The sequence below is a fragment of the Oncorhynchus mykiss genome, chromosome 5, assembly GCF_057628025.1.
Source record: "Oncorhynchus mykiss isolate SJ-2025 chromosome 5, ASM5762802v1, whole genome shotgun sequence".
Lineage (NCBI taxonomy): Eukaryota > Metazoa > Chordata > Actinopteri > Salmoniformes > Salmonidae > Oncorhynchus > Oncorhynchus mykiss.
In genome coordinates this window covers 14114289-14258467 of record NC_143026.1, presented here as the reverse complement: position 1 = coordinate 14258467, position 144179 = coordinate 14114289, and the positions used below count along the sequence as shown (strand labels likewise).

At 42.4% G+C, this 144179-nt stretch overlaps 5 protein-coding genes across 13 annotated transcripts; 2 read left to right on the top strand and 3 right to left on the bottom strand.

Annotated features, from left to right (window-relative positions):
- Positions 1 to 859: 859 nt before the first annotated feature.
- On the bottom strand, positions 860 to 22534 carry ncs1a (neuronal calcium sensor 1a). Of its 7 annotated transcripts, none has more exons than XM_036976833.2 (9): positions 22089 to 22531; positions 11486 to 11510; positions 6873 to 7011; positions 6144 to 6222; positions 5039 to 5127; positions 4755 to 4775; positions 3596 to 3673; positions 3009 to 3145; positions 860 to 2919 (listed from the first exon to the last, which is right to left on the bottom strand). In XM_036976833.2, the coding sequence occupies exons 1-8, from the start codon at positions 22150 to 22152 to the stop codon at positions 3047 to 3049; spliced, it is 594 nt and encodes a 197-aa protein (XP_036832728.1). In that variant the 5' UTR covers positions 22153 to 22531; the 3' UTR covers positions 860 to 2919; positions 3009 to 3046. The 7 variants fall into 7 exon arrangements, with proteins under 7 accessions (XP_036832728.1, XP_036832727.1, XP_036832729.1 ...); XM_036976832.2 differs by having other exon boundaries at positions 3027 to 3145; XM_036976834.2 differs by having other exon boundaries at positions 3045 to 3145.
- A 9659-nt stretch (positions 22535 to 32193) lies between these two features.
- Positions 32194 to 64687, bottom strand: gpr107 (G protein-coupled receptor 107). The gene is made up of 18 exons (XM_021601762.3): positions 64511 to 64687; positions 63983 to 64105; positions 63756 to 63806; positions 63532 to 63623; positions 56989 to 57137; positions 56747 to 56778; positions 54201 to 54257; positions 53995 to 54105; positions 53533 to 53666; positions 52867 to 52942; positions 52626 to 52699; positions 52395 to 52512; positions 52022 to 52152; positions 51798 to 51841; positions 47486 to 47535; positions 46567 to 46650; positions 44626 to 44744; positions 32194 to 33532 (listed from the first exon to the last, which is right to left on the bottom strand). Exons 1-18 carry the CDS (start codon positions 64607 to 64609, stop codon positions 33442 to 33444), a joined length of 1635 nt encoding a protein of 544 aa, XP_021457437.1. The 5' UTR covers positions 64610 to 64687; the 3' UTR covers positions 32194 to 33441.
- Positions 64688 to 65823: 1136 nt separating this feature from the next.
- fpgs (folylpolyglutamate synthase) lies at positions 65824 to 76269 on the bottom strand. Its single transcript, XM_021601761.3, has 15 exons — positions 76045 to 76269; positions 74830 to 74958; positions 74656 to 74709; positions 74442 to 74506; positions 73241 to 73355; positions 72603 to 72680; positions 72037 to 72098; positions 70788 to 70890; positions 70471 to 70548; positions 70062 to 70209; positions 69825 to 69908; positions 69319 to 69469; positions 69079 to 69154; positions 68057 to 68123; positions 65824 to 67607 (listed from the first exon to the last, which is right to left on the bottom strand). Exons 1-15 carry the CDS (start codon positions 76186 to 76188, stop codon positions 67225 to 67227), a joined length of 1737 nt encoding a protein of 578 aa, XP_021457436.1. The 5' UTR covers positions 76189 to 76269; the 3' UTR covers positions 65824 to 67224.
- A 9072-nt stretch (positions 76270 to 85341) lies between these two features.
- On the top strand, positions 85342 to 110543 carry glipr2 (GLI pathogenesis related 2). Of its 3 annotated transcripts, XM_090233762.1 has the most exons (16): positions 95608 to 95631; positions 95958 to 96050; positions 96285 to 96497; positions 97792 to 97869; positions 98407 to 98634; positions 103402 to 103428; positions 103900 to 104109; positions 104960 to 105037; positions 105407 to 105595; positions 105922 to 106014; positions 106249 to 106461; positions 107518 to 107595; positions 108133 to 108360; positions 108541 to 108759; positions 109043 to 109120; positions 109430 to 110543. In XM_090233762.1, exons 3-16 carry the CDS (start codon positions 96335 to 96337, stop codon positions 109594 to 109596), a joined length of 2049 nt encoding a protein of 682 aa, XP_090089888.1. In that variant the 5' UTR covers positions 95608 to 95631; positions 95958 to 96050; positions 96285 to 96334; the 3' UTR covers positions 109597 to 110543. The 3 variants fall into 3 exon arrangements, with proteins under 3 accessions (XP_036832724.2, XP_036832725.2, XP_090089888.1); XM_036976829.2 differs by lacking the exons at positions 103402 to 103428; positions 103900 to 104109; positions 104960 to 105037; ... (3 more) ...; positions 107518 to 107595; positions 108133 to 108360 and adding exons at positions 85342 to 85588; positions 93450 to 93476; positions 93964 to 94173; positions 94996 to 95073 and having other exon boundaries at positions 95443 to 95631; XM_036976830.2 differs by lacking the exons at positions 103402 to 103428; positions 103900 to 104109; positions 104960 to 105037; ... (3 more) ...; positions 107518 to 107595; positions 108133 to 108360 and adding exons at positions 87316 to 87709; positions 93450 to 93476; positions 93964 to 94173; positions 94996 to 95073 and having other exon boundaries at positions 95443 to 95631.
- Positions 110544 to 120232: 9689 nt separating this feature from the next.
- On the top strand, positions 120233 to 125794 carry tubb4ba (tubulin, beta 4B class IVba). The gene is made up of 4 exons (XM_021601756.3): positions 120233 to 121812; positions 122077 to 122185; positions 124284 to 124394; positions 124584 to 125794. The coding sequence occupies exons 1-4, from the start codon at positions 121756 to 121758 to the stop codon at positions 125642 to 125644; spliced, it is 1338 nt and encodes a 445-aa protein (XP_021457431.1). The 5' UTR covers positions 120233 to 121755; the 3' UTR covers positions 125645 to 125794.
- The last annotated feature ends 18385 nt before the right edge of the window (positions 125795 to 144179 follow it).

Below are 144179 nucleotides of genomic sequence, written 5' to 3'. Positions count from 1 at the left end.
CTTGCCTATGCTGCTCTGTACCATCACTCATTCATATATCCTTATGTACATATTCTTTATCCCCTTACACTCTGTACAAGACAGTAGTTTTGGAATTGTTAGTTAGATTACTTGTCATTACTGCACTCGCATTAACATCTGCTAACCATGTGTATGTGACAAATAAAATTTGATTTGATTTGACCTTCTGCACACATCAACAACTGACACCCACGAAGCATCGTTACCCATCGCTCCACAAAAGCTGCGGCCCATGCAGAGAAAGGGGAACCACTACTTCAAGGTCTCAGAGCAAGTGACGTCACTGATTGAAACGCTATTTAGCGCACACCGCTAACTAAGCTAGCCGTTTCACATCCGTTACACCTAGTTAAATAAAAAATTTTTTTTATTTTTTTATCTGAGTTAGTTTGACATCCAGGCCAATTGGGGCATTGTGGGTATTCTCCATATTGCATTAGTCCGATTGGTAGAACTCTTCCCACTGAAACATACTAATAATTATTCCGTAGTAGCAGATGTGCTGAGTTTTTTTTAGACCATTTTTCTGTTCAATAGGCTACGCCGTGTACAGCTAATGTAACCTACCAAAATAAAAATATGTGTCCATACTGTTCATTTATTTTCTTAGTGTCTCACAGAATTCCTTTTCGAGGTTTGGGTGGTCACTTTAAAATATGGATTTTGTGTTCACATTTTTGAAGTTGTAGCTTATTTCTGACACCCAGGTTTTTGAACATTTTTTTTTTAAAAGTTTGCTGGTTATTTAGCAACGTCCAAAATCTTCTGGGTCGCATTTTTACAGCAATGCTAGTGGAAACGGAATCAGCTAGTGGTGCGTTCAAAAGCATGGGGCAAATGAAGGAAAGCAGCTCTTTTATTTCAAAAACACTGAAGACAAAAACAACTACCTCTGTCATGTACTGAGTAAGGAGACCAACTGACATTTACATTTGTATGCCATTTGGATTTGGGATGGTCAGTCAATGTTTTCACTTTCAATATTAAGAATAGTCTGTTCATAGTCTTGTCAACAATGAGCACTTTTATGTATACTGTGAGGTTAACAGTTTATATTATTTACAGTATAGTGTCCTTAAATGCTGTGAGAATTGGTTTGATACCAAGGCAATTGATACCAAGACAAACCCTGTCTAATCATATGATACTGAATTTAATTGAAAAATTTGTCAACAGTGATAAACTAAAATTCATACTGATTAAGCCTACATGACTTGTAGCTTGTTTCTAATCACACAGCATGCCACATACTGTACATTGGGTCACTCCAGATGCATCATGGTGAAAAATACTGAATGAAATCTGCAATTTGAGGATATCAACATACAAGGCCAATCAAAAGACCTTAAATTTGCCAACAGGTTTATCTATGTACAGGTAAGATGAGTTTTTATACAGCTAATTTAAACACTTCTCTCACCATTCCCTCGACTACAGCAGTTGCAACTTCTCTCAAACTCTTAAAAACACCTATTCAATTGATATTTGTGAGAGAAGAGTTTGTGCACAGTACAAAAAAAATCAAAGGAAAATCTATTTCACTGAAGCAGTAGCGATGGAAGGACAAGCAAATGGTGCCCCAGTCATTACCATAGAGCGATGAACAACACCCATTACAGAGGGAGGGAAATCATTTTCTTTGTGGTGAAATGTTCATTGTCTAGTTCAATGGAGTGATAAGTAAAAGGGTCACTAAATGCTTTTCTACCACAGAGGATGTTTTACATATCAGGGTACTGACTTAAAATAACCAACCTGACGATTATGGCGACAGTGCATATAGTCAGTCACCTTAGTATTTACACACAAACATAATGCGTCTAACATGCATTTGAAGTCATTTGCAAAGACATCTATTTGAACACTTATTTTGCATCGTACTTGTTGACCTAGCGTTCAAGATTTCAATCAAGTTTCAAGTGATCCACAATCCGTGTCGTTCCACCCTTTTCCATCTCATAAATTTATATTGTATGTCGCATGACCACACAACGGTTCAGTTATGATGGGAATTTGAGAGAATACACTGATTATAGTGTCCGTAATTCAGTAGTGTAAGCCTCTAGGACTGCTCATAGATAAGCAACTGCTCAGCATTTCATTTCTATGCATCTCTGTAATAGTTGGCTCAAACTCATACAGCATCTGTAATTGGGCCCTGTTCGCTTGGCAGTTTTTAGTTGGTGTTGAAATCAAAAACGTACTTCAACAATTAAAGCTTTGTGCGGCAGGAACACAGAATCAATATTAATTCATGCTGATGTCAAACATGAGCTGCTGTTATTTAAATCCAATTAAATAAATAAGGTTGGCTTTCCCAAGCGTTCTAAAAGACAGTCAGCGTGTCATTAGCAGTTTCTTGTCGTTGGCTGCAGCATATTAAACTGATGCTCTGTATCACAGAACATAAATATATAAAGATGGTAACTGCTTAGATCCATGGTCCGTAGACTAGTAGCCTGTGTTCAGTCCCATGTTGTTCAATGTTCATTAGGCTTTGCAATTGAATTTTTAAAAAGATGTTTCGCAACAAAATGAACATTTCTTATTGGACAAAGTCCAGGTAGTCCCGCCCTGTTTGTCTACTTTTCCTGTTTGGTGCCTAATGAACCCTGGCCCTTCTTCCTCCCACAGAAAAGTACCTAACTTCCTTCTGTCTCTCAGAGAAATGTCTTGTAAGCACATCGACGGCACTAGCTTCTGCGAAGGCAAACGAGTTTATGGTTGTTGAATTTACTCTAATCCTGGAAACCATGGTGATGATGAATGATTGACAGCAGCGGCCCACCATTGTCAGCTTCCCTAAAAGGCTGAGCAGGAGTCAGAGGACGAGACAGGTAGCAGACTCCATCACTCACTTAGCAGGGTAACACCACGTTAACAGGCCATCACGGACAACTGTCGTGGGAAGAAAAGAGATACATGTATTCGAGGAGAAACTGTAAAATGTTCATGTAAATCATCATTTGAGAGGATGCGGTACTCACTGTGGGGAGTGTACTCACTGTGGGGAGTGTACTCACTGCTAAACCAGCCCGTCGTACAGCGATAGAGCCTGGACGATGGACGGGTCTGCTTTGGAGCCCTCCTGGAATTCCTTCAGGGTCAACAATCCGTCTGCGTTCTGAAAAACGACAAATCCTCACATTTGAATAATACTTTATTACATATTACCAAATGGATAATGGCTGGACTGCTGTTCAATATTTAAACCAGTAGAGGGCACTCTTCGTCAGTCTCAGCATAGTGTATAACAGCCTATTTAATGCACCCTTATACAACCCAATCAGTCAGCGTTGGTCTGGCCCAGTTCCGAATGCCTCTTGAGAGAGTATCTAACTCTCCATTGGGTTTGATAAGGAGTCTCTCTGACAAAAAGCCTCGGGGCTTGGGCTAGCTAGTGTCTCCTTGAGGGGGGCATCAGAGTTTTCCGACTGAAAACAGGCCTTCTATGTGAGCAGTGCCAGCCGCACAGGGCACATGTATCCTACTGAGGAGGCTAGGAAGATACATTGGAACCATTGGCCTATCTTTCACATGCATTAGACAGGTGTGTGTGATTGGTTTACTCTACCTTGTCCATCATGGCAAAGATTCGGTCCACTCTTTTCTCTGGTGTGTTTTCTTCCTCAGGCAATTCCACCGTGTTCCCCTTTTTGTGACCAAATGTTACATTTTATTTGATTTAACATATGCATGGTAACACAGACAACAGACAACCCCCCCCCCCCCCCCCACAGGCCCTCGTTTACAGAAAATATCACAAATTGCAGGTCATAACAATTGTATTTTTTTAACAACAGAAGTTAATAACTCTACATTTGCCTCTTTAGCACCATGCATGCAGGACACAGAAAGATCCAGTTTGCAATGTTCAGAAATGAAAGCACACATTGACATAATGGCAGAGAGTAAAGTTCCTGCCAACGTAAAGCAATCATTTTTTGCGCTGCTGTAATTCTGGCAAGACATATTCACTTTTCACAAACAGTAAGAGCCACGGAAGAACAGTGATTGACAGTAGTGGTGTTGGTGAAAAGGGAATATTTTTTTGCAACAATGGTGGATAAAGACATCAAAACCTGATTCGAAAATGAGGAGACCTCTGGACATTCATGAAACCATATGCAAAAAAGTGCCTTGGGGACCATGGGGGAAAGAGCAAACAATTTGGTACGGGAATTATTTTAATTTGACATATTTTACGTGGTGTGGTGTATAGTCGATGTATGAAATAAAAATCGGTCATCTGATGATTGTGATTTCTTGATGATAATGAGATGTTGGAACAGACCGAGCAGCAGTTGATGGCAGTCTGGTAAGGATAGAGCCCTACACCATTGTGTGTTAAGGGATAGAGGTTTATTTGCAGCTGTCAGAAAGTATGTATATAATTTATAGACTAAGGCTGGGATTCAATCCGATCAGAGGAAGAGCTGTGTTATAGAACGCTTGACATTTTAAAGGTAGTCCTAATTTCCAATTGAGCCGACGTATGCAGCATTTACCTGAATGTATTCTCCGCAAATCCGGGAACATTGCCTTTAAAAGGTGCATAATTGACAAAGTGAGATCGAACTGAATCCAATGAGCAGTTGATCAAGCATCGTTTTTTGTTACAGGATTCGTAGTTAGCTCTGTTCCCCATGGTGCACCATAAGCCCGGAGCGCTGCCCATAGCTGCAAATAAACAAAAAGAGGTCCCTGGTAAATTATGTTGACGTTGTACCCACCGTGTTCCCCTGTACGCGCGGCTGCGCGCAATCAAACAAACACACACACACACACAAATGCCTGTTACCTGCATGAAATTACGGAATATTTATTTAAATGCTAAACACTACACGGGACAAGGTATCATCTAAACTGTCTCAAAATGGCTCACTTAAGAGCAACAACCAGACGTTCCCATTGAAATGTTGAAATACTGATTATGATGCTCCGTACCCATCAACTAAATTACGAGAATAGATCAAAGCTGAATATTTGATGTTGAGACAACTGAGGAAGAACTTACCACCATCTGGTAAATGGCGTCCACAATATTCAGCATCTCGTCCCGAGTTATGTAACCGTCGTTATCCAGGTCGTAAAGCTTGAAGGCCCCTGCAAAAGCCATAAACAGCACATGGAGGAAACCTTTTTTTTAACCCCGTTTTTCTCCCCAGTTTCGTGGTATCCAATTGGTAGTTACAGTCTTGTCTCATCGCTGCAACTCCCTTACAGACTCGGCAAACGGTAGAGAGCTGTGTATCCCCCAAAACACAACCCAGCACTGCCTCTTGACACAATTCCCACTTAACCCGGAAGCCAGCCGCACCAATGTGTCAGAGGAAACACATTGCACCTGGCGACCGCGTACGGCACACGGCCCACCACAGGAGTCACTAGTGCACGATGGGACGAGAACATCCCTGCCGGCCAAACCCTCCCCTAACCCGGACGACATTGGGCCAATTGTGCGCCGCCCCATGGGTCTCCCGGTCGCGGCTGGCTGCGACAGAGCCTGGACTCAAACCCAGAATCTAGTGGCACAGCGATGCAGTGTCTTAGACCACTGCGCCACTCGGGAGGCCCAGAGGAAACTTGTTATATATTCCTTAGGACTGCTAATATATACAGTAAGTGACACCTAATTTCACTACGATTGAAATGCATTCTAATACCTCTCTACCTGTTAGCCAATTACTGCATCAACAACTGTCAGCAGTTGATCAACTCCTGCTAATGACCTGAGGCGTGCAGGGGTGTGGGTGACAGTATCAGCATGTGTGAAACAGGGTGTGTGTCAGTATATCTCGACACTGCATTTATAGCGTTTATTCCTGTTATCCCTGCCGTTCATCTACAACGACAGCTGTGACCACATACAGGCGTCTGGGAAGATTAGAGATCACCTTGTTGATGCAGGAGCCAACATGACTAGGTCAAAGGTCAGTGTGAGAAAATGGTAATGCAAAGCAGTGAGAGAATGGGATAGGGAGAGAGAAAGCGTGTGAATTGGTGTGTTATTTTTAATGCTGTGGCTGACTGGGTTTGAACCTGGGTCGACTGCGCGCCTCAAGACTGTGCTAGCCTGCTGAGCTAAAGCTTAGGCCCTAGGATATTTTCTCCAGGCTTACATCTGAGCTTCTCGTCCAGGGTCCCTCTGGAGGTGACCGACAGGGCCTGGATGAACTCGGCAAACTCAATACGTCCATCCTGCAGAGAAACAGAAGGAAAGAGGCAGATAAAGAGTTCGTACAAGAAAAGTGGAGGGAAGGAGAGAGACCGTGGAGGGAAGAAGTAGGGGAGCTCAGGGTGCACCCTCCCTCCAAAAAAAACACAATGAAATTGTTCAAAAAGTAGTATACTGGGTCTTTAATAGTCCTGTTTAGTGGACCGATATAACCCCCCCCCTAATAATCGACCAGACACAGAAACAGGCTATAGTGAGAGAGACCAACCATTCAATCTCTAGGAAAGAACTAAAGTCTGGCTTCTCAATGGAAATGACTGTAGACTGAGAGGTCTCTTAAAGCAAGCAAAAAATGTTTAAGCCATTTAGCAAACGCTTTTATCCAAAGAGACTTAGTCTTGCGTGCATACAGCATTTACTTTTGGGTGGTCCCAGGAATCAAACCCATAGTGCAAGCGGCATGCTCAACCAACTGCGCTACAGAGGACCAGTACATTAGCCATGACATAAACATTTCAGTTATGCAATGGAACCCAATCCAAGCATTTTATAAGGGATGTTAAGTGATGTCTTTTCATACACTAAGCCAGTAAGGATGTTAATTGGTTTACTGTTGTCCTAGTTTCTAAGAAAATAAAGTGAACATAAATGCGTTCCGCAGGCAGCCTGTTACCTTGTTCTCGTCAAACACATTGAAAACGAAGCTGGCGAACTTGGTGGGGTCACCGAAGGGGAAGAATTGCTTGTAGATCTTCTGGAAGCCAGCTGAATCCAACTGACCACTAGGACAGTCCTTAATAAAACCCTTATACCTGGGGGTGGATGGAGGGAGGAATGAGGAAAGGAAGAAGAGGGGAGGGAGGAGAGAAAAGAGAGAGGTGGTGAGCGGTGAATCGATGAATGGAACAATTACTGCATTCAGTGTGACTGATGAAACTCATTCCTAAAGTAAGGATCCCTGAGGCCTGCTAGAAAGATCGGATAAAGAACGTCCTGCTATCAAGTAGCACAATGATAAGACTGTTGTCTGCATGAAAAGAGGCATAATAAAAAAATCAAATATCCCAAAAATATTTGATATTTTGAATTTTTCTGAAATTCACTACGAAGAAATAGCATTTAAAATAAAATGATTAAAGAAATACTGAGAACATTCAGTGGTTCTCAATCCTGGGCCTGGGGACCCTAGTGATTCACATGATTAAAATCAACAACTCCTCATCAGGCTTTGATGATTTGAATCAGGTGTGTAGTGCGAGGGCAAAAACAAAAATGTGCACCCCTTTGGGTCCCCAGGCCCAGGATTGAGAACCACTGCTCTAGCATGATACTGAGCCTTTTTCTAAAATGTTTTATGAGATTGGAGAACACATTGGGAGGGATCTTAGACCATTCCTCCATCCAGAATACTTTCAGATCCTTCATCGTTTGTTTGTTCTTATGGACTGTCCTCCTCAATTCAAACCACAGGTTTTCAATGGGGTTCAAGTCCAGAGACTGATATGGCCATTGCAAAATGCAGATTTTATGGTCAATTAACAATTTCTTTGTGGATTTTGATTGGTGCTTGGGGTTATTATCTTGCTGGTAGTTTCAGCCTCCTCGCAAAGGCAACCAGGTTTTGGGCTAAAATGTCCTGGTACTTGGTAAAGTCCATTGTGCTGTTGACCTTAACAAGGACCCCAGAACCAGTGGATGCAAAATAGCCCCATTACATCAAAGATCCCCCACCATATTTTTTTAGAATTTTAATTTCCCCCCCTTTTTCTCCCCAATTTCATGGTATCCAATTGTTAGTAGTTACTATCTTGTCTCATCGCTACAACTCCGTACGGGCTCGGGAGAGACGAAGGTCGAAAGCCATGCCAGCCGCACCAATGTGTCGGAGGAAACACCGTGCACCTGGTGACCTGGTTAGCGCGCACTGTACCCGGCCCGCCACAGGAGTTGCTAGTGCACGATGAGACAATGATATCCCTACTGGCCAAACAGGACGACGCTAGGCCAATTGTGCGTCGCCCCATGTTTTCTGCCCCATGTTTTCTGCCCCATGTTTCTGAAGCCATTGGAAAGAGACAACACACCCACACACAAACTTCTCTGCCCGCCACCAACCACAATACCCTGCCGATCCCTATTTTGCCTCGCTTGTCTTTGAAGTGATTTTGCATCACCCCGTGCTGTGAAGTCAGTGCTGGAAGAAGAAGACTCTCACCCAAAGCGTTTACAGTGCTAGCGGCCGGCTGCGACAGAGCCTGGGCTCGAACCTAGAGTGAGGTACTTTTCTGCATAAGCTTCTATTTTTCAACGCCAAACCCACCACTGGTGTGCTTGGCCAAAGAGCTCTATGTTCATGTCACCCTTGCACTGGTTCTAAGCCAAGTGCCAATGCCGTTGATCAAACTTTCCTTACTGCTACTCAAACAAAACTACCCCCAGCCTTGAGAAAGACCAGTCTTTCATCCAAAACCACACTGTTCAGTTCTTTTACTTTCCCACACTGTATCTGAACGAGGAAGAGATGAGGGACTGACACTGCTCCCACACAAGGGTGTAAGCAGTAGGCTCACTAGTGGATGACAGCGACAGCCCCTGTTTTATTACCGTTTGATGTGTTGTTTGCCTACTCGGCAGACAGAACGATCCCCTGGCATTGTGATTTGTAATCTCTCGCTCGGCTCTATTCATGTCAGCTAGCTAGCACTGTAAACGCTTTGGGTGAGAGTCTTCTTCTTCCAGCACTGACTTCACAGCACAGGGTGATGCAAATCACTTCAAAGACAAGCGAGGCAAAATAGGGATCGGCAGGGTATTGTGGTTGGTGGCAGGCCGAGAAGTTTGTGTGTGGGTGTGTTGTCTCTTTCCAATGGCTTCCTCTCACAGTATGATCTGTGAGTTGAGATAGAAGCTCTCGTAGGCCTTTTTGCAGCTATAGACAGAGACAAACACATTTCAGTCTAGCCCAACTCACAAAGATATGACTGGGGACAGGGGCATGAATGGGTACTGGGGACAGGGGCATGCCTGGGGACAGGGGCGGGACTGGGGCATGAGTGGGGACTGGGGCATGACTGGGGACAGGGGCATGATTGGGGACAGGGGCATGACTGGGGACGGGGGCATGACTGGGGCATGACTGGGGACGGGGCATGACTGGGACTGGGGCATGACTGGGGACAGGGGCATGATTGGGGACAGGGGCATGATTGGGGACTGGGGCATGACTGGGGACGGGGGCATGACTGGGGCATGACTGGGGATGGGGCATGAGTGGGGACTGGGGACAGGGGCATGACTGGGACAGGGGCATGACTGGGGACTGGGGCATGACTGGGGATGGGGGCATGACTGGGGATGGGGCATGACTGGGACTGGGGCATGACTGGGGACAGGGGCATGACTGGGGACGGGGGCATGACCGGGGATGGGGCATGACTGGGACTGGGGCATGACTGGGGACAGGGGCATGACTGGGGATGGGGGCATGACCGGGGATGGGGGCATGAGTTGGGATGGGGGCATGCCTGGGGATGGGGGCATGAGTTGGGATGGGGGCATGCCTGGGGATGGGGGCATGAGTTGGGATGGGGGCATGCCTGGGGATGGGGGCATGAGTTGGGATGGGGGCATGCCTGGGGATGGGGGCATGAGTGGGGACTGGGAAGCATCAGAGTAAAAGCTGTGAGGGGTCATTTTCTCTCTCCTTCTCCTTCTGACTGCTCTTCCTTCTTTGAGTCTACATGTCATGTTGTTCAGTAACATGTCTCTCCGCGGTTCTCGATAAGTTTCTTATCAGAGTGGGAACTCGACCCAGTGTCAACAGCTCTCCATCTGTGGTGTGTACGGGGAGCCACAAGAGGGGGAGCCACGGAACTTGGCACAGAAAGGTTATGAGGTCAAAATAACCTAGCACTGGTCTGAGGTGATGCGTTGTGACAGAAACGTCCTTTGTTTTGATTGGCTATGGCGAACATAAATGTTTAGCTGCTTTTGCGACACCACATCTCTTATATTCTGCTCTTATGGCCAGTTTCAACGCATTGCAGGTGTCTGTAAACTTCACTCAATACTCGTTGATATTTTTACCTATTTAAGTTGTCCTACGGCCAATCGTGCATGTTTTTTTTTTTTAAACAGTGAGTTCTGCCTAAATATAGTAATGAATCTGGCGACCGGCAAAACGGGTAACCAATCGGAAGCTGGCCGCAACATCAGAACACGGCACCACCTTCGTAACCCCAGAGACTAGCCAGAGGTTATAATGACTATGAGGAGATAACAACAGGGTTGTATACGGCTACCAAGGCAGCAGCTTCTCAGGGTGTGGACCTCTGGCTACAGGCTGAGGGCCAGGCTGGTCTAGCGAGGTTATGTCTGCAGCTGCCACAACTAGTGGCGGTGCCAGCAAAATCTCAGGCAGGAGAGCTGTGCCACTGGGCTCTGTTGTGGTACCTGGCCCACGTACATATGTGTGTGGCCTGACACCTCAGCCAACACACTGAGTCTGGGCACAGAGCCTGGCCAGCCCACCACCATTCCTCAGAGGATGGCCAATGATAGATTGTTTTCATCAAGCCCTTTTCACTAGGCTACACAGTGTTCTTTTGAAACACGGCAGCCATTTTGTGCCCGAGCGCTCACCACACTTTCTAGTGGAGGAGAAAGCAGTGATTTCGCAGGCACGGGATAGTTATAGGGCATTGCTACTACATTACTGTGACAGGCCAGGTATGAAATGTAGAAAGGACACCCATTGTCTTGAGATGTCACAGGATCTTTACCAACCACCTCAATTTAACGTTTCATTCGAAGGACGGTGTCTGTCCAAATTCAACTCGAGGCATCAGCTACAATACTTTGAAAGCTGTAACGCCTTACAAAGAGCCTTCTATTTCAAGATGTGGTTATGAAAGCCCGGTGATGCATTGGGTGTCCATGGTAACGAGGGCTGAACAGGAAGGTTGCTGTAACATAAACACTGTAGGAGTTTGCTGAAGTTTTTAGCGTTCCACAAATATGGTTGATGCAAAATCGACAAAACAGAGAGTGTCACTGAGTTCTGGTGCCGACTATAATGCCAGCTGACTCACCACCTACAGCTGTTGTGCCCTTGAGCAAGGCACTTAACCCCTAACCTGCTCCAGGGGTGCATTGCAGCTTTGCAGTTGAACCGGAGGTTTTCACAGATGGGTTGCAATGTTGTTGACTGAGGGTACACAAGTATAATGGAGCATTTGCAATACGGGGTTGACTTAGTTGTTAGCTGAGCCAATAAGAGGAACTTACCATTGTTGTACCTCTTTTTCTGTGACTGCAGACAGAAAACAGAGAAAAGGAGATTGTTAGAAGAAAAACAATTGACATAAAGACAACACACAAGACCGACAGGAGGTTTTCACTGAAGGCTGCTTCATATGTTATTCAGTCGCTGAAATAACTTACATCTGCTGGGAGTGAAATGCTGTGTGTAACCCTGCTCATCTTAATAATTTAAAGATAATATATAAACATAAAAAGCCAAAATAAAAGGTAGAGAATGTATGAATAATGAAACCCCCCTATGGAGTGATTTTAGTGCCAACAGAAAGTCTATTTCTTAACACAAATTCAAAATGAAGAAATTCAGATTTGATTTCTGGTGCAACTAATATAACTCCATACTATACCATCCATACATACATACCATCCATACATCTCTATACCATCCATACATCTCTATACCATCCATACATACATACCATCCATACATCTCTATACCATCCATACATCTCTATACCATCCATACATACATACCATCCATACATCTCTATACCATCCATACATCTCTATACCATCCATACATACATACCATCCATACATCTCTATACCATCCATACATACATACCATCCATACATCTCTATACCATCCATACATCTCTATACCATCCATACATCTCTATACCATCCATACATACATACCATCCATACATCTCTATACCATCTATACATACATACCATCCATACATCTCTATACCATCCATACATACATACCATCCATACATCTCTATACCATCCATACATCTCTATACCATCCATACATCTCTATACCATCCATACATACATACCATCCATACATACATACCATCCATACATACATACCATCCATACATCTCTATACCATCCATACATACATACCATCCATACATCTCTATACCATCCATACATCTCTATACCATCCATACATACATACCATCCATACATCTCTATACCATCCATACATCTCTATACCATCCATACATACATACCATCCATACATCTCTATACCATCCATACATACATACCATCCATACATCTCTATACCATCCATACATCTCTATACCATCCATACATACATACCATCCATACATCTCTATACCATCCATACATCTCTATACCATCCATACATACATACCATCCATACATCTCTATACCATCCATACATCTCTATACCATCCATACATCTCTATACCATCCATACATCTCTATACCATCCATACATACATACCATCCATACATCTCTATACCATCCTGGTTTACCATAGCTGTGTTTCCCCCCTATAAGAACGAACATCAATACATCATAAATGTTAACACCATGTGCACTGTCAACAAGTGTATATTCTGTTATTATTCTGTTATTACTCCAGATATCAGCGTGCACCAATTGTATTTATCAGGAGTCAACTGCATTTGTTAAAACATAGGTATTTTCTGACATACTATTAGTTCCTGACAAATGGCGAAGCAACAGCACCACAAGTCCACTATTTGGATGGGCTTGCACGGGCCTCCATCACCATTCTGTTGACAGCACAGGCAGCTGTCACGCCCTGACCATAGAGCTTTTATTTTCTATGTTGGTTAGGTTGGGGTGTGATTTAAGGGTGGGTTATCTAGGTGAATTATATTTCTATGTTGGCCTAGTATGGTTCCCAATCAGAGGCAGCTGTTTATCGTTGTCTCTGATTGGGGATCATATTTAGGTAGCCGTTTTCCCATTGTGCTTTGTGGGATCTTGTCTATGTATAGTTGCCTGTGAGTATTATATTAGCGTCACGTTTCGTTTGTTCGTTTTGTTGTTTTGTTCTATAAAGTTTTCTATTCCAAAATAAAGGATGGAAACATACCACGCTGCATCTTGGTCCACTTCTTATAACGATCGTGACAGAAGATCCCACCACAAACGGACCAAACAGTGTGGCCAGGAGGAGAAGACATCCTGGACTTGGGAGGAGATAATGGCAGGAGACGAAAGCCTTCCATGGAAGCAGACACAGGAGGATCAACGGCGACTCCGAAGTTCATGACCACGACGGAAGCCCCAGAGGCAGCACCCAATTTTTTGGGGGGGATGGGGCACACGGGTTGGTTGGCGGGGCACACGGGTTGGTTGGCGGAGCCGAGGGGCGAGTCTGAGAGCAAAGAGGAATATTGGGATAGACTGAGCGAGGAGTATTGTGAGATAGTTGAGGGGAGTGATGAGGTAGAGTGGATGTTTTGGTGTCTGGAGCAAGACAGTCGCCGTGAGTAGCGTGGGACCAGTCAGGGACCAGTTTTGCGGAGATACGCAATGTGTCTCCAGTGCGCATCCACAGCCCGGTGCGTTCTGTGCCAGCTCCTCGCACTTCCCGTGCGAAAGTGAGCATCCAGCCAGGATGGGCTGTGTTGGCTCAGCGCTCCTGGTCTCCAGTACGTCTCCTTGGTTCAGGATATCCTGTGCCTGCTCTATGCACTGTGTCGCCAGTGCGCCTTCACAGCCCAGTGCGTCCTGTGCCAGCGCTCCGCACTTGCCGGGCTAAAGTGAGCATCCAGCCAGGACGCGTTGTGCCAGCTCTACGCTCCAGACCTCCAGTGCGCCTCCACGGCCCAGTATATCCTGCGCCGGCCATACGTACTGTGTCTCCAGTGCGCCTCCACAGTCCAGTACGTCCTGTGCCTCCTCCCCGCACTCGCCATGAGGTGCGTGTCATCAGCCCGGTGCCACCTATACTGGTCCCACACATCAGGCCTTCAGTGCACCTCCACAGTCCAGCACTTCCGGGGACAGTTTCCAGTCCAGAGCTTCCGGCGACAGTTTCCAGTCCAGAGATACCGGCGACAGTTTCCAGTCCAGAGCTTCCGGCGACAGTTTCCAGTCCAGAGCTTCCAGCGACAGTTTCCAGTCCAGAGCTTCCGGCGACGTTTCACAGTCCGGAACCTGCAACGACGGTCCACGGTCCGGAACCTCCTACGACGGTCCACGGTCCGGAACCTCCTGAGACGGTCTACGGTCCGGAACCTCCTGAGACGGTCCGCGGTCCGGAACCTCCTGAGACGGTCCGCGGTCCGGAACCTCCTGAGACGGTCCGCGGTCCGGAACCTCCTGAGACGGTCCGCGGTCCGGAACCTCCTGAGACGGTCCGCGGTGCGGAACCTCCTGAGGCGGTCCGCGGTCCGGAATCTCCTGAGACGGTCCGCGGTCCGGAATCTCCCGAGACGGTCCGCGGTCCGGAACCTCCTGAGATGGTCCGCGGTCCGGAGCCTCCGGCGACAATCTACGGTCTGGAGTCCCCGGCAAAGAACCACGGTCCGGAGTCTCCGGCGACAATCTACGGTCTGGAGTCCCCGGCGACGATCTACAGTCTGGAGTCCCCGGCGAAGAACCACGGTCCGGAGTCCCCGGCGACGATCTACGGTCCGGAGTCCCCGGCGACGATCTACTGTCCAGTTCCTCTGGCGACGATCCACAGTCCGGTTCTTCCGGCAACGAGCCACGGTCCAGTTCCTCCGATGACGTGCCCACGAGCGGAGTGGGTACTTCGCCCTGCACCGGAGCTGCCCCCGACGTTAGATGCCCACCCGGACCCTCCCCTATTGAGTCAGGTTTTGCGGCCGGAGTCCACACCTTTGGGGGGGGTACTGTCACGCCCTGACCATAGAGAGCTTTCATTCTCTATGTTGGTTAGGTCGGGTGTGATTTAAGGGTGGGTTATCTAGGTGAATTATATTTCTATGTTGGCCTAGTATGGTTCCCAATCAGAGGCAGCTGTTTATCGTTGTCTCTGATTGGGGATCATATTTAGGTAGCCATTTTCCCATTGTGCTTTGTGGGATCTTGTCTATGTATAGTTGCCTGTGAGCATTATATTAGCGTCACGTTTCGTTTGTTCGTTTTGTTGTTTTCTATTCCAAAATAAAGGACGGAAACATACCACGCTGCATCTTGGTCTACTTCTTATAACGATCGTGACAGCAGCTTAGTGATGAAATCAACTTAATGGGCTGCCTCTGTTCTTCAGAAAGAGACAGATGCCAGTTTGCATAGCATCAGAGTGTTTAAAACTCAAGAGAGATATTGAGACAGCACTTGAGCTAATAGTGGATCAAGAACAGTGGAACAGGAACTTCATTGCCCCCTCCCCCAAAAAACAGAAAACCACTGCCATTGGATACACTACATTTCAAATGTGAACATTTCTGACATGATTTCATAGAGATGCGAGGCCTACCTTAAAATAACAGATCTCCATACTCCCTAATTTCCTTTACTCAGTCGTACGGGTGGAAGAAAAAAAACATCCAACTTCATTAAATAAAATCTACTACCTTGGATCCGGGGAAAAAAAGCCTTGTGGGCTCTCGGAAGCAATTCATCTCCATGGAAACCAGAGAACATATGCATACCAGGGGGAACGAAAGGTAGAGCTGTAGTAGACAATAAGAAATATTCTGACTGTGAGTGAGTGCCGAACGTATATGAGTGAGAGAGTATTGAGTGCAATTGGTGGCAGCAGTGGGATGTTATGCTGTTGTTAAACAATACTCACTGTTTATGGTCAAATATATATATACAGTGCCTTGCGAAAGTATTCGGCCCCCTTGAACTTTGCGACCTTTTGCCACATTTCAGGCTTCAAACATAAAGATATAAAACTGTATTCTTTTGTGAAGAACCAACAACAAGTGGGACACAATCATGAAGTGGAACGACATTTATTGGATATTTCAAACTTTTTTAACAAATCAAAAACTGAAAAATTGGGCGTGCAAAATTATTCAGCCCCTTTACTTTCAGTGCAGCAAACTCTCTCCAGAAGTTCATTGAGGATCTCTGAATGATCCAATGTTGACCTAAATGACTAATGATGATAAATACAATCCACCTGTGTGTAATCAAGTCTCCGTATAAATGCACCTGCACTGTGATAGTCTCAGAGGTCCGTTAAAAGCGCAGAGAGCATCATGAAGAACAAGGAACACACCAGGCAGGTCCGAGATACTGTTGTGAAGAAGTTTAAAGCCGGATTTGGATACAAAAACATTTCCCAAGCTTTAAACATCCCAAGGAGCACTGTGCAAGCGATAATATTGAAATGGAAGGAGTATCAGACCACTGCAAATCTACCAAGACCTGGCCGTCCCTCTAAACTTTCAGCTCATACAAGGAGAAGACTGATCAGAGATGCAGCCAAGAGGCCCATGATCACTCTGGATGAACTGCAGAGATCTACAGCTGAGGTGGGAGACTCTGTCCATAGGACAACAATCAGTCGTATATTGCACAAATCTGGCTTTTATGGAAGAGTGGCAAGAAGAAAGCCATTTCTTAAAGATATCCATAATAAGTGTTGTTTAAAGTTTGCCACAAGCCACCTGGTAGACACACCAAACATGTGGAAGAAGGTGCTCTGGTCAGATGAAACCAAAATTGAACTTTTTGGCAACAATGCAAGACGTTATGTTTGGCGTAAAAGCAACACAGCTCATCACCCTGAACACACCATCCCCACTGTCAAACATGGTGGTGGCAGCATCATGGTTTGGGCCTGCTTTTCTTCAGCAGGGACAGGGAAGATGGTTAAAATTGATGGGAAGATGGATGGAGCCAAATACAGGACCATTCTGGAAGAAAACCTGATGGAGTCTGCAAAAGACCTGAGACTGGGACGGAGATGTGTCTTCCAACAAGACAATGATCCAAAACATAAAGCAAAATCTACAATGGAATGGTTCAAAAATAAACATATCCAGGTGTTAGAATGGCCAAGTCAAAGTCCAGACCTGAATCCAATCGAGAATCTGTGGAAAGAAGTGAAAACTGCTGTTCACAAATGCTCTCCATCCAACCTCACTGAGCTCGAGCTGCTTTGCAAGGAGGAATGGGAAAAAAATTCAGTATCTCGATGTGCAAAACTGATAGAGACATACCCCAAGCGACTTACAGCTCTAATCGCAGCAAAAGGTGGCGCTACAAAGTATTAACTTAAGGGGGCTGAATAATTTTGCGCGCCCAATTTTTCAGTTTTTGATTTGTTAAAAAAGTTTGAAATATCCAATAAATGTCGTTCCACTTCATGATTGTGTCCCACTTGTTGTTGATTCTTCACAAAAAATACAGTTTTATATCTTTATGTTTGAAGCCTGAAATGTGGCAAAAGGTCGCAAAGTTCAAGGGGGCCGAATACTTTCGCAAGGCACTGTATATATATTCTACCTGCAACCAAAAAGGGTTCTTTTAGGTTCTAAATAGCTCCTTTTTTCCCTAAGAGTGTAGGAGGAGGAGAGTACTGGTAGGAGGAGAGTACTGGGAGGAGGAGAGTACTAGGAGGAGGAGAGTACTGGGAGGAGGAGAGTACTGGGAGGAGGAGAGTACTGGGAGGAGGAGAGTACTGGGAGGAGGAAAATAGGGGGAGGAGGAAGGGAAGAGGACAGTAGGGGGAAACAAAGAAAGAGGGAGGGTTTAAAAGGAGAAAAGATATGGAATGAGCCTCTCCAAGCGAAGGGCAGAGCAATAAGACGAGCTGCAGTCATGCTGAAAAGAAGAAGAGGACAGAGTGGAAGAGAGTATGGAGAGGAAGCAACAACAAAGAGGCAGACAGAGAAAAAGGGAAGAACAAAGGAAGAGCTAGATGGAAAGGGGAGAAGGGGAGTTAGAAGCAGGAAGGAGGACTAGACCTAGAACCTGCATAGTGCAGAGCTATCGAAAGCTTTGTGGATGAGTGTGTGCACGTGTGCATGGTATAGTGAGTTTGACTGTTGCTTGTGCTGATGGATTGAGGCAATATGATCCTTTGAGCCAATGTATGTGACTGTGTGTGTGCAGTATGGAGAGAATGTGTGTACTGTGTGTGTGCAGTATGGAGAGAGTGTGTGTACTGTGTGTGTGGGTGGGCGTGTTAATGGCTTTAGCGGAGGCTGGCTCTTAGAGCTATGCCAATGAGAACCTAATTATACCCTTCCATTTCTCAAGGAAAAACAATTACAGAGTAAAAAGAAACAGAGCAGAAAACAGGAGAAGCTTGCATAATCTGACAACAGCAAGATCATGCAAGGCTGCAAAAAAGGACTTTATAAATAACATTTGACTGATTTCAACAAGTCAACCAACTAAATCAGCTAACTCAAAACGCATTTACGCCAGCCCCCTAGGTTATCACCAGTAACCCTGCACATTGATTTGGTACTGACCCCAGGACCGAGTTTGGGAAACCCTAGACTAAATTACCTCAGTGAGAGATGTGTAGTAAACAAAAGCTGCTTTCTCGTCATTCCTTTTTGCATGCCCAGCCCTTTCCTCCTCAGGACTGAATAGACTTCCATGACACATTCACTCTCCAGAGTATATGAGAGCCATCTTAAGTGCTTCTCGTCATATCGCTATCACCCTGTATTAAAACTGAAACATTGACTGTGGTGAATGCTAATTGCTGAGGCAATGAGACTAAATGGAAGTGATCTCCCTGCGATGAAGTTGCATTCAGAACCAAAGAGTGATGTCTCAACCGCACCCTCTCCCCGACAGCACTTTAGGTTGGCACACATACTGCTATAATTAGGAAACGCGAGACCCCGTGTGAGAGCATGAAATTAGCCCGTTTGACATGCTCACTTCCCTTCTCAATGGGGGGCGTCTTCATCCACACATACACACACACACACTAGTTCACACACTACACCTCACCATGAAAGATGTATCTTGCCATTACACACATTCAAACACAGGAATATAATATTCTGATTTATTTCTGTGAAATCTCTTCTGAATTCTAAATAGTTAACAAATTATCAAGGCTGAGTAGAGAAGCTTAAATATGCACTATGCGGAAATCGCTCCTCCATTTCCTGGTTGCAAAAATGTGTATAGTTCGCTCAATTTAGAGAATCATTGTACCATCTAAACTGCTGTGAAATATCTTTTCCATAACCAAAGTCATTTTATTTTCAGCTGTTTGAAGCTGGTGTTAAAAACCTAATGTAAATGCAAAAATGAAATAACGGGAAGGATAGAAATAGTGCACAAAGAACAGATCTACCGTTTTTAGACTTTTATTTTTTATTTTTTCACCTTTATTTAACCAGAAAAGCTTCTTAGACTTGCTTTCAATGAGAATGACAGGTCTATATTATTGTCATCATTAACTATTTGGAGTTGACATTTATTACCAGACAATTACTGATGTACAGTATATGTCCTGCTGGTAGTGTTAGATATTAAAGCTGAAATATGTCCCTTTTTGTGCAACCCAACCAAATTCACATAGAAATGTGTGTTATATTTGATTTAAAAAGCACTTTTCATAACAACAACGATTATGGTGACATCCTTACCGCCCAATGTATTACTATTATCAGGTGAAATCGTTGCATACAGCACCTTTAAAGATGCACTATGCAGAAATCGCATCGTCATTTCCTGGTTCCTAAAATTAGAATAATTTGACTAATTTCAGTTTATGTGACAAAACAAGGAAGTATAGTGTAGAGCAGGGATCATCAACTAGATTCAGCTGCGGGCAATTTTTTTTCTTGAGCAAATGGTCGGGGGGCCGGAACATAATTACAAATAATTTGTAGACTGCAAATGAAGCGCAAGAAGCCCAAACAGATATAATATTGGAATAAAACATAATAATTTCAAACCTTACTTACGTTTGTTTATGATCATGTGTCTTTCTATTATTCGTGGAAATACATGGGAACAGATTTGCCAAATTAAAATCACTTGATGCTGGTTTCCTAGTGATTTTAACGTTTTTTATGTCCAACAATGAAAATTGAACAAACAAATATATATATATATATATATATTTATTTTATTTTGCTCAGAAAACTTAGGGCGCCTTTAAACTCATCTCTGGACCTCGAAACTGGTTCCACTGCATTTTTTCATTTTCCCCCTTTAATCAGGGACTGATTTGGATCTGGAACACCAGGTGTGTGCTATTAATTGGGGCGGCAGGTAGCCTAGTGGTTATAGCGTTGGACTAGCATTGAATCCCCGAGCTGACAAGGTTAAAAAATCTGTTGTTCTGCCCCTGAACAAGTTAACCCACTGTTCCTAGGCTGTCATTGAAAATAAGAATTTGTTGTTAACTGACTTGCATAGTTAAATAAAGACAAAAAAAATTAAGGTAGAACAGAAAACTAGCAGGCTCTGGACCTCGTAGGTTAAGAGTTGAATAACCCTGCTGTAGAGAATGATTGCATCTAAACAGCTCTTTAATAATGTGAAGCATAGAAATAGCGCACATAGGCCAGATATACTGCTTCTTAGACTTGCTTGCAATGAGAGTGACAGATCTATAACACACATTTCTGAATGAATTTGGTCAGGTCACCCAAAAAGTTACATATTGCAGCTTTAAATATTGTGTTTTTTCAGAAGATACAAAAGAAGGTAGCTTTTGAGAATTTCAGCCATCTCATTGAGTGTTCTTGACCAGAGAAACAGGGAGACATAACAGACATGGTAGTCGGCTTTTATCGTTATCCGCAAGAGTTTACCTTCACTCCGTGGGGGTGTTCCTCGAGGTCTGGTTCAACCTTTGACCCTGCTAAAGGTCAGAGTTTATCTCTGTTAGTATGGTGGTGATTGATAAATAAGCCACACACACTACTGTAGGGGAAAGCATTCCACTGACACCATGTAGACATATCTATAGCCTGTAAAGGTTTCTCAAAAGGACAGATACAGCTATTTAGTTATTGCTTTACTTGATTACATTTTAGCCTACTCTGATTTAGTGCAGCATATTATTTGGTCGACATTGTTCTAGAGCATGGCTTCATAATCTTCATTAGAAGTATTGCATCAAGCGCTAAGCGGATTTCGAGTGACTACTGAGTCTCTAACGTGTATTAGCACACCTGAGGGAAAGCCATTCAATCTGAGAGGAAGATGTACTACAATGGTTGCTGTGTCCATGTCTTCAAACCACATTACCGAATGGCTATCACCTTCCAAAGGCTGGACGACCAATTTACAACAGTGTAATAAACTGAAATACTTTTCAGATATTCAATATATATGATTTAATGAGTCTCTCTTTAGTTGGGGATTTGAGATTTGCTCGTTAACATCTTAATGTCCAAATGTTGTATGGCAGGAGTAGCTGAAAAGTTTACATAGCAAAGAAAGTTGCATAATTGTCTCCCACCATAGGATCGCCATTACAAATGTGTCTTTCTTTCTATTTATTTGGCTTTTGCATACAATTAATCACTATCCAAGACTTGGACAAAGCACCTTACCTGATGATCACTTGGCTGTCTCTCAACAACAGTGTGCTGATAGCCTGTTTTAAAGTCAAGGATCGCAACCAACGGGTAAGTCATGTCATTTTACCTAAGGCTCTATTGTAAAATGCTAGATTCATTTCAAGGAATCCTCTTCTGTAGCAATCAAATGTTAATGTTTTTTAAGGTTGGGCCATCAAAGACAGCACACACTACTAGTGGCGGTTGGAGAGGGAATAAGAAAGTCTAAAAATAAATTAGTGTTAAAAAAAAGGAAAACGGTCTGCTATATCAAGACAGACTGGCAGAAAAGAAAGGAAAGGGATAAATGAAAGGAGTCTAACTTAAAGATATAGAAAGAGAGTGCTATACTTACAGTAGGTTTTCCTGGTCAGCTCCTCCACCATTTCAGGCTTTAGTTTGCTGTTGGACTTCCCCATAGTTTAAGCATATGCCTTTAAGCCTTTCTCCACGTGCTTTAAAAGACTCCCAGTTCTGCCACCTTCATTACCATTTTAAAAAAATATATATATATAATCAAAAAAATACTTCTTGAAGTCTTGCTCTTCAAGTAGCAGACATAAAATTACGTGGAATTATAGAAAAAAAAGGGAAAAAACGATCAGGAAAAGGCAAAGAATACTATGAAAGAGCAGCAGTAGCGTTAGTCTCTCCTCTCGGCGTAGCAGGATGAGTCTGGAGAGAGGAGGGCTGTAGCCTGTAAACCACTCAGCCGTGTTACTCCTGCTTCCTGCAATCCTGGCTTGCTGCTGCTGGAACACCCTACTGGGAATAGGGTGGAAGAGAGGAGGGAGTGTGTGTATACAGTATGTGTGTGTGGCCAGCCGGGAATGTGTTGATACTGTTCACCCCTGGCAACAGGAGCCACTCCTCCTCATGTACTCTCTCTCTCTCTATATATATACAGTGCCTTCAGAAAGTATTCACACCCCTTACTTTTTTTTTTGTTGTGTTACAAACTGGGATTCAAATGGATTTGTCATTTTTTGTCAACAATCTACACAAAATTATCTGTAATATCAAAAAGGAAGAAAAATTCTAACATTGTAAAAAAAAATGAAATAAAACACTAATATATATTGGTTAGATAAGTATTCAACCACCTGAGTCAATACATGTTAGAATCACCTTTGGCAATGATTACAGTCTTTCTGGGTAAGTCTAAGAGCTTTGCACACCTGGATTGTAAAATATTTGCACATTATTCTTGTTAAAATTCTTCTAGCTCTGTCAAGTTGGTTGTTGGTCATAGCTAGACAGCCATTTTCAAGTCTTGCCATCAATTTCAAGCCGATTTAAGTCCAAACTGTAACTAAGCCACTCAGGAACATTCAATGTTGACTTAGTAAGCAACTCCAGCGTATATTTGCCGTTGTCTTTTAGGTTATTGTCCTGCTGAAAGTTGAATTTGTCTCCCAGTGTCTGTTAAAAAGCAGACTGAACCAAATTATCCTCTAGGATTTTGCCTGTGCTTAGCTCTATTCGGTTTCTTTTTATCCTAAAAAACTTCCTAGTTCTTGCCAATGACATGCATACCCATAACATGATGCATCCGCCACCATGCTTGAAAACAAGGGGGTAATTGAGCTTGACAAAATGTGCACTAAAGTATCTTCCAATAAACACCAGGGATATGTGTGGCTATTGAAAGCAAACCTTTAGATTTTCCAGTTGACTTCAACAAGAGTATAGGCCTATGAGAAATAAAATGTTTGCATGGTACCCATTTTAATAAGATATTGACTGGCAGGCTACATCTCAAAGGAATAATCCAAAAGTGCTTCTCCTACTACCTGGGCACAGGGCTTCAGTTTTCTCCGTAACTCTGAGGTTTGTACCTTTGAGGTTCTATGTATAACTAAACCATGCAGAAAATCATCAGAACAAAAAAAGCCCCGGTTGGCTAAAGCCCATCCCACCTGTCTCTATCCCTCCCAGATTAATCTATAACAGAAGGACTTTGTTGTTATACACGGTAGACTACAGTGAGCTCCAAAAGTATTGGGACAGTGAGAAATAATGATGCGTGAGAAAGTTACAGAGACAAACATAGAAATGCATCCAACAAGTTTGTAGAAACATACACTTAATATTTTCATTGCATGCTAGGAATATGGGACCAAATGCTAAACGTTTGACTACTTTAATACACATACGTGAATTTGTCTCAATACTTTTGGTCCCCTAAAATGGAGGGACTGTGTACAAAAAGTGCAGTCGTTACTAAACGATTCACCCGATATGGATGAAATACCCTCAAATTAAAGCTGACAGTCTGCACTTTAACCTCATAGTGATTGTATCATTTCAAATCCAAAGTGCTGGAGTACAGAACCAAGACAACCAAAAATGTGTCCCTGTCCCAATACCTTTGAAGCTCACTGTATTTAAAAAATGTTCCACCTTTGTAAGTAGGTCACTGATAGAACAATGATTTAAAGGGGTTATGAAAGAGACTTAAAGCTACAGTGACACCTTATGGGGGTCATTTTACGTTTGGCATAGGCCTATGTTGTAATGTCATATGTTGTTCAAATTTATTTATAAAGCCCTTTTGACATCAGCAGATGTCACAAAGTTTTTTGCTTTATCTTGGCCAGGTCGCAGTTGTAAATGAGAATGAGAATGAGTTGTTCTCAACTTGCCTATCTGGTTAAATAAAGGTGAAATAAATAAAAATAAAAATGTGCTTATGTTTTATGGATTCGCTGCAGATTGTTGCCAGATTGAATTTCTGTTTACACTGGCAGATTCCAGCGATAGACCATGATACATCTGACAAACAGCTGCCTGTCAAAGCCAACCGGTTATTGCTGCAGAGGTTCTTATCATTGGGGAGAGGCTTTACGGCTCGGAACTGAACTGATGAAGCTTTGCATGTTTCATGGCAGGAACACAGTCCTCACCACGCGATATGACGAGAGGGACAGTCCATCTTTGCCATTGAACCACTTACCCGTGGAGAAGCCTCAAATCTACTAATCGCCCTCGCCAAGGGACCTGGCTTGCATGTGTAACACGTGGAATATAGACCCGGGTCTCCCACGGGAGCAACCAATGTCTTAGATCAGCGTTTCCCAAACTCGGTCCTCGGGATCGCAAGGGGTGCACGATTTGGTTTTTGCCCTAACACTACAAACATAGTTATGTTTATTTTTTACCTATTTATTAACTTATTTCCCGGATATCTTCCGAACTACCCACATTGCAGTATTTCTCAACATCATATGGAGGATCTACTCTGTGCTATTGAGTTTGTATGCTAGCTCTGTAGCTAGCTCAAGCAGGCTAACATTAGCCACACCTCATGCTCTTCACATACTTTGTGGTTGTATTATCTAGTGGGAACCCTTTGGTACGTTCTTGCCGTGGGCTCAAAACAAATACAATAAAATTCATACCTGCTTGCTCTAATTGTGTAACGTACCTCGTAGGTTCTCCTTTTTGTTTTGTCAACTTTTCGGCATGTTCTCTGTGAAGTAGGCTACGGGACTTTTGTAACTTTTTCCATCTTGGCTAAGTGCTAGAGTTGACTGACATCTGAAATCTATCTATTTTGTATTTAATTTGCTATAGCTATTGGATTTTCCCTGAGTTGTGTTGTGTTAGTTGTATTCTAACTGGTCTCCAGTAGTTGGGTTCTAGCATGCCGACCGTAGCCGGGCTGACTGGCTAACTCATTCTGATGTAACGTTAGCAGGCTGGTAGGGTTAACATTAGCAGGTTAGTAGGCCTAACTTTAGCAGGCTAGTTGGCTAGCAACCTTGCAATTCAATTTGTAACAAATTCATAAAGTATTTGCTTATAAATTGGCTGAAAATGTTATTGATACCAGTAGTCATGAGTGCAAACAATTTGGTTTAATTTGGAGTCATTTTTGCTGGAGTTTACATTATAGCATTATAGGGAACTGGCTGGCTTGCCGGGTCCTCCCTATTACATCACACATTCTTCGGAATTATGATCGGTTTTAAGTAACTCCAAAAATAGAAATGTGAGGTGTATAACATTGTATTGGGACTTTTGATGTGTATACTAATGCAAATCCATATGTTACATGTGGTTATGTTTATGCTACTTACCCTTTAATCCAGCCTGGCCAGGAAAGAGGCACAGCTGACAATTGACACTACTTTGCTGTGGTCTGAGCTGGTTAAGCAGCCTACCACACAATTAGTGTGCCTTAAGAAGATGGGTACACACACTTTGAACAGAAAGAGAGATGAGCAAAGTAGGGTAATCCGAGAATAGACATGCTCATCTTGAAATAGAGTTTGTGGGGGGAGGGAGGTGGGGGGGGCATTAAATGTTGGGTTGATGTAAAAACAAAATGCATATTATATGATGGCATATTTTTGCCTGTTTAATGGGTAAATAGCCTAATACAAGAGGCAAGTCTTGAGTATGTTTGGGAATGCATTTTAATTCAGTTATTTCAAGAGATTAAATGAAAATCATGAGAAGTCTATCAGAGGGCGCCTTCAAGGGCTCTATACTAAATATGAATGCAATTATGTAATAAAAATGTAATTGAACCAAAATAGACCTACAAGAGAATGTAGGCTGCATGTTGGTCAAGGTGGTCAAAACTAGTACATTTGACTGCATAGCAAGCTTGGAGAAATATTGAAGTTCCAATCCATTCAAATCAAATCCAAATCAAATCAAATGTATTTATATACAGTGCCTTGCGAAAGTATTCGGCCCCCTTGAACTTTGCGACCTTTTGCCACATTTCAGGCTTCAAACATAAAGATATAAAACTGTATTTTTTTGTGAAGAATCAACAACAAGTGGGACACAATCATGAAGTGGAACGACATTTATTGGATATTTCAAACTTTTTTAACAAATCAAAAACTGAAAAATTGGGCGTGCAAAATTATTCAGCCCCCTTAAGTTAATACTTTGTAGCGCCACCTTTTGCTGCGATTACAGCTGTAAGTCGCTTGGGGTATGTCTCTATCAGTTTTGCACATCGAGAGACTGACATTTTTTCCCATTCCTCCTTGCAAAACAGCTCGAGCTCAGTGAGGTTGGATGGAGAGCATTTGTGAACAGCAGTTTTCAGTTCTTTCCACAGATTCTCGATTGGATTCAGGTCTGGACTTTGACTTGGCCATTCTAACACCTGGATATGTTTATTTTTGAACCATTCCATTGTAGATTTTGCTTTATGTTTTGGATCATTGTCTTGTTGGAAGACAAATCTCCGTCCCAGTCTCAGGTCTTTTGCAGACTCCATCAGGTTTTCTTCCAGAATGGTCCTGTATTTGGCTCCATCCATCTTCCCATCAATTTTAACCATCTTCCCTGTCCCTGCTGAAGAAAAGCAGGCCCAAACCATGATGCTGCCACCACCATGTTTGACAGTGGGGATGGTGTGTTCAGCTGTGTTGCTTTTACGCCAAACATAACGTTTTGCATTGTTGCCAAAAAGTTCCATTTTGGTTTCATCTGACCAGAGCACCTTCTTCCACATGTTTGGTGTGTCTCCCAGGTGGCTTGTGGCAAACTTTAAACTACACTTTTTATGGATATCTTTAAGAAATGGCTTTCTTCTTGCCACTCTTCCATAAAGGCCAGATTTGTGCAATATACGACTGATTGTTGTCTAATGGACAGAGTCTCCCACCTCAGCTGTAGATCTCTGCAGTTCATCCAGAGTGATCATGGGCCTCTTGGCTGCATCTCTGATCAGTCTTCTCCTTGTATGAACTGAAAGTTTAGAGGGACGGCCAGGTCTTGGTAGATTTGCAGTGGTCTGATACTCCTTCCATTTCAATATTATCGCTTGCACAGTGCTCCTTGGGATGTTTAAAGCTTGGGAAATGTTTTTGTATCCAAATCCGGCTTTAAACTTCTTCACAACAGTATCTCGGACCTGCCTGGTGTGTTCCTTGTTCTTCATGATGCTCTCTGCGCTTTTAACGGACCTCTGAGACTATCACAGTGCAGGTGCATTTATACGGAGACTTGATTACACACAGGTGGATTGTATTTATCATCATTAGTCATTTAGGTCAACATTGGATCATTCAGAGATCCTCACTGAACTTCTGGAGAGAGTTTGCTGCACTGAAAGTAAAGGGGCTGAATAATTTTGCACGCCCAATTTTTCAGTTTTTGATTTGTTAAAAAAGTTTGAAATATCCAATAAATGTCGTTCCACTTCATGATTGTGTCCAACTTGTTGTTGATTCTTCACAAAAAAATACAGTTTTATATCTTTACGTTTGAAGCCTGAAATGTGGCAAAAGGTCGCAAAGTTCAAGGGGGCCGAATACTTTCGCAAGGCACTGTAGCCCTTCATACATCAGCTAATATCTCAAAGTGCTGTACAGAAACCCAGCCTAAAACCCCAAACAGCAAGCAATGCAGGTGTTGAAACACGTTGGCTAGGAAAAACTCCCTAGAAAGGCCAAAACCTAGGAAGAAACCTAGAGAGGAACCAGGCCATGAGGGGAGGCCAGTCCTCTTCTGGCTGTGCTGGGTGGAGATTATAACAGAACATGGCTAAGATGTTGAAATGTTCTTAAATAATAGGTCTGGGACAGGTAGCACGTCCGGTGAACAGGTCAGGATTCCATAGCCGCAGACAGAACAGTTGAAACTGGAGCAGCAGCACGGCCAGGTGGACTGGGGACAGCAAGGAGTCATCATGCCAGGTAGTCCTGATGCATGGTCCTACGGCTCAGGTCCTCCGAGAGAGAGAAAGAAAGAGAGAAAGAGAGAATTAGAGAGAGCATACTTAAATTCACACAGGACACCGGATAAGACAGGAGAAGTACTCCAGATATAACAAACTGACCCTAGCCCCCCGACACATAAACTACTGCAGCATAAATACTGGAGGCTGAGACAGGAGGGGTCAGGAGACACTGTGGACGCATCCGATGATACCCCCGGACAGGGCCAAACAGGAAGGATATAACCCCACCCACTTTGCCAAAGCACAGCCCCCACACCACATTATAGACATAATATAAGAAAGAAATTTAAACATTATTATTTCAAAATTATCTTTGTGCTAGACTGCGCTCTATTCTGTAGGCCTAGCCTATGGACCCCGCCAAAAAGTGTCATTTTCAAAAACATGTTTTTGTTGTTGTCAAATGTTTACCTCACTTGCTGTTCACCTCATCAGGCTCACCTCTTCATTAATAAAAAAAAAGAGGAACTTTTTAGGCTTTGGACAGTCTTAATGTGGGTAGGCCTATTCATTCATCCCTTCTGCACGAAGTCAGTGCCACCTGTCCTGTCGGTGCTGACTCTTGTCGCCAACTGGCTGAACTGCTCTCCGGCTCATCTAGTCTGACATGAAACACCGATACCGAAGTGACTTTTTCGTATCAGGTTAGGAGAAATTTACACAGCAGGCTAAGATAATTAACATAGCAGGTTAGGAGACTTAAATTAGGTTTAGGAAAATGCTCTCAAAATCACTTTATATCAAAGTGGCTTGAAGTGAGTGTGTCCCCTAGTCTGACATCACGTGGACCCTTCGACCCCTTCAATGGGACTCCCTAAAAGCATGCACCATGGCTCTTCTATGGAAAAGGCCATAAGTACAGTGCCTTGCGAAAGTATTCGGCCCCCTTGAACTTTGCGACCTTTTGCCACATTTCAGGCTTCAAACATAAAGATATAAAACTGTATTTTTTTGTGAAGAATCAACAACAAGTGGGACACAATCATGAAGTGGAACGACATTTATTGGATATTTCAAACTTTTTTAACAAATCAAAAACTGAAAAATTGGGCGTGCAAAATTATTCAGACCCTTTACTTTCAGTGCAGCAAACTCTCTCCAGAAGTTCAGTGAGGATCTCTGAATGATCCAATGTTGACCTAAATGACTAATGAGGATAAATACAATCCACCTGTGTGTAATCAAGTCTCCGTATAAATGCACCTGCACTGTGATTGTCTCAGAGGTCCGTTAAAAGTGCAGAGAGCATCATGAAGAACAAGGAACACACCAGGCAGGTCCGAGATACTGTTGTGAAGAAGTTTAAAGCCGGATTTGGATACAAAAAGATTTCCCAAGCTTTAAACATCCCAAGGAGCACTGTGCAAGCGATAATATTGAAATGGAAGGAGTATCAGACCACTGCAAATCTACCAAGACCTGGCCGTCCCTCTAAACTTTCAGCTCATACAAGGAGAAGACTGATCAGAGATGCAGCCAAGAGGCCCATGATCACTCTGGATGAACTGCAGAGATCTACAGCTGAGGTGGGAGACTCTGTCCATAGGACAACAATCAGTCGTATATTGCACAAATCTGGCCTTTATGGAAGAGTGGCAAGAAGAAAGCCATTTCTTAAAGATATCCATAAAAAGTGTTGTTTAAAGTTTGCCACAAGCCACCTGGGAGACACACCAAACATGTGGAAGAAGGTGCTCTGGTCAGATGAAACCAAAATTGAACTTTTTGGCAACAATGCAAAACGTTATGTTTGGCGTAAAAGCAACACAGCTCATCACACTGAACACACCATCCCCACTGTCAAACATGGTGGTGGCAGCATCATGGTTTGGGCCTGCTTTTCTTCAGCAGGGACAGGGAAGATGGTTAAAATTGATGGGAAGATGAATGGAGCCAAATACAGGACCATTCTGGAAGAAAACCTGATGGAGTCTGCAAAAGACCTGAGATTGGGACGGAGATTTGTCTTCCAACAAGACAATGATCCAAAACATAAAGCAAAATCTACAATGGAATGGTTCAAAAATAAACATATCCAGGTGTTAGAATGGCCAAGTCAAAGTCCAGACCTGAATCCAATCGAGAATCTGTGGAAAGAACTGAAAACTGCTGTTCACAAATGCTCTCCATCCAACCTAACTGAGCTCGAGCTGTTTTGCAAGGAGGAATGGGAAAAAATGTCAGTCTCTCCATGTGCAAAACTGATAGAGACATACCCCAAGCGACTTACAGCTGTAATCGCAGCAAAAGGTGGCGCTACAAAGTATTAACTTAAGGGGGCTGAATAATTTTGCACGCCCAATTTTTCAGTTTTTGATTTGTTAAAAAAGTTTGAAATATCCAATAAATGTCGTTCCACTTCATGATTGTGTCCAACTTGTTGTTGAGTCTTCACAAAAAATACAGTTTTATATCTTTATGTTTGAAGCCTGAAATGTGGCAAAAGGTCGCAAAGTTCAAGGGGGCCGAATACTTTCGCAAGGCACTGTATATATATTCTACCTGCAACCAAAAAGGGTTCTTTTAGGTTCTAAATAGCTCCTTTTTTCCCTAAGAGTGTAGGAGGAGGAGAGTACTGGGAGGAGGAGAGTACTGGGAGGAGGAGAGTACTAGGAGGAGGAGGGGGCCGAATACTTTCGCAAGGCACTGTACATGTCTGGCGTCCAACGTAATCTGTGTCCTTATAGTCTCCCCTCACTTCTATACAGCTACAACCGGAAGTGACCTTTCGTAGCAGGTTAGGAGAACATTTACGCAAACCCTAACTCTTTTCTTAACCTTAAACTAATTCTCCTAACCTGCTACAAAAAATTAACTTCCAGTCCTAGCTGTATCGAAGTGACGTGTTTTAATGGAATCTCCCCTTTCAAAGCCATGCAAAGGTCGCATGACCTGTTCTCTCATTTCTAGTCTCATTCGAAAAGCAATACCAAAATACATGCATTAGAATAAATTCAAGCATAATGGACATCTATATTTTTCCTGATATCAGGCTACTACAGAATCCACAATGTGTAGGGCTCATGTTAAACAAAGATGCTCTATTCAAAGCAAATTGGGAAAAAAAAGCCTATTCGTAATTAAATAATTTTGGCAGATGTTTACAAGGCTAGACGACTAGCAATGTCCACTAGACTTTTCTGTTGTTATCTACTTTGACAAAAGGTGTTTTTGGTTGGTATATAGGTCCATTATCTGTCATTCTATCAATGTATACATTTTGTGTATTTATTTTTTTAGTTCTAACAAATCTGTAAAACTGCTTTCAGTGGCACAAAACACAGGAGGTTGGTGGAACCTTGAGATAATGTTCTTGTGGTAATGGCTGGAGCGGAGTTTGTGGAATGGAATCAAATACATCAAACACATGGTTTCCAGGTGTTTGATGCCCTTTCATTTGCGCCGTCCCGGACATTAGTATGAGCCGTTCTCCCCTCGGTAGCCTCCTGTACATGGCGAGAGAGCAGTCCCTCCAAATTGTGCTGCCAGACTAACCAACCTCCCACACATCTCAAGCCTGTCAATGTATTATTGAAAGCATCCATCTGTCTCCCTCAAACGCCACAGAAATCAAAAAAGCCTGTTCCAGAACAAACAAGAAAGGGTGGGCGAGGGCTTTTGTTACATGCCTCTCTTCCAGACCCCCTTTTAAACATGTCCCCATCAAAATTCTAATTGAGCTCAGAAAATGTGATGCATAGCATTTAGGGACAATTAATAAGACAGCTTTAAAAACAAAAGACGTCAATTGAGGATCAAAAAAGCCTTTATGAACAGAGGATAAAGTATTTACATGGTTGTTCATCTCCTTTTGTAATTTAACGATATATGGAGTCTTTAAACAAACACAGCTTATGTGCAACATCAAACATCAGCAAACATAATTATCTATCTCCCATTGCTTTCTGGTCTGGAGGCCAATGTGTTTTGCATTACTGTTATATAAACAAAATATAGACATAGCAACATCTTGATCAACAAATAATGGCATCATCGGTCAGTATACCCCTCTCCGCCACTGAAGATGTGGTCTTCCGCTTTGGCCATACTGACTTTAAATACATTTATCAGTCACCTCTGACCATATGGTTGGTATAGGGAGAAGTAAAAGTACATCAAGATATTGGATATTCTATATGGCGCCTCAGTTTCTCAAGCAGTTAGACAAGTTTCATTGCTACCAAAAATAAAACTTGACGGGCCAATGGATTTTTCCCTGAAAATGACTTGCTGACAAAACAAATTGCAACCCACAAGCTAGACTCACACGAGGCAGGGAACCTTGACCCAAATGGGCATCTGTAAGCATCTCACAAACATAAGTCACAGTACCACTCCACTGCAGATGAAGCACCACAAATTAAGGAAGAATAGGGAAAACAGAAATAATCTGATGCACAACACAAATAACTTAAAAAATATATTTTAAAAAGTGATCCGTCAGTTTGTGAGATGCTGTATTTCATTAAAACTAGAAGTTAAGTTTTTCCACTTTATGGTTTGCAAGAAGGGATAAATAAATAGTGTTCTTTACCACTGGCTTTTGACATTGTCTCATCAGAACGTATTTTGTTGTTTGTGTGTGTGGCAGATGGTGAGTCACAGGAGATATCATGCTGCATGTACATTAGAAAATAAATAATAACAAAGACAAATAATTACCAAGCACAGCAGCCTCAGTGTATCAATTAAAACAGACAAGGAATTGTGGCCTTAGTTACTTGGAGTCCCCACATTTCCTTCACTCTAACATCAAAGGATAATTCTGATTCAGAGGGTCATTTCATTGATATACATTAACATACACATAGATACAGTTAGAACCACCATTGTTAAACCATAGTTGGAGGTTCCCCAGTTAATATTGGGCTGTTACCCACACACAAGTGAAGTGGGTTAAGAATTCATGTCTGGGCAATGAGTGTCCGTCGCCACACTTGTGACCACATAGTCCAGAGACGCTGTATTTGGCTGAGCTGGGGTACTACATCTCCCATCAGGCCATGCTCTCCCGCTCTTCCGTCGGTCCATTTGCACTCCTCTTCACTTTCTTCACTCCATCTCCCATCGCCGTTGAGGTCATTATTCTGAAGCGGCAGCAGAAAAAGGCATAGGATTTAGTCCCCCAAATATTTTTTTTTTTTAAATAAAAAATGTCAACCCTGAAAACCTCCACCACATCCCAACATTCAGTACAGATGGAACAAGCATCTTGAAACATTGGTCTAACTTAATTTGGATTGTCCCTTTGGATAGTCCCTCACCCAGACAGCTCAGGACCATTGGATTTGGATGAAGTACTATGATAAACTGGCCGCAGACCATTCAATTACCCAATTAACTAGGTTTATTAGCCATCCCTAGCCACCCAACCAGCATAAGAAACAGCTGCATGTTGCAGACAGTTGACATTTAATAAGTTAGTTTAATAAGATAATCAATCACCGTATTCTTATCGGCAGACTCAACAGCCTTGGTTTCTTTAATGACTGCCTCGCCTGGTTCACTAACTACTTCTCAAATAGAGTTCAGTGTGTCAAATTGGAGGGCCTGTTGTCTGGACCGCTGGCAGTCTATGGGGGTGCCACAGGGTTCAATTCTCGGGCCGACTCTTTTCTCTATATATAATAAATGTTGCTTTTGCTGCGGGTGATTCTTTGATCCACCTCTACTCAGACGACACCATTCTGTATACATCTGGCCCTTCTTTGGACACTGTGTTAATAAACCTCCAAACGAGCTTCAACCCCATACAACACTCCTTTCGTGGCCTCCAACTGCTCTTAAAATGCTAGTAAAACGAAATGCATGCTCTTCAAACGATCGCTGCCCACACCTGCCTGCCCGACTAGCATCTCTACTCTGGACGGTTCGGACTGATGTGGACAACTATAAATACCTAGGTGTCTGGCTAGACTGTAAACTCTCCTTCCAGACTCACATTAAGCATCTCCAATCCAAAGTTAATTCTAGATTTATCTTCCTATTTCGCAACAAAGCCTTCACTCATGCTCCCAAACATACCCTCGTAAAACTGACCATCCAACTTATCCTTGACTTCGGCAACGTCCTTTACAAAATAGCCTTCAACACTCTACTCAGCAAATTGGATGCAATCTATCACAGTGCCATCCGTTTTGTCACCAAAGCCCCATATACTACCCACCACTGCGACCTATATGCTCTCGTTGGCTGGTCCTCGCTACATATTCGTCGCCAAACTCACTGGCTCCAGGTCATCTATAAGTTCCACCTTATCTCAGCTCACTGGTCACCATAGCAACACCCACCCGTAGCACGCGCTCCAGCAGGTATATTTCACTGGTCATCCCCAAACACCTAATTTGGCCACCTTTCCTTCCAGTTCTCTGCTGCCAATGACTGGAACTAATTGCAAAAATCACTGAAGTTGGAGACATATCTCCATCATGAACTTTAAGCATCAGCTGTCAGAGCAGCTTACCGATCACTGTAGCTGTACACAGCCCATCTGTAAATAGCCCATCCAACCAACTACCTACCTCATCCCCATATTTGTTTTTCTGCTCTTTTGCACACCAGTATTTCTACTTGCACATCCTCATCTGCACATATAATCACTCCAGTGTAAATCGCTAAATTGTAATTACTTCGCCACTATTGGCCTATTTATTGCCTTACCTCCTTAGCACACACTGTATACATATTTTTATATTGTGTTATTGACTGTACATTTGTTTATCCCATGTGTAACTGTTGTTTTTGTCGCACTGCTTTGCTTTATCTTGGCCAGGTCGCAGTTGTAAATGAGAACTTTTTCTCAACTGGCCTACCTGGTTAAATAAAAGGTGAAATATATATGTGTGTAAAAAAAAGTAATTATAATCTAGGCATCCAAATCAAGGCATACCTCTAGGTAGAGTTTGACCAAATACCTGCCTCAAGCACACAAAATGGGAGTACCATCTAAAGAACCCGAAGGAATTTTTGAAATATTCAGAATGTTCCACTTTCTTTGAAAGCCTCCTCGGGCTGCTCCACAAACATACAGCCCATGTTTAATTCATACTGTGTGTGGTCCCACTTTGAAAATGTCCCTAACACTTAGTGTATGTATTTAAATGGTATAGTATAAATACAGAATGCATATAGTCCTCCAGTGTGGGATTCTTTATGTACACAAGGGTGTCCAGGTCTCTTTTGATGTAGATCTGTGTATCGTCAGTCTAACATTAGAAGTGAACACCATTATTTTTAACCCACCTGCTGTGTTCTGGTCGAATTGGACCGATTTACAAGTTCTCTCTGAAAAATGTAGTTAATCTGATTGTCATAAGGTTCCATGACTTTGTCCACACAGGACATCTGAACAAATACATTTTGATGATTTTCATTACATTTTGGGTGTTTTATTTAACTTTTTTACAGCTGTGGTGTTCCTGGTCAAAAATGACCAGCCATTACAAGTGAATGGGTGAGACTACAATTAGTGTATAAAATTGAGTTCAGGCACATGCCCATTCATCAGATGGACACACTAGCTCTCCCAGACCCCCACATGCATGTGTTTGAGCGCACACACACCTCACTCCCCTTCTTGGCTTCCATGGCAACCACCACAGGAACCTTTCCTCAATAGAATCTTTCCCCCCACGGGAACCACACCTGTTGGCATTCTCACAATCGCAACATTGTTTCTATAATATATCCAACTTTTCTCACAGCTCTGGTATATAAAGCATTTTTAAGGGCTTGCTCACAATTCATTCTGTGGTAGCATAATGACCAAACGATACACTGTATGTGAAGCTCTTGATCATATCTTTGATCATGACACTGGTGAGGAGAGTCCTTGTTAAACTTTGATACAAAGTAGTATGTAATAAATAGCACAATACGTTTCATCTGAGTGTTTGTTATAGTCAAAATAATCCATACATTGTGCTTTTTTAAAAACTCAAAAACGAGTTGTATGAACTCAGGTCAATGAGGCCTATAGGCTATAAATAGCAAATAGAAGTTAAAAACTTGTAATGTCCACAACAACTTAAGTTGACAAAAAGATCTAACATTAGGTGATGATATATGTATTATTATGGATTTAGTCAGCTATAATGGGGTGGTCATTTTGGACCAGGAACACAGAATTCATTAACATGAAACAAACACAACAGGAGGGCAAGAGACAAGAGAGAGCATGTAGATTATTTATAGAATGGGTCTTAAAATAGAGCCTTGAGGGACACCACATGAGATCCCACAGTTGGGCATAACCCATGGCAACATATTGTATATTTTACTCTGATCACATAGTTTGGTTGTTTCTCCTATCTTAGTTTAATGCACTTCGATGAGCCACTAGGAAAAAAAACAGTTACAGACTAGGTCATGCATATAACAAAACAGTTGTAGGGAAATTCCTGACCTCCAGACAGAGAATCAAGGCACATTACCTGTGCCCATATTCATAAAGCCTCTCGGAGGAGTGTTGATCTAGGATCAGTTTTGCCTGTAGATTATGATGAATGGACAGAGGGGACCTTAAAGCCTCTCAGAGTATGAGTGGTTAAGAATACAGGCCTCCATTTCATTTAATGAAAAAAATATTTAAAGTCCTCTTGAGAACACATAAGCCATATTTTCTTGACTTGCCTCAGTAAACATGTGTACTGGGACTGACTAGATGTATTGAATGATGTATTGAATGCGAGTTAATAGTTGTGGCTGGAATAATCAACGCAAGGCCAAGAAAGACATTTCAAAAGCAACCACCACCACCTCATTATGTTCAATAACAGCTTGGAAGAAAAGACATCTTCATACACCCGGCAGCTGAGTCAACTATATACCACACTCCTTTTCAGAACATCCACTGAAGCCCCGCCCGTCAGGAATAAACAGGGGGAAAGAAGTGTGTAGAAAATGTGGAGCCCGAGTCTGTGTTTGTATGCTACAGTATGTATTTGAACACAGTTTAGCATGCATGACAACAGGCATTGGATTTGTTTTTTGTGTACATGTACACAGGTGAGTCTGTATGTTTGTATTATACACCCCTGAGTTTAAAGTCATTACTGTACGCTTGTGTGTGTGTCCACTCCCCCTTCAGCTCCTGGTCTGTGGGTCTGGTGCCAGCTCCCCAGGCGAGTGACCCAATTCTGGGCATCCAGGCCGGCGAGAGGAGAGCAGGACGCTAGAAGCCGGACAGGAGAGGGAGGGGGAGGACGGCGCAGCCTAGACCCAGTTAACCAGCTGCACCTGGCACTCCTGCTCCTTGCCCCAAATAGTTTAACCTTTGTCGCGCTCCATTGCTGTAGCAGTCTTGCTAGGTGTGCTATAGGCTCATTATTCCACCCAGCCAACTCCTGGCATTCAGGCCCTAATCTCTCGTGGACAGATGAACCTAACATAAATGATAGCAGCGACTGTCAACAGACTGAGATATGACAACTAACGAGGAACTTTGGTCTAGTACGCAGATCTTTTTGTTGTGAATCATTTGGACAAATCACAATTTCCCAGGTGCTCACATCTTTCGAATTTTGCAAAGAACATTGGGTCCATACACTTGCAGAGTTACCGTTTAAGGGAGGTGCTTAATATATGTTTTAACTTGATTAAATAATTGATCTGACCAAATTACATACAATTTTTGTTCTGGGTTTACCAAGATTATTCAGGCCTTAAATCAAGAAAGATCTAATTTCTTCCTAGGAGAGCTACAGTTGTGTGTGCAGGCATTTCTGTGTATTTCTCCTTTGCAAAGATAAACCAAGAAGCTGATTAACCAGCATGATCTTTACACATGTGCACCCCTGTGCTGTGGACAAAAAAAGGCCACTCTAAAATGTGTAGTTTTGCCACACAACACAATTCCACAGAAGTCTCAAGTTGCAATTGGCATGCTGACTGCAGGAATGTCCACCGGAGCTATTGCCAGAGAAATGAATGTTCATTTCGCTACCATAAGCTGCCTCAAACGTTGTTTTAGAGAATATGTCAGTACGTCCAACCAGCCTCATTACCACAAACCAGGTGTAACCACATCCGGCTTCTTCACATATGGACAACGAACACAATTGCATTTTATAGATGACAATTTGAATGAACAGAGATACCGTGATGAGATCCTGAGGCCCATTGTAGTGCCATTCATCCACCGCCATCACCTCATGTTTTAGCATGATAATGCATGGCCCCATGTCGCAAGGATCTGTACACAATTCCTGAAAATGTCCCAGTTATTCCATGGCCTGCATACTCACCAGACATGTCAACCATTGAGCATATTTGGGATTCTCTGGATCGACAGCATGTTCCAGTTCCTGACGATATCCAGATACTTTGCACAGCCATTGAGGAGTGGGACAACATTCCACAGGACACAATCAACAGCTTGATCAACTCTATGCGAAGGAGATGTGTCACGTTGCATAAGGCAAATGGTGGTCACACTGGATACTGACTAGTTTTCTGATCCACGCACCTACTTTATGTATTTAAAGTATCTGTGACCAACAAATGCATATCTGTATTGCCAGTCATGTGAAATCCATAGATTAGAGACCAATTAATTTATTTCAATTGACTGATTTCCTTATATGAACTAACTCAGTAAAATCTTTGAAATTGCTGCATGTTCCGTTTATATTTTTGTTCAGTATATATAATTCATAAATACAGCTGGTTCTGGGAAGTGTTTCCAAAATCCTATTTGGCCCCCTTGGGTAAGATACAACAGTCTACACAGAGGGAGGTAGGGAGAGAACAGGGACCAAGGACACATGGTACACTTTGGATATTAAGAACAAAAAAAGGAGAGAAAACAGGTAGAAGAGCCTGGAGAGAGGTGGAACAAGGGAGGAGGATGAGTGCGGCAGGCTCCATTGTGACCTGGATGGAGAGATGAAGAGAAAGAAATGGAGCGGGAGGGAGGATGAAAGCTCGGGAGGAGGGCGAGAGGACATTGATTAAGTATCTCAGGGACGTCGACATACTGACACTCTAAAAACAGATTGAGTAAAAAAAAAAAAAAGATAAAAGCGCCTAAAATAAGAAAACGGTAGACAAGGTGAATGGAAGCAGGTCTGCTGGTGTACTGTATGTAGGTTGGAGCACCAAATAGCCATGTTCCTTTTAAAGTGGAACTGACAGCGTTTTAACTACTTTGCAGATATGAAAACAGACAATCATAATATTAGTCAAAAACATCAAATTCACGGTTTATGCTTCAAAACCAACTTCATAAGAGGTTTTAAAAATAGATTCTATTTGGATCAAAATTCCATGACGTACAGTAAGGTATTGTTGGCAGAATAGATGATTGCAGTTCAATGCATGAGTAATATAATTCACCAATACATTTCTTGGTAGTCCAAAACAGATTGTTATCATGTTGTAAAATCACAGCTGGCCTGGTACATTGTTTGCTGCCGGGATGCATCATTTCAGTTACTCAATATTCTGGACAAATACAGATGACTGTAACTAAGGTTGGGAATGTCAATACACTCAAACTAGTAAGGGAAATGATCACAAGTCAGTCATAACTTGGCTAAGACTAGCGTATGTGACAAACAAGGCCCGTGGACCGAATATAAAATATCAGTCAACAGTTGAGTCATCTACTTTATAAAATTACAGCCCGATGCGCTCGCAACTTCAATTGTGCTACTTTCGTGTGTCCCGTTTACAGCATGCAGCAGTGGGAAAAGTGTACAGACATACCACAGTCCTAGCTAGGCTACTAAAATGCTGACTTGGTTTTTAAAGCTTGACAATTAACACCATGCAACAGGCATGTAGGCCTATTACAGAAACATTTGAGCAGTAGCCTAGGTTGGCTACTCAACTAGCTACATTTTGAGTTCACCATACAGAAATGCTGAATTCAACCACACCGGTGATCCATTTTGTGCAAAATAATATACACATTTAAGTTTTACAACGACCTATAGTTTTATTTGTGTTATTAAATACGTTTCAATTAGGGTCACAGCAGATTATGCACATTTGGAAGCATATCAGCAGAGGCTGGACAAATATAATTAATTTATTGTTTTAATATGTTAAAATCCTATATAAACAGCATCATGTGGACATTATAAAAGGGACATATTTTTTACAAATAAAACAATGACCATGTTCGGGTCACAGTTTAACGTTTTGTTGTAAAAACAAATAGGCTATGTCTGGCCCGCAAATTCGTTGTTTTTAAAAAAAAAAATGTAAATGGTCTGTAAGCTGATTTACTTTTTTTATTTAATTTTATTTTTAACCTTTATTTAACCAGGCAAGTCAGTTAAGAACAAATTCTTATTTTCAATGACGGCCTAGGAACAGTGGGTTAACTGCCTGTTCAGGGGCAGAACAACAGATTTGTACCTTGTCAGCTCGGGGATTTGAACTTGCAACCTTTCGGTTACTAGTCCAACACTAACCACTAGGCTACCCTGACTTTGACACCCCTGGCTAGCTAAAAAGCCGGAGCATAGCGTTAGCTAGCTAGCTGCTGGGAAGATGTCATAGGAGGAGTGGGTGAGTGACCAACTTTTTCCCCTCATCGTTTTTTATTGGCTACAGCTAGAGATGCTGCAGGTGTCATTTGGTTAGTGAGCAAGAAATGTTCAATCGCTTTGCTAGCTAGCTTGCTATGCTGAACTTGAACGACTTATCTACAGTTAGCATCTCTTAGTTGTCAATCAAATGTTTTTGGCATCGATCAAATAAGCGGGCAGGGAAGTTCCCATTCAGTTGTATAAACATGGGTTGGGACAAGCATGCATTGGCAGGCAAGCTGCAGAAGGACGAGCAGACCACTAGTCCCCATCATCAGTGCCATTTTGACAGCTAACTAGTTGAAGGTTGATCTAATGTTTGATTTTAGCTCATCTCGCATTAGTTTTGATCTTGTTGATGTGAATAGGCAGCTAGCCTAACTTCTCATGGTTGTTTGATCAATAGGCTCCCGAGTGGCGCAGCGGTCTAAGGCACTGCATCTCAGTGCAAAAGGCGTCACTAGAGTCCCTGATTCGAATTCAGGCTGCATTACATCCGACCGTGATTGGAAGTCCCATAGAGCAACGCACAATTGGCCCAGCGTTGTCTGGGTTTGGCCGTCATTGTAAATAAGAATTTGTTCTTAAGTGACTTGCCTATTAAAATAAAGGTTAAATTAAATAAATAAATAAAATAGGATAGTGATGTTCCCAATTGTAAGACTCCCATGGTATTCACATATTTGCAGAATTCATTCGGGTAATATTTTGTGGCTTTTGGCGAATGTTTTCTAAAAATTTAAAGTCGCGCTGTTGCTTCTGCCTGTAAACACACAATCCAGTTCAAAGTGAATGATGGCAGGCCTGTGTGACAAATCGCTTCATTGCATATAGGCCTACTGTAGCTCTGTGGCTATGGCACACCGGTCTGTGTAGACTCTGGTCCTGAACACAGATTTTTTGCAGTGTATTAATTGTTCAAACGCACGGCCGCTTTCCCAATATATTTCAGAATTTTCACAAATGTCTTACTATACATCCTTCCCAAACATTCTATGAATTTACAAAAAATTACCATATCTAAACGGTCAGTTGTACAACTGAATGCATTCAACTGAAATGTGTCTTCCACATTTAACCCAACCTCTGAATCAGAGAGGTGTGGGGGACTGCCATAATCAACATCCACATCTTCAGCGCCCAGGGAACAGTGGGTTAACTGCCTTGCACAGCTATGTTCTCGCTTGTCAGAAAATGTTAAAAATAATAATGTAATTCTGGCTGGGTGTGTATATGAACAAATTTTAAAAGATTTCATGTTACTAAAATGCTGTCAATTCCACTATAATTGGGTTCCTCTCATTGGGTGCCCCAGGGGCCTTGGTAGAACTCTCTGCATTGAACAGGTGGCACCTAGGGTGACAGGGAGAAGTCACACAGCTGTCCTCAGACCAGACCATATTGGGAGGGGTGACACTTAAGAACAACAGGGGGAGGTGATAAAACTGACACAGTTTTTTCATGTGGGCCACAATGGCGAGTAAGGATAGAGGAAGTAGAAAAAAGCGAGGTGCCTGGTTTACAGTAAGTGAGGGTTCTATTTTGACACCATCATGCCAACCCAAACCGTACTGGCGCTGATATTTTTTTATTCACATTGTCCTTTCCAGCATGAATAGAGCCCCTATGGTAGATGCATAACCAGGCCAGACCAGTACACTTTGACTCACTTGATTCGGCTCAGCAGTGTGAAAAAGCATACAATACTCCTGGACCCGTAGTGACGAATTCGAGACAAAAGCCATAGCCATTTGTGACTCGTTTCAGGAAACTAGGCGAGTCACTACTTCACAGTTTCAGACATTTGAAAGTTATTTTATTTGATCAAAATGCGTTTTTTGGCAGAAATGCCTTCTGGAACATGGGAACTTACATGTGCCTTAAAAGCAAACTTGTATGCCATCTGTAAATACTAATAAAATTGTTAAATTATAATCCTAAAGTCACAGAAAAAGAAAGGACTGTGATTGGCTGAGATAATGGATGGGCTGGACATGAGAGATGAGTTTGCCATGTAGCATGCTTCTGTCTGTAACAGGAGCTTCTCAGTATGTGTAAAGCAGTGTATGTGTGTAAATGTCTAAAGCAGCTTTTTTTGGGTGTTTTTTTTATTTTTAGCCCCTTTTTCTCCCCAATTTCGTGGTATCCAATTCTTGTCTCATCGCTACAACTCCCGTACGGGCTCATGCGTCCTCAACCCAACCAAGCCGCACTGCTTCTTAACACAGCGCGCATCCAACCCGGAAGCCAATGTGTCGGAGGAAACACTGTGCACCTGGCAACCTTGGTTAGCGTGCCCGGCCCGCCACAGGAGTCGCGATGAGACAAGGATATCCCTACCGGCCAAACCCTCCCTAACCCGGACGATGCTATGCCAATTGTGCGTCGCCCCACAGACCTCCCGGTCGCGGCCGGTTACGACAGAGCCTGGGCGCGAACCCAGAGTCTCTGGTGGCACAGCTGGCGCTGCAGTACAGTGCCCTTAACCACTGCGCCACCCGGGAGGCCTAAAAGCAGCTTTTTTGAAAGATATCACAAAGCACTGCACAAGTGTTGCTAAGGCTCTCCACTTTCTGGAGGACCAAGTTTTGAAATCATTGGAATGCCAAGTGGAAGCAGAGTATGATACCTAAGGAGAAAATCCAGGCGTTTGATTGCAAATGCGGAGGGAGTCGAAAAGAGAACAGAAGATTGTTGTATAGAATACCTGTCTGGACTACATCTTCAAACTAAGAGCAACCATGGCATCAGAGAGGGATAAGCATTCATCCATGAATACGGGTAAGAGTCTAGCTAGATACATTTTCAGATATTATACGTTTCTAATTTTGTCAGAAGGTCATCTTCATTGCAAGTTAAAGTGTACAGTTAGCTGGCTAGCCAATGTTAGCTGGCTGGCTCGCTAGCTAACGTTACGTGTATGATCTGTGTAGTAAATGTTATTCGCATCTCAGATCCATTTGCTTTGCTAGTTAGCTAGCTACCTAACATTGAACCAAGCTAGTTGGTTAGCTTTAGCTACCTGTAGATTAATGCAGTAATATTACGTGTTGGGATTAAAGTTCAAATGACTCCACTATGCAAGGAACCACTTCACTCTATCCTTTACACCTAACAAGCTAGAAAAATAAAAAACATTGTTTAGAAAGTAGCTTTTAGTTGCCTGGTTTGGTAGATTGACATATCATGAATTTATTAGTATGTCACTGCGACACCTGTATACAGACAAGTCGATAGAATTAATATAAACCAGCCTTTAAATCTTGAAATCTTTGGAATACTCCACGTTCAGCACATGGCCTCATGTGAATCCTTCAAGAGATGGGTAGGGCTAAAACAAAGAGCTTTCCAGTAGCTGTCCCAACATTCAAGGCCCATTTTCTCAAAAGTGGGGTTATAAGTTTATCAACTTTCAAAGCAGAATTTTATTTCCATTTCTTCCTCAACTGCAGTGTATGATATACCATTTTCTAGCTCCGAGTCCCTACTTTTATCCAATGAAAAAAACAATTTCAAAGTTTGCTACATAAGACCGAATCGAGATGGTCGGTCACACTTTGTCTGTGCTTTGACTATAACTTCTGACTATACGTTCCAAGATGCTGATGTGTGCTTGATAATGATTTGGTGCTAGTCAGACTCACACTTCCTCCATCTCCACGTCGTCCTCCACAGAGAGCAGCAGGTAGGGGTTGTAGGAGGCCGGGCGGAACTTATGGCCCGTCAGGAAGAAGAATGCCAGCGTGGCCAGCTCATCCAATAGCTGAAGACAAGGAGAGAGATCAAGAAAGAGAAATGGGTAGTAGTAAAAATGGTGTCAGTACATTGTAACAGCTAAACGTAAAAAACATAAAAGCCTTTCAAAATGGATCAAAAATGCTTTTTTTCCCAATCAAAACTGGTTTTAACTAAGGATTAACATACTGTTAAAGTACACTGCTCAAAAAAATAAAGGGAACACTAAAAGAACACATCCTAGATCTGAATGAATGAAATATTCTTATTAAATACTTTTTTTTCTTTACATAGTTGAATGTGCTGACAACAAAATCACACAAAAATATTATCAATGGAAATCAAATTTATCAACCCATGGAGGTCACACTCAAAATTAAAGTGGAAAACCACACTATAGGCTGATCCAACTTTGATGTAATGTCCTTAAAACAAGTCAAAATGAGGCTCAGTAGTGTGTGTGGCCTCCACGTGCATGTATGACCTCCCTACAACGCCTGGGCATGCTCCTGATGAGGTGGCGGATGGTCTCCTGAGAGATCTCCTCCCAGACCTGGACTAAAGCATCCGCCAACCCCTGACAGTCTGTGGTGCAACATGGCGTTGGTGGATGTAGCGAGACATGATGTCCCAGATGTGCTCAATTGGATTCAGGTCTGGGGAACGGGCGGGCCAGTCCATAGCATCAATGCCTTCCTCTTGCAGGAACTGCTGACACACCAGCCACATGAGGTCTAGCATTCTCTTGCATTAGGAGGAACCCAGGGCCAATCGCACCAGCATATGGTCTCACAAGGGGTCTGAGGATCTCATCTCGGTACCTAATGGCAGTCAGGCTACCTCTGGCGAGCACATGGAGGGCTGTGCGGCCCCCCAAAGAAATGCCACCCCACACCATGACTGACCCACCGCCAAACCGATCATGCTGGAGGATGTTGCAGGCAGCACAACGTTCTCCACGGCGTCTCCAGACTGTCACGTCTGTCACATGTGATCAGTGTGAACCTGCTTTCATCTGTGAAGAGCACAGGGCGCCAGTGGCGAATTTGCCAATCTTGGTGTTCTCTAGCAAATGAAAAACGCCCTGCACGGTGTCAGGCTGTAAGCATAACCCCCACCTGTGGACGTTGAGCCCTCATACCACCCTCATGGAGTCTGTCTCTGACCATTTGAGCAGACACATGCACATGTGGCCTGCTGGAGGTCATTTTGCAGGGCTCTGGCAGTGCTCCTCCTGCTCCTCCTTGCACGAAGGCGGAGGTAGCGGTCCTGCTGCTGGGTTGTTGCCCTCCTACGGCCTCCTCCACGTCTCCTGATGTACTGGCCTGTCTCCTGGTAGCGCCTCCATGCTCTGGACACTACGCTGACAGACACAGCAAACCTTCTTGCCACAGCTCGCATTGATGTGCCATCCTGGATGAGCTGCACTACCTGAGCCACTTGTGTGGGTTGTAGAGTCCGTCTCATGCTACCACTAGAGTGAAAGAACCGCCAGCATTCAAGTGACCAAAACATCAGCCAGGAAGCATAGGAACTGAGAAGTGGTCTGTGGTCCCCACCTGCAGAACCACTCCTTTATTGGGGGTGTCTTGCTAATTGCCTATAATTTCCACCTGTTGTCTATTCCATTTGCACAACAGCATGTGACATTTATTGTCAATCAGTGTTGCTTCCTAAGTGGACAGTTTGATTTCACAGAAGTGTGATTGACTTGGAGTTACATTGTGTTGTTTAAGTGTTCCCTTTATTTTTTTGAGCAGTGTATTTAACTTGGACTAATATAAAATATATATATATATATATATATTAGTATTGTTTTACCGTTAAACAAAACATAGGTGGACACCCACCTGGTACAGCCACTTCCACTGAAAGGGAACAATGAACTTGATGAGAATTGCGATTATACGGGTGAAATAAATATAGCATACAATCTGAAGGAGAGAGAGAGAAATACAGACATTAGATAAATGATAAACAATTTTCTGAACACAGATATAAATAAGAAAACGGAGCATCCTTCTTTTCAGTCACTTTTTAGAGAGCGAGAGAGACAGGCAAATGGGGAAACAGAAAGTAAAACAAGTTTACAAGGCATAATCAGGAAGATTGGCATTGGCTGACAATATGAACGTTGATACAACAGAGAGAGAAGAGGGAGAAAGCGAGAAAACTAAAGCACAACCCCTTTGTTTGCAGAGTGGACATTACAATAAGAGATGAACATGTTAAACACCAACAAGACAGATAAAGAAATCAAAAACAGAATGTCCGAGAGCGAGACAGCCCAACAGTTGTAATATCTTTATGGAGGGGTTTCATACATGGCTATTCACGATTCAATTAATACAAAGAGGGAGCTGTAATGACTCCACCGAAGTGGAATGGATGAAAGATGAAGTAAGACCCGTGCACACATATACTGTACAGACTCCCTAAAAACACGCCACTTCAATACAGCTATCACTTTTCCTAGCAGGTCAGGATAATTAAATGTAGCGGGGTTAGCGAAAATGCTCTCCAAACCTGCTATGAAAAGACACTTGTGTCGAAGTGGAGTGTTTTTAGGGAGTTCCATACAGACAGACGTAGACACAATGCTGGGTTTGTTTCCATTTAAAAAGGCGTACATGTGGCTGTGTGTATGCATTGGTGTGTGCAAACAAGTGTGTGTGTGTGTGGCCTATCGTCACACCTGCAGTGTGTATTGATGGAGCTGTTTGTGAGGAGAGAGAGAGTGTCTGAAGAGCATGACAAGAGGAAACTTACCATCACATAGTAGTGCCTGAAGAGCTTCAACTGGGCAAGGTTGATAGCAGCTGCAAAAAAAATGACATTATTAATAAGATAGCAAAGACCTGTGAGAGCTTTTTAGTAACACACATCTGTCATCCCCCTCCAAAAATAAACATGGCTCATTTGAGACACCTTTTAGAAAAGTTAGGAGATGAAGAAAAAGGTTTTCTATAAGTAGAGTATATGACACTTTTTATTAAAACACCTCTAAAAAGAACATTGAATGAATCAGACGGGTAAAGGTTAGGGGAACTTCTAATTTGAGGAGTTTTGCATGATGATTAAAAAAGCAAGTGATCCAAGACGTTTGGCCCGATATAAATCCGTAGAAGGCTAAAAAGGCCCATCAGAGAAGGCTGTATTGGATGTAATAACGCTGCAAAGTGCCTTGATGCAATCTGAACCCCTTCCAACAGAAATGTGACCCCGAGGGGAAAGAAATGGAGGGCGACTTGTACAGTCATTCATCATTCTCACACTGTACAACTTCCTCCACAGAAGTGGGACTTCAAAAAGAGGACAGTAAGCTATAAGTATGGATCTTACTGTGGCCTACTTAGGACAAAACAAGCCACTTTGAAACCAGGTGAGCAATTATGGAAGTGCCATAACAACCTACTGTGGAGTCGAGGAATTTGAACGCTTTGTGCCGTAATCTACTCAGCCTGTGGTGGTTACCTACCCATAGAGACAGACGTCTGAAGCTACACTAGGTTATTCAACCCTAAAACATTTATAGAAAGACTCCTGGCTTTCTACCAGACAAGGTAGACATACAGACATGCATGTGGCTCTGAGTGATAACGTCTGCTCTGATAAATAAATCATATGTACCACACATACTGTGCACACACAATTTCGACACTAAGAAGCGAAGCGCTAAGGGAGTTGATACAGGTGCACTGATGAGGAAACTAAACTCAATTAGCTGCATGGAAACAAACAGTGGATTGTTCATTTGGAATGGTTACTCCATCATCTCTATGGGCTGTTCATTGACTTTAAGGAGCAACCACGTGGAATTGGAACTGGTCAATCAATTACATTTTATAACTGGTCAGCCAGAGAGAAAAAAAAACTTGAAGGCACGATTCCTAAATCTTCATGAATGTTGACTGAAAATTGACTTTTTCTCGTACTGAATTGTAACCGATGTAGTTTTGGTCAGATAGCAACCAATTTCTATTTGATCTGTTAAACAACTAGGAATTATAACACTAACACCAAGAATATATGGTATGAACACCCTCTTTACAGTCGAAATGGCACAAACAAATCTCTTGTGGATTGTAACAGCTTTGGATTTGGTGAGGTCTGTAGCCTAGTGGTTGGAGCGTTGGACTAGTAACCGGAAGGTTGCAAGTTCAAACCCCCGAGCTGACAAGGTACAAATCTGTCGTTCTGCCCCTGAACGGGCAGTTAACCCACTGTTCCTAGGCCGTCATTGAAAATAAGAATTTGTTCTTAACTGACTTGCCTAGTTAAATAAAGGTAAAATAAAAATAAATAAAAATAAAAAATATCATACTGCCTATTGTTCAATTAAAGAACTGTGGAATGGAGTCTGTCCAAAATGAGACATTTGACACAATTCACACACAGACAGAACCTTCTATGAGCTCCCATTCATGATAGGAATGTCATGAGAGCCAGCTCATTGACAAGTGCTATAAGACGAGCCCAACCTGAATGTATGTGAAATGGCCTGACATTTCAGTAATGAAACAGATCTGGTAGCTGTGCTTTTCCCTTTCCTCGCCTGGTCTAATCACGAGTAGAACGGGAATTAATTAGGTGGCTGAAAACTTCAACAGAAAAACTTCTGCATGGAACAAGGAGAAGGGGAGCACAATAGGCCAGTGGTATTCTACTGTTACCCTGAGAGTTCTGGAGAGTGATGGTTCTGTTCTACCCAATAATTAAACTGAACAAAATTATAAAAACGCAAACATGTAAAGTGTTGGTCCCATGTTTCCAGAGCTGAAATAAGATATCCCCAAAATTTCCCACACACACAAAAGCTTATTTCTCTCAAATTTTGTGCACAAATTTGTTTACATTTCTGTCAGTGAGCATTTATCCTTTGCCAAGATAATCCACCCAACTGACAGGTCTGGCATATCATAAGATAATTAAACAGCATGATTTAATTAGGGACAATAGGTCACTCTAAAATGTGCAGTTTTGTCACACAATGCCACAGATGTCTCAAGTTCTGAGGGAGTGTGCAATTTGCATGCTGACTGCAGGAATGTCCACCAGAGCTGTTGATAGAGAATGTAATGTTAATTTCTCTACCATAAGCCGCCTCCAACGCCGTTTAACAGAAATGTCAGCACGTCCAACCAGCCTCACAAACACAGACCATATGTGACCACACCAGCCCAGGACCTCCACATGCTGCTTCTTCACCTGCAGGATCATCTAAAACCAGGCACCCAGACAGCTGATGAAACTGAGGAGTAATTCTGTCTGTAATAAAGCCTTTTTGTGGGGAAAAACTCCTTCCGATTGGAGAGCCAGGCCCAGTCAGTCATGTGAAATCCATAGATTAGGGCCTAATGAAATTATTTCAATTGACTGATTTCCTTATATGAACTGTAACTCAGTAAAATTGTTAAATGTTGTGTTTTATGTTCAGTATAATTGCACACACCTGTTGTCCCAGGTCTAAAGCAGTCCCTGATTAGAGGGGATCGATAAAAAAATGCAATGGAACTGGCTTTGAAAGACACTAGACCATATTATATATCACATATGGAGGAAATGTTGGTGAGCAGGAACAGGATTATAATTTTTTTTGGACAAAGAAAAAGTGTTTCGGGAAGAAAAGAAAACCAATTCGTACACCAAGGCAACGGCATTAGATCTTGGTGTCGTTTTCTAAAGACAAGCACTTAGGGGACAGCAGTGAGAACATGTGGCAGGGGCGGCAACCCTGGTTCTTCATGTTTCTGATTTAACCAACCTAGGAGACTAGGTGTGTTAAATTAAGGCAATCACTGAACTGATCAATTAGCTCAGTTGGCCAGGTGTGGTGCCTAGTTGGAACAAAGTCCTGCAGTAACTGTGGCACTCCAGGAACAGAGTTGCCTACCCCTGCCATAGGGTATCCTGCTATGCTTTGAGAGGCCTTATTGCTCTCGACTGACTAAGCTCACAGAACAAAAAGCTAAAAAAAGGACCCTATTTGGCAGTGTATTGGCAAGGGGACGGGACACCGTTATGTTAGCTTCAGCATATCTTTACTGAGAAAACCGAATAGGAACCTACAGTTAACTTTGTCAGAAAAAAAGCTTCTGTTGGTTCTCTCCTGACTCATCCATCTGACACATCCATCTTTCTTTGAAATGAAAAAATAAATAAACCTGGAACCTTCACATTTGTATGAGCTATAGCAAGTTCCTAGGCAATATGACTTGGCAGCGGCATATGTTCGTACTGGTCCCCTGTGGAAATCGAACCCACAACCCTGGCATTGCAAGCGCCATGCTCTACCAACTGAGCCACACGAGCTAACGAGACATTGGTTTACCAACAAAAAAGTGTGGAACTGCGCAACTATAAGCATGTAAACCCTGGCATGGAAATAGTTAAAGGCTCTCTCATTCACATCCGCAGTTCATCCACAGCTCCTGACCATCATAAGCCAATCAGAGATTTAACCAATCAAAGCTCTTATAAACCTCAAAATTAACCACCCCAATGACAACACCTTGGGTCCCAACTTTCCTCAATATCTGAATGTGTGGGAGTGATGGTTCAAATAAAGCTGAACTCTGACCGACTATGATGAGGAATGCAGGGTGAAGTACAAACAGTGAAGGGCAATGAATAAGTTAGTCAGAGAGCATCCAGCTACGGCAGAGCAAAACACTCACTGTAAAACTAAGCTTTTAGGAGAAAACAACGCTGCCCATGACCTAGATCAAGGTTTGCCCTTAAAATATTCACAGACCACCATTTCACTCCAAACTACTTTGTTATTTTTCTCAAAAGACTTTGGAATTGTTTAAACTTTTATGAGAGGTTACTTGGGTTGTAACAGGAAAATAGCTGGGGTGAAAAACTATTCCAGACCACAGTTTTATACTCTGTGGTTGGGAGTAGGACCATGGACATGAGGATATGGAGTTGATTTTAAGTGGAAATGTCCCATTAGATGAAAGATTTTAACTCCCTGCTTGCCCTTGTTTTTGAATATGTTGTCGCAGTAAGGTGGCCAACTGCAGAGAAGCACTGGCACACAAAAATGAATGTTTTCTTAAGCGAAAAGGAAGCATACCTTTCCCATCTGTTGATGAGGCCTCTTGTAAATGTCTGATGGACCTGTGGACAAGTGAGAAAAGGAGAAATGTCATACCAAGTGGAAAACTGGAGGAGAGTGGCCATTATCTAAAATAATCGCTCTTTCAAAGTAGTCAGCTGGTCTCTGGGTACTTTGGGGCGGGGCACCTAGAAAACCAAAACCTTGGGGAAACACTGCCCATAGAGAACCTCAGAACTCACCAGACCACGGGGAAGAGGATGGCGCCGCAGCACAGCAGGTCCACCAGGAAGAGCACCTCTTTCCACAGGCCGTACTCCGTTGTGCCCTCCTCTGTGGACTCCAAGATGATGTATGCCACGTTGGCCAGCACCTGGAGGGGTCAAAGGTCATGTGCTCCCATCAGTGCCACTGCATTCCCCACTAGGTTGCTTTTTGGGTAAAGATTTCTAATCAGCCTATCCCTTGTCACTATATAAATATGACCCATCATCATGGTAGTCATGCCTTTTGGCACAAATCTAGGATCAGCCTACCTTGTCATTGTAGACGTTATCAAGTACAATGGTAATATTGCCTCAACAGTTAGATGGTTTTAGATAGATAGTATTGTACCTGTAGTGGAATGACAATCATGAAGATCTTCTTGTCCTTATCCGAGAGAATGTGCTTGACAAAAGCCCAGCCGGTCCCTATCAGAGCAATGGTGATGAATAAGAGTGCCCCCTTCAGTCTGCAGGAAGAAACACAAGCACTGCACGCTCATACCAAGTGACAAAACAACATTGATAAGTTTCAGTGCAGGTGAAGCGGAGACACAGAGGCCATTTTACTGGTGAGACTTACAGGTGAGTGATGTAGTAGACCACAGCCCATCCTTCTATGGGGAAGCCCTGGTTAGAGATGTAGTAGTAGTCAATCTGGAAGACAAATGTCTCAGACATCAGTTAATGACTCAAGCTGATGTAAAAAAAGAGGGACAAACTAAATTATATTCTATTTGATTTAATTTCTACTTCAAAACTTGGAAGCACCCCTTTATTGCAGTTAAATACAGCAAGGCTTGAATTGTAGTCCGTGTGCTCACCGCGTGGAAGATGAGTGATAGAGACTTGGTGAAGGGGAGAGCAGTCATGAGCCAGTGGATTTTATAGACATCAGCACTGCCAGAGAAAGAACAAGAGAGGAGGTAGAGAGAGAAAGAGAGAAAAGAGGGAATTAACATTGGTTAGGTTTATGCCATTACATTAATAATTAATCTCAACAAGGGAAATAAGAGTATGATGATATTACGTTGGTATGGAGGTAAATGTTTGGCTATCTGGCGCCCTCTACTGGTCAATGTAAAACAATGCAGGTGTGACTGAGGCAAGACCACTGCTATTCATTTACATTTGAGTCATTTAGCAGATGCTCTTTTCTAGACCCACTTACAGTTAGTGTATTTCCACAGCATTTGCTCAGGAGCTCATAGAGCAGTCAGAGAACTCTGAGGTAAAAGGTCATGACATGAGACAAAGGGTAGCACACTGTGGCATGCTGACTCATCAGATTAGTGAAGAAAATGAGATACCTAGTCAGTTGCACAACTGAATGCATTCAACCAAAATGTGTCTTCGAACCCCTCTGAATCAGGACAAATATTATTATTATTCAAGTCTTAAGGAAAGCACAGCCATTATCAAAACAGTGCCGACATCTCCTGTGCCTCAATACACCCCCCCCCCCCCCCACCTCCTCCTGGGTAACTCACCGCTGAGTGCGGAGAACGTGCAACCACAGTGTGCCGAGGAAAAAGAAGAACATAGACATGATGATGTAGAGCTTGGGCAGGGGGATCTCCCCAGCAGACAGGAAGCTGTTGGGGTTCTTCTCCTCGATGTTGATCTGAAAGCATCACAAATGTTGGTTATACAGTAGATATAGCAATCTGAAGATTTGACCATTCAGACACAAATGAGCTAAAATATGAGCTAAAAGTGTGGCTAATGAATAATGTTTAATTTTATTATAAAACAATGTTCAGGATGTGATTTAGACAACATAGAAAATTAGGAAAAAGTTGATATTGGTATGGGGCTAGGTCCCTTTCAATGACGTACGAATAGGGAATGATGTCCTGACAAATCAGGAAAAATCCCACCCGATAAACCAGATACAAACTTCAACTTGCAACAAAAGAAAACTACGAAGAGGGTGAAAGAAACACACTCACTTCAATGCTGAAGCGGAGGGGGTTAACCATCTGAGTGTCTTTGCTGTAGCAGTTGTGGAAGTAGAAGTTGTACAGGCCTTGCTGCTCGTCTGTGCTGACGTTGAAGTGAAACTGCACGCAGGGAGGGGGGGGGGGGGAAACCCTGTGATCTGTGTAGCCCAACTCAAGCTAAAGAAATTATATTAGCCTGGTGAAACGAGCCTTACCTGAAAGGAGAAGACTTCTTTGTTTCTATGGAGTGGAAAAGGCACTTCAGACTTTTTCTGTGAATATCAAGAGAGTGGGATCAGAAGATGTGCGTTGATGAAATGACGGCTGGATCGCAATCCTTAAAAAGTCCTCATTCACAAACCCTTGGCTAAATTAGTAACTGGGTAAAACCCTTTATCTGGGATGCAGCCCTTGGGAGCAACTGGTTTTCCTGTACAATTTCTATTTGGTGACAGACCGACATAGATAAGTGAGAACAGGTCCCTTGGTGAATCAAATCCACTGAATCAATCAAAACCACTTAAACAGTTTTCAGAGGAAAAAAAGGGACAGTCCAACCCAGAGATAAAGCATGTTGGAATTGCTGTGCAAATAAACTTGTTTCACAAAAAGTTCACAAAACGTTTTGTTGAATAATACTTCAATTTAAATGCGCAAGAGCAAAGCTGTATAAATTATGACCCAGGAAACACAGTCACGTAATTTTAATGGGGTATGATCCCAAGAGCTTTGTAATTTGCTTACAAAACCGCCAGACACCAGGGCTCCAATGAAAAATATGTACTTTTTTTATTGCGTGCCGTCGGCATGGGTAAATGGACGAGGGAGCAAGATTGAGATCCAGATACTTATTTTCTTATATTGGTTGAGGTCAAAGGGTGACAGAGTATCTATACGGAACAAAAATACACTGCTCAAAAAAAATAGGGAACACTAAAATAACACATCCTAGATCTGAATGAATGAAATATTCTTATTAAATACTTTTTTCTTTACATAGTTGAATGTGCTGACAACAAAACCACACAAACATTATCAATGGAAATCAAATTTATCAACCCATGGAGGTCTGGATTTGGAGTCGCACTCAAAATTAAAGTGGAAAACCACACTACAGGCTGATCCAACTTTGATGTAATGTCCTTAAAACAAGTCAAAATGAGGCTCAGTAGTGTGTGTGGCCTCCACGTACCTGTATGACCTCTCTACAACGCCTGGGCATGCTCCTGATGAGGTGGCGGATGGTCTCCTGAGGGATCTCCTCCCAGACCTGGACTAAAGAATCCACCAACTCCTGGACAGTCTGTGGTGCAACGTCGCGTTGGTGGATGGAGTGAGACATGATGTCCCAGATGTGCTCAATTGGATTCAGGTCTGGGGAACGGGCGGGCCAGTCCATAGCATCAATGCCTTCCTCTTGCAGGAACTGCTGACACACTCCAGCCACATGAGGTCTAGCATTGTCTTGCATTAGGAGGAACCCAGGGCCAACCGCACCAGCATATGGTCTCACAAAGGGTCTGAGGATCTCATCTCGGTACCTAATGGCAGTCAGGCTACCTCTGGCGAGCACATGGAAGGCTGTGCGGTCCCCCAAAGAAATGCCACCCCACACCATGACTGACCCACCGCCAAACCGGTCATGCTGGAGGATGTTGCAGGTAGCAGAACGTTCTCCACGGCGTCTCCAGACTGTCACATGTGCTCAGCGTGAACCTGCTTTCATCTGTTCAAAAGTGACCAAAACATCAGCCAGGAAGCATAGGAATTGAGAAGTGGTCTGTGGTCCCCACCTGCAGAACCACTCCTTTATTGGGGGTGTCTTGCTAATTGCCTATAATTTCAACCTGTTGTCTATTCCATTTGCACAACAGCATGTGAAATTTATTGTCAATCAGTGTTGCTTCCTAAGTGGACAGTTTGATTTCACAGTGTGATTGACTTGGAGTTACATTGTGTTGTTTAAGTGTTCCCTTTATTTTTTTGAGCAGTGTATAAATACAACATGTAAAGTGTTGGTCCCATGTTTCATGAGCTGAAATAAATTATCCCAGAAGTTTCCCATATGGACAAAATGCTTATCTTTCTAATTTTGTGCACAAATTTGTTTACATCCCTGTTAGTGAGCATTTCTCCTTTGCCAAGATAAATATGCCACACCTGTCAGGTGGATGGATTAAGAAGCTGATTAAGCAGCATGATGATTACACAGGTACTGGGGCCAATAAAAGGCCACTCTAAAATGTGCAGTTGTGTCACACAACACAAAGCCAGTTTTAAAGGTACCGTGCAATTGGCATGCTGACTCCAGGAATGTCTACCAGAGCTGTTGCCAAAGAATGTAATGTTAATTTCTTTACCATAAGCCGCATGTTGTTTTAGAAAATTTGGCAGTATGTTCAACCGTCCTCACAACCGCAGAACATGTCTATGGCGTTGTGAACAGAGTGCCCCATATTGGTGGGGTTATGGTATTGGCAGGCATAAGCTACAGACCACGAACACATTAGCATTTTATCGATGGCAATTTGAATGTACAAAAATACTGTGACAAAATCCTGGACCATTTTTTTTTAAAGGCATATGTGACCAACAGATGAATGCTTGTATTCCCAAGCATGTGAAATCCATAGATTAGGGCCTAATGAATTTATTTCAATTGACTGATTTTCTCATATGAACTGTAACTCAGAAAAATCTTTGAAATTGTTTCACATCGCTTTTATATTTGAGTTCAGATATGTTATATGAATATTCTTACCTCTGCAACATCCCGCTTGGGTTTACTCTCACCTAGGATTCAAATGACAACATTGAGAACAACAGATAAAACAATATATGGTCATTGGTCATAACTTACACTGCTCAAATGCAGAATTCCTCAGCTACCTCGAACTTTGGTGTAAATCTACCATCAAAGCAAGTTTAAAACATGTCCTTATCTCAAGTCAGTATTTATTCAGCCCTAAATAAAAATGTATGAACTGTAATGAGGAACCATACCATCACCATGGTCTCCCACAGGGTTTGTGTCATCTTTCCCCTTTACATGTTTCTGTTGGTCAGCTCCAGTCTCAATGCCTATTGTCTCTTTGAGGCCAGGGAGGATGTCAGGGAACACATTCTCCTCAGATGACATCTTCATCTTCACCCTGAGTCACACACAAACAAAATACATGTTTAGCCAAAGTTATGGTATAACATGCCGGTGGCAATAACTTGTTTGGCTGCTTAACTTCTTGGTGACTGGGGGGCAATATTGAGTAGCTTAGATGAATAAGGTGCCCAGAGTAAACTGCCTGCTACTCAGCCATAAAAGCTAGAATATGCATATAATTAGTAGATTTGGATAGAAAACATTGAAGTTTCTAAAACTGTTTGAATTATGTCTCATATGGCAGGCGAAAACCGGAGGAAAAATCCAACCAGGAAGTGGGAAATCTGAGGTTGGTCGTTTTTCAACTCATTCCCCATTGAAGATACAGTGTGATATCTGGAGCAATGAACCGCCCTTGCTGTCTCTGCCTGGCCGGTTCCCCTCTTTCCACTGGGATTCTCTGCCTCTAACCCCATTACAGGGGCTGAGTCACTGGCTTACTGGGGCTCTCTCATACCGTCCCTGGAAGGGGTGCATCACCTGAGTGGGTTGATTCACTGATGTGGTCATCCTGTCTGGGTTGGCGCCCCCCCTTGGGTTGTGCCGTGGCGGAGATCTTTGTGGGCTATACTCAGCCTTGTCTCTGGATGGTAAGTTGGTGGTTGAAGATTTCCCTCTAGTGGTGTGGGGGCTGTGCTTTGGCAAAGTGGGTGAGGTTATATCCTTCCTGTTTGGCCCTGTCCGGGGGTGTCCTCGGATGGGGCCACAGTGTCTCCTGACCCCACCTGTCTCAGCCTTCAGTATTTATGCTCTAGTAGTTTGTGTCGGGGGGCTAGGGTCAGTTTGTTATATCTGGAGTACTTCTCCTGTTCTATTCGGTGTCCTGTGTGAATTTAAGTGTGCTCTTTCTAATTCTCTCTTTCTCGGAGGACCTGAGCCCTAGGACCATGCCCCAGGACTACCTTGCTGTCCCCAGTCCACCTGGCCGTGCTGCTGCTCCAGTTTCAACTGTTCTGCCTTATTATTATTCGACCATGCTGGTCATTTATGAACATTTGAACATCTTGGCCATGTTCTGTTATAATCTCCACCCGGCACAGCCAGAAGAGGACTGGCCACCCCACATAGCCTAGTTCCTCTCTAGGTTTCTTCCTAGGTTTTGGCCTTTCTAGGGAGTTTTTCCTAGCCACCGTGCTTCTACACCTGCATTGCTTGCTGTTTGGGGTTTTAGGATGGGTTTCTGTACAGCACTTTGAGATATCAGCTGATGTACGAAGGGCTATATAAATAAATTTGATTTGATATTGGTCATGTTGCACTTCCTAAGGCTTCCACTAGACGTCAACAGTCTTTAGAACCTTGTTTGATGCTTCTACTGTGAAGTAGGGCCGAATGAGAGGGGATTGAGCCAGGTGTCTGGCAGATTGCCACGAGCTCGTGACGCGCGGTCATGTGAAAGTTAGCTTGCGTTCCATTGCTTTTCTACAGACAAAGGAATTCTCCGGTTGGAACATTATTGAAGATTTATGATAAAAACATCCTAAAGATTGATTCTATACTTCATTTGACATGTTTTTATGACCTGTAATATAACTTTTTTGACTTTTCGTCTGACCTTTCGGCTGGACTTGCACGCGCGTGCAAGTCCAACAAAAGGAGGTATTTGGACATAAATGATTAACTTTATCGAACAAATCAAACATTTGTGAAACTAGGATTCCTGGGAGTGCATTCTGATGAAGATCAAAGGTAAGTGAATATTTATAATGCTATTTCTGACTAATGTTGACTCCACAACATGGCGGATATCTCTTTGGCTGTTTTGGTCTCTGAGCTCCGTACTCAGATTATTGCATGGTATGCTTTTTCCGTAAAGTTTATTTGTAATTTAAATTTGAAATTTAATTTAATTTGAAATCTGACACAGCGGTTGCATTAAGGATAAGTTTATCTAAAGTTCCATGTATAATAGTTGGATCTTTTATCAATGTTTATTATGAGTATTTCTGTAAATTGATGTGGCTCTCTGCAAAATCACCGTATGTTTGTTTTGGAAGCAAAACATTACTGGACGTAACGTGCCAATGTAAACTGAGATTTTTGGATATAAATATGCACTTTATCGAACAAAACATACATGTATTGTGTAACATGATGTCCTTTGAGTGTCATCTGATGATCAAAGGTTAGTGATTAATTTGATCTATATTTCTTCTTTTTGTGACTCCTCTCTTTGGCTGGAAAAATGGCTGTGTGTTTTTATGACTTGGCTCTGACCTAACATAATCATATGTTGTGCTTTCGCTGTAAAGCCTTTTTGAAATCAGACACGATGGGTAGATTAACAAGAAGATTCTTTCATTTGATGTATTGCACTTGTTAATGTAAGAAAGTTACATATTTCTAAAAAATATTTTTGAAATTTGCGCAATGCCTTTTCAGCGGAATGTTGTCGAGGGTTCCGGCCGTAAGAAGTTAACCAACAATGCAGCTAAGAACAATAACTGTTAAGTAAAAAATAAGTAACAAATCATTAAAGAGCAGCAGTAAAATAACAATAGCAGGAGGCTATATACAGGGGGTACCGGTACAGAGACAATGTGCAGGAGCACCGGTTAGTCGAGGTAATATATAGACGTCGAAGAGAGTTAGTGTGACCATGCATAGATAATAAACAGAGTAGCAGCGTAAAAGGGGTGGGGGGCAATGAAAATAGTCTGGGTAGCCATTTGTCATGACGTTGGCCTATGGGTAAGGTTTATGACCCTCCCCATAAATACCTTTCTCCCTCCCTCTCTCTTGACTCTACAGAGGGACTCTTGATTAGCCTTTGTTAAACAGAGAGTCTGGGAAACATCAAACAAGTGGAGGGAAAGGAACCATATTTCAGTAATAGAACCAGTTGAAAATATGCGTTGGTACTTAATGAATATGATGTCAGTTCGGTTGTCATCTGAGACATTATGACTGATGACTGTATCTGGAAAAGTCTACAACACATTATAGTTATCAGATTCACATGGAATTGTGGTGCAATTCAATTGTTTAAATATAAAATTATTTGGTACCAGATGAAATGTAATTTTAGCTTCCAAATGAGAGATTTAGGTTTTCATAAGGTTAGGGCTCTGCTCAATCAGTGGCCCGCCCCTGTGAAGAGACATGGGTTGTAGACTGAAACACAACCTTCTCCCTCCACTATATAAGCCCTTGACGAAAATGTAACTTTCTGTTCCGGGTACATTAGGATGACGATCCGATGTCAGAAGGGTTCAGATAATAACTACAGAACGAAGCCAACCTCAGCGTGAGCTTTGGTTGCGAATGGTATGAACTTTGAACTCTTATTCGCTACCTCCTAGCCGTTGAGTTAGCAACAGCAGCTGCAAACGTGGGCTAGGAAAGAACAGACAGAGTATCCCGTCTACCACACAACGACGTTACTACAACGTATTCAATTTACCAGCAGAGACATTCTTCAGAGGACAGGAAGATCTCTGTTGGCCAACACGACCAGCATTTTCAACCAACCCACCGAAGCTCAGAGTAAATATTTATTGCATTTTCCTTTTCCAAATGGGCGGTAATTCTAAATTCTAACCCATTTCCCATTTGGGCGATAGAGTAGCTGCCTACGGCCCGATAGAGACATCGCTTCTCCCTTTGTTCTTCAGTCTTCCCGCTCTTTCACTCAAACCCAGCCCCCTTTTCTGTGTAACCAGCTGTCATATCTGTTCCGTCCGCTAGGGACGTTTTCCTTTGACATAATTTGTAATCAAGGTATGATTCATTCTGAGTATATGTAATTCTGTGTGATTAGTTAGTTATTTAGTAAATAAATAATTAAACCCAATTTTGTATTGCTGATTTAACTTGTTAGCCAGGGTTCGTGAAGATAACCAAGAATTTACAACTTTCAGATGAGACTGAAATAAGGTGACGATTAATATTGACTGCTATTGATGTAAAATATTACTAGGTCTTTAAGAGTTTATTCGGAAGATAACAGCTCTATAAATATTATTTTGTGGTGCCCCGACTTTCTAGTTAACTTCTTATGGCTGCCATCCCGTTAACGGGATAATTGTCATCAACAACCGCTGAATTGCATAGCGCCACATTCAAATAATATTACTAAAAATACTTCTATTCATGAAATCACAAGTGCAATATTGCAAAACACAGTTTAGCCTATTGTTAATCTACCTGTCGTGTCAGATTTTGAAAATATGCTTTACAGCGAAAGCAATCCAAGCATTTGTGTAAGTTTATCGATCGCTCAACAAAACATTATGTACACCTAGCATCAAGTAGCTTGGTCAAGAAAATCAGAAAAGCAATCAAATTAATCGTTTACCTTTGATGATCTTTGGATGTTTTCACTCACGAGACTCCCAGTTACACAATAAATGTTCCTTTTGTTCCATAAAGATGATTTTTATATCCAAAATACCTCCGTTTGTTTGGCGCGTTATGTTCAGAAATCCACAGGAAAGAGCGGTCACGACAACGCAGACAAATTCCAAGTAGTATCCGTAAAGTCCACAGAAACATGTCAAATGTTTTTAATAATCAATCCTCAGGTTGCTTTTAAACTATATAAATCGATAATATATCAACTGCAAATGTCTTTTTCAGTCGGAGAGGGAAAGGCAATGGCTGCCCAAATTCTGTTACACATAAAAAAACGCTGCTGGCACCCGGCCATATAATGACGCGATGTTATCTTTCTCGCTCATTTTTCAAAATGAAAGCCTGAAACTATGTCTAAAGACAGTTGACACCTTGAGGAAGCAATAGGAAAGGGAATCTGGTTGATATCCCTTTAAATGGAGCAAAGGCAGGCTATGGAGTTCTCAAAATAGAAGCCACTTTCTGGTTTGATTTTCCTCAGTGTTTCGCCTGCAATATCAGTTCTGTTATACTCACAGACAATATTTTGACAGTTTTGGAAACTTTAGAGTGTTTTCTATCCAATACTAATAATAATATGCATATATTAGCAACTGAGACTGAGGAGCAGGCCATTTAGTTTGGGCAACTTATTCATCCACGCTACTCAATACTGCCCCCAGCCATAAGAAGTTAATTACATTTACATGATTAGCTCAATCAGGTAATATTAATTACAGAGAAAGGATTTTATAGAATAGCATGTCATATCACTTAATCCGGCATAGCCAAAGACATGACACATTTGATTAGTTGTTCAGGAATCTTATAGAAGGGTAGAAGTTGTTAAGAAGTATTTTGGACCACGTTCAATGCCATCGGAAGAATCCCGGAACATATTCCAGTCTGTGTTAGCAAAACAGTCCTGTAAAAACAGTCCTGTAGCTTAGCATCTGCTTCATCTGACCACTTTTTTTATTGACCGAGTCACTGATGCTTCCTGCTTTCATTTTTGCTTGTAAGCAGGAATCAGGAGGATAGCATTATGGTCAGATTTTCCAAATGTATGGTGAGCTTTGTACATGTGCGTCTCTGTGTGTGGAATAAAGGTGTTCTAGAGTTTTTTTCCTCTTGTTGCACATGTAACATGCTGGTAGAAATGAGGTAAAACAGATTTGCAATAAAGTCCCCAGCCACTAGGAGCACCGCCACTGGATGAGCATTTTCCTGTTTGCTTATGGACATATACAGCTCATTGACTGCACTCTTAGTGCCAGCATCGGTTTGTGGTGGTAAATAGACAGCTACGAAGAATATAGATGAACTCTCTTGGTAAATAGTGTGGTCTACAGCTTATCATGAGAAACTACCTCAGGCAAGCAAAACTTGAGACTTCATTATATTTCGTGCACGAGCTGTTGTTTACAAATATACATAGACCGTTACCCCTTGTCTTACAAGAGGCTGCTGTTCTATCCTGCCAAAAAAAAGTGTAAAACTGACCAGCTGTATGTTACTCATGTCGTCATTCAGCCACGACTCCGAGAAACATAAGATATTACAGTTTAATGCCTGTTGGTAGGATGTACGTGCTCGTAGTGAGTCTATTTTCTAATCCAATGATTGCCAACGTACAAAGGCAGATTACCCACTCGTCGTCGGATCCTTACAAGGCACCCAGACCTACATCCCCAATATATATTTGTCTCTTTCTCCTGCGAATGAGATTATGATGAGGGCCTTGTCGGTTCTCTGGAGTAAATCCTTTGTGTCCGACTCGTTAAAGAAAAAAATCTTCTTTCGGTACGAGGTGAGTAATCGCTGTCCTGATATCTAGAAGCTCTTTTCAGTCATAAAAGACGGTGGCAGAAACATTATGTATAAAACAAGTTAGAAATAATGTGGGAAAAAAACATAATAGCACAATTGTTTAGTGGACTGTAAAACCACAGCCATCAAGTTGACTAGCCTGATTAAATTAAAAAAACTATTTGTAAACAATGGTAACTCTTTGTAGAAGGGTACATGGGGTTCCCTGCGGTCAGATAGAAACTCACTCATTTTTCTTGAAGTCAAATAACAGCAATGCCACAGCGACGTCACTGCTGGGAGACTTCTTAAGGACACAGTAGTCCAGATCTTGATCATCCTGTGCACACACACACACCAGACATTATTGATCTCATCCTGTTAGTAGGAGTACCTCCTGTGTAGGCCTAGTCCATGTTGAAAAGCTTCAGTAATAACACCAAACAGATCTTAGACTAGAATGGATACTCACTAAATACGTAGAGAAGCCATTGCTGCTTGTCCTATCCAGACTGAATCCAACCTGAATAGGAAACAGGCAAAGATTACAAAATAGATGTTGGTCAGAGCCATGCATTTTGTTAATAAGAAGATTAAATGTACCTGGCTACATCATTTCCCAATGGGACTTCTCATGCAATGACAATTCCCAGAACAGTTATTGAACAGACCACTGACAGATATTGAAATGGATCTTACCGTGGAGCTGTCAATCTTGTCCAGATCCTCCCCAGTAAGGGTAAGACTGGACATATTCACTATCATGTAACCATGTTTGTAGAAGCCAAAAGTGTTCAGGTGGACTTTCTGTCGAATGTCATCCTGAAAGAATGTACATGACAAACAACATTTGATTTTGATCAAGGTCACTGTTAATTGACATTGTAGTATCAGTGCATTAGAGATTAGCTGGCCACCACACTTGGTCAATAACTGTGGCCTACCATTTTCAAATCATAGTACAAGGTGACCAGCTATTAAATCAATATCAACATAGCTAACAAGTGTTGCTTGTTAGCTAAAACGCTCAGTGGATAACATGTTAAATACAATTAGAGACGAGCAAGTATTGCGACCTTATGTCGTATCCACGCGTAATTAGCTACACTAGACGATGCATTTATTATGATGAACCGCTAGCTAGCTAGAAGCTAGGTCTGATTGGCATGAAACTCTATTCACTTGTATGACAGTAAGCGGCCATATGAAACTGACAAATAAACCTACCTCGAGTTTAAGATGATGTAACCTGCAATGGCTTTCTCTGAGAAATAACAAAAATAACACAATAGTAGCCGTAAACATATATATTTTGTCGGTCGCCATTTTTCTAAAAAAGCATACTTGCAAGAAACATACTTCCGGCAGGATTTACGCACTGACGCATAAAAAAAATTCTGCTACGTCGTACGTTTTTCTTGTTTTGCGTTAATCTTTTGTTTTGGGTAATACATTTTTCCTTGTGTTTTTGGTACTTTTCCTCGTTTGTTTAACAACAAATTACATGTTCTGCTTGAAACATTGAGAATGTAAAACAATTTCATCTTCATTACATTGGCTACATTCCAGGCCCTGTACAAAGCAAGTCAATCACCAAATATCAATTATGGAAAGAGTTGAAAATGCAGTAACCACATTAATACTAGCGCTCCCAAACTGGACAATATGATGCATAAGAAAACACACCTGTTAATGATTCATTTAATTATCTGAAGTGCACATACATTTAAAACCATAGAATTTCTCTGAAATGTTAAGACCACTTTGAAAGAGATTTGGGAATAGTCTAGCAGTTTCTAAACCCCAGAGAAATATTGGCTGCATTCCAGGCCAACTACATTGCAGTCACCTGCCAGATCGTACGACGCCTGGATCATATCAGCTACCTGTAGCATATAATGTAGCAATCTTATACCTGGCTGTGCAGTCGATAATAGGTCACCCATTAGTTGCTGGGTGTACTGCAGCAATGACTGCAATGTCAGACTAGAACAGGGCCAATCACTCAAATCGAGCGCTAATTTCCATGATACTTTGGGTATAAGCATTAGTCCAAAACGTTTTGCAACAGGAAACAAGAGTTTCTACTTTCTATTGGACAAATTCATGTAGAGCCCTCCCTGTTTTATTCCGTTGGGTTCCTAGTGAGTACACACACCCCCGGTGATTTTTTTTGTGTGTGTGGGGGGGGGGGGGGGGGGGGGAGATGTATTCATTAGTCAGTTTCCATTGTCAAACATTTTGCATTCCTCCACAACAGAAAACTGACAAATGTAGGTAGGTCCCTCCCGGTTTTGTTCCATTTGGTTGCTAGATTAAGACTGGTCCTATTGCAAAAAGCTTTGCAACAGATACAGACTTACAAATACACCCTACCTCTAGAGTGTGATTGTGTGTTTCTTTACAGTGGACGTACAGACACACATTTACAAGGCAGTGAACATTTTGAAATGTTAATGTCACAAAGCAACTGCAGTATAAAAGACTTATCAATTATGACAGCTTAGAGTAATTTACAGACATGTTAGTTGACATCGTGCTCAATGCTAAAGGTCTAGTTTTATTGTAGAGGTGTTACATTTTTATTTAACAAGGGAGAATATCTGATTTACCAAGACAATGATAGCTACACGAAGCACATTTGAAATGTTTAAGAATACAGTCAACATAATGCAAGTCCGCGAGATCGGCAAATGAGGATCTCACTAAGAAATAGTGAAACAAAATTTTAACTGTTCTCTTTGTAAGAAATCCAGTTCATGTTGCAACACTCTCCCTATGTGTCTCTTATTGGTAGCAATGAACGGACAGGAAAGAAAGCCATTCTTGTACACAACCCAAAGAAACGTACTGGGTGGAAAGAGTGAGGCCTTTGACTAACCGTTTCCACACTTTCTTTGGATTACCTGTCATTTTCGGGGCCTACCGTCCCACTGCCGTCTTCTCAAACGCTTTTAAAGCACAATACCACTTCACGTAAACAATAACAGTAAACACCCGTGTCATACTAGAAGGCGCACAAATTAACCCCCCAAGAGGCCATGTAAACAGTTTTGGCTTCAAATATAAGACTTAAGGTTAATATGTTTTCTATTGTTGGAGACTATTTGACTTGAATCCATGTGTTGCATGAGCCAGTTTATAATTGCATAATCCATTAATTAGTAGTAATAACTTGTCATTGGTTAGGATGCTGGGACTGGAGATTTATTGCAGTGCAGGGGAGGCTAGATTGTGTGTGAGAGACTAGTCTCTCTTACACACACCTGCCCACAAAGGATCTGGACTCATGCTAACATCAATAGGGGGAGGAACAGAGTTCTTGCCCAGCACTGACTGACTGTTTATCCTAGACCCAAAGAGGTGACCCCACCTAGCCAGAAGGCATAAATATATATGCATGTGTGACCGGTTTGTGTGCTATGGAGCTGTAGCATCCAGTTTGTGTGTAATACATATAGTTTAAGCTTCCTTTGGTGTCTATCTGGAATTTGTACCAGAACCTTACACTGATTGTTCTGTATCTCTGGTTCTTTTCATAGTGTACTGATGTGTATATATTTTAAAATTTCATTTTGGGCTCATCTGTAAAAGAGACCAGTCTCAAAATGACTCCCTGTCACAATAAAATAAACGTGTGATCCTCAGTAAGGCTGTGTGTGGTACTGGCTAAAACATTTGACATGAACTTGTATTGGCCAGAGCCCTCTATCAATTGAAATGCAATGGCCATTTCTATTATGCTTACCAAGGACTCGGGGTAACACAAAACCCTGTTGCCTGGTACAAATTGAATAACCTACTAGTAAGCATAGCTAACAAGCTTCCCCTTAGGCTGCATGATATCCCAGCATTTAGCTCTCTCCAGAGAGGGTTTCTTCTTGATTCTGCTTACCAGACAAATCAATCTGATCTATTGCTGTTCTGACAGAACCATCCCTTTAAGAGGCAAAGGAAGGGTCAAGGTGTTTCAGGACGCCCCCAACCAGATGGAGGCTTCCAGCGACGAGGACGTGGATGCCAGTGGCATCTCTTAGCGGAGCGGCTTTGGCAGTCACGCTGGGCTTGACGGGGATGACCCTCTTGTCCGGATGTGCCAAGACAGAGTCCCTGCCCTGGCTGAGCCACTGGAGGGCGCTGAGGATGCAGGGGAAAACTAAGGTTTTGCTGCAGCACTCGGCTGCCACCAGTGGGAGAACATTGCGGGAGATGAGCAGCTGGTCGCCGGGCTTCTCTTCCTGGCCGTTGAGCAGGCGCCAGCTCCTCTGGTTGTCCAGGCAACGGGTGAGCATGTTTTCCACAGAGACATTGAAGTTTTGTTGGTCTGAGGAGAGAGGGAAGGCATTCGGGGGTAAAGGTTACACAATGCTACTCTGCTAGATTCTTCCAGAATCAAAATGGGTATAATTTAAAATGGCAGATTGTCAAAGGGAAATCACATGCAGAACAATTTAATTTTAGTTTCACTTTTCAAACATTAATAGCCAGAACATAAAAGCAACACTTCGGCCAATAGATTTATGACAATGTTTGCTGGTTTGGACACCATGTTAATAACACAGCAACATCTTTCTTTGCCCTTCCATTGACAGTGAAGTGAGAACATGCTCACATCCACACCAATGATTAACACAGATCGCGACGCATAATTACAACAGCAGAGCTATTCATTTAGTCATACCAGGCTACCGTTTGATCTGTCAAGCCGCAGTCATTGACAAAGTAGTTGATGCATGTTATGCCTGGCTAAAAATCACAATGTGATAGCCTTACCTGCATTACATGATGCAATGGCCTCTGTGATGTTGGGGCAGAACACAGCAAAGTCAAAATGGCACGGCTGAAATCCCAATATAGAAAAAAAAACTAAATCAGTTACAGTTGTCCTACTAGCATGGCACATACTTTTACATTTTAGTCATTTAGCAAACACTCTTAACCAGAGCGACTTACAGGAGCAATTAGTGTTAGATGCCTTGCTCAAGGGCACATAGAGATTTCACTTAGTCAGCTTGGGGATTCGAACCAGCGACCTTTGTTACTGCCCACTGCTCTTAACCACTAGGCTAGCTGCTGTCCATACAGTGCGTTCATCAAGTATTCAGACGCCTAGAATTTTTCCATTTTACAACCTTACTCAAATTTATTCAATTATTTTGTCCCCCACTCACAATACTCCATAATGACAAAGCAAAAACATGTCTAGAAATGTTTGTACATTTTAAATCTCACAATTAAGTAAGTATTTAAGACCCTTTACTCAGCACTTTTTTGAAGCGCCTTTGTAAATCGCTGCCAGTAGGGTCTTCTTGGGTATGACTCTACAAGCTCGGCACAGCTGTATTTGGGGAGTTTCTCCCATTCTGCCAATTATTGGAAAAATGACTTGTGTCATGCAAAGTAGACATCCTAACCAACTTGATATAACTATCGTTTGTTAACAAGACATTTGTGGAATGGTTGAAAAACGAGTTAATGACTCCAACCTAAGTGTAAGTAAACTTCCGACTTCAACTGTATGCATCTGTTTATTTGTAATACATTTGCAAATGTTTCTAAAAACATGTTTTCCCTCTCATTATGGGGTATTGTGTGTAGATGGATGAAATAATTGTTTCACCATTGTGAATAAGGCTGTAATGTGGAAAAAGGGAAGGGGTCTGAAAACTTTCCGAATGCACTGTATATGACAATACCATCACAGCAAGATGGGCTGACATTTGTGATTGGGACACATTGATTGAATGTTTAGTACTTATCGTTGTTGGACAGTTAACCTAGCCTAGGGTACTCACAACCAGTAACTTTAGCATGGCTGCAGAGTCTCTCTCCCCTGTGGCGTTGAACAGTAGCACTCTGACTACAGGACCACTGTGAGGAGACATAGGGGGTAGGTATACGGTTAGGATACCAGAGATTATCAACTGACAGACTTTGCTTGAATTGCAGAGCTCAACAAATGGTAAGGTGCATAGACTACAATTGACAGGACAACACAGACCTAGTGGAGCACAAACTCACACGCAGATACTGACCCTGTGGTTCTTTCGTGTTGAGAGGCAACCTCGCTGAACCAGCTTACACAGGCCAGCATGCTACGGGTGGTGTGGGCCCCATCCAGGAAGTAGGTGACTGGGCCATGCTTCAGAGTCTGGGTCCTCCCCGGCCATTCAGTCTCCTCCAGCCCTACCGCCCAAGAGGAAAGTGATGTACTGTTGCTGAATACCAAAATGGGACCCTAGCATCTACTGCAGATCTAAAATGATTGGATAGGTGTAAGCAGGAAGTTGCGCTGGAGGCTTCCTTGGTTGTTGGTGCTGAAACAGGGGAACGAACCATGGACCTTGATATACAGTCCACCTAGTCCTCTGCTATAAAGCCATTAGTAATTCAACCCGCACCCCACAATCCTCAAATTCAGAGAAAAACACTTAGTATTTTCATGACCTATCAATGCTCAGGTGACTGTTCACCCCCGTGGGTTTCACCGGAGGCTGTTATTTTGCAGGTGAGTGTGTTGGAGTTGTTCTATTGAACTGACCTTTCGCCATAATGGGGCTTGGCTGAAAGGCAGCGGCCGGTGACACGCCTTTACTCTCGCCAGCGGGGGAAGGGATGCTCTGGTCTACAGAAGAGTAGAAGATGAGGAATACACATGACCTGAAATCACCACACAATCAAAACATACCATGTCCAATAATCTCACACCTGTATACACCCAGGTTGTTCCTTTACCCTACCACCCCCAGACCAGCCTCAAACACTCACTCCCACCTACCAGGAAGGCAGCGTCTCTGTAGCCAGCTGTGGCTGAGCTGCAGGGCAAGGGAGGCGTTGGAGCGCTGGTGGTGGCCAGCCAGGCCCAGACGCAGAGGTCCCGAGTCAGCAGGGTACTCCTCCAGTTCTGGGCACACCCAGAGAGGACACTGAGGAGGAGGAAGAGAGAGGGTAGGAGAAATAGTAAAAGTTATTCAAGGACAGTCCAAGGGACAGATTCACATCAAAGTCCAATATTATGCCATTGTGTTACCCTGAAATGTGACATTTCACTCCAAAATGAGTGGGGCACCACTGCTAAATAAATACAGGGGAAACATTGTGTTCATACGTCATTGTAGGCCAGGTATCTACAAACTGTCTACAGACAATGTTGTATCTTGTTTTATGACTTCTTTATTGGCTCTCACCCCAATCTCCTTCGCTCTCTCTTTGAGAACCACCATAGGGCTGTCTGGTTGCTTCACAGTGAAGGCAGGAACTCCTGGCTGAGGAGACACGAGAAATAATTCAATAACGTCAGTAACTCCTACTGTTTATTTCAGCATAGTCAAAATGTGAACACTTGTGTCTTTCTTGGTGTTTTACTACATGCATTAAACAACCACGCCTCAATTGAGGCTACTTTGTAACATTCTAGAGGTGCTGTTCTGAAAATGTTCTGTGTCAGAATGTATCAAAAGTGCGGCCTTGACAAAGCAAGAGTCAAACTGTACTGCAATCTAACCTTAAAAATGCCCCCTTTCTGCCAGGCAATTTTCTCGATGGTATCCCCCAGTATTGAGGTGTGATCTATACCCAGGGAGGCGATGCCACACACCCACGGCCTCCTGTCAGAGGAGGACATACAGAGCATAGACTACAGAGTTCAGTGGACTCAATGGATCGTCACACAAAATAACTTTGTTTATACAGCAGGGAAAGTGAGATAAATGGTCTGTACGATACTGCATGCAGAGGCGGCATAAATTACATTTTTAAACAGATTTCATGTTAAAGGTAGACTAAATGACATAGCCATGTGGTAGAAGTGAACGACAGGCAACACTCCGATCTCACATCATCTGCGCATGCGTACGGCTTCACTTCACACTGTTACAGCGTAGTAGCCACGGGAACAAAACAGAGAAGTTGAGCCTCCTGTTTCAACGCTCTTAGTGGTTTCAGAAATTGACCCACTAGGTGGTTTACTTTCTGCATCTACGTCATAGCGCTGAGTCTACCTTTAACTAGTTTGTATTAGCTACTTGTTTTGAAAGTGTAACCAGCGGGTGAAGGGTGAGAACAGAAATTAACTGCATGTCAGATCTACCAGTTCTCTTGTTGGTGACCATCTAGTGTAGTACTAGCTTTGATCTGACCATGGAGAGTTCCTACAGGCGAGAATGAGTTGCATCTCAATTATGGGAAAGTACAGGGGCAAGTCAAATTAATAATTTGTCCAGCGTAGAAAATGTTTTCCATACATAGTTAGAATTAGATAAGCTTATCAAAAACCTGAATGCTTGTGCCTGCGTTGCACATCTTTTGAAAGTCTAACTCATTTAAAAGTCTGTTCTCAACAACCCTCTTCAAATAGCACCTAATGTCTCTCTCGCTCTATCAACTAACAATAAATGGAGACCTTTCATTGCAAAATGGGGCTGCTGACAAATGGGAGGCTTGACGAGACAGTCAGTCACGCTTTGTTAACGAGGTCGCACCATAGGACAAAATGGTGGAAGGGCTTGTCGAGTGAGTTCAGTGAGACATTAGGCACACAGCAGTAGTCACTAGAGACTTTGGAACTGAGCCAGGGGGTACAGTGAGGGGAATTAGGGTATGCTGCAGAGGGGGATTCCATGAGAGGGAATGGTTACATCAGCTGCATCATCATCAAAGAGATCTATTTCTAATCTAATTAACGGCCATTACGGACCATTGAACTAAATCCTGTTCATTTCCCATCCCATAGGATCCAACTACATGCTTCTTACCTGATTATGTTGGTGCAGTCGTAGGCTCCACCAATCCCAACCTCAATCACTGCCAAGTCCACCTGCATCACAAGACAATATGGGTGGCTGAGCTCAACCCACATTTCTATTCAGTCATTTCAAGAGGTCAATTGAAAGAATTGATGAGTGCCATTTTTTTATTTTACCAAGAAGAATTGAGTCATGAAATGTAATTAACTTCCTGATTTGATGAGTCGATCTGACCCTGTGACAGATAGGCCATAACTCTCATCAGAAATGTTTACCAGTACAGGTTGTGACTCATTAGTAGCCACGAAGACACCAATATAAAACCACCAATATAAAAAATGAATTAAAGAAAGGTCACCACTATGCATTATAGTGTCTGCAAAACATGAGGGGCCCCTTGTCTCCTTTTTCATGCCAATCCTATCAGGTGTGTGAAGAATTGAACAAGGACAGAAGGGAAAGGGAGCACCCACCAGCCCTAGACACCCCAGCAATGCTGCACAGGGACACCAGAGGTATGATGGGAATACAGGACCTGATATGAGAGATGTGGTACACTGGTTATAGCGACCTACCTTCTCCTGCAGGAAGATGTGGAAGGCCAGGATTGTCAGGAAGCGGAAGTAAGCGGGCATACTCCCCCCGTGAGTGTCCTGAGAGGGGTCAAAGGTCAACAGGATATTACTATAACAGCTTCGTAGTATCCCTTCAACATCTCAAAGAGCAAATACGCAACCTCATTTAAGGGCGACAGCTACAGCATGGGACATCTACAACAAATCATATGACACACATGCATGCACTGGTCATTATAGGACGAGAGGTTTTTCATTTTCTTCCTAAACTCAATTATCAGTTCTAACGGCTAGAGACAGGAATACTACACAAGGTAAAGCGGGCTGAATTACAGGCAATGGCCCAAACCCAGATGTATACCGGTTACAGGCAAATTGTGAAGGGCCCTGCTATTTTAAATGTATGAGTAGAACTCATTTAGTTTCCAGTTCAGACAGTGGTACTTTATTAGTACGTCCAACGTAAAAATATTTGAAGAATCTATTCATTTTATTTTCTCTACAGGAAAAGAGAGAATGTGTCATATTCTGAAACACATTAAGGACACCTTCTCCTTGGAGGTCAATGACCAGGAGCACAGAAAGCAGAACTCCAAACCGTCACTACAATTGGAATCGTAACCTTTTTCCACAACTACCTTGGTTTCATACAGCCGTCCATACACCTGCCAGAAATATTTTGTGAAGAGTTCTTTGCCGATTGGTTTTCCATTAATTCTTATCCTCTCCCTGACTTGTACCAAATGTGGGGAACTGCAATCGACAGAAAAGAAATGTGTTAACAGTCAAAAACATGACTTAAAATATATAATTGAGGATGATTAATTCTTAAAAATAGGGGTATGGTAAGCGAACCTTTGCAGTAGAGTAGAAATTCACTGAAACATTTCTCAATTTCTTATGACTAAAATGAGTCTCGTTTCTCCAATAAATCTTCAGAAGGTTTAAAAATCTAAAACATGGGAATGTTTATCTAACACTAACCTAATAAAAGCAGTTCTGTATGAATGAGGTTTATGCAAAAAATAAATTAGGTAAAATCATAACGTCTGATCTTCAGGTCGGAAAGTCTGAGCTCTAGAAAGATGCCAGAATTTCCGACTTGGATGACCTCTCAAAACAAATTTTCCCAGTGGGATCATTTTTTCTCAGTTGTCTTGAACGCACTGAAGGTGGAGATTTCCGAGTTCCCAGTTGTCTTGCACTGCATCATGCACAAATTCATGCTGTTCCTATGACCAAAGAAAGTGAAATATTCCTGAATATTAAAATAGACAAACTGCTAATAACAATAGAAACCCAGGGCTATAGATACACTTGGCTAATCATTAATTGCAGCGAGAGTGGATGTAGGGGGAAGTGCGTTGTGTTTTGTAGTAGTGTTTAATAAAAAATGTAAAAGGTGTTAACAGAGCTGAATAAAACAGACATGAACTCACTCAAAAGCCACAGCTCTTTGTTATATTCTTTGACAGTCTCTGGCCATGGTTTAAAAAAAGTTTTGAAATCACACATAGGCTGTGGCCAGGGTTGTGGATGCCGTCTGGTGATTTGAGCTATCCGATTGGCCAGCGCAATAGGCACACTCGATTTAGCCACAGTCGATCATGACCACTGCTCTGTAACTACTACACAAGAACGTTGGCTCAGCAGTCAGTGAACTTACTGAATAATGTTTCATGCAGGAAATCAGATGACAGGTTATGGCTGGGTTAACTGGATGAGGCTGGTAATCACAAGTAAATGTCCTCAACTCTGCATCAAAAACAGTCCTTTTTTTCTCTCAATTAATTTGCTGTAGTTAGGACTGCTCTGGATTTGATACTTCTGGATATGTACCTGTAAAATCCAGTCCGAAAACCATAACTTCTCAGTATTTGTTCTGTGAAGGCACACGTTGACCCCTGAAAGATAAAACATTTGAAACATTACTCACCTTCTTCCAACAATGCCATAACAAGTTGTTTACGACATTTGTTTAGCAAACTTTGCACAAGATACGAGCTTGGGTCTATCTCATAGATTAGTGGATTTAAACGCACACTCCACACACCTTGCCTTTCGTTCCTGTGACATGAATGATATTGAGATGGTCAAGTTCTTCCACCTTGGAATCAAAATGGGAAAACATTTAGATTAGGAGATAATCAATTCTTGACCATTTCAAATGTTAGGGGTAGACACAGAATAAATGGTAGGGGTAGACACTGCTGGAGAATATATTTACCACCAGGCCTGCTCGCTCCAGGAAGCCCCTCATGGCCTGGAGCTGGAGTTGAGGGTGACCCCGCTCTCGACGCACTTGCTCCAGGGCACAGGCATTGGTCTGCAGGGTATTGAGGGTGCATACTGCGTCCTGTAGTGGCAGAAATAAAACACAAGAGTCCAAATAGTTTTTAATATCTCTGGATGGCATTGCATTTTATTTTACCTACCTATTTTGCCTAGTTAACTAGGCAAGTCAGTTAAGAACAAATTCTTATTTTCAATGACAGCCTTGTTCGGGGCAGAACGACAGATTTTTACCTTGCCAGCTCGGGGATTCGATCTTGCAACCTTTCGGTTACAAGTCTATCGCTCTAACCACTAGCCTACCTGCCGCCCCAGAATTGTAAAAAAAATTGAAATTAAAACCTTGCCAATTCCACTTTCGTAGTGTTTGATGCACACACGTGTTTCATTCAGACTATAGTTGATAACGGGGAGAAAACGCTTACATTAACAAAATCATTTCACATGCCAGGCGCAGTGGTCTAAACTTTAAGAAGACTGTCACTGTCTGTTGAATGCATGAGTTTACCATGGTAGCTATATTTACTTTGTTAATAATCTCGCACCATGACTTCACCAGCCACACGTAGCCTGTGGGCTGAGCTATCCAGCTAGATAGTAGAGACCGTTTGTGGAGATGGCTAGCTTGCAAGTAAGTGAAAGTTGAGCAGGTATGTTTGGTACAGCAGCTACGTTTACTGTCTGAACAGTGCACACCTTTTTAATTGGGGCGTTGGGGTTTGCATATTAACTAGTTTAAGTAGGCTAACAAAATATCAAATTGCTCAGCGGAGTATTTATTATTTTTGACAAATAACTTGAGGAAAACATTTATGCTGAGAAGTTTGCTAAAACTGACCCGCGCCATGCTGCCTAGCCTCATAACTTGCAACAGAGAGCAGATTAGCTAACGTCCACCCCAAAGCCAGTCCATTCGGGAGTTGTAATAGTATTTGTCCCTTGCACGCGAACACTAGTTTGCTGATTTGAAGGTAAATGATTACTAGATAGATGGCGAAGTAGGAAAATGGCTCTCATTTATTTGTATGTATAGCAAGCTGTTGATCAAGTTGAACGTGAGCCATAAACTTGTCAAACTAGCGAGGTAACGTTAAATAGTACGTTAACTTGCTAGCACATTGGCTAGTAGATGATAGCCACAGTATCTTACCTGATACTCCATTCTGTGAAGTAGCGGTTCTGCCTTTGTACTTGAACACTTCACTGTGGTAAACTTGGACGACCAGTCCTTCTGGCGGAGGAACGCGGCAAATACGGAGCTCCGCTCCAACAGGCGAGAAAAGCTTACCATCATGGGGCTTGTGTAAACGCACACAGGAAACTGCCGCCAAATTTGGGCGATATTCCTGTCAGAACGTGATGTCGTCACGCCACGCCTATTGAGAGAAATGTATTGTTCTGTGGGGTTTATCGGCGGTTGGCATCCAACGCTATGGTGCATTACCGCCACCTACTGTACTGGAGTGTGGGCCAGAAACAAGGAGGAACTAAATCCTACCTGCCAGCCCCGTTTCTCTTAAAAAAAGACAGCAACATTTTTGAAGCTGTATCTAATGATGTTCTACACATTATGCTCATAGGAGAGAGGAGGTGGATGTGAAGGTGCAAATGAGCAAGTCAGTGGCTAATTGAATCATATGGACAGTGGTGGTGCAGTGATGCCAGGAGCAGTGAAAGAGCCACACCATTGGTAGGAATCTATAGAGTACCGCATTATGAGTCATACTACCCATATAACCTCAGGGTCAAACAGGGAAATGTTTCCAATAATTTTTACACCATTCGTTTTTCCCATGGGGGATTTTAGAAACACTTAAACTAAGGTTTGTGTATTGTGTAGGTTTACCCTACACATGGCCAAGGTGACTTTTATCAATATATTTGCCTGTATTTATCCCTCAAAAATGAAATGCTAATTAGCTGCCAATTCATAGAAATTTCTGTAGGACCTGGAAATGGCTTTTTTAGTATTGTTTTCTCTCTTTAGCTGTATCAATTACTGTCATCTACTGTTATGGATGAGGAATTGGTGTATAAGTATTTCCTTTCAAAATATTCCACAAGGTGGCACCATACTACTATGAGCGGTATAAAAACATGACCTTTTCCAAATCATATACAGCACATTCCAATTTTAGTCTCTCAATTGGAAATTATAGCCGTGTGTATATCAGATACCATGGGTATGACACAAAAATACTTGTTTACTGTTCTTTTTTTTACAGCAATAAAGGACCTCTGGGGTTTGTGGTATATGGCCAATATACCACGGTTACGGTCTGTGTCCAGGCACTTCGCTTCATGTTGTGATTAAGAACAGCCACACTCTCTTGGGTCTTATTGCTTAATTATACAGTGGTATATCAAAGTGGATGTAAAAAATAAATCCAGGACAGGAAACAATCTTGAAACCTCCACACTGGGCACACACTGGTTGAATCAACGTTGTTTCCAAGTCATTTCAATAAAATTACATTGAACCAATGTGGAGTAGACGTTGAATTGGCGTCATGGGTCATGTCAAAGATGCTTAAAAGTGCAATCCGTAACATTGATTTCTGGTGACAAGTATCGGCAATGTTGTGAGTGTGTTTGTTTCAGGTTGATTGTGTTTGCCACAGGTGATAGAGAGGATATTGGAACGACCTCAATGTCGTAGTGACCCTGTCAAAAGGTGTGGATCTCTTGGTGTAACGGCTGAGGTGTTGGGTTGACAGTCACTGGAACTGGGTTCGAGACCCAGTCAGGGTTATCCCCAAATTTGCTACATTGGTGTCGGAACTGTCATTAAGGCCATCGGAGAGGCGTGTACATGTGAGGGACTTGTTATAGAAAAGCATGGGCACCAAATTGTAGTTATAACATTGTTCATTCAAAGTAATATAAGTCCCATTTCTCCATGAATATCCGAGACCGAGCTGGATGTTACAATACAGTTAATATTTCATTGCCATTCTAAACCAATACTTTGTAATTCACTGCAGGACATTTTTATAGCACCATTTAATATTGAAGTCAGTTTTCAAATATTTTCTCTCCACACCTTTAATTACTTCAATATCACAATAAAAGGTGACGTTTTGTCACACCCTGATCTGTTTCACCTGTCATGCTTGTCTCCAACCCCCACCAGGTGTCTCCCATTTTCTCCCATTATCCCCTGTGTACTTATACCAGCGTTTGCTGTTATCTGTTGCCAGTTCGTCTTGTCTTGTCTTACCAGTGTGTTTTCCCGTTTTCCAGTATCGCTAGTTTCTGTTTTCTAGTCCACCCAGTTCTGACCATTCTGCCTACCCTGAGCCTGCCTGCCGTTCTCACAGTAACCCCGCTGTCAGCAGCGGGTCTCCCCAGGCTCCTCGAGAACCCGGCTTACCTCCTCCGGAGCGCTACAATGGAGATTCAGGAACCTGTTGGGCGTTTATCTCCCAGTGCTCCTTCATCTTCGAGCTGCAGCCCCCTTCTTTTCCCCCTGGACCGCTCAAAGTTAGAGTACCTGATAATGCTGATGTCCGGAGGGCTCTCGCCTGGGCTATGGTGGTGTAGGAGCAACAATCCACCGTGTGCTTCAGTCTGGAGGAGTTCATGGCGGAGGTAGAAAAGATGGTAGATTCTCCATTGTCCGGGAGAGGGGCTGCTCAGAAGCTACTCCTCCAACATCAAGACTCCTGTAGTGCTGCAGACTATGCTGTCGCTTTCCGCACATTGGCCACCAAGAGTCTCTGGAACACTGAATCCCTATTCGACACGTTCCTTTATTGATTATCGGAGGAGGTTAAATGAGCTCACTGCCTGGGAGCTGCCCATAGATCTAGACTCTCTCCTCGCCTTTACCATACAGATTTATGGGCGGCTACGGGAACGTAGGAGGGAGAGGTCTGTTCCCAGCCACATTCGTTCGTCCACGGATCCCACCTTACCTCAGAGGAATCCCGGAAGTCCCCGGCCTCTACATTACCAAGAGAATCCGAGTTCCCCCGGGTATCACAGAGGTCTGCCGACTTGCCTCCTCCGGAGCGTATGCAACTTGGCAAAGCTAGATTGTCTCCTGCCGAATGTTTACCCGGACTGAACTCCAAGAGCTGCCTGTATTGTGGAACTACAGGACATTTCATTTCTATCTGTCCATTAAAAGACCAGGCAGAGAATTTCCAATCTCCCATTACTTGTACCCCGCTCCATGCCATCATGCTGTGGGGTGACCGGTCTAAATCTCTCCGTGTACTTATTGACTCTGGGCCTGACTAGAGTTTTATAGACGCTACCCTGGTGCAAAGGTTTGGGTATCCCCACTCAACCCCTCTCCATTCCCATGGACGTCAGAGACGGACGGTCACTCTATTGGCAGAGTCACCCATAATACGGTTCCTATCAACCTGCGAGTGTCAGGTAACCGCAGTGGGTCTATGCAATTTCTGCTCATCGAATCTCCTCAGGTACCCGTGGTATTGGGGTTTTCATGGCTTCAGAGGCACAATCCCCTCATCGACTGGACTGTTGGTTCTATCTCGGGTTGGAGCAAGTTCTGCCACGCTCATTGTCTGAAGTCGGCACAGGACATCTTCCTGCGGGCTTGGGAAAAGCTTCCGGCCTCTCCTCTGTTCCCACGGAGTACCAGGATCTCCAGGAGGTTTTCAACAAGGCCCGGACCACAGCGCTTCCTCCGCATCGGCCCTACGACTGCATTATCGACCTTCTCCCGGGCACTACACCACCTCAGGGGCTGGCTTTTTTCCCAGTCGGGTCCGGAGACCAAGGCGATGGAAGGGTATATTGGGGACTCCCTGGCTGCAGAGTGTATCCGTCCATCTGTCTCCCCCGCCAGCGCAGGGTTCTTTGTGGAGAAGGACAAAACCCTGCACCCGTGTATCAACTACCAGGGCCTTAATGGTATCACGGTTAAAAACAATACCCGCTACCACTCATCTCCTCGGTTTTTGAGCCTCTCTGGGGGCTACAATCTTCTCGAAGTTAGCCCTAACCAGATGTTTGTCTGTACCTCGGTCCTGGAATGGGCTCATTCCTCCAGACTTGCCTGCCATCAATATCCCGTCGGACCCTTGCCTTTGTCATGACGTTGGCCTGGGGGGTAGGTTAAATTTGCAAAACCCTTGGTTAACAGAGATTCTGGGAACATCAGTAGGTGGGGGGAAATTAACTATATTCTGGTAATCCGAACAATTTAACATATGCAGAGGTACTTAATGAATATGATGTCAGTTCGGTTGTCATCTGAGATATTCTCATCAATGATAAGATGACAAACTCTACAGTGGAAAGTCTACACATCAGAGTTATCGGATTCACATGGAATTGTTGTTCAATTTAAATGTATGAATATTAAATTATTTGTGATGGGATGAAATGTGATTTTAGCTTCTAAAATGTGAGATTTGAGTCTTCAGTGGCCCGCCCCTGGGAAGGGACATGGGCTATAAAACTTTTCAAACACGCCCTCCTCTCCCTTCCTATATAAGCCCTTGACGACAATATAACCTCCTGTTCCGAGGATGTAGGACGACGGTCCTATGTCAGAATGGTTCAGATAATAAGTACAGAACGAAGCCAACATCAGCATGAGCTTTGGTTGTGAATGGTATGAACTTTGAACTCTTATTCACTACAGAAGTGATACCTCCTAGCCGTTGAGTTAGCAACAGCAGATGCAAACGAGGGTTAGGAAGGAACAGACAGAGTATCCCGTCTATCACACAACAACGTTACTACAACGTATCCAATTGACCACCAGAGACATTCTTCAAAGAACTCGGTTGGGCAACATGGCCTTCCATCTACCACCAAGCTACCGAAACGAAGCTCAGAATAAATATTTATTGCATTTTCCTTTTCCAAATGGGCGGTAATTTAGAATGCATAAAATACTGTATTTAAGATAGCACAGCTTCGGCCTTTGTTCCTCAGTCTTCCCGCTCCTTCACTCAAACCCAGCCCCTTTCTTTTCGGTAACAAGCTGTCATATCTGTTCCGCCCGCTAGGGACGTTTTCCTTTATGACGTAATTTGTAATCAAGTTATGATTTAATTATGTGTATGTGTAATTCTGTGTGATTAGTTAGGTATTTAGTAAAAAAAATGATAAAACCCAATTTTGTATTGCCGATTCAAATTGTTAGCCAGGGTTCGTGCAGATAACCAAGAATTTACCATTTTCAGATGAGACTGAATTAAGATGAAGATTAATGTTGACTGCTATTGATGTAAAATATTACTAGGTCTTTAAGAGTTTATTCAGAAGATAACAGCTCTATAAATATTCTTTCTAGTTAATTACATTTACATGATTAGCTCAATCAGGTAATAGTAATTATGGAGAAATTATTTTATAGAATAGCATGTCATATTACTTAATCCGGCATAGCCAAAGACACGACACCTTTGTACGACAACATTTTTGGTGGCCCACCATGGTTCCTGACGTCTCTGCATTTGTCACCGCCCGCACTGTGTGTGTGCTCAGCAAACTCTGCTCTTCTCAAGACTAACTCCAGGTATCGGCGACAGGCGGACCGCCACCGGACCCCTGTTCCCCGCTACTGTCTTCGACAGAGGGTATGGTTGTACACTCGGGATCCCATAAACTTTCCCCCTGTTTTATCAGCCCTTTCCACGTCGCTAAGATTCTTAGCCTCTGTATACATGCCACTTTTCATGTGTCCAGGATTAAACCTCTGTCTCACAGCCCTTTGTCTCCTGTTTCCAGGCCCACCCCTCTCCCCCGTCTCATTGACGGACATCCAGCTTACCCGGTGAGGCGCCTCCTGAGTGCTCAACCTCGGGGCAGGGGATTCCAGTACCTGGTTGACTGGGATGGTTATGGCCCAGAGGAGGGGTGCTAGGTCCCCGCTTGGAACATCCTGGACCCAGCCCTCATCGCTGAGTTCCACCACCTGCATAATAAAATGTAAATAAAACATAATAATAAATCTGTCTGTTTTAAACTAGAGATATGTTTTTTTGCATGGGCTGCAACTCAATCCACCGCATCCGCCGATGTCAGCCTTCAGCATCTGAGGTGAAAACCTGTCTTCTTACGAAAACATCTGTAGCGTCTGAACAGTTTGGCCTATAATGTGTTATGACCCCTCTATGGAAGGATGAGACTCTCACGAACACAATGGTGTTCTCCGTTCTGCTCTACTGCCGATCTGCCAACTTAAGTCTGTAGTGTTCGAACAGTTTGGGCTACACACTAAAATGACAACTGTATGGAAAGGTGAGACTCTCATGAACATGTACATTGCTCAAGGACACCCACAAGCCTCACAGGACTGGTCTGAATGTAGCCCAGTACCAGTTTTAAAAAATGAATGGAAGTATACACTGAGTGTACATATTTTTTTTCATCAAATCTTTTTTTAATATATATTTGTTGACACCAAAAGGGGTTCAAAAATGTATTTACCCATAATTTAACTAGGCAAGTCGGTTTAAATGAACATATGGATTTCTCACCCTTCCTGTAGGGTCGTGATGGGTCCATTTGCTGTCATCTAGTGGACATTTTGCTCAATTGCCCTCAGCTATGCTTAGACTGTTGTTCATGTTTTGCTGTGTTCTAGTGTACTATGGAATATATAGCTTTCTTATTCTTGACACTTCTCCCATTCATATTTAAGGTTAGAACTACCTTTTAGTGTTCTGATACTTCTAGTTTGGAGTTGTATTTTTATGATAACATAGCTACAGTATTTCACCTTTTAATGTGTATAGTATTGCTTACTAGGTGTGTCCAATCAATTGTGTAACCACTCCCTCTTCCAATTAGGCCTATTGAAAAGCTGTTAAAAAGAGGACATTGTATTCCTTTTTTTTGTACTCCCTGACGAAGGCCATGCAGCCGAAACACATCGGTTTAAAACAAAAACTTTGTTTCTATTGGACATGCCATACTAATAAAGGCATTTTAATCAATTATATGAAGAGTGCCTTGGTCCTCCTTTCTTTTTGATGACTACATAAAGAGAGACCTAAGACAACAAAATAGCAAGGCAGAAACACATGACAACACAGCATGGTAGCAACAAAACATGACAACATGGTTGCAACACAACATGGTAGTAGCACAAAACATGGTACAAACATTATTGGGCAAAGACAACAGCACAAAGGGCAAGAAGGTAGAGACAACAAAACACCACGCAAAACAGCCACAACTGTCAGTAAGAGTGTCCATGATTGTCTTTGAATGAAGAGATTGAGATAAAACTGTCCAGTTTGAGTGTTTGATGCAGCCTGTTTCGTTAGCTGAGGCGATCTGAAAAGACGAGCGACCCAGGGATGTGTGTGCTTTCAGGACCTTTAACAGAATGTGACTGGCAGAACAGGTGTTGTATGTGTAGGATGAGGGCTGCAGTAGATATCTCAGATAGGGGAGAGTGAGGCCTAAGAGTGATTTTTATAAATAAGCATCAGCCAGTGGGTTTTGTGACGGGTATACAGAGATGACCAGTTTACAGAGGAGTATAGAGTGCAGGGATGTGTCCAATAAGGAGCATTGGTGGCAAATCTGATGTCCGAATGGTATAGAACATCTAGCCGCTCGAGAGCACACTTACCTGCTAATCTATACATTATGTCTCCGTAATCTAACATGGGTAGGATCATCTGAATCAGGGTTAGTTTGGCAGCTGGGGTGAAAGAGGAACGATTATGATAGAGGAAACCAAGTCTAGATTTAACTTTAGCCTGCAGGACACTAAGAAAGCTTTGTTGTAGAGCATTTAACACAATATCCGGGGAGGGGCCAGATGAGTATAAGACTATGTATCATCTGCATATAAATGGATAAGAGAGCTTCCTACTGCCTGAGCTATCTTGTTGATGTGAATTGAGAAGAGCGTGGGGCCTAGGGTTGAACCTTGGGTTACTTCCTTGGTGACAGGCAGTGGCTGAGACAGCAGATTTTCTGACTTTATACACTGCAGGTAGTTAGCAAACCAGGCCAAAGACCACTCAGAGACACCAATACTCCTTAGCCGGCCCACAAGAATGGAATGGTCTAGCGTATCAAAAGCTTTGGCCAAGTCAACAAAAATAGCAGCATTGAGGACATTTAAGGTTGCAGTGACACATCCATAATCTGAGCGGAAAATACTATAGACATCAAGAAAGCCAGTCAGTTGATTGTTGACAAGTTTTTCCAACACTTTTGATAAATAGGGAAAAATAGAAATTGGCCTGTAACAATTAGCATCAGCTTGATCTTCCCCTTTAAATAAAGGACGAACCGTGGCTGCCTTCCAAGCAATGGGAACCTCCCCAGAAAGGAGAGACAGGCTTGGCGATGATAGGGGCAGCAACCTTAAAGAAGAAAGGGTCTAAACCATCTAACCCAGATGTTTTTTGGGGGTCAAGTTTCAGGAGCTCCTTTAGCACCTCGGACTCAGTGACTGCCTGCAGGGAGAAACTTTGTAGTGGGGCAGGGGAAAAAGAGGGAGAAGCATCTGGGATAGTCGCATCAGAAGGGGTGGGAAATTAGGAAATGTTGGAAGGGCAAGGAGGCATGGCTGAGTCAAATAGGAATCCTGATTTAATGAACTGGTGATTAAAGAGCTCAGCCATGTGCTTCTTGTCAGTAACAACCACATCATCAACTTTAAGGGACATGGGCAGCTGATGAGGAGGATGGTTTATTCTCCTGGTCTTTAACCGTTTTCCAGAACTTCTTGGGGTTAGACCCACAGAGAGAGAACTGCCACTTAAAGTAACTAGCTTTGGCCTTCCGGATAGCCTGAGTGCACTTATTTCTCATTTGCCTGAACGAGAGCCAGTATGCGTGTGCCGAGCCTTTAGCCAAATGCAATTCATGAGGTGGAGTATTTCTGCAAGATCACGGTCAAACCAGGGGCTGAACCTGTTTTTAATTCTCATTTTCTTAAAGCGTAAAGGGTTAAGGCTAGAGTTAACTAGACGTTTATGTTATATGTAAATAGCACCTTCTCAGAGATAGGTATACAGATTGCATACAGATTGCATACAGATTGCATACAGGGTGGCTTTGCATACAGTATTATCTCTACAGTGGATAACATTTTTACTGTAAATCTGCATTGTATTTGTAAAAAGACCCCTTCCTTCTGCTGTCATTAATGGCACAGGTACCAGTACTGTACTTAATAAAGTGTTACTGTAAACTACAAAGAATAGATTTTTGTGTAAATCCGCCATTTCAATGGACATTTTTACTGGATTTTGCATTGGTTAGGTCGGCACTCTCTCCCATTTATTCAATTCCATGACCAAAACTGGTAACCAGATTTTCATTATAAACAATTCCCTTTTTCTGCAAGAACGCACATTAAAGAAAATCATGAACACAATAAAAGGATGTTTGGACAGGAATGATTATTTTTTCATTTTTCCTGTAAACCTGGTTAGCGGTTTAGATTGAATACGCCGGACAACATCACACCTCAATAGGCCACTCTGTCACAACAGAATCAGAAGTATCATTGACTGACGTGTGTGTTGTTTTCTTGTTTACATTTTGCGGTGTGTTGCTATGAACAATAGAGGAACGTTCGCAAGTGGTGACACAGCTTCCTTCCTGTGTGTCAGATGAGTGTACTCTCTAGATGTAGGGTGCAAAATAAATCTGAATATAATTCACTACACTTTACTCCCACCCAAAAGGACCAAGCTGAGGCTGCAGTGTCAACATGGCCCTCCGATTTGCAGGTGAGAGGTCTCCAACACACCTTGCAGATATGAATTACTTCTACATCAGCATTAATACACACACACACACACACACACACACACACACACACACACACACACACACACACACACACACACAAATGTAACCGGTATGACAGGGTGAAAAAAACTACTGTATTAACAATACAGGAACATTAAAAACACCCCTAGGGCTGTCTCAAATAACTTAATATTTTCCCTGCAATCGTTAATCTGTAACTTGTTTACTGTGTGTGTGACAGTTCCAAGAAAAATATAATTCCTTCAAGGTATAACCTCGTTGAAGGAATGTCTGGTTGATGTTAGATGCCAGATTAAAAACTGATGGCAGATCAAAACTGATATCCATATTCACAACAGTCTGAGTTTCATTCTGGGTTGATGAGTTAACATCCCAGTGAGTCAGAGATGGTAAATCTGGTGTATATAAGCTTAACATTTCAATGTGAAATTCACCAAAGACTTTATGCCACTGTTATGCACCCATGTTAACCTAGATAGTAAGCCTTGAGTGTACCAGATAACATAAGTCAAATATAATCTTCAGTCTGCATAAAGAGATGCGCTATTACAAATTTGAGTCACTCATTTCCAGTTTCCTGTCAGGAAGTTGTTAGATCCTGTATAGATCGATGGTAGGGACATTTTTAATAGAAATGTACAACATGGAACACACAAAACAAACCCAAACACAGTTACATACCATTGCACATTCACCTAAATTACAACGTTTCTTATTTGTCTACTTACCTTGTAAGCAGTATGGACAGACCAGTGACATGGTTAGAATTGACTTTGGGCATGTATTTTAAAGGCGTACTATAATTTCTATTGGTTGTTGGTTTTACATGTTGGTAGTTTGATGAATGTTAAGTGTTCTTGGTGTGCACGCTCACAAAGCACTTCCTTAAACATAATACCTTGCACACATTTCCCCATACTTGCTTGACCACATTGAAGAGATTGGTGTCAATTCCAAGCACTTTACTCTGGAATATACTGTATCACTCCTCACCTCTCCGTTCTGGCACAAATAATAGGGCATTGTTTCGTTTCTTAACTGTTGTTCACTGTATGGTTGTACTGTTTGTTTCTGTGGTAGTGTTTGTTTGTCGGTATGGTTGTGTTGTTGTGTTGTGTTTTGTTTCACCCGCCTTTCGAATGGGACGTTAAACGAGTGTACTGACTCTCTATGGTCATAAAAAAAAACATTGCACTTATCGCAAGAGTAGGGATGTTAACCCTGGTGTCCTCGCTAAATTCCCGAACCGGATCATTTCCATCATGGCCAACTAATCATCCCCCTGATTCCCAATTGGAATATATCTCTCCTCACCTCTCCACCTGATAGCTTAAGTGCTGTGAGCGTTCTGGCACAAATTGTAGCCGTGCATCACCTTAGGGTGCTACACATTGGTGGTGGAAGAGGTGAGTTTCCCCCTTCCAGCACTTTGAGTATCTGGAAAAGTGCTATATAAATGCACTCAGTTATTAGGTTGTTTTCTGTCAGTCACACCCAAATTAAAATGACCAATAACTAGTTAAGATTACGTTATAAATATTCAGCTATGCAGCTATACATGGTAATGTGTTGCTTTTCCAGATTCCTACAATGACAGTTTGTAGTAAGTTTTCCATCACCAAGCTAGAACATTATCAACATAATCGTCAGTGAGATGGAATTCCTATTGTAAGAGTGACAACACAGACAAGAAACAGCACAGAACTCATGCTGCAGGTTAGAGCTTGTATGAAGGAGAATGAAGGCAGATTTCTTCTTGGGATGTTGTACAGTTTAAATAGATGAGCAATTCAATTATTTGCGTGTATGCATCTAGTGTGTGTGTGTGTGTGTGTGTGTGTGTGTGTGTGTGTGTGTGTTCTTTTGTATTAATTTATTGGTAAATGCCGATACCTCTTATATGGAATCTCTCCTTCGATGGAATGGAGGATGGGTTGTCCTGCTGTACATATAGGACTGCGCTATCACCACACACAGCAATGAACAGAGAGAGAGGGAGAGATCAGTGAAACAACAAGAGAGAAAAAGAGATAGCGAGACAGAGGAGGAAGTGGTGTATCACTGGGAATCTTAATAAGGTACGCATTTCAATTTTTTATGTAACCTTTATTTAACTAGGCAATCAGTTAAGAACAAATTCTTCTTTACAATGACAACCTGTCCCAGCCTAACCCTCCCCTAACCCGGACGATGCTGGGCCAATTGTGAGCCGCCCTATGGGACTCCTGATCACGTCTGGTTGTGATACAGCCCGGGATCGAACCAGGGTCTATAGTGACGCCTCTAGCACTGCATGAGGCTATTATACTTGCTGGAAATGTATTTTAGACTGACTGCATGTCTTAGATTTACTGTGAGTGAAATATAAATCTAAATAAAAATATGTAAATAATAATGTTAAATGAAATATGAGTACATTTAGTTAATTACAAAGTACATACATGGCAAAAATTGGAAAATCAATTCAATTAAACATGTAATCATGTAATCATGCAGTAAGAGTGTATTTTGCCACCAGGGCTTGAGAATATATTTTACCAATACAGAATATAGTAATTATACAATAGAACCGGGATACCAGTGACAAACACATATTAGCAGTTGGTATTGCACAACCTAAAAGTGCTTATGTCATTAAGTTTTTATCTTCAATATTTTTGTAAACAAATTATTATTATGTTAGGCAAAAACAGTGACTACCTCTAATAAAAACAAATACAAAATATTGGGTGTGTGAAGCTCTCTAGTAGTCAAAGCTTGTACTCTGCAAGATGAAAGACAATCGTGTAAAGTTCACGTATTTATTTTGTTCTTCGATTCCGCATGGCAAGCATAATGGTGTTCGGTTACTTTCATCTTTGGCTATTGGACATTGTGTTGAAGCTTTTCCATTTCCAATGGAAGTAAAGAAGTTGGTTTGTGAAATCAGATACTATTACTACTATTACTGCCACTGCTGCTACCACTACCACTACTACCTTGACCATGACTGCTACTACTACTACTACCACTACTACTACCACTACCACTACTACCTTGACCATGACTGCTACTAATACTACTACCACTACTACTACCACTACCAATACTACTACTACTACTACTTCTATCACTACTACTTCTACCACTACTATTACCACTACCAATACTACTACTACTACTACTTCTACCACTACTACTTCTACCACTACCACTACTACTACTACCACCCCCACGACCATGACTACTGCCACTGCTGCTACCACTACCATTACCACTACTACTACTACTTCCATGACCATGACTACTACTACTACTACTACCACCACTACTACTACTTCTACCACTACTTCTACCACCACTACTACAACCACTACCACTACTACTACTACTACCACCACTACTTCTACCACTACCACTTCTACTACTACTACCACCACTACTTCTACCACTACTACAACCACTACCACTACTACTACTACTACTACCACCACTACTTCTACCACTACTACAACCACTACCACTACCACTACTACTACTACTACTACTACTACTACTACTACTACTACTACCACCACTACTTCTACCAATACTACAACCACTACCACTACTACTACCACTACCACTACCACCACTACTACTACTTCTATCACTACTTCTACCACCACTACTACAACCACTACCACTACTACTACTACTACCACCACTACTTCTACCACTACTACAACCACTACCACTACTACTACTACTACTACTACCACCACTACTTCTACCACTACTACAACCACTACCACTACTACTACCACTACCACTACCACCACTACTACTACTTCTATCACTACTTCTACCACCACTACCACAACCACTACCACTACTACTACTACTACCACCACTACTTCTACCACTGCTGCTATTACTACTACCACTACCACCACTACTACTACTACCACTACTACCACCACTACTTCTACCACTACTGCTATTACTACTACCACTACCACTACTACTACCACCACTACTTCTACCACTACTACAACCACTACCACTACTACTACCACTACCACCACTACTACTACTTCTATCACTACTTCTACCACCACTACTTCTACCACTACTACAACCACTACCACTACTACTACCACTACCACCACTACTACTACTTCTATCACTACTTCTACCACCACTACTTCTACCACTACTACAACCACTACCACTACTACTACCACTACCACCACTACAACTACTACCACCACTACTTCTACCACTACTACAACCATTACCACTACTACTACTACTACCACCACTACTTCTACCACTGCTGCTATTACTACTACCACTACCACTACTACTACTACTACTACTACTACTACTACCACCACTACTTCTACAACCACTACCACTACTACAACCACTACCACTACTACTACTACTACCACCACTACTTCTACCACTACTACAACCACTACCACTACTACCACTACTTCTACCACTACTGCTAATGAAAATACAGTAATAACAATCCAGGTACACTCTTAGGATTAGTGGTGACTTGAGGAACCCTGGAGATCCTCAAGGAACCATTGCTAGTCAATGGTTCATATTTTCACCTTCGGTTATTTGAGGGATTCTTGGAGGAATCTTTATTGGTTCAATGTAGCAGTGGGTTCCTGTCGGATCCCTGGAGTGGAGGTGTGGCTTAGTAGGGGCATGGCTTTAAGCTAAATCTTTTTGAGTAAATGTAGTTCTTAATCGTCTGTTATGTTGTATCGTCGCCACATGTTAAGGTTGAACACTAACAGTGTTTTAGCTTCAATGAGGATAACAGAGGTGTATATGTTCCTCAAGAGTCTGTGCAAATCCCAAAGTTGGAATAGTTACCACTTTATTACTGTATGTAATCAGCAATGTTAGTATGATTAATATTGTATTAGAATATGTAATATGCATAAATATTCAGGGAACATTATAATTTGCAGTGTACAAACTTAACATGATGAACAGGAATTACATTTACAGGTGACCAAAAATAACTATCTGAAAGCCATGCCTCCAAAAAGCCACATCTCCAATCTGCCACCTCTACAATATATTATTAAAAAAAGGTTCCAAATTGAACCCCTCCCATCACAAAAAGATTCCCGTTTGAACTTCTACACAGGGGTTCCTTGAAGACCCTTTCAGTGGGGTTCCACAAGGAACATTTTTCAACCGGAAAGGTTCCGCCAGTGTGGCAACCCAAAAGGTTCTTCCAAGCACCTTTACTTCTAAGAGTGTAGATAATAATGATAGTTAGAAAATCTTTATTTAAAAAAATTCATACGTTGCCCACTAAGCTCTAAAAACAGATAGGGACTGTAGTGATGCCAGACTATAGAGCATGTCAGTCGAGAAAATACTCGTACCATTCATTCAGACCCACAACACTGGGCTAATCCAATTTCTCTGGCAATTCTCCAACAATTGAATTGATCAGCTGGTCTAGAGGCACTCTAATTGAGGCATGGAGGGTTAAGAGGAGGGTAACAGGAAGAGGAGCATTAATCTTTTGACTATGATAAGTGACGTGTGGACAGGCAGATGCTGAGGGGGAAGCAGTCTAATGCTCAACAGAACTATAGGGAAGGTTACTGTATAGGGTGGTGGCATTGTGTGTGTGTGTGTGTGTGTGTGTGTGTGTGTGTGTGTGTGTGTGTGTGTGTGTGTGTGTGTGTGTGTGTGTGTGTGTGTGTGTGTGTGTGAATATGGTTGAGTGAATGTCGATGGTTGTCTAGAGGGTGGTGGGCTAAGTGGTGACTCACTCTAGCAATAAGCAAGAGACTTTGGAGGGATCTCAGGCTGTCACACAAATAACAAAAATCAATTAGTCTAGGTCTGTTATATGGTCCAAAACCAAGCACCATATATCAATTAAGATATACAGTACTAGTCAAAAGTTTGGACACACCTACTTACTCATTTCTTTAGTTGTACTATTTTCTACATTGCAGAAAATAGTGAGGACATCAAAACGATGAAATAACACAAATGGAACCATGTCGTAACCAAAAAAGGGTTACACAAATCAAAATATATTTTAGATTTTAGATTCTTCAAAAAGAAGCCACCTTTTGCCTTTATGACAGCTTTGCACACTCTTGGCATTCTCTCAACCAGCTTCACCTGGAATGCTTTTCCAACTGTCTTGAAGGAGTTCCCCCATATGCTGAGCACTTGTTGGCTGTTTTTCCTCCACTCTGCGGTCCAACTCATCCCAAACTATCTCAATTGGGTTGAGGTCGGGTGATTGTAAAGGCCAGGTCATCTGATGCAGCACTACATCACTCTCCTTCTTGGTCAAATAGCCCTTACACAGCCTGGAGGTGTGTTGGGTCATTGTCCTGTTGAAAAACAAATGATAGTTCCACTAAGCACAAACCAGATGGTATTGCGTATCGCTGCAAAATAGTGTGGTTGCCATGCTGCTTAAGTGTGCCTTGAATTCTAAATAAATCACAGACAGTGTCACCAGCAAAGCACCCCCACACCATCACACCTCCTCCATGCTTCACAGTGGGAATTACATATGCAGAGATCATCCGTTCACCTACTCTGTGTCTCACAAAGACACGGCAGTTGGAACCAAAAATCGCACATTTGGACTTATCAGACCAAAGGACAGATTTCCACCGGTCTACTGTCCATTGCTCGTATTTCTTGGCCCAAGCAAGTCTCTTCTTATTATTGGTGTCCTTTAGTAGTGGTTTCTTTGCAGCAATTCGACCATGAAGGCCTGATTCACGCAGTCTCCTCTGAACAGTTGCTGTTGAGATGTGTCTGTTACTTGAACTCTGTGAAGCATTTATTTGGGTTGCAATTTCTGAGGCTGGTAACTCTAATGAACTTATCCTCTGCAGCAGAGGTAACTCTAGGTCTTCCTTTCCTGTGGCGGTCCTCATGAGAGTCAGTTTCATCACAGTGCTTGATGGTTTTGCGACTGCACTTGAAGAACTTTAAAAGTTCATGAAATTTTCCGATTTGACTGACCTTCATGTCTTAAAGTAATGATGGACTGTCATTTGTCTTTGTTTATTTGAGCTGTTCTTGCCATAATATGGACTTGGTCTTTTACCAAATAGGGCTATCTTCTATATACCACCCCTACCTTGTCACAACACAACTGATAGGCTCAAACGCATTAAGAAGGAAAGAAATTCCACAAATTAACAAGGAACACCTGTTAATTGAAATGCATTCCAGGTGACTACCTCATGAAGCTGGTTGAGAGAATGTCAAGCGTGTGTAAAGCTGTCATCAAGGCAAAGGGTGGCTACTTTGAAGAATCTAAAATCTAAAATATATTTTGATTTGTTTGACACTTTTTTGGTTACTACATGATTCCATATGTGTTATTTCATAGTTCTGATGTCTTTACTATTATTCTACGGTGTAGAAAATCCCTGGAATGAATAGGTGTGCCCAAAGTTTCGACTGGTGCTGTATATCGATATGGACTGTTCAGTATTTCCTTTTAGTGAAGAGTTATCACATATTTTGAATATTTACTTTTCCCCTGCTCAAGGATACCAATAATGTACATTTTTTTGTAAAATGTATGATTTCCCCATAAATGTACATTTGCAAATGTCTGATGTATCAAGCAAGTGTTTTGAATGAACACTTATGTTGTCACACACACTCAATAGTGAGACCAAAGGATACAGGATGAAATGCATGGTATGAAACACAAGTAAACTCAACAATTACTGTGGTGTCAAGCCTTCAAACAAACTACTACATGATACATTCCAACAGATAATCTGGCACGATAATTACTAATGTTGACTCTCGTCTCTGTTGCAGTTCAGCGGAAGAACAAAACAATGACAGGTGAGTAAATATTTTTTCACTATCATTCCGCTACATCAGACATTATTGTTCTCTATGCCAAAGGATTTATTTTTGCCCCTCCTTTTTTTGGCTTTTCATAGACAACCCTATTTACTAGCTACATCATTAACTAGTCTTGTTATTCTGTTAGCTAACCTCAATCAAACATAACTTCAATATAGTTGTACCTTGAAGGAATTCATATTTTCCTTTGAACTGTAAAGAAGTTTAAAGATTAATGATTTTGAGGGAAAATATCAAAATGATTTCAGTCTAACTGTAGCTGTGAGGGATGTTTTAAAAATAGTTTTACTGCTTAGTTATAGTAATTGGACACCACAATCTGTAATACCGGTTAACTTTTGTGTGTGTGTGTGTGTGTGTGTGTGTGTGTGTGTGTGTGTGTGTGTGTGTGTGTGTGTGTGTGTGTGTGTGTGTGTGTGTGTGTGTGTGTGTGTGTGTGTCTGTCTGTCTGTCTGTCTTCCAGACTGTGGTTTTGAGAGGGAGTTTGTGGATGCTCATAATGACTATCGCAGGAAGCATGGTGCCCCGCCCCTAGCTCTGAGCAGAGACCTGTGTAACTCCGCCCAGAAATGGGCAGACCATCTTCTGTCAATCAAAAGCCTGAAGCACAGCTCCACCAATCACGGAGAAAACCTTTACTATGCATACAGCTCAACCCCCAAAAAACCTGTTGGTGAGCATATGTCAGAAAAAAAGAAAAAAAAAGAAAGAAAATCTAAGAAATTCTTTATTGTGCAATACTTTGAATATGTTACATCTGCTCCTGCCATGCCCTTTACTTCTCATCCTGTGTCTCCCTAACTTGCCACCCATCCCCTAGTGCTCTCTCCCTCTCTCTCGCTCTCTGTGTGTATGTGATTGTGTGAGTGGAGACAGGTGTGCAATCTGTTCCATAATCAAGGCCTCTACAAATACTCAGCCCTGCCATTGCCACACTGCCAGTTTGTAGCCTCTGCTCAGTCACTCTGCGGGTCAAGCTGTTTGTCCCTGCATAGTGCTTGTTATCCTGTTGTGCATGGTTTTCCCTAGCCTGACGCTGCTTTTCGCTCTGCTACAGTTCCGTCCACTCTGCCTCTGGTCCCTGCCTGCAGTCCCTCGTCTTGTCAGTCCTGCTTCCCTGCTCTACTGCTTACTTGGATTCCGCTCCGGAACTACATACCCTGCCCCTACATACCCGCCTGAGCTTCCCCTGGCCTGCACCCCATCTCCCCCCAAGCTTTTCAATAAATACCTTAGTTACCTTATCCCTGTCTCCTCGTCTGAGTCTGCACTTGGGTTCACCTGCTCCGCCCTGCGTAACAGAATATGCAGCAGAGCTCAACTAGTGGAAAGTTCAGTATTGAATAGAGCCTACAGTGGATATTGTGTAAACAACTTATCCTCTCCACTTATTAACTAGCATATGCAGACTGATTTTGAGTGGATCATTTTCCTGAATGCTCATTTGATAACAAATTGGTTCTGCTTTTTATATTTTTCTGAATGCATTTTAAAGGGAAGGATGCAGTGGACAGTTGGTACAGTGAAATCAAAGATTACCACTTCAATAAACCTGGCTTCAGCTCCGGTACAGGTGAGATACACAATCTGCAGAATCTAGGGTAAGACAGGTGTGTACTGCATTGTCGGAACTGGAAGCACAAGCATTTCGCTACACTCGCATTAACATCTGCTAACCATGTGTATGTGACAAATAACATTTGATTTGATTAGATTTTTACTGCCACCACAATTTAAAAAAAGTAATTTCTGGAGTTTAACCTTGCTAATGAATCACCTGTTTATTTGGATTCATTTCATAGACCACATCTGACTCTATTTCCAATCACTAACAGTGTCCAAATAGGCCTCCTACAGTACCTGTTGCTCTCCATCCTCGACATACTGAGCGTATACATATACTGACTTCTATACTAACAGTGGCCCCTGCTGTTGTTTCCAGGTCACTTCACCCAGGTGGTTTGGAAGGACTGCAGTGAGGTAGGTGTGGGCCTGGCCACAGATGGGCAAACAGTCTTTGTAGTGGGCCAGTACCACCCAGCTGGCAACATGTGCAACGCGGGCTTCTTTGAGAAGAATGTCCTACCACTGGGTAGCTCCACCTCTAGAGCCCCCAAATGTTTCCCCACAGGTAAAATCTTTATACTCTCTTTGGATAATTCATTCCAATCATTTAAAAGTTAACAGCAGGTATTTTGCATGTAAGTTTAAGTATTTTGATATGTTCACAAATCTACAAAACAGCCATTTTACATCCTGGCTGGTTGCAATGATTGGTGAACAAAAATTGAAAAAGACAATTAGATTTAAATCCCATACAACAGCCCAGTTACGATTGTCTCTCGGGAAATAAGCAACTACTAAAGATAAACTAGGTATTTCTGAATGAACCCATTGTATGACACAGCATCGGATACCTCAATCTCTCAACTGACAAATATAATTTCTTTCCTACAGCCGGAGAAGGAGGGGGCCTGAGTGTACCCCAATCTAAAATTGCCAGATCCTCTTCACCTGCATATAAGGCCCCTCCTCAGGCGAACGGCACTGGTGAGATGTTTTAAATGAATTTTCAGTAAATGTCTCCCATTATGTAAAGATAACATAATAATATTGGATAGGTAGTAGGCCCAATTTTGCCCTCTGAATTTTGGCCATAAATCTTACAGCCATACAATCCTTTCAAGTCATCGCAAGTGTCTCGGTCGTTAGGAGTTGGAACAAGTATTTTAACTTAATGTGCAGTCCATCCATCCATCTGTCTGTCTGTCTGCTTGCTCTAAGACCTGGGCCAGTTCCACAGAGACTTCCTACGGGCATGTAACAACCAGCGGATGGCACACGGAGCCCCAGCCCTCACACTGGACCCAGCCCTGAGTCAGGGGGCGCAGGCATGGGCAGAAACTCTACTGGGAGAGCGGGTGCTGAAGAACTCATCCTCCCCCCATGGTGAAAATATCTGGGCCAAGACGGGGTCAGCAGGCATCACTGCTACGGGTAGGGAGAACCAGGAGGACGGATGGTCTGCAGGGACAGGGATATCTCAATAGGCAGTACATACGGCGGGCATATTTTGAATGGTTCCGGATGGGGATCGCTAACCCTATGCCTAACCTTAACCCTTACCATAACCTTAACGTTGACGCTAACCTCACCAACCCCATCCCTCCAAGCCTAACCTTAATCCTAACCCTAACCAATTTCGAACCCTATGCCTAACCTTTGGATATGCCTAACCTTTGGATATGCCTAACCTTTGGATATGCCTAACCTTTAGATATGTCTAACCTTTAGATATGCCTAACCTTTGGATATGCCTAACCTTTATATATGCCTAACCTTTGGATATGTCTAACCATTGGATATGCCTAACCTTTGGATATGCCTAACCATTGGATATGCCTAACCTTTGGATATGCCTAACCTTTGGATATGCCTAACCTTTAGATATGCCTAACCTTTATATATGCCTAACCATTGGATATGCCTAACCTTTGGATATGCCTAACCTTTGGATATGCCTAACCTTTAGATATGCCTAACCATTGGATATGCCTAACCTTTGGATATGCCTAACCTTTGGATATGCCTAACCTTTGGATATGCCTAACCTTTATATATGCCTAACCTTTGGATATGCCTAACCTTTAGATATGCCTAACCTTTGGATATGCCTAACCATTGGATATGCCTAACCTTTGGATATGCCTAACCTTAAACCTTACCATAACCTTAACGTTGACGCTAACCTCACCAACCCCATCCCTCCAAGCCTAACCTTAATCCTAACCCTAACCAATTTCGAACCCTATGCCTAACCTTTGGATATGCCTAACCTTTGGATATGCCTAACCTTTGGATATGCCTAACCTTTAGATATGTCTAACCTTTAGATATGCCTAACCTTTGGATATGCCTAACCTTTAGATATGCCTAACCTTTGGATATGTCTAACCATTGGATATGCCTAACCTTTGGATATGCCTAACCTTTAGATATGCCTAACCTTTAGATATGCCTAACCTTTGGATATGCCTAACCTTTAGATATGCCTAACCTTTGGATATGTCTAACCATTGGATATGCCTAACCTTTGGATATGCCTAACCATTGGACATGCCTAACCTTTGGATATGCCTAACCTTTAGATATGCCTAACCATTAGATATGTCTAACCTTTGGATCTGCCGGCTGAACATCCACTTCTTTCTCAATAAGTACATTCCCAGGGGATCCCTCAAGATGTGCACATTTTTAATCTAATGTATGACTTCTTTATTTCTCCGATAAGGTCAAGAGGTGGTAGACGCCTGGTACAAACAAGAGGAGAACTATGACTTCTCCAAAACAGGACATCAGGACAAAACAGGTAAACCTTTCAGCATTAAAAGTAGAAGACAAGTTTTTTGTTTTATTAAAAAATAAATGTAACCTTTATTTAACTAGGCAAGTCAGTTAAGAACAAATTCTTATTTACAATGACGGCCTACACCGGCCAAACCCGGATGACGCTGGGCAAATTGTGCGCTGCCCTATGGGACTCCCAATCATGGCCGGATGTGATAGAGCCTGGAATCAAAACAGGGACTGTAGTGACACCTCTTGCACTGAGATGCAGTGCCTTAGACCGCTGCGCCACTCGGGAGCCACTCGGGAGTATACAGTAATGTAATGTGCTACGCCAAAGGGGTCTAAAAAAATAGCTCTAAAAATTACACCTTGCTTTAAACGGTCATCTCTGACCACAGCCTGTCATGTTTAAAGTCTGCCTTGCGTTGATATTTTCCTCAATGTTAAACGTATTGATAATCCAAAAGAATTTGGTGATAATTGTGCTCCATTGTCAATCATCGCTCCCTTTCTTTCATTTCCTCTCCCTCTCTTTTTCTTTGTTCATCTGTTTCAGGGCAGTTCACACAACTGGTGTGGCGTAGCTCCAAGGAGGTGGGCGTCGGCATGGCAAACGGTGGCACGGGGATGCTCGTCGTGGTGGCACACTTTAAACCGGCTGGCAACATCAGCAACCCCGGTTACCACGCTCAGAATGTGATGCCAAAAGGGTCGAAAGTTACCGATAAACCAGTGGAGGTCGTCACTTCGAGAATGCAGGCGTTGGCCGTGAACTCACTGTCAGGTGAGCAGCATCACATGTAATGTGAACTTTGTTATGATGCCTTATGACAGGTTTACGACATTGTTGTGATAAATGAGAAGAAAAAAATCCAGAAAATCACATTGTAGGATTTTTTAATGAATTTATTTGCAAATTATGGTGGAAAATAAGTATTTGGTCAATAACAAAAGTTTCTCAATACTTTGTTATATACCCTTTGTTGGCAATGACAAAGGTCAAACGTTTTCTGTAAGTCTTCACAAGGTTTTCACACACTGTTTCTGGTATTTTGGCCCATTCCTCCATGCAGATCTCCTCTAGAGCAGTGATGTTTTGGTGCTGTTGCTGGGCAACACAGACTTTTAACTCCCTCCAACGATTTTCTATGGGGTTGAGATCTGGAGACCGGCTAGGCCACTCCAGGACCTTGAAATGCTTCTTACGATGCCTCTCCTTCGTTGCCTGGGCGGTGTGGTTGGGATCATTGTCATGCTGAAAGACCCAGCCACGTTTCATCATCAATGCCCTTGCTGATGGAAGGAGGTTTTCACTCAAAATCTCACGATACATGGCGCCATTCATTCTTTCCTTTACACAGATCAGTCGTCCTGGTCCCTTTGCAGAAAAACATCCCCAAAGCATGATGTTTCCACCCCCATGCGTCACAGTACGTATTGTGTTCTTTGGATGCAACTCAGCATTCTTTGTCCTCCAAACACGACGAGTTGAGTTTTTACCAAAAAGTTATATTTTGGTTTCACCTGACCATATGACATTCTCCCAATCTTCTTCTGGATCATCCAAATGCTCTCTAGCAAACTTCAGACGGGCCTGGACATGTACTGGCTTAAGCAGGGGGACACGTCTATCACTGCAGGATTTGAGTCCCTGGCGGCGTAGTGTGTTACTGATGGTAGGCTTTGTTACTTTGGTCCCAGCTCTCTGCAGGTCATTCACTAGGTCCCCCTGTGTGGTTCTGGGATTTTTGCTCACCGTTCTTGTGATCATTTTGACCCCACGGGGTGAGATCTTGCGTGGAGCCCCAGACCGAGGGAGATTATCAGTGGTCTTGTATGTCTTCCATTTCCTAATAATTGCTCCCACAGTTGATTTCTTCAAACCAAGCTGCTTACCTATTGCAGATTCAGTCTTCCCAGCCTGGTGCAGGTCTACAATTTTGTTTCTGGTGTCCTTTGACAGCTCTTTGGTCTTGGCCATAGTGGAGTTTGGAGTGTGACTGTTCGAGGTTGTGGACAGGTGTCTTTTATTTTATTTTATTTCACCTTTATTTAACCAGGTAGCCAGTTGAGAACAAGTTCTCATTTACAATTGTGACCTGGCCAAGATAAAGCAAAGCAGTTTGACACATACAACGACACAGAGTTACACATTGAGTAAAACAAACATACAGTCAATAATACAGTATAAACAAGTCTATATACGATGTGAGCAAATTAGGTGAGATAAGGGAGGTAAAGGCAAAAAAAAGGCCATGGTGGCAAAGTAAATACAATATAGCAAGTAAAACACTGGAATGGTAGATTTGCAGTGGAAGAATGTGCAAAGTAGAAATAAAAATAATGAGGTGCAAAGGAGCAAAATAAATAAATAAAATAAATACAGTAGGGAAAGAGGTAGTTGTTTGGGCTAAATTATAGGTGGGCTATGTACAGGTGCAGTAATCTGTGAGCTGCTCTGACAGTTGGTGCTTAAAGCTAGTGAGGGAGGTGTGTTTCCAGTTTCAGAGATTTTTGTAGTTCGTTCCAGTCATTGGCAGCAGAGAACTGTAAGAGTCTGTGCAAATCCCAAAGTTGGAATAGTTACCACTTTATTACTGTATGTAATCAGCAATGTTAGTATGATTCATATTGTATTAGAATATGTAATATGCATAAATATTCAGGGAACATTCTAATTTGCAGTGTACAAACTTAACATGATGAACAGGAATTACATTTACGGGTGACCAAAAATAACTATCTGAAAGCCATGCCTCCAAAAAGCCACATCTCCAATCTGCCACCTCTACAATATATTATTAAAAAAAGGTTCCAAATTGAACCCCTCCCATCACAAAAAGATTCCCGTTTGAACTTCTACACAGGGGTTCCTTGAAGACCCTTTCAGTGGGGTTCCACAAGGAACATTTTTCAACCGGAAAGGTTCCGCCAGTGTGGCAACCCAAAAGGTTCTTCCAAGCACCTTTACTTCTAAGAGTGTAGATAATAATGATAGTTAGAAAATCTTTATTTAAAAAAAATTCATACGTTGCCCACTAAGCTCTAAAAACAGATAGGGACTGTAGTGATGCCAGACTATAGAGCATGTCAGTCGAGAAAATACTCGTACCATTCATTCAGACCCACAACACTGGGCTAATCCAATTTCTCTGGCAATTCTCCAACAATTGAATTGATCAGCTGGTCTAGAGGCACTCTAATTGAGGCATGGAGGGTTAACAGGAAGAGGAGCATTAATCTTTTGACTATGATAAGTGACGTGTGGACAGGCAGATGCTGAGGGGGAAGCAGTCTAATGCTCAACAGAACTATAGGGAAGGTTACTGTATAGGGTGGTGGCGTGTGTGTGTGTGTGTGTGTGTGTGTGTGTGTGTGTGTGTGTGTGTGTGTGTGTGTGTGTGTGTGTGTGTGTGTATGTGTGTGTGTGTGTGTGTGTGTGTGTGTGTGAATATGGGTGAGTGAATGCCGATGGTTGTCTAGAGGGTGGTGGGCTAAGTGGTGACTCACTCTAGCAATAAGCAAGAGACTTTGGAGGGATCTCAGGCTGTCACACAAATAACAAAAATCAATTAGTCTAGGTCTGTAATATGGTCCAAAACCAAGCACCATATATCAATTAAGATATACAGTACTAGTCAAAAGTTTGGACACACCTACTTACTCATTTCTTTAGTTGTACTATTTTCTACATTGCAGAAAATAGTGAGGACATCAAAACGATGAAATAACACAAATGGAACCATGTCGTAACCAAAAAAGGGTTACACAAATCAAAATATATTTTAGATTTTAGATTCTTCAAAAAGAAGCCACCTTTTGCCTTTATGACAGCTTTGCACACTCTTGGCATTCTCTCAACCAGCTTCACCTGGAATGCTTTTCCAACTGTCTTGAAGGAGTTCCGCCATGTGCTGAGCACTTGTTGGCTGTTTTTCCTCCACTCTGCGGTCCAACTCATCCCAAACTATCTCAATTGGGTTGAGGTCGGGTGATTGTAAAGGCCAGGTCATCTGATGCAGCACTACATCACTCTCCTTCTTGGTCAAATAACCCTTACACAGCCTGGAGGTGTGTTGGGTCATTGTCCTGTTGAAAAACAAATGATAGTTCCACTAAGCACAAACCAGATGGTATTGCGTATCGCTGCAAAATAGTGTGGTTGCCATGCTGCTTAAGTGTGCCTTGAATTCTAAATAAATCACAGACAGTGTCACCAGCAAAGCACCCCCACACCATCACACCTCCTCCATGCTTCACAGTGGGAATTACATATGCAGAGATCATCCGTTCACCTACTCTGTGTCTCACAAAGACACGGCAGTTGGAACCAAAAATCGCACATTTGGACTTATCAGACCAAAGGACAGATTTCCACCGGTCTACTGTCCATTGCTCGTATTTCTTGGCCCAAGCAAGTCTCTTCTTATTATTGGTGTCCTTTAGTAGTGGTTTCTTTGCAGCAATTCGACCATGAAGGCCTGATTCACGCAGTCTCCTCTGAACAGTTGCTGTTGAGATGTGTCTGTTACTTGAACTCTGTGAAGCATTTATTTGGGTTGCAATTTCTGAGGCTGGTAACTCTAATGAACTTATCCTCTGCAGCAGAGGTAACTCTAGGTCTTCCTTTCCTGTGGCGGTCCTCATGAGAGTCAGTTTCATCACAGTGCTTGATGGTTTTGCGACTGCACTTGAAGAACTTTAAAAGTTCATGAAATTTTCCGATTTGACTGACCTTCATGTCTTAAAGTAATGATGGACTGTCATTTGTCTTTGTTTATTTGAGCTGTTCTTGCCATAATATGGACTTGGTCTTTTACCAAATAGGGCTATCTTCTATACACCACCCCTACCTTGTCACAACACAACTGATAGGCTCAAACGCATTAAGAAGGAAAGAAATTCCACAAATTAACAAGGAACACCTGTTAATTGAAATGCATTCCAGGTGACTACCTCATGAAGCTGGTTGAGAGAATGTCAAGCGTGTGTAAAGCTGTCATCAAGGCAAAGGGTGGCTACTTTGAAGAATCTGAAATCTAAAATATATTTTGATTTGTTTGACACTTTTTTGGTTACTACATGATTCCATATGTGTTATTTCATAGTTCTGATGTCTTTACTATTATTCTACGATGTAGAAAATCCCTGGAATGAATAGGTGTGCCCAAAGTTTCGACTGGTGCTGTATATCGATATGGACTGTTCAGTATTTCCTTTTAGTGAAGAGTTATCACATATTTTGAATATTTACTTTTCCCCTGCTCAAGGATACCAATAATGTACATTTTTTTGTAAAATGTATGATTTCCCCATAAATGTACATTTGCAAATGTCTGATGTATCAAGCAAGTGTTTTGAATGATCACTTATGTTGTCACACACACTCAATAGTGAGACCAAAGGATACAGGATGAAATGCATGGTATGAAACACAAGTAAACTCAACAATTACTGTGGTGTCAAGCCTTCAAACAAACTACTACATGATACATTCCAACAGATAATCTGGCACGATAATTACTAATGTTGACTCTCGTCTCTGTCGCAGTTCAGCGGAAGAACAAAACAATGACAGGTGAGTAAATATTTTTTCACTATCATTCCGCTACATCAGACATTATTGTTCTCTATGCCAAAGGATTTATTTTTGTCCCTCCTTTTTTTGGCTTTTCATAGACAACCCTATTTACTAGCTACATCATTAACTAGTCTTGTTATTCTGTTAGCTAACCTCAATCAAACATAACTTCAATATAGTTGTACCTTGAAGGAATTCATATTTTCCTTTGAACTGTAAAGAAGTTTAAAGATTAATGATTTTGAGGGAAAATATCAAAATGATTTCAGTCTAACTGTAGCTGTGAGGGATGTTTTAAAAATAGTTTTACTGCTTAGTTATAGTAATTGGACACCACAATCTGTAATACCGGTTAACTTTTGGGTGTGTGTGTGTGTGTGTGTGTGTGTGTGTGTGTGTGTGTGTGTGTGTGTGTGTGTGTGTGTGTGTGTGTGTGTGTGTGTGTCTGTCTGTCTGTCTGTCTTCCAGACTGTGGTTTTGAGAGGGAGTTTGTGGATGCTCATAATGACTATCGCAGGAAGCATGGTGCCTCGCCCCTAGCTCTGAGCAGAGACCTGTGTAACTCCGCCCAGAAATGGGCAGACCATCTTCTGTCAATCAAAAGCCTGAAGCACAGCTCCACCAATCACGGAGAAAACCTTTACTATGCATACAGCTCAACCCCCAAAAAACCTGTTGGTGAGCATATGTCAGAAAAAAAGAAAAAAAAAGAAAGAAAATCTAAGAAATTCTTTATTGTGCAATACTTTGAATATGTTACATCTGCTCCTGCCATGCCCTTTACTTCTCATCCTGTGTCTCCCTAACTTGCCACCCATCCCCTAGTGCTCTCTCCCTCTCTCTCGCTCTCTGTGTGTATGTGATTGTGTGAGTGGAGACAGGTGTGCTGGAGGCAGAGCAGATCCCCACCAGCTGCAATCTGTTCCATAATCAAGGCCTCTACAAATACTCAGCCCTGCCATTGCCACACTGCCAGTTTGTAGCCTCTGCTCAGTCACTCTGCGGGTCAAGCTGTTTGTCCCTGCATAGTGCTTGTTATCCTGTTGTGCATGGTTTTCCCTAGCCTGACGCTGCTTTTCGCTCTGCTACAGTTCTGTCCACTCTGCCTCTGGTCCCTGCCTCCAGTCCCTCGTCTTGTCAGTCCTGCTTCCCTGCTCTACTGCTTACTTGGATTCCGCTCCGGAACTACATACCCTGCCCCTACATACCCGCCTGAGCTTCCCCTGGCCTGCACCCCATCTCCCCCCAAGCTTTTCAATAAATACCTAGTTACCTTATCCCTGTCTCCTCGTCTGAGTCTGCACTTGGGTTCACCTGCTCCGCCCTGCGTAACAGAATATGCAGCAGAGCTCAACTAGTGGAAAGTACAGTATTGAATAGAGCCTACAGTGGATATTGTGTAAACAACTTATCCTCTCCACTTATTAACTAGCATATGCAGACTGATTTTGAGTGGATCATTTTCCTGAATGCTCATTTGATAACAAATTGGTTCTGCTTTTTATATTTTTCTGAATGCATTTTAAAGGGAAGGATGCAGTGGACAGTTGGTACAGTGAAATCAAAGATTACCACTTCAATAAACCTGGCTTCAGCTCCGGTACAGGTGAGATACACAATCTGCAGAATCTAGGGTAAGACAGGTGTGTACTGCATTGTCGGAACTGGAAGCACAAGCATTTCGCTACACTCGCATTAACATCTGCTAACCATGTGTATGTGACAAATAACATTTGATTTGATTAGATTTTTACTGCCACCACAATTTAAAAAAAGTAATTTCTGGAGTTTAACCTTGCTAATGAATCACCCGTTTATTTGGATTCATTTCATAGACCACATCTGACTCCATTTCCAATCACTAACAGTGTCCAAATAGGCCTCCTACAGTACCTGTTGCTCTCCATCCTCGACATACCGAGCGTATACATATACTGACTTCTATACTAACAGTGGCCCCTGCTGTTGTTTCCAGGTCACTTCACCCAGGTGGTTTGGAAGGACTGCAGTGAGGTAGGTGTGGGCCTGGCCACAGATGGGCAAACAATCTTTGTAGTGGGCCAGTACCACCCAGCTGGCAACATGTGCAACGCGGGCTTCTTTGAGAAGAATGTCCTACCACTGGGTAGCTCCACCTCTAGAGCCCCCAAATGTTTCCCCACAGGTAAAATCTTTATACTCTCTTTGGATAATTCATCCCAATCATTTAAAAGTTAACAGCAGGTATTTTGCATGCAAGTTTAAGTATTTTGATATGTTCACAAATCTACAAAACAGCCATTTTACATCCTGGCTGGTTGCAATGATTGGTGAACAAAAATTGAAAAAGACAATTAGATTTAAATCCCATACAACAGCCCAGTTACGATTGTCTCTCGGGAAATAAGCAACTACTAAAGATAAACTAGGTATTTCTGAATGAACCCATTGTATGACACAGCATCGGATACCTCAATCTCTCAACTGACAAATATATTTTCTTTCCTACAGCCGGAGAAGGAGGGGGCCTGAGTGTACCCCAATCTAAAATTGCCAGATCCTCTTCACCTGCATATAAGGCCCCTCCTCAGGCGAACGGCACTGGTGAGATGTTTTAAATGAATTTTCAGTAAATGTCTCCCATTATGTAAAGATAACATAATAATATTGGATAGGTAGTAGGCCCAATTTTGCCCTCTGAATTTTGGCCATAAATCTTACAGCCATACAATCCTTTCAAGTCATCGCAAGTGTCTCGGTCGTTAGGAGTTGGAACAAGTATTTTAACTTAATGTGCAGTCCATCCATCTATCTGTCTGTCTGTCTGCTTGCTCTAAGACCTGGGCCAGTTCCACAGAGACTTCCTACGGGCATGTAACAACCAGCGGATGGCACACGGAGCCCCAGCCCTCACACTGGACCCAGCCCTGAGTCAGGGGGCGCAGGCATGGGCAGAAACTCTACTGGGAGAGCGGGTGCTGAAGAACTCATCCTCCCCCCATGGTGAAAATATCTGGGCCAAGACGGGGTCAGCGGGCATCACTGCTACGGGTAGGGACAACCAGGAGGACGGATGGTCTGCAGGGACAGGGATATCTCAATAGGCAGTACATACGGCGGGCATATTTTGAATGGTTCCGGATGGGGATCGCTAACCCTATGCCTAACCTTAACCCTTACCATAACCTTAACGTTGACGCTAACCTCACCAACCCCATCCCTCCAAGCCTAACCTTAATCCTAACCCTAACCAATTTCGAACCCTATGCCTAACCTTTGGATATGCCTAACCTTTGGATATGCCTAACCTTTGGATATGCCTAACCTTTAGATATGTCTAACCTTTAGATATGCCTAACCTTTGGATATGCCTAACCTTTAGATATGCCTAACCTTTGGATATGTCTAACCATTGGATATGCCTAACCTTTGGATATGCCTAACCATTGGATATGCCTAACCTTTGGATATGCCTAACCTTTGGATATGCCTAACCATTGGATATGCCTAACCTTTGGATATGCCTAACCTTAAACCTTACCATAACCTTAACGTTGACGCTAACCTCACCAACCCCATCCCTCCAAGCCTAACCTTAATCCTAACCCTAACCAATTTCGAACCCTATGCCTAACCTTTGGATATGCCTAACCTTTGGATATGCCTAACCTTTGGATATGCCTAACCTTTAGATATGTCTAACCTTTAGATATGCCTAACCTTTGGATATGCCTAACCTTTAGATATGCCTAACCTTTGGATATGTCTAACCATTGGATATGCCTAACCTTTGGATATGCCTAACCTTTAGATATGTCTAACCTTTAGATATGCCTAACCTTTGGATATGCCTAACCTTTAGATATGCCTAACCTTTGGATATGTCTAACCATTGGATATGCCTAACCTTTGGATATGCCTAACCATTGGATATGCCTAACCTTTGGATATGCCTAACCTTTAGATATGCCTAACCATTAGATATGTCTAACCTTTGGATCTGCCGGCTGAACATCCACTTCTTTCTCAATAAGTACATTCCCAGGGGATCCCTCAAGACGTACACATTTTTAATCTAATGTATGACTTCTTTATTTCTCCGATAAGGTCAAGAGGTGGTAGACGCCTGGTACAAACAAGAGGAGAACTATGACTTCTCCAAAACAGGACATCAGGACAAAACAGGTAAACCTTTCAGCATTAAAAGTAGAATACAAGTTTTTTTTTTTATTAAAAAATAAATGTAACCTTTATTTAACTAGGCAAGTCAGTTAAGAACAAATTCTTATTTACAATGACGGCCTACACCGGCCAAACCCGGATGACGCTGGGCAAATTGTGCGCTGCCCTATTGGACTCCCAATCATGGCCGGATGTGATAGAGCCTGGAATCAAAACAGGGACTGTAGTGACACCTCTTGCACTGAGATGCAGTGCCTTAGACCGCTGCGCCACTCGGGAGCCACTCGGGAGTATACAGTAATGTAATGTGCTACGCCAAAGGGGTCTAAAAAAATAGCTCTAAAAATTACACCTTGCTTTAAACGGTCATCTCTGACCACAGCCTGTCATGTTTAAAGTCTGCCTTGCGTTGATATTTTCCTCAATGTTAAACGTATTGATAATCCAAAAGAATTTGGTGATAATTGTGCTCCATTGTCAATCATCGCTCCCTTTCTTTCATTTCCTCTCCCTCTCTTTTTCTTTGTTCATCTGTTTCAGGGCAGTTCACACAACTGGTGTGGCGTAGCTCCAAGGAGGTGGGCGTCGGCATGGCAAACGGTGGCACGGGGATGCTCGTCGTGGTGGCACACTTTAAACCGGCTGGCAACATCAGCAACCCCGGTTACCACGCTCAGAATGTGATGCCAAAAGGGTCGAAAATTACCGATAAGCCAGTGGAGGTCGTCACTTCGAGAATGCAGGCGTTGGCCGTGAACTCACTGTCAGGTGAGCAGCATCACAGAGCGTGTAATGTGAACCTTGTGATGATGTTTTATGACAGGTTTACGACATTGTTGTGATATTGTTGTGAAGGCACTATGAGTTGGGGTGACAAAGTGTCACTCATACCTTTTAAAGGATTAATAAAGACTTAATATACCGTGTAACTCTCCATGTCCTGTATAGCCAATGAGCTTGGCCAGTTCGGCCGGGCTCTTCTGAAGTCTCTCAACCAATACCGGAGCCAGCACGGGGCATTACCTCTGGTGCTAAGCCCTGCCCTCACTAGGGAGGCCCAGGATTGGGCGGCTCACCTGGTGAGCATCAACACACTGATGAATAGTGGCAAAGGCCACGGGGAGAACATATTCTACTGCTCTGGCTCCAGCACAGCGACCCCTACTGGTGAGGCACATACCTGCACTGCACTGACATACAACTTATAATGGCCAATGGGTAAAAAGTCAAGGGCCTAATTCCAATATGAAGTATGAGTATTATGAACTAACTCCGATACTGGATATGATGTTCACATAGTAGTCGACAATCCAAAGTCTCTGTCAATTGCCCAAAACTTTGGTTTGTTATTGTATGGGGTCGCAGGAAAAGGCTCTGCACAATGCTTGTAAAATTCCCAAAAAATGTGCATTCATTTATATATTGTCCTTCTCTTGCATATGAATTATAGGATCAGATGTGGCCGAGTCTTGGTACAAGGAGATTGAGAAGTATAATTTCTCATCTCCTGGTTTTCAGAGTGGAGCAGGTACGGTGTTCAGTGCCCTTGACACCTCATAACAACACAATGCTATTGATATATAACCTTAACCACAACAGTCACTGTACAATATAGAACGTATTTTGTGAAAGTATTTAATCAAACTCCAAATCAGGAAAACAACAGTGCTCCCTGGCAGTGAATTTACCATAATCAATAACACCTACGACATGAAACACAATTAAAGTCCATAAGAAATGTTAGGAGTGAGACATGCTGGCCGAAAATGTATTGTTTTCTGCATTTGGTGTTTGTTTGAAAAAGAAAATCAGTTGATTGGTGGCACTCTTGTCCTAGGTAATTTCACTCAAATGGTCTGGAAGTCCTCAAAGCAAGTAGGCGTGGGTTTGGCGACCAGTGGGCGGGGCACGTTTATCGCCGTGGCGTTCTACGATCCAGCGGGCAACATCACCAACCCAGGCTATTTCCATGACAACGTGAAAACCAAAGGAAGCACACTTTAGTCTGAGCCATATGTACTGTATGTATGCCGGCACTCCCAAAGGTTTCTATAGGAACGGGTGCTTATCTGGGCAAACACGTTGTTGCTGTTATCTTTGGTTGTTGCTATGATTTGTCCTCTTTTGGAAGGCTAAGAATCGTTTTTTGTTAGTTCATTGTTTTCCATAGATGGCGCCATTCGAACGCGCCACGCAGTTGCCAGGAGCCATCAGTGTAGACGGCCGTTGCACGGTCTTATGCGAGACAAACCTGACCTTAACTTTTTTAACTTCTATCTCAAATGATACCCTTACATTGTTATTTTCTAACCAACAACAGTAATTTGGGAAATCTGTATAAATGGATTTTACGTTGTCTTAATAATAGGAAATAATTTTAATGGTTATGGGTATTTTTTCATAACTGCAATATACAAGTAAGATTTTCACCGGACAGTTTCTTTTATAAATTCATTTTTCTGTTACCTCGAGTTATTTGGCTTTGAACTCGTCCTATAATCGTATTTGTGGCCAAAGCATAAACTGGAGAAAAAAACTCCACCTCAAATAGACAGTTTCATAAATGCTTGCTATTTCCTCATAGAACATGATGTCACGTTGGCTCGCTGAGCTGGCCAATCAGTGGTCAACTTGCATGAACATTTCTAATGACGGGTATACTCCCACACCATTCTGTTGTTGGGGTATGTCCAAGCCATTCACCCGCGGGACGGTTGAGCTAATGCGATTAGCTGTAGGTCATATTTCGTAGAAGTCTGGAAACGCTGGACAGTTACTTAAAACCCGAAATGTAATGCCTTTAATCTCGTGCACGTTTTTGTAATTTACTGTCCATGAATAGAGAAATGTCGCTTTTTAAATGTATTCAATGATGTTTATCAAACATTTTGACATACAGACTGAGACTGCACTGTGTTGACATACAACGGGCAATAAATGGTGGAATTACATGTTTGTAGGTTGTAACATTTGTGCCACACTTTGAAAAAAATATTCAACGAGAGCTTACATCTAGTTAGCATCCTTGCTGCCGTCTTCCACCAGCAGAGGGAAACAGCTTGTTGTTACCTTTCACTCTATTCCCTGTCAAATAAACAGACAATCTAACTGGAGACATGTAAAGAATCTGTCTCTCACACACACAGACAGACACACACACAGACAGACAGGGTGAACAATTGTTACTCGCTTCTGTAACCACAGGGACAGACAGGCTTTGCATGGGGAATGCAAACAGAAACTAGAATAGCATGGCATCACATTACACCATTGTTCTCTATATCCCTAGGAGGAAAAGTGATGTGCTGTTATATAAGGGCCATCATAGTCACATTTTAAACAAGGTCAGTAGATAAAAGCTCAGAAGCTTTGCATTCTAGTTTGAATAGACAGGGATGAAATAGGATTCTAACGATAAAGCAGGAATGTGGTGCATGAAACTGTTTTCTACCCATGTGTTTTGAGGATTATAACTACTGTGTTTATGGTTTGGAATATCAATTGAGCTTTGTTGGTAATGACAAACAAGATCGAGAACATTCTGTTATCACTTTGAAAAACACCTGACTGTAACCTGTTAACTCTGAACCTTGTAACTAAAGATCACTGATATCAAAGTAATAGTAGGGGATCAAATTTAAAGTTAAACAGTCAAAATTCTGATATGTTTATGGATGAACGTTTACTTTTAACGCATTAAATCTGCGTGGTTACAGGGTTAGAATGAAAACAACTCAAAGTGTTAAGTTTAGGTATTCATTCCGAGTAAGGTTTGGGGATGGCTTACTACAAAATAATTTAAAACAACATGCTGTTTCCATCAAGTATAATCTATTCTCCTGGCTTGGTAGAGCACTATGAACTGCCATGGCGCAGTGGTCACAACAGCACGGGGCGAGCTCCGTCTCAAAGCATAATGAGTTCGGGCCAGTGGCAATAGTTTAACATTTTTGCGATGAGCCCTGTTCTCAGGACCTTTTCAGACGTCCGAAATCAGAGCCTATTTCTAGTGATCAGGCTGGTCTATTTAGTCCCCATGTTACACAATACATGTTTGTGTGCGTGCAAGAAGAAAACAAGCTAAGAGTATGTCAGGGGATAGGATGTGGGCCAGAGGCCATGCCTCCCAAGGGAGGGGTGAGTGGGATGCTAGCCAGCCAACACTGTCGAATCCCAGAAAGTTTTAGGTCAATAATTGTTCCCTTAAACCTCCATCTGTCCAAATATATGGGTACTCGTCCATAATATTCCAACCAAAAACATTCTGTGAACAGTGTACCAATGGTTTGGGTATCAATTGTATGTGTGTTGAACATCAAAACAGGATATAACGTAATATTTCCCTTTGACATATCCAATCCATTTTGGAACAAAATTCTTAGAACAGCTTCAAATAATACCTAAGCATATTATTCTACCGTTAAGTTGAGTTGAATCAGTTTGATAGTTAGGTGAGGTCCCCTTGTGCTCGCACACACACACACACACACACACACACACCACACACCACACAACACACAACACACAACACACACACACACACACACACACACACACACACACACACACACACACCTAACAAACTGTGAAACACCAGGCAGCTCACTTCACTGATTGGGAAACAAAAAAAGGAAGGTAAAGAGAGAGGCACATTTGAATCTTAAATTCTCTGCATAACTAACAATGTGAACAGTGCAGCAACGATTTGATATCAATTGCGTGTGTCTTGAACATTAAGACAGGACACAACATAATATTTTCCTTTGACCTGTTAGACCCATTTTGGACCAAAATTCTCATAATGCCTAAGCATATTATTCTAGCTTTACCACCCAAATAGAAGTCAGACAAAAACATTAGGTCCTCTTATTAAATAGGTAGGCAGTGAGACATGTTTTTCCATTTGAGGGTGAGACCCGCTCTAAAATGCCTCCAGCTGTTCTGTATCTGGTGCTCCGTTGGCCCGCCAGAAATGTAAGTCAAGCTTGGCGGGCAATGTGATGATTGGTCCTCCCCTGACAGCTCAGGGGCAACCGGATTGGGCACAGTTTTTTTTAAAATGTGAGTTAAGTAAGTTTGACAGTTGGCTATTTTTGTTTAACTCACAGACAGCACACACAAGCAGCACACACACACATCCCACCCGTAACGAACACTGTGGAATGCCGGGCAGGTCACTTGACTAATTAGGAAATAAAACAGGAGGATAAAGAGTCACATTTAAATCTCAACTGCTGCATAACTAACACATACTTTGCTGTAATTAATATACATGGATAATCTAAACAGCTTTTCAAGTATAAAACATTTAAGTACTTAGAACATGATGGTTAGAAAAGTTGTGCTAGAGTGGTATGTGTGTGCTAGAGTGGTGTGTGTGTGCTAGAGTGGTATGTGTGTGCTAGAGTGGTATGTGTGTGCTAGAGTGGTATGTGTGTGCTAGAGTGGTATGTGTGTGCTAGAGTGGTATGTGTGTGCTAGAGTGGTATGTGTGTGCTAGAGTGGTGTGTGTGTGCTAGAGTGGTGTGTGTGTGCTAGAGTGGTGTGTGTGTGCTAGAGTGGTATGTGTGTGCTAGAGTGGTATGTGTGTGCTAGAGTGGTAAGTGTGTGCTAGAGTGGTGTGTGTGTGCTAGAGTGGTGTGTGTGTGCTAGAGTGGTGTGTGTGTGCTAGAGTGGTGTGTGTGTGCTAGAGTTGTATGTGTGTGCTAGAGTGGTATGTGTGTGCTAGAGTGGTATGTGTGTGCTAGAGTGAAAAGTTGTGCTAGAGTGGTATGGGTGTGCTAGAGTGGTATGTGTGTGCATGTGTGAAAAGTTGCGCTAGAGTGGTATGTGTGTGCTAGAGTGGTATGTGTGTGCTAGAGTGGTAAGTGTGTGCTAGAGTGGTGTGTGTGTGCTAGAGTGGTGTGTGTGTGCTAGAGTGGTGTGTGTGTGCTAGAGTGGTGTGTGTGTGCTAGAGTGGTATGTGTGTGCTAGAGTGGTATGTGTGTGCTAGAGTGGTATGTGTGTGCTAGAGTGAAAAGTTGTGCTAGAGTGGTATGGGTGTGCTAGAGTGGTATGTGTGTGCTAGAGTGGTATGTGTGTGATAGAGTGGTATGTGTGTGCTAGAGTGGTATGTGTGTGCTAGAGTGGTATGTGTGTGCTAGAGTGGTATGTGTGTGCTAGAGTGGTATGTGTGTGCTAGTGGTATGTGTGTGCTAGAGTGGTATGTTTGTGCTAGAGTGGTATGTGTGTGCTAGAGTGGTAAGTGTGTGCTAGAGTGGTAAGTGTGTGCTAGAGTGGTAAGTGTGTGCTAGAGTGGTATGTGTGTGCTAGAGTGGTATGTGTGCATCTGTGAAAAGTTGTGCTAGAGTGGTGTGTGTGTGCTAGAGTGGTGTGTGTGTGCTAGAGTGGTGTGTGTGTGCTAGAGTGGTGTGTGTGTGCTAGAGTGGTGTGTGTGTGCTAGAGTGGTGTGTGTGTGCTAGAGTGGTATGTGTGTGCTAGAGTGGTATGTGTGTGCTAGAGTGGTATGTGTGTGCTAGAGTGAAAAGTTGTGCTAGAGTGGTATGTGTGTGCTAGAGTGGTATGTGTGTGCTAGAGTGGTATGTGTGTGCTAGAGTGGTATGTGTGTGCTAGAGTGAAAAGTTGTGCTAGAGTGGTATGGGTGTGCTAGAGTGGTATGTGTGTGCTAGAGTGGTATGTGTGTGATAGAGTGGTATGTGTGTGCTAGAGTGGTATGTGTGTGCTAGAGTGGTATGTGTGTGCTAGAGTGGTATGTGTGTGCTAGAGTGGTATGTGTGTGCTAGTGGTATGTGTGTGCTAGAGTGGTATGTTTGTGCTAGAGTGGTATGTGTGTGCTAGAGTGGTAAGTGTGTGCTAGAGTGGTAAGTGTGTGCTAGAGTGGTAAGTGTGTGCTAGAGTGGTATGTGTGTGCTAGAGTGGTATGTGTGCATCTGTGAAAAGTTGTGCTAGAGTGGTGTGTGTGTGCTAGAGTGGTGTGTGTGTGCTAGAGTGGTGTGTGTGTGCTAGAGTGGTGTGTGTGTGCTAGAGTGGTGTGTGTGTGCTAGAGTGGTGTGTGTGTGCTAGAGTGGTATGTGTGTGCTAGAGTGGTATGTGTGTGCTAGAGTGGTATGTGTGTGCTAGAGTGAAAAGTTGTGCTAGAGTGGTATGTGTGTGCTAGAGTGGTATGTGTGTGCATGTGTGAAAAGTTGAGCTAGAGTGGTATGTGTGTGCTAGAGTGGTATGTGTGTGCTAGAGTGGTATGTGTGTGCTAGAGTGGTATGTGTGTGCTAGAGTGGTATGTGTGTGCTAGAGTGGTATGTGTGTGCTAGTGGTATGTGTGTGCTAGAGTGGTATGTGTGTGCTAGAGTGGTATGTGTGTGCTAGAGTGGTAAGTGTGTGCTAGAGTGGTAAGTGTGTGCTAGAGTGGTATGTGTGTGCTAGAGTGGTATGTGTGTGCTAGAGTGGTGTGTGTGTGCTAGAGTGGTATGTGTGTGCTAGAGTGGTATTGTGTGTGCTAGAGTGGTATGTGTGTGCATGTGTGAAAAGTTGTGCTAGAGTGGTATGTGTGTGCATGTGTGAAAAGTTGTGCTAGAGTGTTATGTGTGTGCATGTGTGGGCGTGTGTGTTGACGTGCGTGCGCGCAGGTGTTCCAACCCTGTTCTCTTTCTCCCCTATTGTGGGTGATCCCCAGAGGAAATTACTTTGGTGGGAACAAAAGCTCCCCTCTGACTGACAAAACAAAAACAACTCTATGGAAACAGCCGATACCAGTGAGCTTTAAAGACCTGCACACACACACACACACACACAAACACTGGGTGGTGGAGCCAGTTGGACAGCGTAAAGCACTCTAGGCTTACATTATTGATAACCTCTCTCTTTCTCTCATTCCCCCCCTTCTCTTTTACGTTCGCTATCTCTTTCTCTCTCCCTCACTCTCCTGGTGGGCAAAACTGGTAAAAACTGGTTAAAAATTACACAATTATGTCATTTCAACCAGTTTCATGTTGCAATTACGTAATTTCAACAAATGTTTCCCGCTTGTCTCTTTCTCTCTCTCTCTCTTTCTCATTGGCAGTATTGTCTGCACTGCAGGCCATTCTCTTGTGACTAGTCTCAGACCCTCACCGTAACATTATCTTGGTTAGAGACCCTTCTTTGGTCCTTTTGTTTAAAAAGTCTGCATGATAATACATAATACATGCTAATATGTGTACAGTATAATACAAGAGGATGAGGGCTGGGGAGTAACTGAGTAATCAGCTATATGTAATAAGCACATGTAATCAGCTATATGTAATAAGCACATGTAATCAGCTATATGTAATAAGCACATGTAATCAGCTATATGTAATAAGCACATGTAATCAGCTATATGTAATAAGCACATGTAATCAGCTATATGTAATCAGCTACATGTAATCAGCTATATGTAATAAGCACATGTAATCAGCTATATGTAATAAGCACATGTAATCAGCTATATGTAATAAGCACATGTAATCAGCTATATGTAATAAGCACATGTAATCAGCTATATGTAATCAGCTACATGTAATCAGCTATATGTAATAAGCACATGTAATCAGCTATATGTAATAAGCACATGTAATCAGCTATATGTAATAAGCACATGTAATCAGCTATATGTAATAAGCACATGTAATCAGCTATATGTAATAAGCACATGTAATCAGCTATATGTAATAAGCACATGTAATCAGCTATATGTAATAAGCACATGTAATCAGCTATATGTAATAAGCACATGTAATCAGCTATATGTAATAAGCACATGTAATCAGCTATATGTAATCAGCTACATGTAATCAGCTATATGTAATCAGTTACATGTAATCAGCTATATGTAATAAGCACATGTAATCAGCTACATGTAATCAGCTATATGTAATAAGCACATGTAATCAGCTACATGTAATCAGTTACATGTAATCAGCTATATGTAATCAGCTACATGTAATCAGTTACATGTAATCAGCTATATGTATTAAGCACATGTAATCAGCTACATGTAATCAGTTACATGTAATCAGCTATATGTAATAAGCACATGTAATCAGTTACATGTAATCAGCTATATGTATTAAGCACATGTAATCAGTTACATGTAATCAGCTATATGTAATAAGCCCATGTAATCAGCTGGTAACGGTTTTCTGTATGTGAAGGAGAGTCGGACCAAAATGCAGCGTGTAGATTTCGATCCATGTTTAATAACACAACGTAAACACGAATCAATACAAAAACTACAAAACAATAAATGTAACGAAAACCAAAACAGCCTAATTCTCGTGCTCATAAACACGGAACACGGACATAATGACACTAAGGACAATCACCCACAAAACACCCAAAGAATATGGCTGCCTAAATATGGTTCCCAATCAGAGACAACGATAAACACCTGCCTCTGATTGAGAACCACTTCAGACAGCCATAGACTTCACTAGAACACCCCACTAAGCTACAAACCCAACACACCACATACAAAAACCCATGCCACACCCTGGCCTGACCAAATAAATGAAAATAAACACAAAATACTTCGACCAGGGCGTGACACAGCTATATGTAATCAGTTACATGTAATCAGCTACATGTAATCAGTTACATGTAATCAGCTATATGTAATAAGCTAAAGTTACCTGTCCAAAATTGTAATCGGTAATGTAACTAGTGACGGATTACATTCAGAAAGTAACATACCCATCCCTGAAGAGGATGACTATACATGAATATGGTCAACTTCGAAACATAAACATCTGGATAAATTAATAGACATTTACAGGGAAGTTACTGCTAAATTACTTATCTTCAGGTTGGCGTGTGTGTGTGTGTGTGTGTGTGCGTGTGTGTGTGTGCGTGTGTGATAATCTGAGTGTACTGTCTTTCAGCAGCTCTTGTACCAGGTTGTCAACCCTACCCTTCTCAGATGAGTTGACTACATCCTACCCTTATCAGTTGAGTTGACAACCACCCTACCCATATCAGATGAGTTGACAACAAACCTACCCATATCAGATGAGTTGACAACAACCCTACCCATATCAGATGAGTTGACAACAACCTACCCATATCAGATGAGTTGACAACAACCTACCCATATCAGATGAGTTGATGACAACTTACCCATATCAGATGAGTTGATGACAACTTACCCATATCAGATGAGTTGACAACAACCCTACCCATATCAGATGAGTTGATAACAACCCTACCCATATCAGATGAGTTGACAACAACCTACCCATATCAGATGAGTTGACAACCACCCTACCCATATCAGATGAGTTGACAACAACCTACCCATATCAGATGAGTTGACAACAACCTACCCATATCAGATGAGTTGATGACAACTTACCCATATCAGATGAGTTGACAACAACCCTACCCATATCAGATGAGTTGATGACAACTTACCCATATCAGATGAGTTGACAACAACCTACCCATATCAGATGAGTTGAAAACAACCTACCCATATCAGATGAGTTGATGACAACTTACCCATATCAGATGAGTTGACAACAACCTACCCATATCAGATGAGTTGACAACAGTGGAGGCTGCTGAGGAAAGGACGGCTTATTATAATAGCTCGAATAGAGTCAATGGAACGGTATCAACCACATGGAAACCACATGTTTGACACCATTGCATTGACTCCATTCCAGACATTTTTATGAGCTTTCCTCCCCTCTGCAGCCTCCACTGGTTGACAACAACCTACCCATATCAGATGAGTTGATAACAACCCTACCCATATCAGATGAGTTGACAACAACCTACCCATATCAGATGAGTTGATGACAACTTACCCATATCAGATGAGTTGATGACAACTTACCCATATCAGATGAGTTGATAACAACCTACCCATATCAGATGAGTTGACAAGTTCACTTCCATCCAAGCATGCGAACATGTGGCATATAATGCCTTCAATTACTTTATTACCTCTTGCCAGGACAGGTTTCTCTTCCCTTCTTTCATCTGATGCTGTGATGCGCCTGCTTAGGTCTCCTCCGCACCTGCTCTCCCTCACACACACGCACAAGTACGCACACACCCATCTCATGTTAGCTCTGAATAATGTAAGTGCTGCCTCACACTACGCTTCTGCCTTGAGGGGAAACCAAATGACACAGCAGAACCGACATGTACAACACAGCACTGGGACCTCCGGGGGTTGCCTAGGGGATCTCTCTGCGTTTACAATTAGCTCGCCAGCTAATAGTGGTATGGATCCTTAGCTCAATAAAACTGTGTTGGGGAAAGAGGGGATTGTCTGAAGGGGTGGTTCAGGTTCTAGTCATTGTGATAGTAAGGGATTCTATTTAAATGTCTTCAACTTTTTCACCGCTACAAGTACTTTACAGCAGTGGTTCCTAACCTTTTTCGGTTACTATACCACCAACTGAATTTTGCTCTGCCCTGTGTACCCCTGAAGTACGCCCTCAAGTCCATTCTACTCTATGGTCTCATGAGTCTTCTCAAGTACCCTCTGTGCATAGGCCAAGTACCCCTGGTTGGGAACCACTGATTTACATTGTGTGGGTCACTCACCCCACCCACCTCCAATGTGTATAGCAGCCAACTTGGTGATTAGCAGCCATTTTGTACTAGAGTGCTCAGCAGTTGTCCGGTAGTCCAGTATCTGGGATAATTATTTGCTTAGAAATCACTAGTGCACCAGTACTCCAACAAGGGTTGTCGATGAAAGTCTCAGGCCAGTGAAATGTGAAGTATGCCACACTAAATAGTAATCACTTTCAGGGAGGTCCTCCTTATGTAGTATTGTGCTGGATACGGTTTAAAGTACTTTGAGACATAAGTACAAAGAGTTATATACTTAATGTATTATTTTTCAACTCCTAGTGGAGCGAAGGCCCTTCAAACCTCTAACATTTTAAAGTGCTTTATAAAGGCAGTATTGTTCTCACCAATGAAATGAGGTACCCATACATATGGTGTGAAGATTAATATAGAAGGTATTCCTGTTGCAGTCTTGCCAAAATGTTCTACCACCACAACATTCAGTAGTGAGGTTTAAGCCAAGCTACTGAATTCAACTGTGTTCATCTCACTGACCTTCTGTAGTGGTGAATGTATTTATTTATTCATAATAAAAACCCTGGTAAAATATGGGTTAAACATCAACAAAAAGTGGTGACTCAAAGGAAGTCTGGTTAAATGAGGACAATAGAAACATCCTGGAATAGAAACAAAGGACGGCAAGTCAATTTTCCCATGTCCTCGTTTTGGAAAATGTTCTCCTCCACCCCTTGAAAGTGCTTTTACTGTGTGCATTCTGGAGCTGCATCACAATGGTCAATCCCTGCACTCCTTGTTAGCATAGCCGTGGTCATACGGGTGTCTTTTTGATAGGAAGTAAATACCTAAAGGAAGAAGAGAAATGTGAGATGGTCAAGCATCGCTAATACTAGGCAGGCAGCAGGTAGCCTGCAGGTAGCTGCATCACTAGGCAGGTAGCCTAGTGGTTAGAGCGTTGGGCCAGTAACTGAAAGGATGCTGGATCAAATCCCTGAGCTGACAATTTAAAAATATGTCGTTCTTCCCCTGAACAAGGCAGTTAACCCACTGTTCCTAGGCCGTCATTGCAAATAAGAATTTGTTCTTAACTGACTTGCCTAGTTAAATAAAGGTAAAATACAAAAATAATGGGTTACTTTAGCTGTATTGTAGTTCATTCATATCCACTGGAAATCTCCATTGCTTGAATTACAAATGTATATCTAATAAACTTGATGTGTCTGAGTTGCATACAAATTACTTATACATTTATAGACTGTGGGCATAGAAAATCATTCTCCAGTGAAACTAAACTACCTTGATGATTCATAGTTTATTTGGAAAGTTGTTGTAAAAAGTAAAGAACTTCAATACTGCATGTCAAGTTATTATGCCGGGTGGACTCTGTCCAAAGTCAACGCAAACCTCCTCCATAGCTGTCATCACCATGACTATCACCATGGTCGCCATCAGCTCTCTCCAAACAAAACAAATACTTCATAGCCTAAATCACATTCCACTGGATATTGGGACAGCATTGGCCTCAGGAACCCTCAGTTATTTCCCAATGATGAACATTTTAGTCATGTTTTGTTAATCTAATGTTTTCCAGGTCTACTATTAGCAATATATTGCCATTGTGTTATTCACATCTCTCTCTATCTCTCTCAATGGCAGTAAAAGTGCTTTGAGGGTGTTAACTTGATGCAGCCTGTACGCAATGTTTAGAGAATGATAGAAAATAACTGGTCTTAAAACTACTAGGGAAATTCTGATATGAAATAAAACAAAAGCATATTACAAATAAAATGTATGATTATTATTATATATGCAAGTGGACTTGAATGTTTTTTCAATCATTATTGTTGCTCTTCTTATTTCATCAATGCAGCCACTAATGTCAATAAGTTTAGCCTATTGATGACTCAATTATTTATTTTTTTATAGCCCCTTTACTATTTTTTACTTCACAATGTATTTGCAGGTAATACAAAGATAATATCTGGCACAATTTAAATGTCATTCCAGTCATAAATTATATTTTCTTTTCAAACATATCCCATGATGAATTGCTATGACCTTCTTATAGTTTTATACCTAGCAAGCATTAGTTTCATGTAATGCATTGTTTCAAAAGTGAAGAAATGGAGGCAGCCTTATCAAACTTTTAACATGTTTTTACATTAAAATGTAAATCTTGAGTGCTGTTTGGTTACATTTTGTGTGTAGCAATAAACCTTGTTGGCCAGCTTCGCATTCAATGATACCACCTGCAAGCTTTCCTAGTTACAAAGAATACAAAAGTATCCCCAAAGTCCACGAACATAAAGAGCCCAAAGTGTCCCAGCGACTCTCCAATGTTTCCATTTCTGTAACCATTGACAACAGGTTACTATATCGTGAGAGCCAATCAAAACTAGGAATCAACTTTTGTTATCCAATGAAATAGAGTTGTACTATGATTGACGGGTGTTTAAACCAATAGCATTCATAATCTTCCGTTGCCACTGATTATAAATCAGTCCTCCGATTTTGAATCGCGTATACTTCTTTCTTGTTTCAGAGTGTATCCGACAGCGGCAGTTATACTTCACCTGTTTAAAAAAATAAAATAATAATTCACTCAAAATGAGGGAAATTGTGCATTTGCAGGCTGGCCAGTGCGGCAACCAAATTGGAGCAAAGGTTGGTTCAACTTTCAGACTATTTCACCCTTCATTAAAGCTCAGTAACGTAGAGCCTTGCATTGTCTGTAATTTATCTATCTAATGTTAGTTCTAAATAAATGATCTAGCTAGGCTACTACTATTAGGCTACATACGCACGTTTTCTGTATTGTAATTGCTCTGTATTTGATTCATTCCCTGCAAATTGCTTCGCTGGCATATCTTTTGGGATGGCTATGGGATGTGAGTTGGAGCTAACACCTGTTCCATTTCTTTCCTCTAGTTCTGGGAAGTGATTAGTGACGAACATGGCATCGACCCCACTGGCACATACCATGGGGACAGTGACCTTCAGCTGGAGAGAATTAATGTGTATTACAATGAAGCCACGGGTAGGTCCTCTATTAGCCTACTAGTTCTATATATTCTCTAGTCATTTAAACAAAATAGGGTTGTAAGTGCTGCTAGATCACATTTTTTCAATTTGAGAATAGGGGCCTACACGAAGCTGGTAAAAATATTTTTGGAAAATGTATTCTGATAAATAATGAATATATTATACTGTAAGAAACAGACCCCCTGCCTGTCTCGAACCCTCGACCTTCTAGCCCGCTATCGGCCGTGCTGCAAAATCATGCTCAAGCGGTAGAGTCGATATCCGTACTTATAAACCCAGGGTCGTTATAATACTAAATTACCACAAAAATAACCAAAACTAGGCCGCGTATGGGAACGCGCTGGGTGGCGAGCTCTTTACTGGTCCAACTTCGAAGCGCTCTGCGCACACTTTGAGCTGACCAAATCCCACCTAATAACAACTCCACAGACAGAACTACGAGAGGTTGTCCTCAACAGTTTGTTATGGACTTGGGACTCATGTACGACGCTGTCCGAGTGTCTTGTAAGATCGCATAATGAGTAGTATGCCTATTTTCAGTGGTGTACTAATTAAGTAGTTTTTTGGGGGTATCTGTACTTTACTTTACTATTTATATTTTTCACAACTTTTACTTCTCTACATTCCTAACGAAAATGATGTACTTTTTACTCCATACATTTTCCCTGACATCCAAAAGTATTTGTTACATTTTGAATGCTTAGCAGGACAGGAAAATGGTTAAATTCGTGCATATATTACATTTTATTTGTCACATACACATGGTTAGCAGATGTTAATGGAGTGTAGCGAAATACTTGTGCTTCTAGTTCAGACAGAGCAGTAATATCTAACAACTACCTAATACACACATCTAAAGGGGTGAATGAGAATATGTAAGTATATGGATGAGCGATTGCCGAGCAGCATAGGCAAGGGGCAATAGATGATATAAAATACAGTATATATGAGTAACGTAAGATATGTAAACATTATTAAAGTGGCATTATTTAGAGTGCATTGTATAAAGTCACTATTGATCCATTTATTAAAATGGCAGGTGATTGGGTCTCAATGTAGACAGCAGCTTCTCTGAGTTAGTGATTGCTGTTTAGCAGTCTGATGGCCTTGAGAGAAAGCTGTTTTTCAGTCTCTCGGTCTGTACTGACCTCGCCTTCTGGATGGTAGCATTGTGAACAGGCAGTGGTTCGGGTGGTTGATGTCCTTGATGATCTTTTTGGCCTTCCTGTGACATCGGGTGCTGTAGGTGTGTCATGGAGGGAAGGTAGTTTGACCCCAGTGATGCGTTGTGCAGACCGCACCACCACCCTCTGGAGAGCCTATCAAGAGAACATCCTTGGTCGTCCCTACTGCCTCTGATCTGGTGGAATTATATCTTAGTGTTGCAGTGTACCCCTGGCACACTGCAAAGAAAGAAAAATAACAAGAAAATGAGCGTTTGCTTAATATAATACATTTTAAATTATTTATATTTTTGATATTTAAGTATTTTAGCAATTACATTTACTTTTGATACTTAAGTATGAAGTATTTTAGACTCTTACTCAAGTAGTATTTTACTGGGTGTCTTAATTTTTTAGTGTGTGTGTGTGTGTGTATATGTGTGTAATATTTATTTATTTATTTATTATTTTTTCCCTTATTTAGGAAAGACATTTTCAGCACCAGTAAGCCCCTGCATTAATCTGGCCCTGCCTATGCTTTGATTGAAACAAAATACAAGGGTAATAGTTTAATACCATATACTCTAATTTGCTCCCGAAACAGTAATTCAAGAAGATCTAATCGCATATTCCTATTAAACTATTTGAGATCAAATGATTAGCATGCAGATGCCGTTTGGACATTTCCCTGGTAAAACGTGAATAATTATAAATAATTTTATGCATATTCAATAATGATATTAAATCTGTCGGTACAAACGTTGAGAAATTATGATGATTTAAAAAAATGTAAAAAAAAGTATAATTGCGCTCCCGCACGTAACACCACTGGGTGAACTTGATTAGAAAATTAGTGACCAATGCATTTGGTGGTCGTTCATGGTTTCGTGGGCAATACAATGCCTCAAACGTTTCTCTTTTGCTTTGCAGGAGGCAAGTATGTCCCCCGTGCGGTGTTAGTGGACTTGGAGCCTGGTACAATGGACTCTGTGAGGTCGGGTCCCTTTGGACAGATCTTCCGACCAGACAACTTCGTCTTCGGTGAGCCCTGGCTTTCTGCTTTTGAGATTTTGAGAATGATATTTGATCCAACAACTTGTATTCATGAAATCTACATCCTAAGGAAGAAGCGTCTTAATATTGCTACAATGGATATTGTATTGATATTGTATTAATTTGGGGCATTACTATATGTTGTCAAAAGACCTGGTCCCTTTTGTTTGTCTGCAGGCCAAAGTGGAGCTGGAAACAACTGGGCCAAGGGCCACTACACAGAGGGAGCAGAGCTGGTGGACTCTGTTTTGGATGTGGTGAGGAAAGAGGCAGAGAGCTGTGACTGTCTACAGGGTTTCCAGCTCACCCACTCCCTGGGCGGGGGCACAGGCTCGGGCATGGGCACCCTGCTCATCAGCAAAATCCGTGAGGAGTACCCCGATCGTATCATGAACACGTTCAGTGTAGTGCCCTCGCCCAAAGTATCAGACACTGTGGTGGAGCCCTACAATGCCACCCTGTCAGTCCACCAGCTAGTAGAGAACACCGACGAGACCTACTGTATTGACAACGAGGCTCTGTATGACATCTGCTTCCGTACCCTTAAACTTACCACGCCCACCTATGGCGACCTCAACCACCTGGTGTCAGCCACCATGAGCGGGGTCACCACTTGCTTGCGCTTCCCTGGCCAGCTCAACGCTGACCTCCGTAAACTGGCTGTCAACATGGTGCCCTTCCCCCGTCTCCACTTCTTCATGCCGGGCTTCGCCCCCCTGACCAGCAGGGGGAGCCAGCAGTACAGGGCCCTCACTGTGCCTGAGCTCACCCAGCAGATGTTTGATGCCAAGAACATGATGGCAGCTTGCGACCCACGTCACGGCCGTTACCTCACCGTAGCTGCAGTGTTCAGGGGCCGCATGTCCATGAAGGAGGTGGATGAGCAGATGCTAAACGTCCAGAACAAGAACAGCAGCTACTTTGTCGAATGGATCCCCAACAACGTCAAGACCGCTGTCTGCGACATTCCTCCCCGCGGCCTCAAGATGGCCGCCACCTTCATCGGCAACAGCACGGCCATCCAGGAGCTGTTTAAGCGCATCTCCGAGCAGTTCACCGCCATGTTCCGTCGTAAGGCCTTCCTCCATTGGTACACCGGGGAGGGTATGGACGAGATGGAGTTCACTGAGGCTGAGAGCAACATGAACGACCTGGTGTCTGAGTACCAGCAGTACCAGGACGCCACCGCCGAGGAGGAGGGAGAGTTTGAGGAGGAAGGAGAGGAGGAGCTGGCGTAAAGATGTGTCATGTGTACTTACTTCACATGCCTTACTGACATTTTTCAGTGTCCTGTTTGTCTTGTCTGTCCCTTTTCACTGTGGCCTTCTCAAGCTGTTAAATTCCAACTTTTGAACCAAATCTCTATTAAAGGCATAACTTTGATAGCATTTTGTCTCCTGTACTCTATAAGTCAATCCATCTCAGTGTTCAAATCAATTATACAACACACTTTAGGTACAATCATTGCAAATGGTCCACTTCCACATAGAAATGTGACTTAAGGTTGTAAAGGGCTAAAACCATAGAATGAGTCACCTGCAAAAAAATTTGACTGAGTCTTGAAAAATTGAGTGCTAATTTAATTTGGAGGGTGGATTTTAGCTCATTTATGCATAACTAACTTTAAAAAAAATATGGAATTGTTACCACTTGTAAGCCTTCATATTTATTCAACAGTCAAACTTGCCTAGTATTTGTTTCCAGGTATTTTGCCAATTGCTTTTTATCTGTCCAAGCATAGAGGAAGACTAAGTGGACATGGCTGAAGGGCAAAATCATATTTAATTTCAGAATAGTTTAAAGTTGGGTTAGGGTTTGGTTAAGGTTAGTGCCAGTTAACAAATTCTTATTTACAATGATGGCCTACCAAAAGGCAAAAAGCCTCCTGTGGGGATGGGGAATTAAAAATATAGGACAAAACCCAAATGACATAAAGAGAGACCTAAGACAACATGGTAGGAACAACACATGATAACACAGCATGGCAGCAACACCACATAACATGATATAAACACAATATGGAAGCATGGTAGCAGCACAAAACATGGTACAAACATTATTGGGCACAGAAAACAGCACAAAGGCAAGAAGGTAGAGTGCCACGTTATCGACTGTGTCAGACTGACGGATTGGTGGAGTTCGTTTTGCATGGTCCAGTGCCCCGAGTGGATGGCGGTTTCTCTTATAGACCAATGGAATAGTCTAAAATGCGCAAACTCCGCCCACCTGGGGCACCAGGCCACGTCGAACGAACTCGACCATTGCTATAACATATGTGGTTAGATAAGTAAAATACCTATCCAGCCGTTGTAAGATTGGCATGCGTCAGCCACACCTGGGCAGAGGAACGTGCCCCAAGATTTTGGATAGTTTCCCCTGCTCGGACGTTGCACGCAATAACCAATGCTTGCGTGCCATTTCATCGACTGACAGGTTGCTGTAACATATGTGGTTACCTGATACTTAAAATTCCCATCCAGGCGTTGTAAGATCTGGCATGTGTCAGCAAATGGACTGGGGTAAGAAACTCCCTTGCTCTAGCATACCAATCCAATGCCTTATCAATCATTGCGGTAGGGTTAGCAAGTGCACATTTCTATGAGAAGAGTAGAGAATTGGACTGCAGCAGCCCCAAAGAAGTGTAGAGACCACATCCAGCAGATGGCGCCATCACAATGTCGAACTACTCCAGACAAGAATGTGAATAATGAAGACATTGAATAGAATAGCATCTCTCCTACAGTTTCATTGACTAATGGGTAGGGTTCTTATGATTGGGCTGTTTATAATCAGTTTTCTTTTAATCTGTTTTATTTTCTTTATTTTCTGTGAAATCTGCATATCCTTCTGCCTTCAAAAGTCTACCTATGCAGCCTCAGCTTTCTAAATCAAATCACATGATATTGGTCACGTACAGGGATGTAAATTACTTAAGTAAAAATACTTGAAAGTCGTTTTTTTTGGTATCTGTACTTTACTTTACTATTTATATTTTCAACAACTTTATACTTTTACTTCACTACATTCCTAAAGAAAATGATTCACTTTTTACTCCATAGATTTTCCCTGACACCCAAAAGTGCTTGTTACATTTTGAATGCTTAGCAGGACAGGAAAATGGTCTAATCCACACACTTATCAGGAGAACATCCCTGGTCATTCCTACTGCCTCTGATCTGGTGGACACACTAAACACATGCTTGGTTTGTAAATTATGTCTGAGGGTTGGAGCGTGCCCCTAGCTATCCGTAATTTTAAAAAAGAAGAAAATTGTGCCGTCTGGTTTGCTTAAGGAATTTGAAATTATTTATACTTTTACTTTTGAAACTTAAGTATATTTAAAACCAAATACTTTAACTAAAGTAATAGTGACTGTGTGACTCACTTTTACTTGAGTCATTTTCTATTAAGGTATCTTTACTTTCACTCAAGTATGACAATTGGGTACTTTTTCCACCACTGGTCACATACACATATTTAGCAGATGTTATTGCTGGTGTAGCGAAATGCTTGTGTTCCTAGCTCCAACAGTGCAGTTGTATCTAACAATTCACAACAATACACACAAATATAAAAGTAAAAGAATGGAATGAAGAAATATTAGAACGAGCAATGTCGGCGTGGCATTGACTAAATGCAGTAGAATAGAATACAGTATATACAGTTGAAGCCGGAAGTTTACATACACTTTTAGGTTGGAGTTAATAAAACTTGTTTTTCAACCACTCCACAAATATCTTGTTAACAAACTATAGTGTTAGTAAGTCGGTTAGGACATCTACTTTGTGCATGACACAAAATGACACAAGTCATTTTTCCAACAATTGTTAACAGACAGATTATTTCACTTATAATTCACTGTATCACAATTCCAGTGGGTCAGAAGTTTACATACACTAAATTGACTGTGCCTTTAAACAGCTTGGAAAATTCCAGAAAATTATGTCATGGCTTTAGAAGCTTCTGATCGGCTAATTGACATCATGAGTCAATTGGAGGTGTACCTGTGGATGTATTTCAAGGCCTACCTTCAAACTCAGTGCCTCTTTGCTTGACATCATGGGAAAATCAAAATAAATCCGCTAAGACCTCAGATAAAGAATTGTAGACCTCCACAAGTCTAGTTCATCCTTGGGAGTAATTTCCAAATGCATGAAGGTACTACGTTCATCTGTACAAACAATAGTACGCAAGTATAAACACCATGGGATGACGCAGCCATCATACCGCTCAGGAAGGAGACGTGTTCTGTCTCCTAGAGATGAACGTACTTTGGTGCGAAAAGTGAAAATCCGTAAATACTAGGAATAGATTGTCCACCATCTATGCGTTATCCAGACAGAAAAAAGAAATGGGCAAAAGAACATTTCGATTTAGAGCAATAAAGAAATTGAATAAATTAACTGAGCAAACTAGAAACCTTTCAATATATAAGTTTAAACATTATTTAAAAACAATTTAAATATAGTATATAGAAATGTTGTGGGACTATAGTAGATGAAGAATCAATATTATTATAATACTTTTTTTAAATTTTAGATTGAGTATTTATTGGGTCATTATGCTAGTGTATTATGTATGTTTGTTATTGTGTTATATGTGAAAGTGTGTTTGTATTATAAATTGCATTTTAATGTTAAGGACTCTTGGAAGATTAGTCCAAATGGGGACTAAAAGAGATCCTAATAAAATCAAAATCAAATCAAATCAAAATCAATACCAGAACAACAGCAAAGGACCTTGTGAAGATGCTGGAGGAAACAGGTGCAAAGGTATCTATATCCACAGTAAAACGAGTCCTATATCGACATGACCTGAAAGGCCGCTCAGCAAGGAAGAAGCCACTGTTCCAAAACCGCCATAAAAAAAGCCAGACTATGGTTTGCAACTGCACGTCTGCACATTTTGGAAAAGCATTCCAAGTGAAGCTGGTTGAGAGAAAGCTTTGCACACTCTTGGCAATCATCAAGGCAAAGGGTGGCTACTTTAAAGAATCTCAAATAGAAATATATTTTTGAAGTCTTCACTATTATTCTACAATGTAGAAAATAGTAAAAATAAAGAAAAACCCTGGAATGAGTAAGTGTGTCCAAACTTTTGACTGGTACTGTATGTAAGATCCCATAGCAGACAGTGCATGTCAGAGCAAAAACCAAGCCATGAGGTTGAAGGAATTGTCTATAGAGCTCAGAGAAAGGATTGTGTCAAAGCACAGATCTGGGGAAGGGTACCAAAAAATGTCTACAGCATTGAAGGTCCCCAAGAACACAGTGGCCTCCATCATTATTAAATGGAAGACGTTTGGAACCACCAAGGCTCTTCCTAGAGCTGGCTGCCCGGCCAAACTGAGCAATGGGGGAGAAGGGCCTCGGTCAGGGAGGTGACCAAGATCCCGATGGTCACTCTGACAGAGCTCCAGAGTTCCTCTGTGGAGATGGGAGAACCTTCCAGAAGGACAACCATCTCTGCAGCACTCCACCAATCAGGCCTTTATGGTAGAGTGGCTAGACGGAAACCAGTCCTCAGTAAAAGACACATGACAACCCGCTTGGGTTAGACCATGAGAAACAAGATTCTCTGGTCTGATGAAACCAAGATTGAACTCTTTGACATGAATGCCAAGCGTCACATCTAGAGGAAACCTGTCACCATCCCTACGGTGAAGCATGGTGGTGGCAGAATCATGCTGTGGGGATGTTTTTTAGCGGCAGATATTGGGAGACTAGTCAGGATTGAGGAAAAGAAGAATGGAGCAAAGTTCAGAGAGATCCTTGATGAAAACCTGCTCCAGAGCACTCAGGACCTCAGACTGGGGCGAAGGTTCACCTTCCAACAGGACAACGACCCTAAGCACACAGCCAAGACAACACTGGAGTGGCTTCGGGACAAGTCTCTGAACGTCCTTGATTGGCCCAGCCAGAGCCCTGACTAGAACACGATCGAACATCTCTGGAGACCTGAAAATAGCTGTGCAGCGACGCTCCCCATCCAACCTGACAGAGCTTGAGAGGATCTGCAGAGAAGAACGTGAGAAACTCCCCAAATACAGGTGTGCCAAGCTTGTAGCATCATACCCAAGAAGACTCTAGGCTGAAATCGCTACCAAATGGGCTTTAACAAAGTACTGAGTAAAGGGTCTGAATACTTATGTGAATGTGATATAAGTTTTTAATTTTTAATAAATGTGCAAAAATGTCTAAAAACCTGTTTTTCCTTTGTCATTATGCAGTATTGTGTGTAGATTGATGAGGGGGGAAAATATGTTTAATCCATTTTAGAATAAGGCTGCAATGGAACTAAATGTGGAAAAGTCTAGGGGTCTGAATACTTTCCGAATGTACTGTATGCAGTGTTTACTGTGAATGCAGTCTCCGCAAACGCGGGAACATTGTCCTTCAATTTCAATCTCGCTATAGTGCTGAACTGTCGCGATACAGATCGAATTGAGCCCTTAGTCTCTGTTGTTTAAAGCTGAAGTCACCTTCTCACTGGAAAAAAGAAAACAGATACTCTTTAAAAACATTTTTATGATGTGCGGTCATGCCTTGAGCATGTTTCGATGACACACTGTTCAATACAATGACCATCACATTGAAATACTTAATGAGACACATCCCTGACAAGTTCTTCCAAAATCTTTCTTCTGCATCACAACAAACTAGTAATTTCCCTGTATAAAATATCCAACCTGCAATGATGGTTCATGCATGGTAACTGCAGAAATGGTAGTCTTGGTACCAGTCTGTTTGTACCATCATTCCACTGCTTGCCACTCCTTTGGCACACAAGGAGCTGAAATGACACAGATTTGGGATCAGGCTACAGAAATGGTTACAAACATGCTAAGCCTTGACCACTACTTTTCTGTTTTTGACAGTATCAGATGTGGGAGTCTATTTGTATTTGTCATCAGATGTCTCCTATTTCTCTAGCGATCACCAATCACCTGAGGCCCCTTAGTTTTAATCTTCCCAGTGTTAACACACACACTGTTCTGCTCATGGTGTCAAAGTGGAGCTCTAAACGGATGATGGATTGCTCTTTTAGTGCCAGAGCTACTTTGCTGTCACTACCACTGAGGAGAGAGAGAAGGAGAGAGAGATGGGAAGGGATGTTGGATGTGGAGAGCAGTGACAACAACGACAACAACAGCTAACATAAATTAGGAAGCGTTCCGGTGGACAGATGGGGCTTACCATCACCCCCTCTGCATGCAAATGCCAACGACCAAAGAGTACCCCCCACCCTCCCCTCCCCTCCTACATCCCCCTCTTCCTACCTCGCCATGGAAACGGCACTATGGATTATCTCCACCAATGAGAGAGGCCAGGATGGAAAATGATGCCCACTGCTCACAAATGCCAGTGTTGGTGTTCTTCTTGTTGGGTCATTTGCTTTTCTGGTTGTGGGGTTGTTTCCATTTCACTGTAGTCAGTTCAGGAGATTCATTTGAAATTCCTTTTCCATGATCAAAAAGTTGCATTGATTTTTTTATGAGGATTTTTAATGCCATTTTTTTATTCAATTATTGAATTGAAATCTGTTCTCAAATGGAATGAATAAAATGGAGTTGAGCCCAATCATGTTAGCAATGCAGCATCCCTGGAGAAGAAAGGAATTACGTACCTTGCTCAAGGGCACAACGGCAGAGGACGGCATCTAGGAGATTGATGCCAGAAACCATCACCGGCTCACTGCCGGACCTGAGGATTTGACCCGCTCTAACCTTTCCACTACCTACCATTCTAAAGGAATGTGAAAGAAAAGGTTCATTTGTACATGAACAGGATTAAATGTCACACACTTACTGTACCAGTAAAAAGTTTGGACACACCTACTCATTCAATGGTTTTTATTTATTTTTACTATTTTCTACGTTGTAGAATAATAGTGAAGACATCAAAACAATGAAATAACACATATGGAATCATGTAGTATTTGAGATGCTTCAAAGTAGCCACCCACTTCCTTTATGACAGCGCACACTCTTGGCATTCTCTCAACCAGCTTCACCTGGAATGCTTTTCTAACAGTCTTGAAGGAGTTCCTACATGCTGCTTTTCCTTCACTCTGCGGTCCAACTCATCCCAAACCATCTCAATTGGGTTGAGGTCGGGTGATTGTGGAGGCCAGGTTATCTGATGCAGCACTACATCACTCTCCTTCTTGGTCAAATAGCCCTTACACAGCCTGGAGGTGTTCAAACCAGATGGGATGGCGTATCTCTGCAGAATGCTGTGGTAGCCATGCTGGTTAAGTGTGGCTTGAATTCTAAATAAATCAGTCAGTTTCACCAGCAAAGCACCCTCACACCTCCTCCTCCATGCTTTATGGTGGGAACCACACATGTAGAGATAATTAGTTCCCCTACTCTGCGTCTCACAATTTCCACCGGCCTAATGTCCATTGTTCATGTTTCTTGGCCCAAGCAAGTGTCTTCTTCTTATTGGTGTCCTTTAGTAGTGGTTTCTTTGCAGCAATTCGACCATGACAGCCTGATACACGCAGTCTCCTCTGAACAGTTGATGTTGAGATGGGTCTGTTACTTGAACTCTTTGAAGCATTTATTTGGGCTGCAATTTCTGAGGCTGGTAATCTCTAACTTATCCTCTGCAGCAGAGGTAACTCTAGGTCTTCCTTTCCTGTGGCGGTCCTCATGAGAGCCAGTTTCATCATTGCACTTGACGGTTTTTGCGACTGCACTTAAGGAAACTTTCAAAGTTCATGACATTTTCCGCATTGACTAACCTTCATGTCTTAAAGTAATGATGGAGTGTCGTTTCTCTTTGCTTATGTGAGCTGTTCTTGCCATAATATGGACTTGGTATTTTACCAAATAGGGCTATCTTCTGTATACCACCCCTGCCTTGTTACAACACAACTGATTGGTTCAAATGCATTAAGAAGGAAAGAAATTTCACAAATGAACTTTTAAGAAGGCACACCTGTTAATTGAAATGCATTCCAGGTGACGACTACCTCATGAAGTTGGTTGAGAGAATGCCAAGAGTGTGCAAAGCTGTCATCAAGGCAAAGGGTAGCAACTTTGAAGAATCTCAAATAGAAAATATATTTTGATTAATTTAACTTATTTAACTACATGATTCCATATGTGTTATTTCATAGTTTTGATGTCTTCACTATTATTCTATGTAAAAAATAGTCAAAAATAAAGAAAAGCCCTAGAATGAGTGTGTCCAAACTTTTGACTGGTACTGTACATTTTAAGTATCTTCCCATGCTTCTTCTGAAAAATAAACCATAAAATGAGTCTCTCTGAGGATGCAATCATGTAATATTCTGTACTAATTCTGTGAAAAAGTTAATGAACTGAGCTCACACTTCTTCGGGGTGTTACAAAAAGAAGTTGGAGATAATACGCTAAGTCTCTCACATGCGCTACTTGCATTGTTCTTGACACCTCACTTTTGACAGTGGAGCCCAGCGAAGCAGGCAGGCACGCAGGACTCAAGAGGCTCTCTCCTCTCCTTTCTCTTTCCTCTCCTTTTTCTCCACCGTTTCACTCCTTGCCGGCGGCGGCTGTGTGTGGCTGATGGCATCCGGCGTGCGGGGCGCCACGCGCAAAAGGGGTCCTGTCACTCACTCGCGGCGGCCATATGTGTGCCTGCGTGAGCTCCGAGCCAGCGGCGGCCGCCCCTGCCAGAAGACATTAGGGGAGCAGCGGGACGTCATTAAGGCGGCGCGATGATTGATTAACCGCGAATCGTGAACGCGAACCTCCCGCCTCAAACCCTCCACCACCTCCTCCCCGACTTGCCCCTTCAAAAACGGGGGCCGGGGCAACAGAGAGGAGAGAGAGCCCCCTGCAGATGTGGGGGTGTAATTGCATTAGAGCCCAGTAGGGACAGAATGAGCGGGTTTATGCTGAAATGAACCCAGTCTGGGGCCATATGAGCCATTACCCACACATAATTCTTTATTTTTTATTTTTTGGGGCTCCAGAGGGGCACACACAGTCATACACATACGGCTTGTGTGGTGGAGCGGCATATATTATCATATTATGCCAGGCTTGGCTGGCTGAAGCTGTCCTTTCCACAGTGACAAAGAGAGTTGGGAGAGTGGAAGTGGTTGAATAGGGTCGAGATTTCATTTGAACTTTTATTTTCAGGAGACACTGGAATCAAGCAGGGCACTTTGTTCCTGTGCTTCTTGCCAATAAAGTAAAAAAATAAATAATAATAAATAAACCCAAAGCCCTCCTCTACAATTGCCCTATTAGCCGTGGCCCCTTTGCTAATAGGGGTTGGAGAACCACTCTGTTTGGCTAAACAAGAGAGTACCTCAAAACAGCAACTGAGAGGTCCTGAGGTGAAAAACAATAACCAAAACTCAGGTTGAAACCAGCTCCAGGAAAGAAGAACACATTCTCCACAGAATTTTCTGGGATTTTCCCTATCGGTGAAGCATCACAGAAGGAGATTATCATCCTCTAATGGCCCCCTGCCCTCCATCTCTCCATACCTCCTCCCTTCCTCCTTCTCATCTCTCCATCTCTACCCCTCCGTGTCCCGGAGCCATGCGGAGCGTTTGTTCGCCACAGAGAGATGACTAATGAAATCCGTGGAGAGGGAAGCAGCCCAGGGACTCTCAGGCTAATGTTTTGTTTGGTATTAAAATGCGTGCGGCAGCTAAACTCCCACTGATTTGGATGAAAAAACATTTGGAATGGGCTCATCAATCAAGGCCTGCCGCACTGGAGCTGTCGAAATCCTGGGGTTCAGTGTGTGTGTGTGTGTGTGTGTGTGTGTTATGCCAGACGTCTGTATCATACAGAGAAGATGTTGTCCAAGGCACTCTCTCTTACACTGACACACTTTCAGATGCTTCACAAACATTCAGACATATGAACACTGTACACAAACACAGACATGCAGCGCAATGTCATACACTCCAAATCTTGCAAACACAAAAAGCCTAACACAAAAAGACTAAAAAACTGGAACAATATATTGCATTGTAAGGCTTACTGTAAGCGTTATCCTAGTTCACAACTCGTATACTAACCTACATAAATGCATACATGTATTCCCAATGCATTACACACAGTTGGTTGATAGAAAGTGTTACTGAAATGCCCATGGTGTCACTGCAAGATTGGGACTCATGGGAGTAGGAGATTAAGATGGGAATATTGTGACACTCAAGAGCTTCAGGCAGAAGACTGCTCTTTCAATCCCTTCGGGTTGAAACCCACCTCCCTCTTGTTCAGTCAATCAGAATCATTGAGGCTAATGCTGCGTTCTTGTGCTACTCGGGAACTAGGAAACTCCAGGGGTACACGACGATATCTGAGTTTCCTACTGATATTTACCACTTGGAAGCACAGTATAAACTAAACCATTAAATGGAGTACTTCGGGTTCTCCGTTTCCGATAGCACATAAACGCCCACATTCAATCAAATGCAGATAAAGCAAAATAGCACCATGGTTCACTTAGAACATTGGTCACCAACCGGTTGTTCGCAAGGCATTCCTAGTCGATCAACAAACGTTTCTGTAGAAAAGCCAACGAAAGCCTTGCACTCCTTTTTTTTTTTATTCGTCTTGCGCTGTTGTAGTAGGCATGCACTTCATTCAGAAGCCATGGCCATTGGATACGAAAAGTGTTCCCATTTTTAACTATTTCATTTAACTAAAGGGACAAACTCTGCCTCCCCGGCAGACCAGGAGAGCTAAATCAAGTGCGCCTACAGTGCTGGCCAACCGAATAGCTCAAATCACGATGCCTACAACTTCCACGAATCCCACAGCAAAGTTTCACACTAGCCTACATAATATCTAATAACTTTTAAAACCATGATCAGAAAGACACTATTAAAGAATAGAGCAAAGAGCTGCTGTTTTTACAATTTAGTTAATATTTACATTTTTATTCAGCATTGCCAACGCTGTTTTTATTCAACACTTTTACAAAACTTAAAACGTGCTTTACCTACTTCCACTTGCGCTGCAGCTGCAATGATTGAATAGTTAAGTGTATCAATAGTCTTGCATTTTTATTAATAGCAGCTTGTTCTTCCCGTCTCACTTTAATATCGAGGAAAATGTCATTTTCTCTGGTCAGAGGAACAACATGAATTTGTACATGAGGCAGAAATAATGTGGTGCGACTCAAGTTTTACCATCAGGTGGAAGACAGTGTCCCCTATCTCTGGTCAGTCCTACCTGAGGAAAGGAGAGAACAGCACAGAGAGGCTGCTGCCTACAGACAGACTTGAAATCATTGGCCACTTTAATAAATGGACTGGAATAATGTTCACATATCTTGCATTACTCATCTCATATGTATATACTGTATTATATACTATCTACTGTATCTTAGTCTGTGTGCTCTGAAATTGCACATCCATGTATTTATATATTCTTATTCCATTCCTTTACTTAGATGTGTGTGTATTAGGTATTTGTTGTGGAATTGTTAGATATTACTTATTAGATAATGCTGCACTGTCGGAACTAGAAGAACAAGCATTTCGCTACACTCACAATAACATCTGCTAAACCCATGTATGTGACCAATACAATTTGATTTGATTTGAACAGGGACCTTGAGAGGCGGACCCTCTGCTGCTCTCTCCCTCCCTCTGCTGAGACTGACCATCAGATGCAGGTACCATCAGTCCAGTAACATAACACATTTCCCCCATTTATGCTCAGCTGTGCCTTGCAAGTGATACAACAACTGATCTATTTTGTTATTAATGCTAGTGTTTTGAAATATAATATGGTCTGAGAAGAACATTATTGTCAGGACAAGCATAGCCAATATGCTGTGATAATGTATTAGGTGTACTGCACAAACCTCATTCCTACAGAACCGTTTTTATTAGGTTGATGTTGCATAAGTCGTGTATAATAAAATCTGAGCGGTAGATCTCGGCTTGCTTTTTAGCTCTAAAAGTGACCACTGACTTGGAATGTCCACTCTGTATAGGAAGGGGCAGACATGTTACTATACAACCAACACTCCCAACAAGCGTTCCCCTTGTGGACATTGCCATTGGATATTGACGTGAAACCACACCTGTCTTTAGAATGCAAACATTCTATGCAAACATTCTGAGTAAGGCTGCAGTGTGGCTTTACTTTATCTATGGTTTTCGTGGGATGTGGCTTATCCCAGAGATGGTACATTTGGTTGAGGGTCTTTCAAACCGTATTCTGGTATTCAAGTTTATTCTGGTGTTGAAGGGGAATGACCTCTGCAAGGATGAAGAAAGTGTGTATGTCTGTGTGTGTGTGTGTGTGTGTATCTTCACACATTTTACTTCCTCTCCCCTCTTTTACTCCTCTCATCTTTTCTCACCTCCTCTTTCCTTTTTCTTCTCGCCCTCTTCCCCTCTCTCTTCTATTTTTCCCCTCTCTTCTATTCTGTCTTTTCCCCTGGAGCGGCTTGTCAGTCACACTCTCCCTGCTCTGCCCCCTGCAGTTGGAAGGAGCTCTAGTGGAACGCTCCATCTGTCTCCAGGGAGGGGGGGGGGGGGGAAGCGGGGTCTGCCCATCTCATGAACCCTCCCACGCCACCATGAGAAAAGAGGGAGGAATGAAAGGGAGAAGCGAGGAGAAATGACCCGTGCTGTTTTCAGAAGCACTGATCTTCTCTCGCCCATCAGGGCTCATCATCCCTCCCTCCATCCCCTTTTCCTTCCATCCCTCGTGTGGAGATGGCACATGCCGTCTCAGAGCACATATTCAGACTTATGCAGATTTTAATGCTGTTCATCAAAACAAGACAAAGTAACCGTGGTAACCGCATGTTACCTCACAAAGCGAGATTTAGAAAACAGTTAGAACTGTTTTCAAATAAGTTTTCTCATACATGGAGACAAGCAGAGTGGAGGGGTTTAAATGCCGTTCAGGCATGAGTGTGCTGACAGTCAAAAGGTTGGGAGCAATTCCATCAACATTCCAGTCAATTGCTCTCCCATGGAGACATTCCTACTGAATTGACCTCAACTCTATAGTGTGACTAACAGGTGTTTCTTCCCACCAGGGGGCAGTGAAGGGTTAGAGAGTAAGCTTGGACACATACAGTAGCTAAAATGAAGGGTTAGTTTGTTGTCTACAATACTACATAATGCATCTCTATGTTTTATATTTGAAACCACTTGTCTGTTTTACAGTTAAAACTCCCTAGTCCCTTATCAACCTAGTGGGAATAAATTGGTACAAACTATCACTGTTTTCATGGTGAAACCGGAAGTCAAAACATATAGACATAGGTCGCTCAAGGCCTATCTGTCTCTATATCAAACCATACAGCAATGAAACCATGCACACAACAAAATATTTATGGACAACTGAGGTCTCCCAATGTTACATGTGACCCATCCTGCTTTGGCGCGATGTCTCTGAGCCTCTGAGACCCAGACGCTTCCTGTCATATCTCCCTTTATGTGATTCCTCAGCCAGGGTCCCCAGAGGGACTGACCTGCCAGCAGTCTGAGAAAGAGCCATTTGACTGGGCTTTGACTGGGCTTTTGAGCTGCTTAGCTGTAATGTCAGTGGCTGGGTCTTTTCAGATAGAATGGAGGGGGAAATGTCAGAGGAGATGATATCAGCTGGATTCAGTGAAGAGCGTCTCCTAGGTGGCCACCTTTTGCGACTTTGCTCCGAGGTCGGCGGAGGTCGCAAAGGGACAGAAAAGGGGATGATAACTCAGACGAATGCGAACATCTTCCAATTTACTGTACAACCCTCCCCTGAGGAAAAAGTGAGGGAAGGAGGGAGGACCTGACAGACGGACAGAGAGAAAGATGTAAAGGAGATTTGCTATCGCTCCAAAAACTTTTAGGCTTTATTTCCTGTATTATATTACCTAGATGTCACTGAAATGTGGAAAGAAGATGGCCTGATTTTGTCACCTCGGCCCTACCACCTACAGTAGGCTACTGCAGTACTTCAGATACGAAAGGACTTGTTAATCGGACACAGGGATGGAAGCTTCTCTTAAGGTATTAGGGCATTTTTTTTTTTTTTTACTGTAACTTTGTATGATTGATGATCTATTTTGGGTTTGCTTCAGCCAAAATTGCAATTTGCATTGCTCTTCTCATGCCAATAAAGCTTGTTTGAATTTGAGAGAGAGAGGGAGAGAGACAGGGACAGGAGGGCAGCTCTGTCCCAACCCTAACCTCAAACCCTAGATCATCCTTGGCCCTTGGCCACTCACTAGCTCGCACTCCCACGCTGATTACTTCCTGGTCTGAAGCCCCTGCGGTTTAGAAATGATTTAAAAATGGTTTTCATTTCCTGTGCAGGAGCAGGGCGGGCAAAGAGGAGGAGGTAGGGAGAAGGGGGTAGGATTAGGGGAGGAGAGGGGGTTTTTGATATGGAAAACGTGTGGGCGACAAGGGAGAAGAGGGCTGGAGCCATGTTTAAAGGGTGTGTTGTTTTGTAGGGTATTACGAGGGCTGGCGGTGCGGTCTTTGCCTGCGGGGTCGTGCAACGTTTTGCGGTGTTCTATTACAACGCTCATTTCCGACCGTGGTTCAGATTGGGATCAGACAGGGTTCTAGAAGTTTCCCCCTTACTCCTCTTTCTCCTCTTCCACAACTCCCTAGATCCCTTTGGACCTCTGAAATCACACACTACTCTGTGTTGGATGTGTAACGAAAATGAATGATGTAACATACTCTCACTACCCAGTTTTCAACTTCTTTTCAACTTATAGTTCATCATTTTATGATCTGTTCTCGTGAAAAAAAAACGTCATAAACAAAGCAACAACAACCTCATTGTCATAACTAACTACCACAAGTGCAAGTCAGACAGTTCGTCTGACCAATAACACATTTACATTTTTACTCAACAAAAAAAACTATATTGTGCAGAGAGCCGAAGAAACAACCCGAGACCAAGTATTTCTCTGTTTATTGTGCGGCGTCCGTTGGTGTCTCTCAGCTGCACTTGCTCTCCATGGAAAATGGAAGGGTCGGTGTGACATCACAATGCTCTTCCTAGGTCGCCGGGGAAATAGGAAGTGATAGAGTTGATAAGGGAAGCGGTATCAGTGCTGCCCAAATGCACCATCCGGCATCTGTGTGGAGAGGGGGAGACAGATACTGTACTCTGTAGTGGCCTGATTGTGTGCTCCGTCTCCTTCTCCTTTGTTGACCACTCACAATGAACAAAGCAGAGAAAGAAAGAGAGAGAGAGAGAGAGAGAGAGAGAGAGAGAGAGAGAGAGAGAGAGAGAGAGAGAGATTGTGCTCCTCATTGACTCAAATGGCAAATACATTCAAGAGGGTAAACTTTTTCACAAACACAAAGTGGCTAAACTCTGGTGCCCAAACAACAAGGCATGCCTTGGAGCTGTTGTCAGAGGACAGACTAGGGTCCCCCAGCCATATCATAATTCACACGGGCACAAATGACCTGAGGGCCCAGCAGGAAAGGGTGGCAACAGCACCAATAAAGGGAGTGATTGAAAAAGCTTCTTCCACTTTCCCCAACGCAAAAGTGGTTATTTCCACCCTGCTACCACAAAAATACTTTCACCCTGCCACCATACAGCGGGTGAATGCAATAATTTTGTGAGACTGTGCCTCAAAACCTAATGTCTACCTGGCCCACCACTCCACCCTGGCCTTTACGACCAGGCCCATCTCTACAAGGCAACAATCCCAACTTTTGCCAGGACCCTGAAGGACGTCACCCTCAACTGTAGCCCCAGCTCTTCAAACAGGAGCAAAAGAGCAACAGACACCCCGCCCAGACCAGCGAGACACCCTCCCAGACCTGCAAGACCCCCTCTCGAAGGACCTGCACCGAGAAAACCCACGCCAAGAGGCCCTACACCCAGACCACAGCACCACCAGCCACACCCCAACCAGCTAAGGCCACCCCAAGCAAACGCCGGCCAGACCATATATAGGCCCCCCCATATCAGACCTATGCCCCTTCCGCCCACCCCATGCCCCCCGTGACAAGGACCTCAACATGACAGCAGGACATATGCCTAGGCCGTGAGCAGAGCAACAGGCCCCAATCCCCACTATTACACCCGCCCAAGCCCCATCCTGCAACCTATGAGGTATGTACAGTATCAGATGCTCAACATGCTCTGCTCACACCTACTGTGATCGTCCAGGCCTAAACCACACAAAAACAACACTAGACACTATGGAACACAAATATTTTACTATCTCATCCCGGAATATAAAGTCTGAGGTCATCTGCCTTTGGCCTAAAGAGCAGGAACCCAGACCTCATCAAATACATTAGAAATACAGACATTGTCATCCTACAAGAAACATGGTATAAAGGAGACGGACCCACTGGTTTCCCTCTAGGTTACAGAGAGCTGGTAGTCCCATCCACCAAACTACCAGGTGTGAAACAAGGAAGAGACTCAGGGGGTGTGCTAATTTGGTATAGAGCAGACCTAACCCACTCTATTAAAATATTCACAACAGGAACATTTTACATCTGGCTAGAAATTAATAAGGAAATGATCTCAAAAGAGAAAAATGTCCTTATGAGTGCTACCTTTATCCCCCCCCAATAGAATCCCCATACTTTAACGATGACAGCTTCTCCATCCTAGAGTAGGAGATCAACACTTTCCAGGCCCAGGGACATGTACTAGTCTGTGGCAACCTAAATGCCAGAACTGGACAAGAACCTGGAGGTGACAGCATTCCTTCCACCATATGTCCCCCTAGACACAACTACGACAACATAACCAACAAAAACAGGTCACAACTCCTGTAGCTCTGTCGGACACTGGATATGTACAGTCAACGGTAGGCTTCGAGGGGACTCCTATGGTAGGTACACCTATAGCTCATCTCTTGGCAGTAGTACTGTAGACTTTATCACTGACCTCAACCCAGTCTCTTAGAGCGTTCACAGTCAGTCCACTGACACCCCTATCAGATCACAGTAAAATCACACTCTACTTGAACTGAGCTATGCTCGATCATGAGGCATCAAAGCCAAAGGAACTGAATAATATTAAGAAATGCTACAGAGGGAAGGAAAATAGTGTGTAAATCTACCAAAAAACAAATAGGCAACAACAAATTAAATACATTCTAGACAGTTTCCTGGACAACAGGTTTCACTGTAATAGTGAAGGTGTAAACTTGGCAGTAGAAAACCTAAACAGTATATTTGACCTCTCAGCTTCCCTATCAAATCTAACATTTCAAGCAGACAACCTAAGAAAACTAACAACAATGATAAACGGTTTGATGAAGAATGCAAAAACCTAAGAAAGAAATTGAGAAACCTATCCAATCAAAAGCATAGAGACCCAGAAAACCTGAGCCTACGCCTTCACTATGGTGAATCACTAAAACAATACAGAAAACCTGAGCCTACGCCTTCACTATGGTGAATCACTAAAACAATACAGAAAACCTGAGCCTACGCCTTCACTATGGTGAATCACTAAAACAATACAGAAAACCTGAGCCTATGCCTTCACTATGGTGAATCACTAAAACAATACAGAAAACCTGAGCCTATGCCTTCACTATGGTGAATCACTAAAACAATACAGAAAACCTGAGCCTATGCCTTCACTATGGTGAATCACTAAAACAATACAGAAAACCTGAGTCTACACCTTCACTATGGTGAATCACTAAAACAATACAGAAAACCTGAGCCTATGCCTTCACTATGGTGAATCACTAAAACAATACAGAAAACCTGAGCCTATGCCTTCACTATGGTGAATCACTAAAACAATACAGAAAACCTGAGCCTACGCCTTCACTATGGTGAATCACTAAAACAATACAGAAAACCTGAGCCTACGCCTTCACTATGGTGAATCACTAAAACAATACAGAAAACCTGAGCCTACGCCTTCACTATGGTGAATCACTAAAACAATACAGAAAACCTGAGCCTACGCCTTCACTATGGTGAATCACTAAAACAATACAGAAAACCTGAGCCTACGCCTTCACTATGGTGAATCACTAAAACAATACAGAAAACCTGAGCCTACGCCTTCACTATGGTGAATCACTAAAACAATACAGAAAACCTGAGCCTATGCCTTCACTATGGTGAATCACTAAAACAATACAGAAAACCTGAGCCTACGCCTTCACTATGGTGAATCACTAAAACAATACAGAAAACCTGAGCCTACGCCTTCACTATGGTGAATCACTAAAAAATACAGAAAACCTGAGCCTATGCCTTCACTATGGTGAATCACTAAAAAATACAGAAAACCTGAGCCTATGCCTTCACTATGGTGAATCACTAAAACAATACAGAAAACCTGAGCCTACGCCTTCACTATGGTGAATCACTAAAAAATACAGAAAACCTGAGCCTATGCCTTCACTATGGTGAATCACTAAAACAATACAGAAAACCTGAGCCTACGCCTTCACTATGGTGAATCACTAAAACAATACAGAAAACCTGAGCCTACGCCTTCACTATGGTGAATCACTAAAAAATACAGAAAACCTGAGCCTACGCCTTCACTATGGTGAATCACTAAAACAATACAGAAAACCTGAGCCTATGCCTTCACTATGGTGAATCACTAAAAAATACAGAAAACCTGAGCCTACGCCTTCACTATGGTGAATCACTAAAACAATACAGAAAACCTGAGCCTACGCCTTCACTATGGTGAATCACTAAAACAATACAGAAAACCTGAGCCTACGCCTTCACTATGGTGAATCACTAAAAAATACAGAAAACCTGAGCCTACGCCTTCACTATGGTGAATCACTAAAAAATACAGAAAACCTGAGCCTACGCCTTCAC

Bases quoted from the DNA above. Each gene is read 5' to 3' on its own strand.
- ncs1a (XM_036976833.2), bottom strand. From the start codon at position 22,152: ATGGGGAAGTCCAACAGCAAACTAAAGCCTGAAATGGTGGAGGAGCTG. The intron at 7,012-11,485 runs GTAAGTTCCTCT...ATCCACCCCCAG, and splicing joins GAAAAAGAGGTACAACAATG to GTATAAGGGTTTTATTAAGG. The intron at 3,674-4,754 runs GTGGGTACAACG...GGTCACAAAAAG, and splicing joins CGCGCGTACAGGGGAACACG to GGGAACACGGTGGAATTGCC.
- gpr107 (XM_021601762.3), bottom strand. From the start codon at position 64,609: ATGGCGACCGACAAAATATATATGTTTACGGCTACTATTGTGTTATTT. The intron at 64,106-64,510 runs GTAGGTTTATTT...ACATTCTTTCAG, and splicing joins TACATCATCTTAAACTCGAG to GATGACATTCGACAGAAAGT. The intron at 56,779-56,988 runs GTATGGTTCCTC...TTTGAATCCTAG, and splicing joins TGTGGGAGACCATGGTGATG to GTGAGAGTAAACCCAAGCGG.
- fpgs (XM_021601761.3), bottom strand. From the start codon at position 76,188: ATGATGGTAAGCTTTTCTCGCCTGTTGGAGCGGAGCTCCGTATTTGCC. The intron at 74,959-76,044 runs GTAAGATACTGT...CTGCCACTACAG, and splicing joins TTCACAGAATGGAGTATCAG to GACGCAGTATGCACCCTCAA. The intron at 70,549-70,787 runs GTTAGATTGCAG...GTGTCTCCTCAG, and splicing joins AGAAAGGGGGCATTTTTAAG to CCAGGAGTTCCTGCCTTCAC.
- glipr2 (XM_090233762.1), top strand. From the start codon at position 96,335: ATGGCACACGGAGCCCCAGCCCTCACACTGGACCCAGCCCTGAGTCAG. The intron at 105,038-105,406 runs GTGAGATACACA...TGTTGTTTCCAG, and splicing joins TGGCTTCAGCTCCGGTACAG to GTCACTTCACCCAGGTGGTT. The intron at 108,361-108,540 runs GTGAGCAGCATC...TGTCCTGTATAG, and splicing joins GGCCGTGAACTCACTGTCAG to CCAATGAGCTTGGCCAGTTC.
- tubb4ba (XM_021601756.3), top strand. From the start codon at position 121,756: ATGAGGGAAATTGTGCATTTGCAGGCTGGCCAGTGCGGCAACCAAATT. The intron at 121,813-122,076 runs GTTGGTTCAACT...TCTTTCCTCTAG, and splicing joins GCAACCAAATTGGAGCAAAG to TTCTGGGAAGTGATTAGTGA. The intron at 122,186-124,283 runs GTAGGTCCTCTA...TTTGCTTTGCAG, and splicing joins GTATTACAATGAAGCCACGG to GAGGCAAGTATGTCCCCCGT.